Raw genomic sequence first — 144,179 nt, 5'->3', positions numbered from 1 at the left:
CATTTGGCCTTTGCCAGAAAACAATGTTGTAGCTGCGTCTTCAGTTTCGTCTTCTGCTTTGTATACGTCTTTGTTTTTGTGGCTTCTGGACGTTTGCCAGGAAGGGCCTTTGGCAGTTTGCCTAATTGGACTAAGCTTTGTGGGATAACTGAGGAATTTGTGTTGGGAGGCATTTGTTTTAGGAGGCATTTGAATGATGCTGGGAATGAAGTAATTCCCAGCTGTTCGAATAATTTTTTTTCCCCATGGACTAAGTTTATTACCACCTACTTGGGCCTGGGTCACAACAGCTATAGAGATTTAGAGATGAAGCATATTTTCTGATACCCCTGGTGACTTCATAACTTAAAAACTATTTTCATGAAATAAAATATTCAGACTTAGTTATATTAGTCATCCAAGTGTCACATCCTAACTAAACATGACTGTTCAACATTTGCCTGGAACATCTATAATTGTTGGCCACCAGCTGAAGAAAGGTTGTGGTGAGAAGAGCAATAAACAAATTTAATAAATAGGTGAATATTTATTTATTTATTTATTTTTCATATTTCTATACCGTCCTTCTCTGAAGACTCAGGGCGGTTTACAGCCAAAGTAAAATAAACACATCACATACATTAAAAACAATTTTAAAAATCTAATTCAAATAAGCCAATAAATTTTAAAACTCCAAAATGAGATTGTTAAATAAACCCTTATAAAAACCACCGATGTTAAAATTGCAATTAGGCCAACCCTGCCCAATGAAATAAGAAAGTCTTGAGCTCGCGCTTAAAGGTCCGGAGGGCAGGGAGTTGGCGTAGCCCCAAAGGTAGCTCATTCCACAGTGTAGGAGCCCCCACCGAGAAGGCCCTCCCCCTGGGGGCCGCCAGCCGACATTGTTTGGCTGACGGCACCCTGAGGAGGCCCTCCCTATGAGAGCGCACAGGTCGATGGGAGGCTGTTTGTGGCAGTCGGAGGTCCCATAAATATCCCGGTCCCAAGCCATGGAGCGCTTTAAAGGTGATAACCAACACCTTGAATTGCACCCGGAAGACCACTGGTAACCAGTGCAGCTTGCGCAGGAGAGGTGTTATATGGGAGCTATGGGACGCTCCCTCTATCCCCCGTGTAGCCGCATTCTGGACCAGTTGAAGCCTCCTGGTGGTCTTCAAGGGGAGCCCCATGTAGAGAGCATTGCAGTAGTCCAGGCGGGAGGTAACGAGGGCATGAGTGACTGTGCATAAAGAGTCCCAGTCCAGGAAGGGACGCAACTGGCGAATCAGGCGAACCTGATAAAAAGCTCCCCTGGTGACGGTCGTCAAATGCTATTTTAACGACAGCCGTACGTCCAGGAGAACGCCCAAGTTGCGCACCGTCTCCCTGGGGGCCAACGACTCGCCACCCACAGTCAGCGATGGAACTAGCTGACTGTATCGGGACGCTGGTATCCAAAGCCACTCAGTCTTGGATGGGTTGAGTCGGATTCTGTTCCTCCCCATCCAGACCCGTACGGCCTCAAGGCAACGGGACATCACTTCGACGGCTTCATTGGGGTGGTTCGGGGTGGAAATATATAGCTGAGTGTCATCAGCATAAAGATGACAACTCACCCCAAAACCACGGATGATCTCCCCAGCAGCTTCATATAGATGTTGAACAGAAGAGGTGAGAGAACCGACCCTTGTGGCACCCCACACATGAGGTGCCTTTATTTATATAAAAATAAATAAAATGTTTGACTTTAATTTAAAGGTTTCAACTTGAAAAAAGTAATGGGGGGCGGGGGAAGAAAAATTGATTAAGATTAGAGATTAGGGCGAACGGTAATATTATTTATATACCAGAAGAAAGAGAAGGAAAATAAAATAAAAAAAATAGAAGGACTATTAAGGCAAAAAGTGAAATATATTAATTGTGTCGGAGAAAACTAAAAGCGATACAAATTTTGACTTGGCCAATACTCTGTTCAGAAAAAATGTATTGTTTGTTTGTCTGTATGTGTGTTTTGAAAAAAATAAAAAAAATGTTCTAAAAAAAAAGAACCAGCTGCATCACACCCATCTGCACTACTCAGGTGACCCTGAAGACACAGATAAACCTCCAAGTGGCCTCAACAACTCTAAAAGAATGCAAATGACCAAGCTGTCTGCAAGGAATATAAATCTTTCCATTCCCCACTATCCAGTCAGAACTGAAGAAGCTTCTTGGAGGAGAAGCAAAACGTCTTCAAAGAAAAACCAGAAAGTCCAGTTGCCTCTTGAAAAAAACACCTTTGGGACAACCACGACCTGGATGACTGAGAATCTCCATAGACTTTCCTAACAGTGTTTGCCAGATCAAGTGGCATCTTCTCAATGTATTATTAGATTAATTATTTGTTGGTTGTGTTTACTGTGGAAAGGTCACTTCGGTGCATTATGAAGACCAACAACCTGATTCTGTGCATCCAGTTTGATGGTCAGAAAGAGCTGGGACTTAAATTGATCAATTTTATTGACAAACTTTCAGTTCTTAGGTGATGGAGAATGCATGACACGAAAATGTTTTATTATTCCTTCTATTATTTTATTTAACTACTACTATATTTTAGTTCCATTTTATTTCTATTTTTATGTTTCCCAGTTATAGTTATGTCACTCTTTTACCTCCTCTACTTCTTTTTTGATGTCTCATCATATTTGGAGAGAGGGATTCCCATGGGAAGGAGGAGTGGAGAAGCTGGGAGTGTATGCTGAGGGTATATGGCTCTGCGCATGCGCGAGAATGGCAGCTGTTTAGAGGAGCCTGAATCGGCGGTGGCGGCTTTTCCCTAAATGGTGACTTCGGGCTGACTTACCAGGTTCCTCCGGTCCCTCGGCGTGCTGTACGATCTTCTTGGCTGCCGCTGGAGAGGTTTGTATCCTCTCGGATATGCGACAGCCGAGAACGGGCCGAGGGACGGAGCGGCGGTCCGGAAGAGGGCGGCCATTTTAGGGGATGCGAGGACGCGAGGGCGGCGAGGGAGGCCTGCTGTTTGCTGCGGGCTCCGGCCTCGACTCCGGCCCAGCCCCAGCGGCGATCCCGGCGATCCCGGCCAGGCTCCAGCGGCGTGAGATCGTCGGCGGTCCTGGCCTGGCTCCAGCGGCTTCGCGGTGTGGATTCGGCCTGGTTCCAGCTGGCGTGAATCCCGGCCCGCTTTTTCGCCTATCGGTAGGCCCGCCAGTTCCATCGGCGCTGGTTGCGCCCGGCGAGGCCTTGTGGGCTGCGAGGCGCCTGTCCAGCGGCGCCCTGTATTCGGCAGCCCCACCGGTGATGGGCGTGGTGAGGCCTCGGTGGGAGAGGAGACCGGAGCCGAGGCTGAGGTTTATCCCCTCTTCTGGCCTGTTATATCGCATTTTACATCACGTGTCATCTAATGGCCCTTTGTGGCTTGGCTCGCTCCATCGTATTTTCCATCTCCCCCCCCCCATACCGGACTTTTGGTCACCTAAACTGGGTGGTCATGCACGATCACCCGCGGGTTTTGGAGTGGACTGGACTGGATTGGACTAGTTTGGACTGGTCTATGGACTTTGACAGACCGATAGCCATTTCTACTTGATCAAGAACTATTGTAGAATTGTTTTCCATAAGCTCACTATGGAGACTGCCGGCCTGTCTGTTCCTGCTTTTCATCGTTATCTGGTCCCTGCTCCATCTGTCCTCCTACCAACTGGACATCCGCTGGAAGATCCACCATTTTCACTATTCTGGGATTTTACCATCTTAGCATCCCTCGTCGATTCGCACTTTTCTATGCGCTACACTGTACATGAACTCTTGCGCCTCACGGTGCCCCGCCTCAGGAATGGCCCACGCTACCAAGGGCGGCCTCAATGATGGTCTTGGGACCCACAGAGGTGGCATGCGAAAGAAAGAGCCTTTGGGGTTTTAGACAGGGTATTTTTAAGGGGTGGGAGGGTTAGGGCGGGTGATGGGGTAGCCCGTCGGGAGGAAACCAGTTCAGCGCATGCTCGTGGCGACTATCAAATGGGTTCGGAGGTTATGAAGTGTGTTCCTTTGTGTGAGGTGAGTCCATCTGCACGGTAAGTGGGAGGGGCAGATATGGCGGAAGGGGGGGATCGTATCGGTTTAGGGGGTCATGCGTTCGATGTTTGCAGGCGATCGCGTGCCCCGATCCCCCTGACTTCTCCCGTTCCCCGGATGGTCAAGACCCTCAGAGCCTGGGCCTTCGTCTGATGTTATGCAACGCATGGTCCGTGGCCAATAAGGCCCCCCTAATACATGATCTGATTCAGGGGGGTGCCGCGGATATTATAGGCGTTACGGAGACCTGGTTGGGCACTGAAGGGGGCGTGCCCCTGGTTGAGATGTGCCCACCGGGTTTCCGTGCATTCCATCAGCCGAGGGCCCAGGGTAGGGGTGGGGGGGTGGCGGTTGTTGTTAAAGAGAGTCTAGAGCCGAGGGAGACCACTGTATCTCAGATTGCCGGGTGTGAATCCCTCTTTGTGAGGTGGGGTCATAGATGTCAGAAGGGCTTGCTGGTCGCGTACCTGGCTCCTTGCTGCGTGACAGCCGCCCTGCCCGAGCTCCTGGAGGTGCTTGCCGGGGTGGCAGTGGAGACCCCAGACTTTTAGTCATGGGGACTTTAACTGCCATCTGCCGGCTCGTCATCGACAGTAGCTCGGGAGTTCATGGCTTCCATTCCGGCCTGGACCTGACTCAAGTAGTGGATGGCCCCACTCACATCGGGGGAGGCACACTGGACCTGATTTCCATCTCTGGTCAGTGGTTGAAGGATCTGGACTTGAGAGATATAGTCACAGAACCTTTGTCATGGTCAGATCACTCTCTCCTTCGCCTGGACTTTCTGACCGCTACCCAACACCGCGGGAGGCGGAACCATTACGTTGGTACCGTCCCAGGCGCCTGATGGACCCAGAGAGGTTCGGACGGAGCTTGGGCCATTTCCTGAGGTCTGGCTCACGGCACGGCAGAGGAACTAGCCGCAGCCTGGGAGCGGGCTGCGGCTGGGGCTGAACCGTGTCGTGCCTCTGCGACCTCTGACCCGGCGCAGATCCCAACCGGCTCCTTGGTTCTCCGAGGAGCTGAGGGGATGAAGCGCGAGAAGGCGCCTAGAGAGTTCTTGGAGGTCCAGCCGTTCAGAGGCTGATCGGACACTAGTTAGATCCTATACTAGGACCTACCTAGTGGCACTGAGGAAGCGGCGTTGCTCGCCTCCTCCCTCATTGTCGGCAGATAACCGCCCAGCTGCCCTGTTTGGGTGACCGCTCCTCCTTCACCAGGGGCGGGATGACCCGTGCAGGGGCGTGCTGAGAGTTTAACGGTTATCTATCGATAAAATCGTTCAAGCAGGGGTCTGGACCAAAATTGTGGCGATTCAGGCAGGCGTCTGAGGGCGGTCTTGGTGATATTGTCTGGGATGAGTTTGACCCTGTGGCTCCTGAGGACATGGACAGGTTGCTGGGTAGATTGAATGCCACCACGTGTTTACTGGACCCGTGCCCCTCCTGGCTGGTGCTGGCCACTCAGGAGGTGACACGAGGCTGGCTCAGGCGTTACAAAGCGCTTCATTGTTGGAGGAGTCTTTCCGGCCGCCTTGAAAGAGGTGGTGGTGAGCCCCTCCTCAAAGCCTTCCTGAACCCGGCTGTTTTAGGTAATTATGTCTGTCTCAACCCCTTAAGAAGGTTGTAGAAATATGGTGGCATATCAGTTTCCCCTGCACCTGGAGGAAACTGTCTATCTGGACCTGTTCCAGTCCGGCTTCGACCAGTTACAGCACTGAGGCGGCTTTGGTGGCGTTGGTGGATGATCTCTGGAGGGCCAGGGATGAGGTTGTTCCTCTGCCCTGGTCCTATTAGACCTCTCAGCGGCTTTCGATACCATCGACCATGGTATCCTGCTGCGCGGTTGGAGGGATTGGGAGTGAGGCACCGTTTATCGGTGGTTCTCCTCCTATCTCTCCGACCAGTGCAGTGTTGACGGGGCAGAATTAGCGCGCGCCTCACTTGTGGGGTGCCGGGTAGTCTCGCTCCTTCTGTTCAACATCTATATGAAACCGCTGGGTGAGATCATCAGTGGCTTGGTGTGAGGTACCAGCTGTATGCTGATGACACCCAGCTGTACTTTTCACACGGGCCACCCCAATGAAGCTATCAGTGCTGTCCCAGTGTCTGGAAGCCGGGTCTGGATGGGAGAAACAGGCTCAAGCTCAATCCCTCCAAGACAGAGTGGCTGTGGATGCGGCATCCCGGTACAGTCAGCTGAGTCCACGGCTGACTGTTGGGAGCGAGTCATTGGCCCGATGGAGAGGGTGCGCAACTTGGGCGTTCTCCTGGATGAGCGGCTGTCTTTGAAGACCATTTGACGGCCGTCTCCAGGAGAGCTTTCCACCAGGTTAGCCTGGTGCGCCAGTTGCGCCCTTTCTGGGTGCCTTGTGCACAGTCACTCACGCCTTGTGACGTCGTCTGGATTACTGCAATGCTCTCTACATGGGGCTCCCTTGAAGGGCATCCGGAGGCTTCAGTTAGTCAGAATGCAGCTGCGGGTGATAGAGGCCCTGGGGGCTCCGTGTTCTATCCAGGCTGCTGCACTGGCTACCTGTGGCCTTCGGGTGCGCTTCAAGGTGTTGGTGAATGTCTTTAAAGCGCTCCATGGCATAGGGCCGGGTTACCACGGACCACCTGCTGCTGAATACCTCTCACCGACCGTGCGCTCTCACAGAGGGACTCCTCAGGGTGCCGTCGGCGCGACAGTGTCGGCTGGCGACGCCGAGGGCATGGCCCTTCTCTGTGGGGGCTTCCGCCCTCTGGAGCGAACTCCCCAGGACTCCGTCAACTTCCGGACCTCGAACCTTTACGAGCTTAACTTAAAACTCACTTATTTATCTGCGCTGGACTGGGTTAGTTTTTAAATTTATGGGTTTTTAATGGGTTTTTTATCTTAATTTTTTAATCTTGGCCAATTTAATAAGTTTTTTAATTGTATTTTAATTGTATTTATATTGTATTATTGTGTATTTTTTATCTGGCTGTGAACCGCCCTGAGTCCTTCGGGAGAAGGATCACTTAAATAATAAATAAATAATAAATAAATAAATAAATATAACAAGGGAGTGCAAGTTATAACTGTTATAACAACAGACCTGGTGGCAGGAATCATATGGAAAGATACAGGATGCAGATGATAACCTCTGTGTTCATAATCCATATAATGGATAATAACCCATTAAAAAAGGTTATTTCAAATTGCACTGGAGGATGTAATGGCAAACCCTTTCTGGTATTGCTTCCTTAATCAGGAAGGTTATAATAAGGACAATATTTGATGAAAATGTAATAAATGATAAAATACATAAATGGGGGATGGGAAGAAAAAATGGAACATGCTGTGCCTGTGTCATTTAAACCCCACTACTTGTATCACTTCTATGTTAAGTGTTTTCAAGCAAAGACACACACAGTGAAGTGGTCTTATCAAGGAGATTGATTCTTATCAATATGATGGACCAAGTCTCCATTCCAGATTTACTGTGACACTTTGAGATAGTCTGGATTACTTCCTGCAATTCTTTTGGCAAAATCTGTGGAATTGTCTTCAGCCTATGCTGAGAGACAGTCTTTTACAAAAAGTCACTGAATCTAAAAAACATTCAAGTTGCACATAAACTTTTCTCTAATCAACTTTCACTATGCTGACAAGACTCAACTGTACTCATGCCCAGACCTGCTATTGAAATCACTGCTAACATGGTACTTCTGATATCCTCTCATCTTCTCCTTTGACCTAAATCTACCTCTTATTAACTGGATAACTAATGAATGTACAACTGATCCAATCCATACTACACTATACAATGCTGTTACAAACCTAGGTCTTGAACAACCTGTAACTAACAATACAAGACTTAACAATTGCCTTGACCTCATTTTCTGCAATAACACAAACTCAATTTATGGAATACAAATTAAAGAACCCTTTTCCAACAGTGACCACTGCATGATTGACTTTTGTCTCAATATACGCCCTTACATAAATCATCATAACAATAGCATTCCTAACTACAACTTCAAAAAAGCCAACACTATAGAGTTTTCCTACTTGAAATCAATAGAGTCATTAAACTTTACATACCACAAATGACCACCAAGATCAGGAAAAGCAAACTACCCATATCAATAAAAAAAATTCAATCAAAAAAAAAAAATCCCTCTGGAGAAGAAACCAAAAAGGCTATGTAGCAAATTTCAAAAACCGCTACAGAAATATATGCAACCAAATAAAAACTGAATGCACAAATTACCACACCAAGCAAGAAGAGGACCTTCTGCGCACAAATTCCAATCGTGCCTTTTATAATTTTGTGAACAATAATCTTAAAGACTCAAGATCCATCCCACCACTAAAAGATTCTAACGGCAAAGAATGCAATAACGAAACAGTTAAAGCAAACCTCTTCAACATATTCTTTGGCTCAGTTTTTGTTAACAGCGATGACACATATCCGACATTCCCAAATTGTACCAGCAATGAGTATGACGACTTAACACATATAGATTTCACAGAAGATAATGTCGGAAAAGCTCTTCATAACTTGAAACCATCGCTATCTATTGGACCCGATGGACTATGTGCATACTTCTTTAAAAACTTTCCACTAATATAGCAGAACCCCTAAGCATAATCTTTGAGAAAGCTTTCATGACCAGTTTCTCTTCCCAAACTTTGGTCACTAGCCACAGTCATCCCAATCTTCAAAAAAGGAGACCCCAGTTTAGTTGAAAATTACAGACCAATCTCTCTGTGCTGCATCACCTGCAAAGTTATGGAATCAATCATCAACCAATCCATTACCTTCCACATAGAAACAAACAACCTACTCTCCAATAAACAATTTGGTTTCAGGAAAAAATTATCATGTAACTTACAACTTCTCCACTGTAAAAACATATAGACTACAAATCTTGATCAAGGCAAAACAATAGATGCAATCTACATTGACTTCTGCAAAGCTTTTGACTCAGTAGTACATGATAAACTTCTCCTAAAATTGAAATCCTATGGCATCTCAGGACCCCTTCACAAATGGATATCTGCTTTTCTGTCTAACAGGCAACAAGTGGTCAAAATTGGCAATGCTCTATTAAATTCCTGTCTGTGGCGTCCTCAAGAACATTCTTGGATAACACTCTTCATCTTATACATTAACATCTTTTGATTACATCTCAAAATAAGTGTTCTCGCTGATGATGTCAAACTATTTAACACCACAGACAATACATTTACCATTCAAAAAGGCTCCAGTGACGTCACCGCTCCTGCCGGGTGCTCTAACAGAGCACTCTGCGTTAGAAGATCGTAAAAGTCAGTGAACAGTATAAATCACTGTTCACTGACCTTAGCATACCCTTTGGGCATAAGAGGGTTTATGCAGAGTTGTGGAGTGGGCAGATCTAGACAGGGGTTTGCTCTTAAGGCGAATTTTCCTGGATTTATGACCCACCGAACTTCACTATCTCCGACTTCAACGCTCCTGTTTTTTTCAGGAAAAAGGGTAGGGTCATTTCTGCTCAAAGGACTTATTAAATTGATTGATTTTCTAAGCAGACGAATTTCACAAGCGTTCGATCTTTGATGTAGAATCAACACGGCAAGTATACCGACTCCTTTTGAAACTTGAAACCTTTCTTTGTCTTTGATTAATTGACTTTTAAAATGGCGTCTGAAAGTGAAAGTAAAATTTTTAGTACAACAAAGTACTTGTGGATTGTTACAAACGGAGTTCTCTTATACTGAAAGGAGTAAAGGAAAGTTGTTAAGTTTAAATTCCTGATTCTTTTGAAGACAGAATGGCAGCTAAACCTTTAAAGCCTTCTGGAAGAAGGGGATCTGAACCTAGTCTTGAGGAAATATTGAAAGAACAATTAAAACTTTCTGAAGATAGGCAAAAAGAGATGATGGAGAATTTTAATGCAAAAATAAGAGAAGATATTCTCATGGCAGTTCAAGGACTGAGTAAAAATTGAGGATTGGAAGAAGAAATGCAACAGATCTCTCAGTCAAATAAGCATTTAGAAGACAAAATGAAAGGTGTTCAGAAAAAAGTGGATCAAAATGAAGATCAGGTTGTGATATTACAATATAAACTTATGGAAGGAGCTCTTAGAATCCGTGGTATGCAAGAAGAGCGAGGAAGACTTAAGAAAAATTATATCAGAAGCATTGGCTGAATTTATTGAAGTGGAACCCCAAGAGGTAGCTTACCAAATTGATAAAATATATAGAGTTAACTCCTGGATTGCAAGACAGAGAAAGCTTCCTCGGGACATTGTGGTTTATTTTGTGAAAAGGACTATGAGAAATCAGATTCTGCAAGTTTCATATCAGACAACTTTAAAAATTGGAGAACAGGAGCTGAAGGTGCTGAAAGAGATTCCTTCCAAGATGTTAAGAGATAGGAAGGAATTTGTTTTTACACAAGAACTTAAAAAACATCAGATTCAATTCAGATGGGAGGTGCCAGTTGGACTGACAGTATTCTATCAAGGAAGGAGATATAGAATTGACACTGTTTTAAAGGCAAAGGATTTTCTTTCTACAGTTTTGAAAGTCGAAATAGAAGTGATAGAAAAACTTCAAGAGATTCAAGAAGGCGTGGTGATCCAAGAGCCTTCATTGCTGCCAGTATTAGAGGAACCACAAGAGCAAAGGGTGACAAGAGGAGCTCTTAAGCGTAAGAAGAGCAACAGTCTCAAAGTAAAAGTCAGGATCCCATTATGGAAGCTGTGGGAGGAGCTAGACGGAAGATACGGTAGGGGGAGCTACCGTTGTCTGCTACAAAGCTTCAGGAGGCCAGTAATGGCAAATAGAATTTTGTCATGGAATGTTAATGGCTTGAATTCAGCTCAGAAAAGAAGGAAAATATTTCACTACTTGAAACAATTTAAAAATGATGTGATTTGTTTGCAAGAGACACATATAAAATTATCAGACCAAAAATATTTAATTAATTCAATATTAGGTAACCATTTTGTTGCATCAGCTTTGGAAAAGAAGCATGGAATTGTTGTATATATCAGGAAGGATATACCAGCTAAGTTAATTGAAGCAGATATTCAAGGAAGATTTATTGCTATTGAACTGGTGATAGATGCAAAAGACTTTGCTGATAGGTATTTATGCACCTAATCAGCAACAAGAAAAGTTTTACAAAATGTTACATGAGAGGTTGACCTCTGGGATTATAGTTCGTTTATTTTATTAGGAGACTGGAATGGAGTAATTGATACAAGAAGGATAAGAGAACCTCCTCCAAGAAGATTCCTATACATGCAAAACTACCAAAATCCTTTTTTGAAATGATGGAAGACTTTGAGTTTAGAGATATATGGAGGTTACGGAATCCAGATGAGAGAGATTTTACTTTTTTTCCCGATAGGCATCAATCTTTTCACGTATTGATTTTATTTTAATTTCTAATGACTTGCTTTCTAGGGTGAAGAAAATGAAGATATTTCGAGGTGTTTAACTGACCATAGCCCAGTATGGATGGAATTATTACAAGGGAAAAAAGGTGGTAGAACATGGAGGTTGAATGAAAATCTGTTTAGATATGAGGATAATGTAAATCATTGTAAGAAACAGTTGAAAGAATTTTTTGATTTTAATATGTACAAAGGGACACCTATAGGAACTGTGTGGGAGGCGAGCAAAGCATTTATTAGAGGGATATTGATTTACTTGGACAATAGGCAAAGGAATAATAAACAAAGGCAGCGTAGGTATTTGGAAGAAGAAATTCAAAGGAAGCAACAGTTATTAATTCAAAACCCACAAGATCACAAACTTAAAGAGGCTATAAAAATATTACAGAGTCAATTTAATATGTTAATGGCAGACCAGGTGGCAATATACAATATACTAAACATAATACCTTTTGTAATGCAAATAAACCTGGGAGATGGTTGGCATATAATTTAAGGAAAAACAGAAAGCACGTGTCATACAAAAATAGAATATAAAGGTAAAGAGATATATCAACAGGATAAAATTAAAAGGCATTCTCAGAATTTTATACTGCTCTATATGCAAAAGACAAAATATTGAATAGGGACATTTATGATTATTTGAAAGATTATAAGGTTAATATTCTAACATTAGAACAGAGGAGGAGCTGAATCGGCCGATAGCTACTGGAGAAATAGTGGAGGCAATTAAACAATTAAAATGGGAAAACCCTGGTACAGATGGTCTTACAGCAACTTATTATAAAAAATACAGGATGAAATATTAGGCCCACTTAAAAATTATTTAATCAGATACAACTAGGGTAGAATACCCCGTCATGGAAAACATCTTTTATTTCACTGATACCAAGAGGAGCAAGATTGCTCTAAACCTGGTAACTACAGGCCGATTTCACTTTTAAATAATGATTATAAGATTTTGTAAAATAATAGCAAATAGATTAATGTTAGTTTTACAACAAAGAATTCATACTGATCAATCTGGTTTTATAAAAGGGAGGCAGATGAGGAATAATGTTAGACAGATTATTAATATATTGGAATATTTGGAAAAGAAGAATACTTCAGCAGCACTTATTTTTTTGGATGCAGAGAAAGCCTTTGATCGATTGCATTGGGATTTTTTATTTAAATTAATAGAGAAAATGCAATTTGGAGATTGTTTTGTTAGAATAATTAAAGCGATTTATGGAGAGCAAACAGCACAGATTATAATAAATGGTAGCTTGACAGAAGTTATTAAGATTGCGAAAGGAATGAGACAGGGATGTCCCTTATCACCATTATTGTTTGTTTTGACTCTGGAACCATTATTAGATAAAATACGAGAATTAACGAAAATAGAGGGAATTAAGATTAGACAATATGAGTACAAAGTTAGAGCTTTTGCAGATGATGTAGTGGTTACTTTAACAAATCCTATAAATTCAAGTAGATTTTTGTTGGAAGCAATTGATAAATATGGAAAGGTATCAGGATTTAAAATAAATCAGAATAAAACAAAAGTGATAATCAAAAATATGTCTATACAACAGAAACAAAAACTAGAGGAAATGACATAACAGCAGCAAGACTGTTGATTGGACAATACTGGAAGAAAGAAGAGGTACTACAATAGAAGAATGGATACTGAAAGTCATTAATTTGGCTGAGATGGCTAAAATCTCAGTTTTTTTAAAGGACAATACGCAGGAAAGATATTTAATTGAATGGAAAAAATGGATTGATTATCTACAAAACAGATATCAGATTAAGAAATATCAGATTGCCTTTGAATAATTAGGAAGTTATTTTATGTAATGGGGAGGGGGTTGGGAGATGAAAAGCTTTGGATGAGGTTAATTGGATTGGAAGGGAAAATTTTATTCTATGTTTGGTTTATGTATAACAATACCTTGTGATTGACCCGGGAAGCCGGGGGAGGGGAAGGGGTTTTTGGGAGGAGGGGAAAAGGGGGAAAATGTTTTTGTTTTTTAAAAACTTTTTCAATTAAAAAAAAAAAAGACCTTGATCATTTAACCGCTTGGTCTAAAACTTGGCAACTCCAAATCTCAACCAGCAAATGCTCAGTCTTACATATTGGAAAAAAGAACCCAAACACTAAGTACATACTTGATGGACATTACCTTACAGATGACCCCCACCCTGTTAAAGACCTTGGAGTTTTCATATCAAATGATCTAAGTGCCAAAGCCCACTGCAACTACATAGCAAAAAAGGCTCTAAGAGTTATAAACCTAATCTTGCGTAACTTCTTTTCCAAAACACTACACTACTAACCAGAGCATATAAAACATTTGCTAGACCAATTCTAGAATACAGCTCGCCTGTCTGGAACCCTCACCACATCTCTGACATCAATACAATTGAACGTGTCCAGAAATATTTTACAAGAAGAGTTCTTCACTCCTCTGAAAACAACAAAATACCTTATCCCACCAGACTTGAAATCCTTAGAAAACTTAGAACTCCGTCGCCTTCGACAAGACCTAAGTTTAATTCATAGAATCATCTATTGTAATGTCCTTCCTGTTAAAGATTACTTCAGCTTTAATTGCAATAATACAAGAGCAACCAATAGATTTAAACTTAATGTTAACCGCTTTAATCTAGATTGCAGAAAATACGACTTCTGTAACAGAATCATCAGTGCTTGGAACATTTTACCTGACTCTGTGGTCTCTTCCCATAATCCCAAAAGCTTTAACCAAAAACTTTCTACTATTGACCTCACCCCATTCCTAAGAGGACCATAAGGGGCGTGCATAGGAGCACAAATGTGCCTACTGTTCCTGACCTATTGTTTTTCTTTTTTTCTTCTTATATATATATATATGCTTATAACCTCCTAATATTTACTCATATATATGTTTATATACTATATAATCTTTTTGTGTGATGCTTATGTATATTGTTGTGACAAATAAATAAATAAATAAATAAACAAACAAACAAACAAACAAACAAACAAACAAACAAACAAACTGACCCAAAGTCACTCTGCTGGCCTGCTGGCTGAGGAAGGACAAGAATTCACAGTCCCCAAATTTCTTGCCTGCTACCTTAACCCTTACACCAAAGTGTCTCTCTCTCACTACCTAAAATTATATATTATTATTCATTCTTGTCTTCTCATACTATTTGCATTATGTGTTATCCCTATATTACAGACAGCAATAGAATTTGTTAATGTGCTAGTGGTTGAAAGAGTGACCATGCTTTTAAATAGAGAGCAGGAGGTCACTAAGACTGAGGAGTTGTGACTATTCCTTGGTTGGAAAACAGTTTGTCTTCATGCCAATACTAGCATTGTTCAGTACAAGAAACAGGCAGAACAAGTGTTTCCATTTCCATCTTCATTTTGGGCTGGTGGATAGGTGGTTGCCTCATTTGCTGTAGCAACAATGAATACAGAGCAATTCTGTAAATCTCTATACCACCTAAAGTTTCAGGATACCAAGGATGTAGATTGCAATAACCATTTCTAGACTTAATCTTGCGTTAAGAAAAAAATGCTGATAATCCTTGAGTAATTGGGAGTAACTGTTTGTGGGGGAAAAACAGTTGAAATATGCATTTGAAATCAGCATATGACTATGCTGATTTCATAACTACGCTTCTTTCTCCTTTCAGAGTGAAGGAGCTGTGCACTCTCTCTCTTGGCTCATTTGAACCCCATTTCTTGGCTACAACGTCCACCCAATTGTACCAATTTCTTGACCCTGATCAACCTGATTGATTGAGTGATTATGTGCTTTCAAATTGGTGTCAACTCTTAGCATCCACTTAGATTTTCTTCATGGCAATTTGTATGTAACCTACTCCTTCAGGTATTCTAATGGTGCATCAGTAATCATTGTAACTGAATCTAGCCAGCTTGCAACTGGTTTTCTCTTCTCATCTTTCCTTCTAACTTTCCTAACATTAGAGCCTTTTCCAGAAAGTTAGGTCTTCATTTAATGCCCCAAATAGAATAATTTAAGTCCAGGCATTTGATCTTCAATGGAGAACTCTCAGTTGTTTGTTCCATTTATATATTTTCTTGGCTGTCCGTGGAATGTTCCAGATCTCCAACATCAAATTCAAAATGTGCAATATTTTTCATGTCTTGCTTTGTTTCCATTTCATGCAGACAAATGATTGTGTTGCGGATTCAACAATTCACCAATCCAGTTATCACACTGGACAAAATCTTATCAGTTGCCTAACAAGACATCTATTGATTTGGAAAGAAAAAAAGAAAAACTTAGGCCAGCCCCACGCGAGTAAATAAATATGTTTTCAACTCGTGGCGAAAGGTCCGAAGATCAGGTATTTGGCGCAAGCCAGGGGGAAGTTCGTTCCAGAGGGTAGGAGCCCCCCAGAGAAGGATCTTCCCCTGGGGGTCACCAGCCAGCATTGTTTGGCGGACGGCACCGTGAGAAGTCCCTCTCTGTGTGAGCGTATGGGTTGGTGGGAGGCATGTGGTAACAATAGGCGGTCCTGTAAGTACCCAGACCCCAAGCCATGGAGCGCTTTAAAGATAGTAACCAAAACCTTAAAGTGCACCCGAAAGACCACAGGTAGCCAGTGCAGTCTGCACAGGAGTGGTGTTACATGGGAGCCACGTGGGGCTCCCTCAATCACCCGCGCAGCTGCATTCTGGACTAACTGAAGCCTCCGAGTACACTTCAAGGGGAGCCCCATGTAGAGAGCATTGCAAGTGACCTTATGCACGGTACCTCATGCTCTTGTCACTTCCCGTTTGGATTATTGCAATGCTCTCTACATGGGGCTGCCCTTGAAGTGCACCCGGAGGCTGCAGCTAGTCCAGAATGCAGCTGCGCGGGTAATAGTGTAACACCAATCCCCCACAGCCTGCACTGGCTTCCTGTGGTCTTTCGGGTGTGCTTTAAGATTTTGGTTACCACCTTTAAAGCGCTCCATGGCTTAGGGCCCGGGTACTTACGGGACCGCCTGCTGTTACCTTATGTCTCCCACCGACCCGTACGCTCACATAGAGAGGGCCTTCTCAGGGTGCCGTCCGCCAAACAATGTCGGCTGGCGGCCCCCAGGGGTAGGACCTTCTCTGTTGGAGCTTTGGAATGAACTTCCCCCTGGTTTACGTCAAGTGCCTGATCTTCGGACTTTTCGCCGTGAACTGAAAACGCACCTATTTATTCAAGGGGGACTGGCTTAAAAGTTTTATTAAATTTTTTAATTGGGGCTATTTATGAATTTTAGGGTCTTAAATTGTTTTAAATTTCGGCCATTCTTGTAATATGCCTGGTTTTAGTTTTGTTTTAATGTGTATATTGTGGGTTTTTTACTATTTGGCTGTACACTGCCCTGAGTCCTTCGGGAGAAGGGCAGTATAAAAATCTAATAAAATAAATAAAATAAAATAAAATAATCCAAGCGAGAGGTCACAAGAGCATGAGTGACTATGCATAAGGCATCCCGATCAAGGAAGGGGCGCAACTGGCGAACCAGGCGAACCTGGTGAAAAGCTCTCCTGGAGATGGCCGTCAAATGATCTTCGAACGACAGCCGTCCATCCAGGAGAACACCCAAGTTGCGCACCCTTTCCCTTGGGGCCAATGACTCGCCCCCAACAGTCAGCTGCAGCTGCAGCTGCAGCTGACTGTATCTGGGTGCCGGCATCCACAGCCACTCCGTCTTGGAGGGATTGAGCTTGAGCCTGTTTCTCTCCATCCAGACCCATACGGCTTCCAAACACCGGGACAGCACTTCAACTGCTTCGTGGAAAAGTACAGCTGAGTGTCATCAGCGTACAGTTGGTATCTCACCCCAAAGCCACTGATGATCTCACCCAGCAGCTTCATATAGATGTTGAACAGGAGGGGTATCGACCCCTGCGGCACCCCACAAGTAAGGCGCCTCACGGTCGACCTCTGTCCTCCTGTCAACACTGTCTGCAACCGGTCAGAGAGATAGGAGGAGAACCACCGATAAACGGTGCCTCCCACTCCCAACCCCCCTAACCGGCGCAGCAGGATACCATGGTCGATGGTATCAAAAGCCGCTGAGAGATCTAATAGGACCAGGGCAGAGGAATAACCCCTGTCTCTGGCCCTCCAGAGATCATCCACCAACGCGACCAAAGCTGTCTCCGTGCTATATCCGGGTCGGAAGCTGGACTGGAATGGGTCTAGATAGACCGCTTCATCCAGGTATTGGGGAAGCTGCCATGCCACAGCACTCTCTACAACCTTCGCAACAAAGCGAAGGTTGGAGACCGGACGATAATTACCCAAAATAGCTGGGTCCAGGGAAGGCTTCTTGAGGAGGGGTCTCACCACTGCCTCTTTCAAGGCGGCAGGGAAAACACCCTCCAACAAAGAAGCGTTAATAATCCCCTGGAGCCAGCCTCGTGTCACCTCCTGTGTGGCCAGCACCAACCAGGAAGGGCACGGGTCCAGTAAACATGTAGTGCCGTGAAGCCTCCCCAACAACCTGTTCACATTCTCGAGAGTCACAGGGTCAAACTCATCCCAAACAATCTTGACAAGACGCGACTCCGCCCTCTCACTTGGATCATCCCAATTTCGATCCAGACCATCCCGGAGCTGAACGATTTTGTCGTATAGATAACCACTAAACTCCTTGACATGTCCCTGCAAAGGGTCATCCCGCACCTCCTGATGAAGGAGAGAGTGGGTCACCCGAAACAGGGCGGCCGGGCGGTTATCTGCCGATGCAATGAGGGTGGAAGCATAAGAACGCTTCGCCTCCCTCATTGCCACTAGGTAGGTCTTAGAATAAGACCTAACTAGTGTCCGGTCAGCTTCGGAATGACTGGACCTCCAGGTACTCTCTAGGTGTCTTCTCCGGCGTTTCATCTCCCTCAGCCCCTCGGAAAACCAGGGGGCCGGCTGAGATCTGCGCCGGGTCAGAGGCCACAAAGGCACGACACGGTCCAAAGCTCCAGCCGCGGCCTGTTCCCAGGCCATAACTAGTTCTTCAGCCGTGCCATGGGCCAGATCCTCAGCGAACGGCCCAAGCTCTGTCAGGAACCTCTCAGGGTCCATCAGGCGCCTGGGACGGAACCAACACATTGGTTCCGTCTCCCTGCAGTGGTGGGTGGTGGTCCGAAAGTCCAGGCGAAGGAGAAAATGATCTGACCATGACACCGGTTCTATTACTAAATCATCTAATTCCAGATCATTTAGCCACTGTCCAGAGATATAAATTAGGTCTAGTGTGCCTCCTCCAGTGTGCGTAGGGCCATCACTTACTTGAATCAGGTCCAAGGCCGTCATGGAAACCTGGAACTCCCGGGCCGCCGTCGATGACGAGCCGGTCGATGGCAAGTTGAAATCCCCCATGGCTATAAGTCTGGGGTTCTCAACCCCAGCAAGCACCTCCAACAACTCGGGTAGGGCTGTAGTCACGTAGCAAGGAGCCAGGTACGCGATCAACAAGCCCAACTGATTCCTATGGCCCCACCTCAGGGATTCACAACCGGCTATCTGAGGAACAGTGGCCTCCCTCAGCTCTAGACTTTCCCTAATAACAACCGCCATCCCCCCACCCCTACCTTGGGCTCTCGGTTGATGAAATGCTCGGAAACCCGGAGGGCACAACTCCACAAGGGGAACACCCCCCCTCTGAGCCCAGCCAGGTCTCCGTAATGCCCATAAGGTCTGCGGACTCCCCCTGAATAAGGTCGCAAATCAGGGGGGCTTTATTAACCACAGACCGAGCATTACATAACATCAGCCAAAGACCCAAGCCCTGAGGATCATGACCACCCGGGGAATGGGTAAAGACCAAGGGGCCGGAGCGTGTGATCGCTTTTACACAGCGCGCACGTGCTCCCAAAACTTGATACGGCTCCCCGCTTCCGCCATATCTGCCTCTCCCACTTACCATACCGATAGAACGACCCTCTGAACCTGGAACAAACTCCTCCCCCTCTGCCTTCGGACCAGATGATGTAGTGCCACGAGCAAGCGCAGGGACTGGACCCCTCCCCGATGGGTTTTTCCCCCACCCGTCATATCCCTCCCCCCTTAAAAAACCCTTCCTTAAAAACCTATTTAAAAACCCCCACAAATTCTTCTTGGCCGCATGCCACCTCTCTGGGTCCCATGACCCTTCGTTAAGGTAGGCCCTCGATAACCTGGAGAGCCATTCCTGCGAGGCGGGGGAACCTCGCAGCCGTAATAGCTCAGTAGACGAGTATCTCATGGAAGAATAACAAATAAAACGGCAGAAAAGAGTCTGTCCCTAACCGGCATAGATGTTGCTCTCATTCTGATAGTCCATCAAGACCCGATATACGATGGTAAACGGTTTGGGCAAGTTCAGTCTCCCCTAGGACAATAGATCTCATAATAGTCCCCGGGTCAATGCCCCATAACATCGGGTCCTTGAATCATAGACCGACCATATTGTCTGCTTCACCCCTGTCCTTCTCGTAGATGGAAAAGAAAGGTAGGCCAAAAAGCCGACCCACAATCCGTCGGAATCCGTGGGACCAAAGAGACCGGCCCAAATCCCGAGGGTCCAGTAAACAACCAAAGGGTCCGGAGGTCCGGCCAAGTCCATTGACCTCCCCCTCGGAAGCTGGCATGATGATATCCCCCTCGGTTGTTCACAGAACCCCAAAGAGTAAAGATTTTCTTTAAGCAACATATGCAGTTTTGCTTTCTCTATTAAGAAAATAATTATAGGTATGTTGTTATTGAAGGTAATTTCTCTACTCTTAATAATTTTTTATTATTTTTTGTCTTATTTCCTTTCTTCCTCCCCCCATAAATAATTGCTACCTGCAATTACTGCAGGTTCTAGTCCCACCAGGCCCAAGGTTGACTCAGCCTTCCATCCTTTATAAGGTAGGTAAAATGAGGACCCAGATTGTTGGGGGCAATAAGTTGACTTTGTATATAAATATACAAATAGAATGAAGACTATTGCTAACATAGTGTAAGCCGCCCTGAGTCTTCGGAGAAGGGCGGGATATAAATGCAAATAAAATAAATAAATAAATAAATAAAGTACAAATAGGTTTAATAGATGATTAGGATCTTTCTTCTTCCTTAAATAGATAATAATTTGGTAAACCAAAATCAATCCTTAATCCTAACAGCTAAAAACAAGCAAAGGAAGGAAGGAAGGAAGGAAGGAAGGAAGGAAGGAAGGAAGAAAAGAAAGAAAGAAAGAAAGAAAGAAAGAAAGAAAGAAAGAAAGAAAGAAAGAAAGCTACAGCAATAAAAACCTGAATACAATTCAGTGCAGAAAAATGAATCAATATATTGGCTTTCCTGTCCTTCCTTGATGCCATTTATTATCCTAGATTTTTAGTTTTAATGCAGAAAAAATATCAATGGCATATTTTTCAGGGATTTTGAATTTAAATTGTTAATAGACAATACTTCTCAAAATTATTTAATCAAAGTAAAACTAAAAGGTGTCAATGATTGAGATGTTGAATTCTAGAAAACTATTTCTTCTGCTTCTGGTAAATTTTGGCCCTGGATTAAATGGTAGATCCAACAAGTATTATATAACCCCATTTTCAGATATGATCTACTTGTTTAGAATGGAATCAGTTCTTTCTAAATTACATGTAATTTAGTTTCTTACCTGGTTCAGGCAGAATTGCAAGGCAAAGGAATGCGAGGACCAGATAAAAGATCTTCATATTGAATTTGATTCTGGCCAAATCTTACTCTTGAAACAGGACACACTTCTCTATTTATAGAGTAGTAATGATTGCATCACACTGCCTCAATGAAATATTGCAACTATATTCAGGAGTAACGTTTATATTTCTTTCATAAGGCATTGCTGCACCTTTCTTGTATTGAAACATTTCTGGGGGTTGCAAAACTCCTAGAAAAAGCATGGGACTTGGTCGGCTAACCTGGTGTGGTTTCAAAAGATCCCAGGATCAGTGCTTGCCAAGTCAAAGGTGGCAGAGAAAAGTCCTTCCTTAATTTCTACTGAACCTCTGTGAATCGAGAAAAATAATGCTTGGCTATATTCACTGGTGGTGAGAGTTTAGGGAAAGCTGTGATACAGTTAGAACAAAATGATGGAATTCCTGGATTTTCACCCCTGCCCTTGGAGACAGAATTTGATGAGTGGGCTTTGCAGAAAAACAAGCTTTGCTCTTTGGTAGATTTCTGTGGCACTTAGTTGAAGTGCAGGCCTTTTTGCTTTCATTGCATAGCTTAGTGATTCCTGTTTGCCTAAAATCCGAAAAACATATTAATGATAATGTGAACCTTAAACCCAAAGAGGATAAGAATAGAGGAAGCTCCTATTATACAGTGCATAAAAAATATCACCGGCTATGGCAAACCTCCTTCCCAGGCTGAAGGTAATCAACAACTGGCAGATGACCTGAATGAGTTTTACTGCAGGTTTGAAAGGAAACTACAGCCACCTATCTCCACAACCCCCATCTCAGACACAGCAACAACAGCCAAGCCTCCTACAACTGACCCCATTTCATTGGGTTCACAACCCCTAGTGATCACAGAAAAGGAAGTGCAGGACCTATTTCACAGACAAAAGCCAGGAAAAGCGCCAGGCCCAGACAAGATAACTCCTTCTTGCTTAAAAGTCTGTGCTGACCAATTGGCCCCCATCTTCACCCATATTTTCAATAAATCACTAGAGATGTGCTATGTTCCTTCTTGCTTCAAACGCTCTACCATCATCCCAGTGCCGAAGAAGCCCACCATCAAGGAACTGAATGACTACAGACCAGTTGCTCTAACATCTGTAGTCATGAAAACCTTTGAAAGGCTAGTGCTTTCCTACCTGAAAACCATCACGAATCCGCTTTTAGACCCCTTGCAATTTGCATACCGAGCAAATAGATCAACAGATGATGCTGTTAATATGGCTCTGCACTACATCCTACAACATCTTGAGTCTCCAAAGACCTATGCAAGGGTCCTTTTGTAGACTTTAGTTCAGCATTCAATACCATCATTCCAGACATTCTTCTAACTAAGCTAAACCAGCTACAGGTACCGGAACAGACTTGTAAGTGGATCACAAGCTTCCTAACAAACAGGAAGCAGCAGGTGAAGCTAAGCAAGATCACATCAAATACCTGTACAATTAGCACAGGGGCCCCAAGGCTGTGTGCTCTCCCACTTCTCTTCTCTGTATACCAATGACTGCATCTCCAATGATCCATTTGTTAAGCTACTGAAGTTCGCAGATGACACAACAGTGATTGGTCTCATTCGAGACAATGACGAATCCGCATATAGGCGAGAGGTCGAGCGACTAGCCTTGTGGTGCAACCAAAACAATCTGGAACTGAACACACTCAAAACCGTAGAAATGGTGGTAGACTTTAGGAAAAACCCTTCCATACTTCCACCTCTCACAATACTTGACAACACAGTATCAACAGTAGAAACCTTCAAATTTCTGGGTTCTATCATATCGCAAGATCTCAAATGGACAGCTAACATCAAAACATCATTAAAAAAGGACAACAAAGAATGTTCTTTCTGCGCCAACTCAGTAAGCTCAAACTGCCCAAGGAGCTGCTGATCCAATTCTACAGAGGAATTATTGAGTCTGTCATTTGCACCTCTATAACTGTCTGGTTCGGTTCTGCAACCCAACAAGAAAAACACAGACTTCAGAGGATAATTAGAACTGCAGAAAAATAATTGCAACCAACTTGCCTTCCATTGAGGACCTGTATACTGCACGAATCAAGAAGAGGCCGTGAAAATATTTGCAGATCCCTCGCATCCTGGACATAAACTGTTTCAACTCCTACCCTCAAAACGACGCTATAGAGCACTGCACACCAGAACAACTAGACACAAGAACTGTTTTTTCCCGAAGGCCATCACTCTGCTAAACAAATAATTCCCTCAACACTGTCAGACTATTTACTGAATCTGCACTACTATTAATCGTTTCATAGTTCCCATCACCAATCTCTTTCCACTTATGACTGTATGACTATAACTTGTTGCTGGCAATCCTTATGATTTATATTGATATATTGATCATCAATTGTGTTGTAAATGTTGTACCTTGATGAACGTATCTTTTCTTTTATGTACACTGAGAGCATATGCACCAAGACAAATTCCTTGTGTGTCCAATCACACTTGGCCAATAAAATTCTATTCTATTCTATTCTATGTCAGAGTCAACTCCAAGAAGCTATATTTATTACACACAGGAAGTGATTTCCATAGTGGGTTCCTACTGGTTCAGTCTGGTTTTTAGAACTGGTAGTAACGGCAGTGGGAGGCTCCACCCACCCGACTGGACATCATCATGGATGCTCTGCGCATACGTAGAAGAGCTGCACATAAGTGAAGTGAGCACATGAGCACTCCTGTTGCGAATCGGTAGCGAAGGTAAGTAAAACCCATCCCTGATTGATTTCTCACTTTTCAATAATCCATTGAAGTTTCAGTAAACATAAAGAAGAATCTCTTGTTGAATTAGGCTCATATAAAAAAATAAGAAAAAAATCACGAAGTTTTAGGGTTATTGCTTTTTTAAAAGAAGCTATTCCAACTCAACGCTTTAAAGGTGTTTTTTTTTAAATAATCAGACTTAGTAAATCTTTTAAAATGTCTATAAAAGTATAAAGTTAAAGTCTTGCAGCACAATTTGTAATGTTTTAAATTTTCTGCATTTTCAGATTCTGCTAACATTAAAAAAAAGTAAATTAATCCTTACTTCAGAAAAATATAAAAATATGAGCAAAATGTATTATCTTATTTTAGGCATATAATCAGTCACTGGTTTACTTAAAAATATCATGTAATATCATAGTATAACCAGATCCAAAATATAATTCTAAAATAACATAAAGTCTCCACCAAAGTGGAACACACTGAATTGCTTTAATGCTTTTTTATATCTCAGTATTTTTTTGAAAGTATTTTCAAAAGCCATTTTCTCTTTCTTTTCTTTCTTTCTTTTTTTCCAAATGGCAACTGGGGGACCTGCTCGGATTCCAAAGGAAGCTGAGGAAGTTCCCAGGGACACTGCTACATATTCCTGTGGAGGCTCTGCCTGCAACCTGGAATGAGAAAGAGGCAGGTGCTCTGGAAAGGATTGCACCTATGCGGCCTGTCCTGGTGCATAGGCCCTGACAGTCCCCAGGGTTCACAGGGGACCCAAGAGTGTTGAAAAGTGCCAAGAGACAGCAAGGGCACAGGTGGAGGAAAATAAAGAGCAGATCTAATGAAACATAAGCCAGAACTGTGATTAAGGCCTACCATATGGCATTAAGAATGATGAAACACCAGTATTTCTCTGGATTTGGTACATTCCCAGAGGGTCACCCATTGGTCCTATTCAAGGTCACTTGGATGTTCCTCAGGAAGGAGGACTTGGATGATCATCTTCAGGGCTACATGGAGGAGTTTGTACGACACCTGATAGCTAGAATTTCTCAGATTCGCTCTAAGTTGGAGCTCAAGCATAGTGCAAATCCATTAGAGATGCCCTGGGAACAGACTGGCCATATTATTTTGGAACTGTATGATTCTGTTAGACCTGGGGAAGTGGACAGAATCCTCAGGGCTGCCAGCACAATCACTTATTTATTAGATTCTTGTCACTACTGGTTATTGAAACTTTCAGGACAGTAATTTATGGGTAGGTATATTCAGTAATTACTGCAGGAGGACGGTTTCCCAAAACCCTTTAAGGAAGTGATGGTCCAATAGAATTTTAAATTTTAAATAGAATTTTAAATTCTATTAAAATTCTATTAAATAGAATTTTAAATTTTAAATAGAATTTTAAATTCTATTCTATTCTATTCTATTCTATTCTATTCTATTCTATTCTATTCTATTCTATTCTATTCTATTCTATTCTAAGAAGCTATCATTAAATCCAAACTTACTGAACAATTTTCATCCAGCTGTGTTGCATGGTGGTTGCACTGCAGCTCCAGAAGACTCTGGATAAAATGTAGACTAGACTCCTTTCAGTAGAATTTCAGGTCCAGTTATAGGACAGAAATAGTATTAGTTACAATAGTTGATGATCTCTGGTAAGAGGCAGATGAGGGTAGTGCATTTATCCACACTGTTCTTAAACTTATGGTGGCTTTTGATCAGTGGTGGGATTCATCCGGTTCGCATTGGTTCAGTAGAACTGGTAACTAACTTTTTGTTCATTTTAGAAAACTGGCTGATCCCACCACTCTGGCCTCCCTTTCCCAGCTCCCCTCCCCCTCCCCTCCCCCTCCAGCCACTCTTTTTTTCACTTGCTAGAGCCTTGCTCACCCACTCACCTCGCCTGCCTTGGCCGCTTGCCTTGATACGTTATGTATGGCCTCACCTCAACACCGGGAGACCAAGTGAGTGGAGTTCTCATTGGGCTCATCCTCCAACTCCACAGAAGAGGAACAAACATATTTATGCCCCTATCGAATGGGAAAGATCATGCCTCTGAACATATGCAGAGAGCCTTCCCAGGGAGCTGGGCCATTTGGTTAGGTGGTTGCAGTAAGTCCTCTGAACCTGAATGGCGCTAGAGCAGCATGCTTCCAGTTTATCTTTTACTTCCCCCCCAGAAGCTGCACCTAGTCTGCACCATATGTGCTGGATGTTTGGATGCTGGGCAGCAACTGCTGGCTGTGTTCACCCAGGAAGTTCTCCGCCTTCCTTGCCCACCGTCCTGGTACTGTGGGGACTCCTTCACCACTTTTCCTCTCTCTTTCCATATCCCCCACCATGGCCTTCCTTCTGCCTGCTGTGCTAAATAGCGCCCCCTGGTGCAGCTCATTAAGAAGGATGGGGTCTTTTCCCCATCAATCTGTTAGATCTCCAGGTATCTCTGCCCTGCATACTCTAGCATCCACCAAGGCTGGCTGTTGTGTCTTGTCCGCTCTCACCTCAGCCGGGGTCTGCTTATCTGCTCCCGAACACGGAGGAATGTATGCCTCCCGGCCCCAGTTCTGGCTCCATGCCCAGACAAGCTGCAGAGGAGGGGGCACCTCCCGGTCCCAGCCCTGGCTCCATGCCCAAGCAGGCTGCAGAGGAGGGAGCATCCCCCGGCCCCAGCCCTGGTTCCAGGCAAACGGAGCAGCTAGACCCCTCCCCCTCCTCCACAGCATGTGAGCCTGAGGAAAGTTTACTTCCAACAACAGCTGATTGGAGTGACCCTCGCATCAGAAGATTGGATAGGCGGAGGCAACAGAAGGAAGGGAAGGGCAGGCCTTAATGAGTGCTGAGTCATGGAGCCACACCCCATGGCCTATATAAAGGATCTGCTTTCTGGCAGTCTCTGAGTCAGGCAAAGTCGAACTTATCTTGCTGAAGTCACTTACTGGTCTCCTGCCTGCTCTGAGGACTTTGCTAGGACTTTGGGCAGAGCTGCAGAGGCAAGCCTGATTCGGATTTCCCTGACCCGGCCGTCAGCGGAGGAGTGGGAAACGACACTGGCAGCTCTTCCCCCTCTTCCTCATTGTCCATTCCCCAGCCAAGGCATGTTCTGCCGGCATCTCAGGGTCAGCAATACTAGACATGCCAAGAATGCTCTCATTCTCCCTTGAGGCCTCTGAGGAAGACGTGAGTGAGCCAACATCCAGAGGAGATATCATACTACTGAACTGCATGTTTTTGAATAGGGCCCATTGTTCAAGTCTGCTGGTCCATAATTTAGTCATTTTGTCAAAGAGTGCAATAAGTTTTGTCTGGCATGATGTGTTTTTGACAAACACATATTGGATTCCAGTGATGGCTTTGCTTGTTTCTAAGTGTCTGCAGATCCTTGATTATCCAAAGATTACTTGATAATCTTTTCCAGGATCTTTTTAAGAAAAGTGAGACTGATTGGTCTGTAGTTTTCTGGGTCCTTTTTTCTCCCCTTTTTTGAAGATGGGAACTACATCAGCTCTTTTCCAATCATCTGGTATTTCCAGTATCTTTGAAAGATATGGTGAGTGGTTGTGAGATCACATCTGCCAGCTCCTTCAGAACTCTGGGATGTAATCTGTCTGAGTCTGGGGATCTAAAGTGGATAGGTGTTTTCTTACCTATTTTGACTTGTATTCCTAAAATAGTCCAAGCTATCAAAAGTAGTACCATAAAAGACAAATTAGGAATATATTTTTTTACATACTGCTTTTGATAGAGTGAAAAGTTTTTTCCTTTTGTCGTTTTATGCTCATGTTCATCTATGCCGCCCCCTCCCCATTCATGCAGTCACACACATGTACTGTCCCAAGCTGCTTTTAAAGAAATCACACAACAACTACAATGCTCACTTAGCTATATTTTCAGGGAAATTTGCTAATTTTTTTCTTCTATGCATAGATAGCAATTTGGATTGAGATAAAGAAAAATAAAGTGATGGGAAATGCTGATGTCAAGTCATTACTCAGCTCTTGAAGATATCCAAGGAGATTTCATTATTTTCAAATTCTAAAAATGAGATAAAATAATGGATTAAACAAAGTTTAATGTATTTTCTACCAGCTTAATTCCCAAAATTCAATCTCTCCTGCCCTCTTTTCTGCCTTTGAAACATCTCTTGTTCTTCAGGCCAATGCCTTGCAATGCTTTTTAAATGAAATCCATAAGCAGGCAGAATATCCAATTCTACACCTTGGCCTCTTTATTAAAAGAGAGTTTTCTCACCTTCTACAGCATGTAAATCCCCCATTACATCCCCATGTCCCAAGGTTTCGTTCAGGAGGACAGTAATAGGGAACACAGACCCCCTCCTCGATGCCTACAAACATAGTTGGCATTTCCTGTGAAAAGAAAAAAAGGAAGCAGATGAATGATGAGTAAAGATACCTTGATATTCATACAAATTTCTCCTTTCATGACACCATCTGCTCCTGAGAATAGGAGGATTCTTAGTCCTTCAGGTATTTCCATCTGATTAGTCAGATCCATTTCTTTTGTCTTCCTGCAGCAGAAGTGCAGGAATCACATATCAAGCAAAGTCTGAACCTTGACCTAGAGTAGAATTGGCTGGCATGAATATACCTATTAATGCATTTGGAAGGAAACAATCTGATTCTCCCTAATTAAGACCTTGTTGAGATATAATAATAATAATAATAATAATAATAATAATAATAATAATAATAATAATAATAATAATAATAATAATAATAATAATAATAATAATAATAATAATAATAATAATAATAATAATAATAATAATAATAATAATAATAATAATAATAATATCAGAGTTGGAAGGGACCTTGGAGGTCTTCTAGTCCAACCCCCTGCCAAGATAGGAAACCCTACACCATTTCAGACAAATGGCTATCCAACATTCTCTTAAAAATTTTCAGTGTTGGAGCATTTACAACTTCTGCAGGCAAGTTGTTCCACTGATTAATTGTTCTAACTGTCAGGAAATTTCTCCTTAGTTCTAGGTTGCTTCTCTCCTTGATTAGTTTACACCCATTGCTTCTTGTTCTACCCTCAGGTGCTTTGGAGAATAGTTTGACTCCCTCTTCTTTGTGGCAACCCCTGAGATATTGGAACACTGCTATCATGTCTCCCCTAGTCCTTCTTTTCATTAAACTAGGCATACCCAATTCCTGCAACCGTTCTTCATATGGTTTAGCCTCCAGTCCCCTAATCATCTTTGTTGCTCTTCTCTGCACTCTTTCTAGCGTCTCAGCATCTTTTTTACATTGTGGCGACCAAAACTGAATGCAATATTCCAAGTGTGGCCTTACCAAGGCATTATAAAGTGGTATTAACATTTCACGTGATCTTGATTCTATCCCTCTGTTTAGCAGCCCAGAACTGCATCGTTCTCTCCACTATTAGTATCAATCCTTATGTGCTATAAAAAATCCTGAGGTACAATGTCTGCTTCCTCTGCTTGTTTTGGATGGGAAATCCTTCAGTCAGAATAGTTAGGCTTACTGTACTTTGAATTTAAGGACATTTTCTCCAGCTTTCACCCTCTTTGTTTAACGTAGGAAAAACTCCTATGACTGCTCTTTGCTCTTGGAAATCTGTGCTTATGAAACCAGTTATGACTTCTTTGAGGGACTCTCAGGATATCTGAGCCCTCAAAAACGGTTTGAAGGACGCAGCACTTCTGTCCTTCTCTGAAAGAGAACTGCATTAGATTGTTCACAGAACCCCAAAGAGTAAAGATTTTCTTTAAATGCAGTTTTGCTTTCTCTATTAAGAAAATAATTATAGGTATGTTGTTATTGAAGGTAATTTCTCTACTCTTAATAATTTTTTATTATTTTTTGTCTTATTTCCTTTCTTCCTCCCTCCATAAAGTACAAATAGGTTTAATAAATGATTAGGATCTTTCTTCTTCCCTAAATAGATAATAATTTGGTAAACCAAAATCAATCCTTAACTCTAACACCTAAAACCAAACAAAGGAAGGAAGGAAGGAAAGAAGAAAGGAAGGAAGGAAGGAAGGAAGGAAGGAAGGAAGGAAGGAAGGAAGGAAGGAAGGAAGGAAGAAAGAAAGAAAGAAAGAAAGAAAGAAAGAGAAAGCTACAACAACAAAAACCTGAATACAGTTCAGTGCAGATCTATTTGTTTAGAATGGAGTGAGTTATCAGCCCTTTCTAAATTACCTGAAATTTAGTTTCTTTCCTGGTTCAGGCAGAATTGCAAGGCAAAGGAATGCGAGGACCAAATAAAAGATCTTCATATTGAATTTGATTCTGACCAAATCTTACTCTTGAAACAGGACACACTTCTCTATTTATAGAGTAGTAATGATTGCATCACACTGCCTCAATGAAATATATATTCTGAGGGTTGCAAAACTCCTAGAAAGAGCGTGGGACTTGGTAGGAAGGCTAACCTGGTGTGGTTTCAAAAGATCCCAGGATCAAAGATGGCAGAGAAAAGTCCTTCCTTAATTTCTACTGAACCTCTGTGAATCAAGAAAAATAATGCTTGGCTATATTCACTAGTGGTGAGAGTTTAGGGAAAGCTGTGATACAGTTAGAACAAAATGATGGAATTCCTGGATTTTCACTCTTGTTCTTGGAGACAGAATTTGATAGGTGGACTTTGCAAAAAAACAAGCTTTCCTCCTTGGTAGATTTCTGTGGCACTCAATTAAAGTGCAGACCTTTTTTGCTTTCATTGCACAGCTTAATGATTCCTGTTTGCCTAAAGTCCCAAAAACATATTAATGATAATGTGAACCTTAAACCCAAAGAGGATAAGAATAGAGGACGCTCCAATTATACAGTGCATGTCAGAGTCACCTCCAAGAAGCTTCCATCCTAGTGAAATAACCGAAGTCTCCAGAGATGGACCCGAATTCAAAAATAGTGATGGCTCAGTGGTGCCTAAATTCTGTAGAGTCATCTGCAAAAGTGAGACCAGCAAATGAAATTTCATTCATACTATAAACACAATTGCCAAAACCAACCTCAGCCTCAACAAACTTAGAGCTAGACCTGACTATCATTCTTGCAATGTATTAGATCCCGTGAACTATGTACAGAACTCAAACGACGGCAAGAAGGTGAAACCAACCTTTACATTGACTACCGTCCTTATTTTTTATTTATTTGATTTTTATACCGCCCTTCTCCCGAAGGACTCAGTCCTGACTGCATAAAAAGAAAAACCTATAATCAAATAACCATCACCCAACCTCACTTCAATCAAAACACCCAACCATCCATCAGTCAAGGCATTCATCCATTTGACAATCAAAGCATCCATCCATCCATCTCACTAAACTTCAAAACATCCGTCGTACAGAACCCTCAAAGAGTAAAGATTTTCTTTAAATGCAGTTTTGCTTTCTCTATTAAGAAAATAATTATAGGTATGTTGTTATTGAAGGTAATTTCTCTACTCTTAATAATTTTTTATTATTTTTTGTCTTATTTCCTTTCTTCCTCCCTCCATAAAGTACAAATAGGTTTAATAAATGATTAGGATCTTTCTTCTTCCCTAAATAGATAATAATTTGGTAAACCAAAATCAATCCTTAACTCTAACACCTAAAACCAAACAAAGGAAGGAAGGAAGGAAGGAAGAAAGAAAGAAAGAAAGAAAGAAAGAAAGAAAGAAAGAAAGAAAGAAAGAAAGAAAGAAAGAAAGAAAGAAAGAAAGAAAGAAAGAAAGAGAAAGCTACAACAACAAAAACCTGAATACAGTTCAGTGCAGATCTATTTGTTTAGAATGGAGTGAGTTATCAGCCCTTTCTAAATTACCTGAAATTTAGTTTCTTTCCTGGTTCAGGCAGAATTGCAAGGCAAAGGAATGCGAGGACCAAATAAAAGATCTTCATATTGAATTTGATTCTGACCAAATCTTACTCTTGAAACAGGACACACTTCTCTATTTATAGAGTAGTAATGATTGCATCACACTGCCTCAATGAAATATATATTCTGAGGGTTGCAAAACTCCTAGAAAGAGCGTGGGACTTGGTAGGAAGGCTAACCTGGTGTGGTTTCAAAAGATCCCAGGATCAAAGATGGCAGAGAAAAGTCCTTCCTTAATTTCTACTGAACCTCTGTGAATCAAGAAAAATAATGCTTGGCTATATTCACTGGTGGTGAGAGTTTAGGGAAAGCTGTGATACAGTTAGAACAAAATGATGGAATTCCTGGATTTTCACTCTTGTTCTTGGAGACAGAATTTGATAGGTGGACTTTGCAAAAAAACAAGCTTTCCTCCTTGGTAGATTTCTGTGGCACTCAATTAAAGTGCAGACCTTTTTTGCTTTCATTGCACAGCTTAATGATTCCTGTTTGCCTAAAGTCCCAAAAACATATTAATGATAATGTGAACCTTAAACCCAAAGAGGATAAGAATAGAGGACGCTCCAATTATACAGTGCATGTCAGAGTCACCTCAAGAAGCTTCCATCCTAGTGAAATAACCAAGTCTCCAGAGATGGACCATTCAAAAATAGTGATGGCTCAGTGGTGCCTAAATTCTGTAGAGTCATCTGCAAAAGTGAGACCAGCAAATGAAATTTCATTCATACTATAAACACAATTGCCAAAACCAACCTCAGCCTCAACAAACTTAGAGCTAGACCTGACCTATCATTCTTGCAATGTATTAGATCCCGTGAACTATGTACAGAACTCTGGCAAGAAGAAGGTGAAACCAACCTTTACATTGACTACCGTCCGATTTTATAGCTAAGGACTCAGTCTGACTGCATAAAAGAAAACCTATAATCAAATAACCAAAACCTCACTTCAATCAAAACACCCAACCATCCATCAGTCAAGGCATTCATCCATTTGACAATCAAAGCATCCATCCATCCATCTCACTAAACTTCAAAACATCCGTCGTACAGAACCCTCAACCAACCAACGTTCAACCAACCAACCTCCAACTTCTAAACCTCCAACCATCCAATGATCAACCATCCATTACTCAATCAACCATCCTCCAACCACCCATTGTACATAACCCTCAACCAAATATCATCCAAAATTAGGCACACACACCCCTTACCTCTTCAAAACCAAACACTGCAGATCTTAAATGCAAATTAATAAATGCAAGAAGCATTGTAAACAAATTGCCTGAATTTATTGTCTTGTTAAACAATGGTACGTTTGATATTATATTTGTTTGTGAAACATGGCTGAACTCATCCCTCCCTGATTCCATTATTTCAAACATAAGCCGCCAGCTGAAGACGCTGTTGTTTCGACGTGCAGGACTAGTTTGAACATAGTTTTAATCTAGGGTTTTTAAATTAGGGGTTTTAAACGGGGTTTTAAATTGTATTTAAAATTTTTAGGCCATTATCGAATCAGTTTTTTAAATAGTTTTTAATTTGTATTGTATGTATTTTGTCTTTTTACTGGCTGTAAACCGCCCTGAGTCCTTCGGGAGAAGGGTGGTATACAAATATAATAAATAATAATAATAATAACAAAGAGTATCAAGTTTTTCGATCAGATCCTGAAACCCGCAGAGGTGGTGGTGTGGCTATCTTTTACAAAAAGTCACTAAATCTAAAAAATATTCAAGTTGCACATAAACTTTCTCTTCCTGAAACTATTGTATGTGACCTATCCCTTAACACCACATTTCAATTATTACTATGCTACAGAGCCCCCGACTACAACATCACTCATGCAAACATGTTAACCACATTGATAACATGGGCTACCTCTTGCCCATATCCTCTCATCTTCCTGGGTGACCTAAATCTACCATCCATCCATCCATCCATCCATCCATCCATCCATCCATCCATCCATCCATCCATCCATCCATCCATCCATCCATCTATTTATTTATTTATTTATTTATTTATTTATTTATTTATTTATTTATTTATTTATTTATTTATTTATTATATTTGTATACCACCCTTCTCCCGAAGGACTCAAGGCAATTCGCAGCCAATAAAACCAAAATACATATAATACAGATTTAAAACAGTATAAAAAACTAATTCGATAAATGGCCTAAAATTTTTTAAATACAATTAAAACCCCATTTAAAAAACCCCAATTTAAAACCCCGATTTAAAACTATGTTCAATCTAGTCCTGCACATCGAAACAACAGCGTCTTTAGCTCGCAGCGGAAGGTCCGGAGGTAGGGGAGTTGACGAAGCCCCGGAGGCAGCTCGTTCCAGAGGGCAGGAGCCCCCACAGAGAAGGCCCTCCCCCTGGAGGTTGCCAGCCGACATTGTTTGGCTGACAGTATCCGGAGGAGGCCGTCTCTGTGAGAGCGCACTGGTCGATGAGAGGCTACTGGTGGCAGTAGGTGGTCCCATAAGTATCCCGGTCCTAAGCCATGGAGCGCTTTAAAGGTGATAACAAACACCTTGAATTGGACCCAGAAGACCACTGGGAGTCAGTGCAGACTGCGCAGGAGAGGTGTCACATGGGAGCCATGAGGTGCTCCCTTTATCACCCGCGCAGCCGCATTCTGGACCAGTTGAAGCCTCCGGGTTCAAGGGGAACCCCATGTAGAGAGCATTGCAGTAGTCCAGGCAGAATGTAACAAGAGCGTGAGTGACTGTACATAAGGAAGCCCGGTCCAGAAAGGGGCGCAACTGGCGTATCAGGCGAACCTGATAAAAAGCTCCCCTGGCGACGGCCATCATATGTTCTTCTAAAGACAGCCGTACATCCAGGAGGACGCCCAGATTGCGAGCCCTCTCCGTGGGGGACAACGACTTGCCCCCGATGGTCAGCGATGGAGTTAGCTGACTGTACCGGGCTGCCGGAATCCACAGCCACTCGGTCTTGGTGGGATTGAGCCTGAGTCTGTTTCTCCCCATCCAGACCTGTACGGCCTCCAGACACTGGAACATCACTTCAACAGCCTCATTGGGGTGGTTAGGGGTGAAAATATACAGCTGTGTATTATCAGCGTATAGATGACAACTCACCCCACAACCACGGATTATCTCACCCAGCGGCTTCATATAGATGTTGAACAGAAGAGGTGAGAGAACCGATCCTTGCGGCACCCCACATAAGAGGTGCCTCGGGGCCGATCTCTGCCCTCCTGTCAACACCATCTGCGACCAGTCGGAGAGATAGGAGGAGAACCACCGATGAACGGTGCCCCCCACTCCAAGTCCCCCGAGCCGGCGCAGCAGGATACCATGGTCGATGTATCAAAAGCCGCTGAGAGATCTAGTAGGACCAAGACAGAAGAGCAACCTCTGTCCCGAGCCCTCCAGAGATCATCAACCAATGCAACCAAGGCCATTTCCGTGCTGTAACCAGGCCGGAAACCGGACTGGAACAGATCTAGATAGACAGTTTCATCCAGGCACTGGGGTGCAACCACACTCTCAACAACCTTCGCCACAAAACGAAGGTTGGAGACAGGACGGTAATTTGATAAAATAGCTGGATCCAGGGAAGGCTTCTTGAGGAGGGGCCTCACCACCGCCTCTTTCAAGGCGGTAGGGAGACACCCTCCATTAAAGAAGCATTAACAATTCCCTAGAGCCAGCCTCGTGTCACCACCCGGGTGGCCAGTACCAGTCAGGAGGGACACGGGTCCAGTAAACATGTGGTCGCATTCAGTCCCCCCAGTATCCTGTCCATGTCCTCAGGAGCCACAGAATCAAACTCATCCCAGATAGTAACCCAAAGACCTGCCTCTCCCACCCCGCCCGGATCTACCCAATCTGTGTCCAAACCTTCCCGAATCTGAGTGATTTTATCAAACAGATATTGTCCAAACTCCTCAGCACGGCCCTGTAGCCATTAACTGGATAACAAATGAATGTACAACTGATCGATCCATACTACAATATACAACGCTGTTACAAACCTAGGTCTTGAACAGCTAGTAACTAACAATACAAGACTCAACAACTGCCTTGACCTCATCTTCTGCAACAACACAAACTCAATTTATGGACTACAAATAAAAGAACCCTTTTCCAACAGCGACCACTGCATGATAGACTTTTGTCTCAATATATGCCCTTACATAAATCGTCATAATAATAGTATTCCAAACTACAATTTCAAAAAAGCTAACTATGACCTTATAAGCAACGACCTCTCATCTCTTGATTGGCTAAATCTGTTCTCTACCTGTACCACTGCTGAAGACCACTATAAAGTTTTCTACTTGAAATCAATAGAATCATTAAATTATACGTACCACAAACCATGTTCAAAATCAAAAAAAGTAAATTACCCATATCAATAAAAAAGCTTCAATCCAAAAAAAATCCCTCTGGAAAAGAAACAAAAAGGGCTATGTAGCAAATTCCAATCGTGCTTTTTATAATTTTGTGAACAATAAACTTAAAGACTCAAGATCCATCCCACCACTAAAAGAACCTAACGGCAAAGAATGTAATGATGAAACAGTTAAAGCAAATCTCTTTAACACATTCTTTGGCTCAGTTTTTCTTAAAAGTAATAGCTTATACCTGACATTCCCCAATCGTACCAACAATGAGTACAACGACCTAACACATATAGACTTCACAGAAGATAATGTTGAAAAAGCTCTTAGCAAACTGAAACCTTCTCTATCTATTGGGCCTGGAAAAGCTCTTCATAACTTAAAACTATCGCTATCTATTGGACCCGATGGACTATGTGCATACTTCTTAAAAAAACTTTCCACTAATATAGAAGAACCCCTAAGCATAATCTTTGAAAAAGCTTTACAAAAAGGAAAAAAAAACCCAAACCAATCCAATCTACCAAAAACAGTACCATAAAAAACAGATTAGGAACACAAGTTAAAATAGGAAAGAAAATGGTAAGTGAACACCTGTCCACCTTAGATGAGTTCAAATCACCAGAACCAGATGGATTCACCCCAAGGTTCTGAAGGATTTGGCAGATATGACCTCAGAACCACTGAACTATATCCTTTCAAAGACCACTGGGAAACTACCAGCTGATATACTTCCCACAAAGAAGATGGAGTCAATTTAATCTCCAAAGCACCTGAAGGTAGAACAAGAAGCAATGGGTGGAAACTAATCAAGGAGAGAAGAAGCTTAGAACTAAGGAGAAATTTCCTGACAATTAAAAAATTTAATCAGTTGAACAACTTGACTCCAGAAGTTGTGAATGCTCCAATGCTGGAAGTTTTTAAGAAGATGTTGTATAACTATTTGTCTGAAGTGGCATAGGATTTCCTGCCTAAGCAGGGGGTTGGACTAGAAGACCTCCAAAGTCCCTTCCAACTCTGTTATTCTATTCTATTCTATTCTATTCTATTCTATTCTATTCTATTCTATTCTATTCTATTCTATTCTATTCTATTCTATTTTATTCTATTCAATTCTTTATGACAAATTTACCCAGAAGCTGAACAGGGTAGAGAAAATGTCTTGGAACAGTTTCATTGCAATAGTTCATGGCTTTCTGTGTAATCACAAGGCTGAAAACTATGAGCAGTTTGTTCAGACTCTCATAAAGAATTATACCAAAATGGGATGCAGAATGTCTCTCAAAGTCCATATACTTGATGCTCGTCTTGTCAAATTCAAGGAGAACGTGGGTACTTATTCAGAGAAACAAGGTGAGCACATTCACCAGGATATCCTGGACTTTGAACATTGTTACCGAAGGCAGTATATGAAAAACATGATGGGGGGGGGGACTATGTTTGGGGGCTTCTTTGGGGAAGCAATTTGCAATATAGCCACAAATCTACAAAATCTACTCATTTCTGAACCCTTTTGACTAGTTTTGACTGTCTTTGTGTATTTGCTATTTGTATTTGTATGTATTTATTTAATCAGAATTCATATCAAGATTGGGATGGACATGGCATGGATAGAAACTTTGGCTAGTTTGTGGTAGGAGCAGGATAGATTGAATGCATTACCACTTTTTTATTTTCAATGCTCAGCACTTTTTTGTACCATTGAACATGATAACTTTCTCGTCCAGCTCTGAGTATGAGCTTCATGGTCCTTTTTTGTTTCTTTTCCTTTTTTCCCAAGTCCTCCAAGGTTTCTTTCAGCTCTATTCTGATTCTCTTCCTCCAGATTGTCAACCTCTTCCTTCTCTCTGTAATTTAATCTTTGTTATTCAGTGAAGCCGATTAACAGAACAGGGGAAAATAAAGAGAAGAGAGACAATAATAAAGTTTCTGACTGTTTTGACCTAAGTTAGTCAAATACAAATTCCCACAATAAAATATAATCCAATATAAGTGCTATGTTTCCATACAGAAATTAGATAACTTGATTCGTGAAAGCAACCCAATAAAGAAAACAAACTACAGATATAGTCCAGAAGGGGTTTGAAATAAAGCAGCATTCAGCCAATCAATTAACATATAAAAATAAAAAACAAAAGCTTACAAACTGAAAGTTAAAAGTCCTGCCTTGCTTATGAAAACATTTGATGGTCCTAAGAGGACTATAAGACATAAGTGTACAATAGTGCCTACCGTTCCTGTCCTATTGTTTTCTTTCTTTATATGTGCTTGTATATAATATTGTGACAAAAATAAATAAATAAAATAAAAATAAAATAAAAAAGAGGTGTAAAGAGCCCTGGATTTTTAAGCTGCCCCCTCACAAGGAGTTGCAATCGTCAAGATTCTTGATTTATAATAACTCTGTTGCAGGATTTGAAATATTAAATCTCAAGCCACTCAGCTGACTTTCATGAAGAGCACTATCTACTCAACACCTGCTTTAAATACTTAATCGGAACCAAATGAAATATTATTTTTGGGTATTCTAGCATACCATGTTCTTAGTCACATCCCACATATCAATTAAGAAAAGTAAATGGTCTGATTCTTCACCATTTTTGATGAACTCCAATTAGGAAAGGTGAATTATTTGTTTAGCAGAGTGATGGCCTTCGAAAAAACTGTTCTTGTGTCTAGTTGTTCTGGTGTGCAGTGCTCTATAGCGTCGTTTTGAGGGTAGGAGTTGAAACAGTTTATGTCCTGGATGTGAGGATTTGTAAAATATTTTCACGGCCCTCTTCTTGATTCGTGCAGTATACAGGTCCCCAATGGAAGGCAGGTTGGTAGCAATTATTTTTCTGCAGTTCTAATTATCCTCTGAAGTCTGTGTCTTTCTTGTTGGGTTGCAGAACCGAACCAGACAGTTATAGAGGTGCAAATGACAGACTCAATAATTCCTCTTTAGAACTGAATCAACAGATCTCTGTAGAACTGAATCAGCAGATGCCTCCAAAAGTCTAGAGTTCAGGAACTCTTAAAATGCTTTTTATCATTTCCATGGAAAGTACTTCATATCAGGAGATTTCCCAAGAGCTGCAAAGAATCTTGAATGGAGAGAGGAACTTTCAGAAATTCACTCGGGTGGGCAATAGCTGTTAATCATTTCCATGTAGGTCTCCTTATCAGCCAAATAATATATTGACCATAGGGAAACCCTATTTATTAATGAGTTAATATTCAAACCATATTCCTATGGCCATTCAAACCTGACCTTATGGTGAAGGTTCAAGTTTATTTTATCCTTTATCTGCTGTTACATTGTCCCTTATGTACCTTGATGAACGTATCTTAGGTACCCACGTACCTTGATGAACGTATCTTTTCTTTTATGTACACTGAGAGCATATGCACCAAGACAAATTCCTTGTGTGTCCAATCACACTTGGCCAATAAAATTCTATTCTATTCTTATTACAACATTGTTTGGAGAAAGATCATCTTTCATTTCTTCTCCAGTGCTTCAGGTCAACCTGAGGAAATTTAGGTTGTTTTTCTTCAATCAGATAAAGAAGATTCTATTCTATTCCATAAAATTGGGCAGGATTTGTACAACAGTGGTGGGTGGATATAAACCATTAATCTGAGATTTATACCAGTAATTACTTTTGTATTTGTATGTATTATATTAATTTTTTTAGTGATTTGTGATTAAAAGCTGAGGTACTCAGTAAATAAATAAGGGGAAGGAATGACACTATGCGATTTTTATGGCATAACATGTTCTTGAAGAATGGAAAATGTCTTCCACATTGAAATGTAAACAAAGAGATATGCACATACAGGCATGGCACACCCCCATACATACATGCATTCCTACATGCATTCCTGCCCAAGCCTCTCTTAAAGAAGTCACACAACTGTAGTGCTCATTTAGCTGTATTTCAAAGAATAGAATAGAATAGAATTTTATTGGCCAAGTGTGATTGGACACACAAGGAATTTGTCTTGGTGCATATGCTCTCAGTGTACATAAAAGAAAAGATACGTTCATCAAGGTACAACATTTACAACACATATTGATAAGATAAAGTGATAGCAGGTGATGATGTCAACTCATTGGCCAGTTGTTGAAAATATCCTGAATGGTTGATGGATATGGCATTCTTTTCCTATACATTGTTTCCCTGTAAACCCTTTTCTTATTCCTGTCAAGGTCTTGCAATGATTTGTGAATTCAAACAATATCAGGCAGATTATTCCACTCTATATCTCTGGAATCTCTGCTAGGAAACAGTTTTCTTACTGTCTACAGCATACTCCAGGGCAATTCAGTTCCAGTGAGGGAGGAGCCAGGAAGACAGACAGGGGAAAAACAAAATCCTCTTAATAGATGGCATCCCCCATGAAAAGGAAAAGAGGAATTAGATGAATGATAAGTAGAGATATTTCAATATTTACTTCCATTTCTCATTCCAAGATTCTCCTAAAAGCCACCCATCAAATTGTGTCTCCAAAGACAGTATTAGCAATCCAGGACTTCATAGCTTACTTCTAAATTAGAATAGAATAACAGAGTTGGAAGGGACCTTGGACGTCTTCTAATCCAACCCTCAGCTTAGGCAGGAAATCCTACACCACTTTAGACAAATGGTTTCTAATCTCTGTATTTTATTTTTTATTTATTTATTTTATTTGTCACAACAGTATATATAAGCATAAGCATGAAATAACTATACGATATATAAGCGTATATATAAGCTTAAGCATGAAATAACTATACAAATTGGATACAATCAAAGGGAACATTAGGACAGGAACGGTAGGCATGTTGGTGCTCTTATGCATGTCCCTTACACTCCTCTTAGGAATGGGGTGAGGTCAATAGTAGATAGTCTTTGGTTAAAGCTTTGGGGATTTTGGGAAGAGACCACAGAGTCTGGTAGTGCATTCCAGGCATTAACAAAACTGTTACTGAAGTCATATTTTCTGCAATCAAGATTGGAATGGTTCACATTAAGCTTAAATCTATTGTGTGCTCATGTATCGTTGTGATTGCAGCTGAAGTAGTCTTTGACAGGAAGGACATTGTAACAGATTATTCTATGAGTTAAACTCAGGTCATGTCGAAGGCGGCGGAGTTCTAAATTTTCTAGACCCAGGATTTCAAGTCTGGTGGCATAAGGTATTTTGCTGTAATCAGAGGAGTGGAGAACTCTTCTTGTAAAATATTTCTGGACACGCTCAATTGTATTTATGCCAGAAATGAGGTGTGGGTTCCTGATAGTCGAGCTGTATTCGAGAATTGGTCTAGCAAATGTTTTGTATGCTCTGGTTAGTAGTGTAATCTTTCTGGAGAAGAAGCTACGCAAGATTAAGTTTACAACTCTTAAAGCTTTTTTTGCCATGTAGTTGCAGTGGGCTTTGGCACTTAGAATGGAATAGAATAGAATAGAATAGAATAGAATAGAATAGAATAGAATAGAATAGAATAGAATTTATTGGCCATGTGTGATTGGACACACAAGGAATTTATCTTGGTGCATATCCTCTCAGTGTACATAAAAGAAAAGATACGTTCATCAAGGTACAACATTTACAACACATATTGATAAGATAAAGTGATAGCAGGTGATGATGTCAACTCATTGGCCAGTTGTTGAAAATATCCTGAATGGTTGATGGATATGGCATTCTTTTCCTATACATTGTTTCCCTGTAAACCCTTTTCTTATTCCTGTCAAGGTCTTGCAATGATTTGTGAATTCAAACAATATCAGGCAGATTATTCCACTCTATATCTCTGGAATCTCTGCTAGGAAACAGTTTTCTTACTGTCTACAGCATACTCCAGGGCAATTCAGTTCCAGTGAGGGAGGAGCCAGGAAGACAGACAGGGGAAAAACAAAATCCTCTTAATAGATGGCATCCCCCATGAAAAGGAAAAGAGGAATTAGATGAATGATAAGTAGAGATATTTCAATATTTACTTCCATTTCTCATTCCAAGATTCTCCTAAAAGCCACCCATCAAATTGTGTCTCCAAAGACAGTATTAGCAATCCAGGACTTCCATAGCTTACTTCTAAATTAGAATAGAATAACAGAGTTGGAAGGGACCTTGGACGTCTTCTAATCCAACCCTCAGCTTAGGCAGGAAATCCTACACCACTTTAGACAAATGGTTTTCTAATCTCTGTATTTTATTTTTATTTATTTATTTATTTGTCACAACAGTATATATAAGCATAAGCATGAAATAACTATATGATATATAAGCATATATATAAGTATAAGCATGAAATAACTATACGAATTGGATACAATCAAAGGGAACATTAGGACAGGAACGGTAGGCACGCTGGTGCTCTTATGCACGCCCCTTACAGACCTCTTAGGAATGGGGTGAGGTCAATAGTAGATAGTCTTTGGTTAAAGCTTTGGGGATTTTGGGAAGAGACCACAGAGTCAGGTAGTGCATTCCATGCATTAACAACTCTGTTACTGAAGTCATATTTTCTGCAATCAAGATTGGAATGGTTCACATTAAGCTTAAATCTATTGTGTGCTTGTGTATTGTTGCGATTGAAGCTGAAGTAGTCTTCAACAGGAAGGACATTGTAACAGATGATTCTATGAGTTAAACGCAGGTCATATCGAAGGCGGCGGAATTCTAAATTTTCTAGACCCAGGATTTCAAGTCTGGTGGCATAAGGTATTTTGCTGTAATCAGAGGAGTGGAGAACTCTTCTTGTAAAATATTTCTGGACACGCTCAATTGTATTTATGCCAGAAATGAGGTGTGGGTTCCTGATAGTCGAGCTGTATTCGAGAATTGGTCTAGCAAATGTTTTGTATGCTCTGGTTAGTAGTGTAATCTTTCTGGAGAAGAAGCTACGCAAGATTAAGTTTACAACTCTTAAAGCTTTTTTTGCCATGTAGTTGCAGTGGGCTTTGGCACTTAGAATGGAATAGAATAGAATAGAATAGAATAGAATAGAATAGAATAGAATAGAATAGAATAGAATAGAATTTATTGGCCATGTGTGATTGGACACACAAGGAATTTATCTTGGTGCATATCCTCTCAGTGTACATAAAAGAAAAGATACGTTCATCAAGGTACAACATTTACAACACAATTGATGGTCAATATATCAATATAAATCATAAGGATTGCCAGCAACAAAGTTACAGTTATACAGTCATAAGTGGAAAGAGATTGGTGATGGGAACTATGAGAAGATTAATAGTAGTGCAGATTTAGTAAATAGTTTGTCAGTGTCGAGGGAATTATTTGTTTAGCAGAGTGATGGCCTTCGGGAAAAAACTGTTCTTGTGTCTAGTTGTTCTGGTGTGCAGTGCTCTATAGCGTCGTTTTGAGGGTAGGAGTTGAAACAGTTTATGTCCTGGATGTGAGGGATTTGTAAATATTTTCACGGCCCTCTTCTTGATTCGTGCAGTATACAGGTCCTCAATGGAAGGCAGGTTGGTAGCAATTATTTTTTCTGCAGTTCTAATTATCCTCTGAAGTCTGTGTCTTTCTTGTTGGGTTGCAGAACCGAACCAGACAGTTATAGAGGTGCAAATGACAGACTCAATAATTCCTCTTTAGAACTGAATCAACAGATCTCTGTAGAACTGAATCAGCAGATGCCTTCAAAAGTCTAGAGTTCAGGAACCCTTAAAACGCCTTTTTATCATTTCCATGGAAAGTCCTTCATATCAGGAGATTTCCCAAGAGCTCAAAGGATCCAGTAGTTCTTGAATGGAGAGAGGAACTTTCAGAAATTCACTCAGGTGGGCAATAGCTGTTAATCATTTCCATGTAGGTCTCTTTGTCAGCCAAATAATATATTTACCATAGGGAAACCCTATTTATTAATGAGTTAATATTCAAACCATATTCCTATGGCCATTCAAACCTGACCTTATGGTGAAGGTTCAGGTTTAGTTTATCCTGTATCTGCTGTTACATTGTCCCTTATTACAACATTGTTTGGAGAATGATCATCTTTCCTCTCTTCTCCAGTGCTTCAGGCAACCTGAGAAAATTTAGGTTGTTTTTCTTCAATCAGATAAGAAAGATTCTATTCTATTCCTTATAATTGGGCAGGATTTGTACAACAGTGGTAAACCATTAATCCAAGATTTATACCAGTAATTACTTTAGTATTTGTATATTTTATATTAATTTTTTTAGTGATTAAAAGCTGAGGTACTCAGTAAATAAATAAGGGGAAGGAATGACACTATGCGATTTTATGGCATAATATGTTCTTGAAGAATGGAAAATGTCTTCCACATTGAAATGTAAACAAAGAGGCATATAAAAGGCATGGCACACCCCCATACATACATGCATTCCTATGCCTCCCCAAGCCTCTCTTAAAGAAGTCACACAACAACTGTAGTGCTCATTTAGCTGTATTTCAAAGATAATTTTCCAAATCTTAGTTCAATTCATAAATATTTTAAAGTCTTATAGACAGCAATTTGGATTTATGTAAAATAAGATAAAATGATAGCAGGTAATGATGTCAACTCATTGGCCAGGTGTTGAAAGTATCCTGAATGGTAGATGGATATGGCATTCTTTTCCTATACACTAGAAATAAAATTTAAAAAGGGTTTTCAATATTTCTTCAACCCTTGAACCCTAGAACTTATTCTCTCGTGCCCTCCTTTCTACCCATTTCCTTGTAAACCCTTTTCTTATTCCTGTCAATGTCTTGCAATGCTTTGTGAATACAAACAATATCAGGCAGATTATTCCAATCTACATCTCTGGCATCTCTACTAGGGAACAGTTTTCTTACTGTCTACAGCACACTCCAAGGCAATTCAATTCTAATGAGCCAGGAATTGATGGCATTCCATTTGAAAGGGAAAGGGAAGAGAGGAAAGAGGTGAATGAGAATAGAATAGAATAGAATAGAATAGAATAGAATAGAATAGAATAGAATAGAATAGAATAGAATAGAATAGGAGTTGGAACGAACCTTAGATGTCTTCTAGTCCAAACCCCTGCTTAGGCAAGAAACTCTACACCACTTCAGACAAATGGTTATCCAACATGTTCTTAAAAATGTCCAGTGTTGGAACATTCACAGCTTCAGGAGGCATGTGTTTCCACTGATTAATTGTTCTAACTGTCAGGAAATGTCTCCTTAGTTCTAAGTTGCTTCTCTCCTTGATTAGTTTCCACCCGTTGCTTCTTGTTCTACCCTCAGGTGCTTTGGAGAATAGTTTGATTGTCTCTTCTTTGTGGCAACCTCTGAGATATTGGAACATTGATGAGTAGAGATACTTCGATATTTACTTACATTTCTCATTCCAACATTCTTCTAAAGGCCACCCATCAAATTGTGTCTCCAAAGACAGTACTAGCAATTCAGGACTTTCATAACTTACTTTTAAATTGTATCATGGAACCTCCAAAACTCCCCTTTGCTATTCTTAGGAACACATAAATTTCTGCTTTGTTCATCTCTTCATGATTAATGCTACATGACTAAAAACATCAGCTTTATCATTTTATTTTATTTTATTATTATTATTATTTAGTTACTATATTATGTATTCATGTATATGTACCGTGTATATACATGTCTTTGTAAATAAATATAGTTTGAACTTTGGAATATATTGCATAACCTACTCAATTAAGGAAGCTCAAAGTGGGTGATAAGTTTAATAAGATGGCCAGCAAATGAAAAGGCTTGTCTCTATAGCTGCTAAAGAGAAGATTATTGAAGAGATTGAAGATGGAGAGAGATCATCTTTCCTCATCTCTTGATAGGGCAAAACTACTTGTGGAATTGAAGATACCTAGTGTAGGAGTGTGAAATTCTTGGCATCATGTTTTTGTCACATACCGTATCATGATTTTTTCTCCTTCGCTAAACCAGCGGTGGGCATGGCCATCGCATGACGCATCTGGCCCATGGGCCGTGAGTTTCACACCCTTGCCCTAGTATATCTTTAAACTACGTATATGTGCAGATTTGTTCATTGGAGAAACAAAATAACCACTTCACATATATATTGCACTACATAGGAATATAAAATATTCCTACTTGAAATCAATAAAATAATCAAACTACACATACCACAAATCACCACCAAAATAAAAAAAACAAATTACCCATATCAATAAAAAAGCTTCAATCAAAAAAAAAATCTCTGGAAAAAACAAAACAAAAAGGGTTATGTAGCAAACTTCAAAAACCGCTACAGAAATATTTGCAACCAAATAAAAACAGAACGTAACATTTACCACACCAAGCAAGAAGAAGTCCTTCTATGCACTAATTCCAATCATGCTTTCTATAATTTTGTTAACAATAAACTTAAAGAAACAAGATCCATTCCACCACTAAAAGAACCTAACGGCAAAGAATGTACTGACGAAACAGTTAAAGCAAACCTCTTTAACACATTCTTCGGCTCAGTCTTTGTAAACAGCGATGGCTCATATCCGACATTCCTTAATCGTACCAAAAATGTTAACAACGACTTAACACATATAGACTTCACAGAAGGTAATGTTGAAAAAGCCCTTCGCAATCTAAAACCATCATTATCTATTGGACCAGATGGACTATGTGCATACTTTTTTTAAAAAAACTTTCAATCAATATAGCTGAACCCCTAAGCATAAGATTTAATAAAGCCTTCACGACTATTTCCCTTCCAAAACTCTGGTCTCTAGCCACAGTCATCCCTATCGTCAAAAAAGGAGATCCCAGCCTAGTTGCAAATTACAGACCTATCTCTCTATGTTGTGTCTCATGCAAAGTAATGGAATCTATCATAAACCAATCCATTACACTCCACCTTGAAACAAGCAACCTTCTCTCTAATAAACAATTTGGTTTCAGAAAAAAATTGTCTTGTAACTTATAACTTCTCCACTGCAAAAACATATGGACTACCAACCTTGATAAAGGAAAAGCAATAGATGCAATCTACATAGACTTCTGCAAAGCTTTTGACTCAGTAGTACACGATAAATTTCTCTTCAAACTAAAATCCTATGGCATTTCGGGACCTCTTCACAATTGGATAAATGCCTTCCTGTCGAACAGACAACAAGTGGTCAAAATTGGCAACGCTCTATCAAATCCTGTTCCTGTCAAAAGTGGTGTTCCCCAAGGTAGTGTTCTTGGACCAACGCTCTTCATATTATACATAAATGATCTCTGTGACCTTATCTCAAGTTATTGTGTTCTCTTTGCTGATGATGTCAAACTATTTAATACCACTAACAATACTTCTACCCTTCAAGAAGACCTTGACTTTGTTTCCGATTGGTCTAAAACTTGGCAATTCCAAATCTCAACCAGCAAATGTTCAGTCTTACATATTGGAAAAAAGAACCCTAACAACAAGTACAAGCTTGATGGTCATTACCTTACTGACGACACCCACCCCGTCAAAGATCTTGGAGTTTTCATATCAAATGACCTAAATGCCAAAGCCCACTGCAACTACATAGCAAAAAAGGCTCTAAGAGTTGTAAATTTAATTTTACGCAGCTTCTTTTCCAAAAACTCTACACTACTAACTAGAGCATACAAAACATTTGCCAGACCTATTCTTGAATACAGCTCATCCGTCTGGAACCCATACCGCATCTCTGACATTAATACAATTGAACGCATCCAGAAATATTTTACAAGAAGAGTTCTTCGCTCCTCCGAAAACAACAAAATACCTTATACCACCAGACTTGAAATCCTGGGATTAGAAAATTTAGAACTCTGCCGACTTCGACATGACCTGTGTTTAACACACAAAATCATCTATTGCAATATCCTTCCTGTAAAAGACTACTTCAGCTTCAATCACAATACTACAAGAGCAAACAATAAATTCAAACTTAATGTCAACCGCTTCAAACTTGATTGCAGAAAATATGACTTTTGTAACAGAGTTGTTAACGCTTGGAACTCATTACCTGACTCATAATCCCAAAATCTTCAACCAAAAACTGTCTACTATTGATCTCATCCCATTTCTAAGAGGACTATAAGGGCACAAAAGTGCCTACCATTCCTGTCCTATTGTTCCCTTCATTATATCAAATTAACATAGCTGTTGCATACTTTTACATACATATATATATACATATATATATATATATATATATACATATATATATATATATATATATATATATATATATATATATATATATACATATATATATATATATATATATATATATATATATATATATATATATATATATATATATATATATATATATATATATATATATGTTTTCTGAGGTTTTCACGGGTGTTTGTATGTAGGTCTTTGGTTATTCGGGTTTTCTCCCGCGTAAAATTGGAAGTTTCTTGGCGACATTTCGACGAAGTCTCATTCGTCATCTTCAGGCTTCAGCTTCGTGCTTCTGGGAGCAATGTGTGATTGCAGCTGTTTCTTCCTTTTTAACTGCTAGTGCCTTTTTAACTGCTTTTTAACACCAGACCCACACTCATGAGGTCCACACAGGATGTCACCACCACACATCCATTATTCTGTTAACAACAGAACAACAGAATAATCAAAGAAGCCATTGAGATAGAAAAACGCCCACACAGCATGAACAAACGAGATGATACCTCCCGCCTACCAGCCATTTGGAAACCTGCCCTTATTGACAAACGAGTCCTTAACACGAGGAATGACACCAGACCCACACTCACGAGGTCCACACAGGATGTCACCACCGCACATCCACCCAGAAAGCAGACCCAAACCCACACTGATCATGAAGCACGACCAAGGACCAGAAGCCAGACTGCAGCTGCAACATTAGCCATTTCAAACCCCTCCAATCCATACATGCAGCAGACTGACACCCACTATGAAGATGTAGCACGACCACAAAGCCAAACAACAGCTATGCAGCTCACCAGCTCAAATTCCCCTGCAACACAGACTAAATTGAGCACAACCAAGCCCCCACCCAAACAGGACACACCCCCAGCCAATCAGAGCACAAAAAAACCCCCAGCCAATCAGAGCACAGCCAAGCTCCCACCCAATCAGTTCAAACCCCCACTAGCAGTTAAAAGGAGGAAACAGCTGCGATCACACATTGCTCCCAGAAGCACGAAGCTGAAGCCTGAAGATGACGAATGAGACTTCATCGAAACGTCGCCAAGACACTTCCAATTTTACGCGGGAGAAAACCCGAATAACCAAAGATCTACATACAAACACCCGCGAAAACCTCAGAAAACACACACACACACACACACACACACACGCACACACACACACACACACACATATATATATATCTTTTATGATGTGTTGTTTTTTTATGTCGATGTTTGTGTATACTGTTGTGACAAAATGAAATTTTAAAAAAACCCATCAGGACAGGATTCAGAGGGCTATCTGCATTTGAAAGAAAAGAACTCTTTTGAAGATAACAAACTCCACATTCTAGATGTAGAGGACCACTGGTCTCTATGTCTTGAAAAACAGTCAAAGAGTCTATCTACATTAAAAATGAACAGCTCACTGTTGACAGAGGGGGAGGGATATGACAACACCTATCTCCTGTTTACAACACAGTCCTTTTAGCAGTTCCAAGAAGATTTCACACCCATTGGTGGTCTAATTCAGATGACCCTGAGGGCAACTCATAGTGGCCCAACAACTCACAGAGAGATTGATAACAACCAAATGACTGCAAGGAATAGAAGTCTTTATATTTCCCATCCCCCAATCATTCAGTCAGAATTGAAGAAGCTTTTTGGATAAGAAGTGAAATGTCTTCAAGGAAAAAACAAAGAAAAATCCAGTTGCTTTTTGGAAAAGAACCTTTGGAACAATCTGACTGCAAGAAGTCCAGGTAATTTATTTATTTATTTATTTTATTTATTTTTCAAATTTATATACCGCCCTATCTCCCTAACGACTCAGGGCGGTTCACAGGCAGTTAAAATACATATAAATACAAATTAAAAAACAACAATTAAAAAACTTATTCTATTGCCGAATTTAAAAAACAATATAAATAATAAAAAAAACCCTTAAAACCAATAACTTTAAAATCTAATCCAGTCCCGCGCAGATGAATAAGTGCGTTTTAAGCTCGCGACGAAAGGTCCGGAGGTCCGGAAGTTGACGAAGTCCTGGGGGGAGTTCGTTCCAGAGGGTGGGAGCCCCCACAGAGAAGGCCCTTCCCCTGGGTGTCGCCAGACGGCACTGCCTAGCTGACGGCACCCTGAGGAGTCCCTCTCTGTGGGAGCGCACGGGTCGGTGAGAGGTATTTGGTAGCAGTAGGCAGTCCCGTAAATAGCCCGGCCCTATGCCATGGAGCGCTTTAAAGATTGTCACCAACAATTTGAAGCGCAGCCGGAAGGCCACAGGTAGCCAGTGCAGTCTGCGCAGGATAGGTGTAACACGGGAGCCCCGAGGGGCTCCCTCTATCACCCACGCAGCCGCGTTCTGGACCAACTGAAGCCTCCGGATGCCCCTCAAGGGGAGCCCCATGTAGAGAGCATTGCAGTAATCCAGGCGAGACGTCACGAGGGCGTGAGTGACCGTGCATAAGGCATCCCGGTCTAGAAAGGGGCGCAACTGGCGCACCAGGCGAACCTGGTGGAAAGCTCTCCTGGAGACGGCCGTCAAATGGTCTTCAAAAGACAGCCGTTCATCCAGGAGAACGCCCAGATTGCGCACCCTCTCCATCGGGGCCAATGACTCGCCCCCAACAGTCAGCCGAGGACTCAGCTGACTGTACCGGGATGCCGGCATCCACAGCCACTCAGTCTTGGAGGGATTGAGCTTGAGCCTGTTTCTCCCCATCCAGACCCGTACGGCCTCCAAACACCGGGACAGCACTTCGATAGCTTCATTGGGGTGGCCCGGTGTGGAAAAGTACAGCTGGGTGTCATCAGCGTACAGCTGGTACCTCACACCGAAGCCACTGATGATCTCACCCAGCGGCTTCATATAGATGTTGAACAGAAGGGGCGAGAGAATCGAACCCTGCGGCACCCCACAAGTGAGGCGCCTCGGGGCCGACCTCTGCCCCCCTGTCAACACCGTCTGCGGCCGGTCGGAGAGATAGGAGGAGAACCACCGATAAACGGTGCCTCCCACTCCCAATCCCCCCAACCGGCGCAGCAAGATACCATGGTCGATGGTATCGAAAGCCGCTGAGAGGTCTAATAGGACCAGGGCAGAGGAACAACCCCTATCCCTGGCCCTCCAGAGATCATCCACCAACGCGACCAAAGCCGTCTCCGTGCTGTAACCGGGCCGGAAACCGGACTGGAATGGGTCTAGATAGACAGTTTCATCCAGGTGCAGAGGAAACTGATATGCCACCATACTCTCTACAACCTTCGCCACGAAGTGAAGCGAAGGTAATCATTTTCCTCCAGAACTCTTTGCAATCGCTGCCATTTCTCAACAAACTTACTAAAATGGGAGGCTTTCACCAACCATGAAAACAGGAATACAAATCACAGATGATCAAGCTAATCTTAGAAAGTAGTCTGAATCTTTGAATTAATCATTAAAATTGAGAATCTTCCGTTCTACCAGATTCAGCCCATAATATTATTGAAAAAGATTCCTTTGAGTCAACACAGTAGTAAGAATGAGCCCATAGTCTAAATTGTTGGAGGTGTGAACCAGGGGTGAAATGCTCCTGGATCATGGCCGCTGGGTTTGGCGATCTGGTAGTGATGGTAGAGCAAAGCTCTGCCCATCTGCCTGTGTGTCATTACTTCCTAGTTTTAACCAAGAAATAATGTGTTTTTTATCTTCTGTGCATGCGCAGAAGGTTTGCATGTGCATGTGATGCACTTCTGACGTGACGTGTGCACTTCTGAACCGGTAAGGAAGGTGAGTAGATTTCACTCCTGGTGTGAATCTATTCTCCCAGAACTTCCCTAGAAGTTTCCACTTTAGCTTTACTCTGGACATAAAGTAATTTTCACTAGCAGTGGCTTGCCTTTATTTATTTATTTATTTATTTTATTTTATTTTTATACCGCCCTTCTCCCAAAGGACTCAGGGCGGTGTACAGGCGAAAGTAAAAAATGAACAATACAATATACAGTTTAAAATGCAAGTTAAAAAACTAATTATAATCAGCCTAAGAACTTTAAAATATATAAAAACTAAAACCCCAATTTAAAATTAATAATAAGAAATATATTTTTAAATATATATAATTACCTATATATATATATATATATATACCTGTGTCCACCTTAACTATCTTCCAAACTATGTTTCTGAACTGAAGAAACCTCTTGGATGAGAAGTCAAATGTCTTAAATGTCAAATGTCTTAAAGAAAAATCAGAAACGTAAGTTGCCTTTAAAACAAAAACAACTTTGGGACAACCATGACCTAGATGACTGACAGCCACCATAGATCTCCTTAACCACAGTGAATCAAATATAGGAAGATGCTACAGACTGTGATATTTATTTATTGGAAAAAAATTCCAAAAAGCCAGTAAAAATGAAATACTTGCCATATCACATGTTACTAATAAAGCCAAACCAAATAAAGCTTTAATTCCATTTCCTATAGAAAGATTCTGTTGGAAGTTGTTTCATTCATCCATAAATTGGTGGATAGTTTGCTCAATTAGGGGGTTGAAACACATGAACACAACAGAGAGGTGGCAGCAACAGTCATATTTCAGTTCAGAATATAGTGGAAGAGTGCTGTACTCTGGTCTTTTTTCAGGAAATAAAACAGCCATGTCGAAACAAGGATTTCATGTTCAGAAATAATACCAATAGTATCTAGCAAACCATATCTAGCAAGTCCTCTGATGCAACAGTGATCCTCTGTGTGTGAGAATGTGAAAATATGGATAAACCAGAAGGTCTCAGCTGACTTGAAATTTAGCAGTCACAATTCTGAAGCTAAATAATAAGCATACATTAGAACAGATTTTTAAATGAAATCCAAGCTCAAGGTGAATTCAAGGCCTAGAAAATTTGAAAATGAGCGGTACGGGGGTATTAGGCTAGATAAATCCATAGTTTTCCTCATAATCTTTCATCTTGTGCTGAAATATAATATAAATAGAATTATTGGTCAGAATCAATGGAAGTGAACAATCAAGAATTAATGGATAAACAATAAGGAATAATGGAGAAATACTTCTAAATTCAGTTACCTCACTTAACATGTATTAGGATTAATAATGAAAATGTTTAATCCAGTCCTTACACCTTTACTATTGAAATAATCCTTTCCAAGATAGGAAGGCATCTTTTCAGTGTATTGTTCTAAATGGATTAGGTGGTCAGAAAGAGCTGGGACATAAATTTATCAAATTTTTACTTTAACCTCACCAAGTTCTGTTAGGGAGCCTCACCATGAAAGGAAATGGGAGCTCCTAGGAAGCTGGAGTGAAGAAGTATTAAGGAATGTTGTTTATGTTTAAGGAGGAAAGGTCATTTCAGTGCTTTGTGAAGGCCAAAAGCCTGATTCCATGTGTCCAGTCTGGTGGTCAGAAAGAGCTGGGATTACTTATCAACATTTTACTGTTGGCCCTTCAGTTCTAAGGTGATAGAGAATGAAAATCCTCAGTTGACCTAAGGGAGATTGTGGGAGTGGGTGTGGCTGAGGTGTGTATGGCCAGCTTGAAGTTGCTCATGGTCAGGGGCATCTGTGATGGCTGGGTGGGGCTGGGGAGATCCATTGTCTCCAGCAGAGGAAGTCAAGACCAGGGAAAGCGCCAAACCTTTGTCCACCAGAGGATCCTTGTAATCCCTCTCAGGCCACATGGAGGACCCCCAGATGGCAGTGCAGGCTGCCTGGAGCCCTGGGCAGTAGAGAGCAAGTGCACAGCCCTTCCCAGCCTTCCCCAAGGGGCCACCTGGCTGCACTTACCTCCTCCTCGAAGCTGCTGCTGCTGTGTTCGCTCTCCTTGGCAAGGTTGCTCAAGGTGTGCATGGGAGGGCAAAGTGTGTGGGTCAGAAGGAGGCCTATGTGAGGAGACCAGGCTTTGTAACCAAAGCATCATCAGTGATAGGATGGGAGATCACCAGGAGAGGTCAGGAAGATGGGACAAGGGGATGATGAAAGGGCAGTAGAGGTGTTGATGGCCAAGTGCTAAGGCAGGACTTTCCTCGAACCCTCCCTCCCCCCTATTCTTCTTTCCTCTCCTTCCTTCCTTCCTTTTCTTTATTTTCCTTCCCTCTTCCTTCTCCTTTCTTTCTTCTTCCTTCTCCTCTTTCCTTCTTCCTTCCTTGCTCTCTTCTCCTCTTTCCTTCTTTTTTCTTTGTCTTTCCTCTTTCCCTTTCTCCTTTCCTGTCCCTTCTTGATCTTCACATGCAAAAGGGGAAACATTTCTCGATGCCACCTTGCTGTGACCAAATGCCATTTTTGCTAGTAGTTTGTAGCCACTTAAAAGAGTGAGAACAAACCAGGCTCAGATTATCCCATGCCTGCATTTAGTGGGGGCATCCACAGCTGTGACTGTACTGTGATAGTTGATCAGAGCTCCTCTGTTTTTTATGGGGCAGGGCTGAGGCAGCACCGTGGATCTAAGGCTGGCCATGGTCCAGCTCAGATGACCCCCACAAGGTTGCAGTTCAGCACCTGGTAGGCCTGAATTGGGCTGAGGCACTGATAGCCAATCCTTCACTGTTTCCAGGATATTCCAGCAGGATCATTCAAGGTCTTGCCATCAGCCCAGCTAAAGTCAGCAGGAACATTTAGTGGGCAGTAGCCATATAGGAAAATGTTAGAGGAACATGATCACTTTAGTGACAATTATAAAAGACTCATTTCATATTCCCCAGAAGAATGCAATGATAAACTCCTCCTTTATCTGAGAAAGAAAATCAGATGAATAGACAGCTTAACAATATCCAATATAACAATATAAAGTAATGCATGGTATAGAGCCAAATACTGCCTCTCAGATCAGGAGGACTAGTTTTACGATCAAGTTCAAATTAAAACTGAAAGAATATGCCAGCAAGAATTCTTGTTTGTGATTTGACATTTGAATGCCATGGCTGGAAAGACTGAAAAGGAAAATATAGTTGGATTGTATGGTTTAGAAAGAAAAATAAAGCAGGAGACTGATCAATCACTTTCTGCCACTCCAATATTTTTTTCATAACTAACACTGCCTTCAAATCACCAAAAATGATATTTCTTTCCATTGACACCACCAGATGGCATATAAAGAAATCAAATGCATTAAAGCATCAAACACTTAGTCAGGTGTTGCATGTGGAACACAACTAAAATTGCTGATGTACGCACCAAGTTCAACTAAAAAAGAAGAAGAAAGCGTGTCAGATTCCATGACATCATCTCACCATTTTTTTTAAAAAAAATCATGTTTTATTTACAGTTTTCCTTTTACCCCATGCATATTTTCTGGACAGTGTATTGACTGCGTCAAAAACAGCTGCTTATCCGATAAGTCCAGAGGATTTAAAAATACAAATAAAAAAGACAGTTTCTCCCAAAAAATCATCTTCCAAATTGTTTAAGCTTTTTCCCAGGTTTTCTGTATTTTAAAGCTTCCTTTGGGCATTTCTTTTGCCTCTTAATTTTCAACCTTTAATCTTCTCCATGTGTCTAACTGCCGCTTCCTTAATACTTTTTTGATTATTTTTTGAAGTTTAGATCTTTAGAGTAAGAGTTGGAAGTTATCTCACCCAGTTTCAATGCTCTGTCCACGAACTGCTCCAGCACAATTCTTAAGGTCCCAGTTGCCCCAACTTGTGACTTGCCAAAAATGGCCATTATCCCTGCTGCCATTCAGGAGAGCTTGCTTTGGACCTAATGAGGAAATTGTGGGTTCCTCATGATCCTCGAAGCACCTCTCCTTTCTTCACCACCCCTACAAAGCAGCTTTGACCCTGTAGGGTCTTCCAACAGCAGTTGCTGGCTGGATTTCATGGGGCTCGATGGAGCCTGCTATTTTCCAAGCCATTCTCACCATGACATCAACTGGAAGTCCCCATCCCACCAACTTTAAGGGGAACACCAGAGGTGGTATTCAGCTGGTTTGTACCGGTTCACACAAACCATTGGTGAAAATTTGGCCAAGGTTGCTGAACCGGTAGCGATGACTGGCTGGCCATGCCTCTGAACCGGTCCCCTGGTTGCTGCTCACTTACCCCATTTGCCATGTTCATCACCGCCATGTTCTTTGTGCATGCGCATCACATTGCCTTGCAAGTCCAATGGGATGCGCATGCACAAAGAACATGGTGGTGATGGCAGCAGCTTTTCCGGTACTTTTCAGTGGCCTGCAGTCAGCCGCCGCAGTCACAAAGTGGCTCTCTGCGAGGCTTCTTTGCCAGCTGCTTTCCAGCAGTGGCAGCTAGCTGAGGGCCACCAAAAAGTCTGGTCAGCTTGCCTTCTGGACTCTGGACCAGATGCTGTGGAAGGTAAGCAGCCCAAACAAAGAGGCAGTGGTGGGGGAGAAAGTGGGGCTAGGGCCAGAGCTGCTAAAGGAGGGGAAACGGGGGTGACTGGCAAAGGGACGGTGAGAGTAGATAGGTGGAGATTCCAAAAATTTCCTACCTTTTCCTGTGGGTATGGCTAGGTGTGGGGGGGTGCCATTTGACTGACTGGGTGTGGGCCCACCTAGCCACACCCACCAAACAGGTAGCAAAATTTTTTGAAATCCATCACTGGGGAATACCACATATCACTTTGGAGCCCTGAACCTGATTGATATAGAAAACCAGAGATATTCTGGAAACAACTTAAAGAAGACATTAAATATGAATCTCTAAAGGGATAGCCAAAAAAAGAAGAAAAGAGAAAAATGCAAACTGGATGTCATAACAAACCATGGAAATTGCTACGAAAAGATATGAAAGCCAAGAAAGATAAGAACGATAAGAAAACGGAAGTATTTCAGGGATACTAGAAATAGGATGATAACATCATATGTAGAGATATCAAAAATAGAAATCAAGCAGGGAAAACAAGGAAAGTATTTTGAAAGCTCTCTGTTCCAACCATAAAATCTTAACTGGTTGAAAGGAGTTCCAAAGAAGATGGAACGTCAATATCCAAGGTATCTTAGAAGATATTTTATATTTACAGGAAACTCCAGTACTAGAAGCAAAGTTAGATCACTCCTCAGGTCATTAACAAGTGGGAAGGTGAGAGGATTTCCTGTGATACCCATCAAAATATGATGAGCAGCAAAAGAAGAATCAGTCAACATTCTAAGCTATGCCAGCAAATCTGGAGAATGGCACAATGCACAACAGATTGAAATAGGTCAACCTACATAGCAAAATCAAGGAAAGACAATGTCCTTGATTTCATGTAATATCAGGGGTGCAAGTCCATACTTGAAGATTCAGTTAAACTGATTTATTCCTAAAAGACTACACAGGTATCTCCCCAACAGTCAGTATCTGGTTAGGGTCAACAGCATTAAGAGGAGTTGGACCTAATGCATTTGTGGCTACATCAAAATTTTAGTCTGATCCCTCTTTTCACCCTGCTCCCAGGTTCTGTCATTCCTTCTCTACACATGTAGAGAAAATAATCCTTAGGATCATCCAATAAAGATTGCATCTCTACATGGGAAAAGAAGTGCAAGATATTCAAGCTAGCTTTAGAAAAATCCAAGGGCATGAGTCATTACTGTTGTTGTATGGTGGATAATTGAGAAGCCAAATAATATTCTAAAGTAGTCCCTTTTTGTCTCATTGATTATCAAAAGGCCTTTGGGTGGATTGATGATAAAGCAGTCTGTGGAAAGTAACCTGGAACTAAGGAGAAACTTCCTAACAGTGAGGACAATTAATCACTGGAACAGCTTGCCATCCCCACCCCACAGGAGGCCCTCCAGCTGCTGGAAATGGCCTGTTTGCCGACTTCCAGTGGGCCTGTCTGTCACCCTTCCCAGGCTCCAGAACCTTTCTATGAGTCTGGGGAGGGTGAAAATGGCCACCCCCCTCCAGAAGCCTTCCCGAGGCCAGAAACAGTCTGTTTCCTGACTTCTGGAAGTCAGCAAATGGGAGAGGGCCTCCAGGGGGGAGGCCATTATTGCCCTCCCCAAGTTCCTAGAAAGCTTCTGGAGCCTGGGGAGAACAAAAAACAGGCCTTTGGTCCCCCTGGAAGACAGGCTGTTTCTGGCTTCCGGGGGGGTGGGGAAGCCATTTTTCCCTCCCCAGATTCCTAGAAAGGCTCTAGAGCCTGGGGAGAGCAAAAAATAGGCCTACTGGGTCCACCATGCCATCAAGTGCCAAAAGCGGGGAAGCGCGGGGGTGTGTGTCGTGCACAGGGGCGGGCGCATAGAATGGGTGTGGGCACGCATGTGCACAACCCCCCCATGCTCCCCCTGCTTTTGGCACACGAAGGCAAAAAGGTTAGCCATCAGTGGTATAGGATATCCAGCTTGAGCAGGGGCTTGGACTACAAGACCTCCAAGCTCCCTTCCAGCTCTATTGTGATTCATTGAAAGTGGATTGATTCAGTTACAGTAGTGCAGGCTAACTTCTAGGATGGGAAACCAAACATTTTTAAAGGAAAAAAAAAAGAAAGTCCAGTTGTCTATTGGGAAAAGCACCTTTGGGACAGTCCAAGCTGGTGTAGAATTTTCAGGGTATTTGATCCAGGCCTTCATCTGTACCTGTAAGCATATCCAGAGAGAGGATGATAGGTTAGAAATCCTCAATTGCTGATTGTTGTCAGTTGGTTATGTAAAAGCATGAGTGACTGGGAGAAGGAACCTCTGATTCATGAATGGCTATAATTGGCATATTAGCTGCCAGCTGCTATTTAAACAGGAGTTTCATATCCAAGCATTTGCTAGTTATAAGACAAAGTTTTCATTCCTATTCCACAAAGAAACTAAAATGCCATGATTAATAGTATCAAAGCCAGAGGGAGGTCCAGAAAGGTGGGAAAGGCAGTGATAATTCTTGCACTCAGTCTCACTACAGGTTATCCTCAAAATATGGCATCAGTACCATATATGGTGTTACAATCAGACTGGAAGAGATCCAGGTAATCGATTTACTCCAGAACCTAATAAATTCTATGGTAGAATGGTCATATCACAATTATTAATAAAACTAAAAATAATAAGCTTGTAATTCTGTTGCCTTGGGAAAGACTCTCAATCAGTAGAACTGGAAGGGACCTTTGAGGTCTTCTAGTCCAGCCCCCTCCTCAAGCAGAAGACCTATACCCATGATGTCACCAGCTATGGCATGCAAGCTCAGCTCCGGTGTGCATGTGTGTGCTGGCCAGCTGATTTTCAGGTTTCCTGGCAGTAGGGAAACAGGTTGTTTCCTACCTCTAGAGGGCCTGGGGGGTGGAAAAGGCCCATTTTTTGCTCTCCCCAGACTCCAGACTCTTTCTAGGAACTTGCGGGGGAAGGGCAAAACGGCCTTCTCCACACCCCTGGAGGCCCTCTGGAGGCCGGAAATGGTGGGACTGGAAGTTGGCAAATGGGCTATTTCTGGCCTCGACAGGGCCTCCAGGGGGGTGGGAAAGGCCATTTTGGTTCTCCCAAGGCTCCTAGAAAGGCTCTAGAGCCTGGGGAGAGCAAAAAACGGGCCTACTGGGCCCACAGTGCAAAAAATGGGGGCAGCACAGGAGTGTTGCATGCACATGTGCGGGACGCATAGAATTATGGGTGTTGGCATGCGGAGAACCCACCCACCCCCCACGCTCCCCCGTTTTTGGCATGCGATGGCAAAACAGTTCACCATTACTGCCCTATACCATTTTACACTATTGACTGTCCAGTCTCTTCTTAAAGACCTCCAATGATGAAGCACTCAGAACATCTGAAGGCAAGCTGTTCCACTGGTTAATTGTCCTCACTGTTAGGAAGTTTCTCATCAATTCCAGATTGCTTCTCTCCTTTATTAGTTTCCATCCATTGTTTCTTGTCCTGCTTTCTTGTGCTTTGGAAAATAAGTTGACCCCCTCCTCTTTATGGCAGCCCCTTAAATATTGGAATACTGCTATCATATCATTCTTAGTCCTTCTTCTCTCTAGACTAGCCAAACCCAAATCCTTGCAAACTTTCTTCATATATTTTAGTCTCCAGGGTTTAATCATTTTAGCTCCACTTTTCTGCACTTTTTCCAAAATCTCAACATTTTTTTTTTTGTAATGCAGTTACAAAACTGAATGCAATATTCCAGATATATGCTTACCAAGACTTTATAAAGCGGTAGTAATGTGATTTTGATTCTATGCCTCTGTTTATACAACCAAAGATTGTATTAGCATTTTTGAGTGCTGCTGCACATTGCTACTGTTTTTGAGCCAGGTTTTGCCCAGTCTGTACTTGGACCTTTGGTTTTTCATGCCCAAGTGTAAAACCTTGCTTTTCTCCACATTAAATTTCATTTTGTTTGATAGAGCCCATTGCTTAAGTCTGTCAAGATCTTTTTGGATCCTGAGCTTGTCTTCTGGGGTGTTGTTTATTCCTGCCATTTTAGTGTCACCTGCAAATTTGATGAGTTCTCCTTCTATTCCCTCATCTAAGTCATTTATGAAGATATTGAAGAGTACTGGGCCTAAGATGGAACCTTGTGATACCCCACTGCTTATCTCCCTCCATGTTAAGGACTACTCATTGAATATGGTTTGTCAGCCAATACGAAATGTATCTGGTGCTGCTGCTATCTATCTCACATTTTTCTAGCTTTACCAAGAAGTCTACTTTGACACTGCTGGAAGTTGTTTCATACATCCATATATTGGATACTTTGGTCATTTACGAAGTTGAAATACATTAACACAACTGAGATGTGACAATATGTAATCAAAGAGTACATTCTGGGCCCTTTGGCCATATTAATGGGAATCCAATGGTCATTGCACGGGTAAGCCATTCTAAATGTGTGAGGTGCCAAAAGTTATACAACTCTGGAATAAAAATATTAGAGCTTAATATTGTGCAGCACTGAAGAAACCAATGAAGAAGTTTGTAAGGAAATTAAGCATGTGAATATGAGAATTTCATGCTCAGGAATAACGGTGAGATACCAATGGTATCCAGGAAACCTCAAGTTGTCTGTTGTAACGTGTACAGTATGTGAAAGTGTGGAAATATGGAGAAACCAGAAGGCCTCAACTGACTTGGAATTTAGCAATCACAATTCCAAGCTAAATAATAAGCATATATTACAACAGGCAGTTATTTTGCAAAAGAAATCCAAGCTTCGAGATCAGTTCAAGGGCTAGAAAATTTCTTGATGTCTTCAACATCTTCATAAATGATGTAGGTGAGGGGATAGGATGGGAACTTATAAATTTGTTGATGACACCAAGCTGGGGAAAATTGCCAACACTTTGATAGATAGACTGAAGATCCAGAAGGATTGTGACAGACTTGAGAATAGGGCACTATTCAATAAGATGCAGCTCACAATTCATAACTCACAAATGTTCTCAGTTGAGAGAAAAGTTAAGGTCTTGCACTTAGGCAAGAAAATCAAATGCATAAGTATGGAATAGGGGATACTTGTCTCAACAACAGTAACTATAAGAGGGATCTAGTGTCTTGGTGGATCACTACTGAAATATAAGTCAACTGTATGCTGCCCAAAAGAGCCAACCCGGTTCTAGGCTAAACCAACAGAATTCACAGGAAGTGATTATACTGCTCTCTCCTGCACTAGTGAGGCCACATTGGATTGCATCCAGTTCTGGTCTCCATGATGCAAAAACAAGGAAGCCCTAGAATGAATGCAGAAAAAAGCAACAGTGATAAGATATCTGATAACTAAATCATATAGTACACAACTAAGGGAACTAGGTATGTTTAGCCTAATGAAGAGATGTCTCAGGGGAGACTGATGGTAGTCTTCCAATACTTAGAATAGAATAGCATAGAATAACAGAGTTGGAAGGGACCTTGGAGGTCTTCGTCCAATTCCCTGCTCAGGCAGGAAACTATGATATTTCAGACAAATAGTTGTCCAATCTCTTCTTAAAAAGTTGCAGTGTTGGAGCATTCACAACTTCTGGAGGCAAGTTGTTCCACTGATTAATTGCTCTAATTGTCAGGAAATTTCTTCTTAGTTCCAGGGTACTTATTTCCTTGATTAGTTTCCACCCATTGCTTCTTGTCCTGCCCTCAGGGGCTTTGGAGAATAGCTTGACTTCCTCTTCTTTGTGGCAACCATGCAATATTGGAACATTGCTATCATGTCACCCTTAGTGCTTCTTTTCATTAAAATAGACATACCCAATTCAATGACTACTTCAGCTTCAACCACAACAATACACGAGTACACAATAGAAACTTAAAGTGAACCGCTCCAAACTCGATTGCAGAAAATATGACTTCAGTAACAGAGTTGTTAATGCCTGGAATGCACTACCAGACTCTATGGTCTCATCCCAAAACCCCAAAATCTTTAACCTAAGACTGTCTATTGTTGATCTCACCCCATTCCTAAGAGGTTTCTAAGGGGGGTGCATAAGGGCACCAGTGCCTACCATCCCTGTCCTATTGTTCCATTTAATTGTATTCACTTTATGTATTCAATTCATACTTATATTTATATATATTATCTAATATGTACTTGAAAAAAATAAATAAATAATAAATAAATAAATAAAAAATTCCAGCAACCATTCTTAATATGTTTCAACCTCATTCCCCTAATCATCTTGTTGCTCTTCTCTTGAAGGGCTATCACAGAGAAAAGACCATCAATTTATTTACCATAGCACTTGAGGGCAGGACAAGAAGCAATGCATGGATGGTAGTGGTGATCTTTCCCTTCCCCACCATCCAGTCAGAGCTGAAGAAGCTTGAATTGAATTGAATTATGCATGGAAGCTTGTCAGAGGGAGATTAAACCTAGAAATAAGGAGGAATTTCCTGACAGTGAGAACGATTCATCATTGGAACAGCTTGCCTCCCAGAGTTGTAGGTATTCCAGGTATTCAAGAAAAGATTGAACAACCATTTGTCCAGAATGGAATCAGGACTTCTATATTGGACAGGGGAGTGGACTAGAACTGGGGTCCCAAACTCCTGGGCTGTGGTTTATTGGGAACCAGGTCACGCTAACAGTGGGCGAGCACGTGAACTCTCTTTTTATTTTTTTATTTTATTTTGTCACAACAGTATACACAAGCATCAACATAAAACAACAACACATCATATAAGCATATATATAAGCAAAAATATGCAATAACTATATTAATTTGATATAATGAAAGGAAACAATAGGACAGGAACGGTAGGCACTTTTGTGCTCTTATGCACGCCCCTTATAGTCCTTTTAGGAATGGGGTGAGGTCAATAGTAGACAGTTTTTGGTTAAAGCTTTTGGGATTTTGAGAAGAGACCACAGAGTCAGGTAGTGTGTCCCAGAGTTAACAACTCTGTTACAAAAGTCATATTTTCAAGATTGAAACGGTTAACATTAAGTTTAAATCTATTGTTTGCTCTTGTATTATTGCGATGGAAGCTGAAGTAGTCTTTAACAGGAAGGACATTGCAATAGATGATTTTGTGTGTTAAACACAGGTCTATATTTATAGAGTTAGAATGATTGCATCACATTGCCTCAGAGAAATATTGCAACTATTCTTAGGAACAGGATTTGATAGAGCGTTGCCAATATTTGTGCAATCCCTGGTTGGGAATCAGACCACGGAAGTGATAGTTGAGTGGGTGAGCATGCAAAACTCCATTTGGCCAAATAGAGCTTCATACATAAGCCTGCCCATCGCTTGCATTGAACCCTTCTTTTCCTGCCATTGTCGCTGCCACCACTGGCGGTCTGCAAAACTGAAAAGGTTGGAGACCGCTGAACTAGAAGACCATCAAGGTCTCTGTCAGCCCTGATTCTATGAACACCATGATGATAGAAGTTATGAATTCTACCTAACCCAATAACTGCACACAAGTCATTTTCAAATTTTTTAGCCCTTGAACTCATCTTGAGCTTGGATTTCATTTGCAAACTAACTACTTGTTGTAAAATGTGCTTATAGCTTAGGAATTGGGATTGCTAAATTCCAAGTCAGTTGAAGCCTTCTGGTTTCTCCATATGTTCACAGTTTCACATATACATTACATCAGACAACTTGAGGTTTGCTGGATACTATTGGTATCTCACCGTTATTTCTGAAAACATGAAATATTTGTATTCGCAGGCTTGATTTCCTCACAAACTCATCATTTGCTTCCTTCAGTGTTGCACAATATTAAGCTCTAATATTTTTAATCGAGAGATTTTATAACTTTAGGGACCTGATACATTTAGAAGATCTTACCAGTGCAATGATCATTGAATTCACATTAATATGCCCAAAGGGCCCAAAATGCAGCCCTACATTCTGAACTTAAAGTTGGCTGCTATTGTCACATCTCAGTCATGTTAATGTATTTAAACTTCATAAATGGGCAAAGTATCCAATCTATGGATGCATGAAACAACTTCCAGTAAAGTCTTTCTCAAGGCAATGTAACTAGATTATTAAGTTTAGTTTTATTAATAATTGTGATATGACAGTTCTACCATATAATTTCATTTTTACTGGCTTTTTGTAACAATCTTTCAATAAAGAACACAGACTGTAGCAGCTTCATATATTTCACTCAGCAATGTTAAAGAGGGAACAAGTAATAACAGTAATTGTCTACAAGTAATTGTAATTGTAGACTCAATCATGTAGAATGAAAGGTTCCCATTTTTAATTTCTAATCCAAAGATTCAGAGTTCTGATCATCTGTGGTTTGGATTGGATCCTTTTCCAATTGATGAAAACCTCTCCTTTTTAGGAAGATTGTTGAGACATGGTGGGTCAGTGATTGCAAAGAGTTCTGGAGTAAACCTATTACCTGGATCTCTTCCAGTCTGATTGTAACACCATGTATGAGGACCCCGTTCGAATGCTGACGGCAACCAGGCGCCTTAAGGAACTCCGTCAAGGGAAACGCCCCCTGCAGGAGTACATCGCCGAATTTCGTCTTTTGTGCCAGGACTCTGACTGGAATGATGCATGCGCTGGTGGACTCAGGGGCCACAACAAACTTTATGGACCAGGCCTTTGTGACCCAGTTTGCGGTCCCCGTGGTTCCGGTGGACCCTCCGATGCGGGTAGAGACAATTGATGGTCAATATATCAATATAAATCATAAGGATTGCCAGCAACAAGTTACAGTCAAACAGTCATAAGTGGAAAGAGATTGGTGATGGAACTATGAGAAAATTAATAGTAGTGCAGATTCAGTAAATAATTTGACAGTGTTGATGGAATTATTTGTTTAGCAGAGTGATGGCCTTCGGGGAAAAACTGTTCTTGTGTCTAGTTGTTCTGGTGTGCAGTGCTCTATAGCGTCGTTTTGAGGGTAGGAGTTGAAACAGTTTATGTCCAGGATGCGAGGGGTCTGCAAATATTTTCATGGCCCCCTTCTTGATTCTCCATATGTTCACAGTTTCACATATACATTACATCAGACAACTTGAGGTTTGCTGGATACTATTGGTATCTCACCGTTATTTCTGAAAACATGAAATATTTGTATTCGCAGGCTTGATTTCCTCACAAACTCATCATTTGCTTCCTTCAGTGTTGCACAATATTAAGCTCTAATATTTTTAATCGAGAGATTTTATAACTTTAGGGACCTGATACATTTAGAAGATCTTACCAGTGCAATGATCATTGAATTCACATTAATATGCCCAAAGGGCCCAAAATGCAGCCCTACATTCTGAACTTAAAGTTGGCTGCTATTGTCACATCTCAGTCATGTTAATGTATTTAAACTTCATAAATGGGCAAAGTATCCAATCTATGGATGCATGAAACAACTTCCAGTAAAGTCTTTCTCAAGCCAATGTAACTAGATTATTAAATTTAGTTTTATTAATAATTGTGATATGACAGTTCTACCATATAATTTCATTTTTACTGGCTTTTTGTAACAATCTTTCAATAAAGAACACAGACTGTAGCAGCTTCATATATTTCACTCAGCAATGTTAAAGAGGGAACAAGTAATAACAGTAATTGTCTACAAGTAATTGTAATTGTAGACTCAATCATGTAGAATGAAAGGTTCCCATTTTTAATTTCTAATCCAAAGATTCAGAGTTCTGATCATCTGTGGTTTGGATTGGATCCTTTTCCAATTGATGAAAACCTCTCCTTTTTAGGAAGATTGTTGAGACATGGTGGGTCAGTGATTGCAAAGAGTTCTGGAGTAAACCTATTACCTGGATCTCTTCCAGTCTGATTGTAACACCATGTAACAACATGTATGGTACTGATGCCATATTTTGAGGATAACCTGTAGTGAGACTGAGTACAAGAATTATCACTGCCTTTCCCACCTTTCTAGACATCCCTCTGGCTTTGATACTGTTAATCATGGCATTTTAGTTTCTTTGTGGAATAGGAATGACAACTTTCTCTTATAAGTAGGAAATGCTTGGACTTGAAACTCCTGTTTAAATAGCAGCTGGCAGCTAATATGCCAATTATAGCCATTCATGAATCGGAGGTTCCTTCTCCCAGTCACTCATGCTTTTACATAACCAACTGACAATGACAACAATCAGAAATTATTGTTTGAGAAAGTATAGATTGGTGCCCCCTATTTCCAGCCCTTGCAGATGTTGAAAAGGAACACCATGGTCAGCATTATCAAAAGCTGCTGTGACATCAAGGAGCACAAAGACTGATGCTCCCCTTCCATGCAAGCTCTTCTGCAGGTTCAAAACTACAAGCATATTCAAAACCTACTGCATCTTAAATCTCAGCCTGAAACACATGTGAAGTGAGTCTAGTGACTCTTTCTCCAAGAAGTTTCCTCCAAAGGAAGGTCCAGTCTGACCACATTTTCAACTTGAGGTCAAACCCAATTTACTCTCCTTTGGTCGCTTCATTTGAGACTTTCTCACTCTTAGGATTTGCATATCTCTAAGTCTGCCGTTACCTTCCCACCAAAGGTGGTCCCTATTTTTTCTACTTGCATTTTTACGTGCATGTACCTAATGTAACATAACGTAATGTTATTATAATATAATAATACTGGTATAAAGTAGTGTAGTGTAGTGTAGTGTAGTGTAGTGCAGTGTAGCCATAGGAACACAATGATTAGATTTAAAGGTGCTGAACTTATCAGCTAGAAAAGTGACCATATGGGTTCTAGACCTGAGCGCTATGTGACAGGGCAAACACCTATAATTTTCCCCAGTTCCTGCCCACCTAGCAGTTTGAAAGCATGCAAAATGTGAGCAGATCAATAGGTACCACTTTGGTAGGAGAATTTACCCATTAATTGGTTAATTACAAATTAATTATTGTTGTAATATTTTTTATTGTTTTGTATCATACATTTCTTTTATATCTTGAGGAGTGTGCTCTCTAGGTGTCCAAGGTTTTAACATAAGAACAAACATCATTATCATCGTTATTATAATCATATGTATATAGACAAATATACAGTAACATATAAACAAATATACGATAACATTCATCATATAATAACATATTATCTTCTGTTGTAATATCATTATATAACCATCAAATAAGAAAAAAAAATTACCCGTCTGTTTTCCTTTCTCATATACATCATATTCGACCCAATTTTACGACGACGGTCTATCTCTTTCCGTCTCTTCCCTTCTCCTTCCCTCTCTTCCCTTCTCCCAAATTAATTATTATGTTGTTCATTTCTGTTGCTCCTTAACTTTTATTACTAGAATTTTCAGATTTTTTTGCATTTTCAGAGAGGAAGGTAATGACAGCAGCAACGCACATCTTTTTCCAATTTTAAAATCACTTCCAATCTTCTTCCTTTCCAGCTTCTCTTAATTTATATTCAGCATGTAGATTGAATAAATAAGGGGATATTATACAGCTTTGTCACACTCCTTTGCTAACTTTGAGCCAGTCTGTTTCACCATATTCTGTCTGTACTGTGCCTTCCTGACTTTTACAAAAGGTTCTCTTACCAATAACAAGATACAGAAATTCACATTTTTCTGAGCCCTTTTCTAAGTCATTGTATGATTAGCACAAAGGACTTTTTATAATCAATGAGTCAAAGAGTGAGGTTTTTTAAAAAAATATTCTTTGGCTTTTTTAATTATCTAGCATGCAGCAGCACTATCGTATTCCTTGACCTACAACAGTTTATTTAGTCACTGTTCAAAGTTACAATACCATTGAAAAAGATGACTTATGACCGTTTTTCAGACTTATGACCATTGCAGCATCTCCATGGTCACATGATCAAAATTCAGATGCTTGGAAACTGACTCGTACTTATGACAGGGTCATGTGATCACCTTTTGTGACCTTCTGACAAGAAGAGTCAATGGTGATGCCAGATTCATTTGAAAACCCTGTTACTGACTTAAGAACTGCAGTTATTCCCTTAACCACTGTGGCAAGAAAGGTTGTAAAATAGGGCAAAATTCACTTGAAACTGTCTTGCTTAGCAAATATACATATATATATATATTGTAGGATATAATCTTCATGCAATGATCCTAAGGATTATTTTGCCTACATGTTAAATGAAGGACACAATAAGAAAAATAGAATAGAATAGAATAGAATAGAATAGAATAGAATAGAATAGAATAGAATAGAATAGAATAGAATAGAATAGAATAGAATAGAATAGAATTGTTTATTGGCCAAGTGTGATTGGACACACAAGGAATTTGTCTTGGTGCATATGGTCTCAGTGTACATAAAAGAAAAGATAAAAAATAGAACTCAAATATGGTATAATATAGCATTAATTTAATAAAAAAATGAAAATAAATAAATCATGTGATCAGTTTTAAGTCCCAGTTCTTTGTAATTACCAGACAACATAAGGAATCAGTCTATTGGAATCAGTCTATTAACAAAGCACTGAAGTGATCTCTCCCCCTTAAATATTACCAACAAATAACAAACCTAATCCATTTGGAACAAGGGTGTCAAACTCAAGGCCCAGGGTCCAGATCCGTCCTTTGGGGTACTTAGATCTGGCCTGTGGGTCCACCCTGGAAACAGTTAAGGCCCCCAGTGCTTCTGCCTGCAAAATGGGCTCCCGAGCTCCATTTTCACGAGCAGAGGATTGCAGGAGGCAGTGGCAGCAGAAAATGAGCTCGGGAGCCTATTTTCTCCAGCAGAGCACTCCAGCCACCACAAGTGCCCTCAACAGGAGTAACATCGAGCTGGCCATACCCCCATGGCCACACACACACCGCCCCCCTGAAGTCAGACACAACTCTGATGCAACCCTCATTGAAATTGAATTTGACATCCCTGAATTAGGTCAATACACTGAAAAGATGCAATTGTATCTGGAAGGGACTTGTTTGGGAAGGATGATTTCAATAGTAAAGGAGTAAGGACCGGATTAATCATTTTCATTATTAGTCTGGATACAAGTTAAGTGAGGTTTCTGAATTTAAGATAATTCACCCATTAATGAATTCCTTGTTAATTACACGTTAATTAATTCTTGTGTTGTTTCTTTCTATGATTTTCTGACCAATAATTGAATTCACATCACACATGAATACCAGCATGAAATATTATGAGAGAAACTATGAATTCTATCTAACTTAATAACCTCATACCACTCATTATCAAATTTTCTAGACCTTGAACTTATCTTGAGCTTGTATTTCATTTGAAAATTAACTGCATGTGCTAATGTTTGCTTTTTATCTTAGGAATTGTGATTGTTAAATTCCAAGTCCGTTGAAGTTGTTGGTTCATCCACATTTCTACATTTTCACATAAGTGTTACATCAGGTGGCTTGAATTTGATGGATTCTGTTGATATCTCACCGTTATTTCTCAACATGAATTCCTTGTAGTCACATGTTTAATTTCCTCTCAAACTCTTTCTTTGGCTTTTGCCAGCCTTGCACACTGTTAAACTGTAATAGCAATAGCATTAGAATAGAATAGAATAGAATAGAATAGAATAGAATAGAATAGAATAGAATTGAATTTTTATTGGCCAAGTGTGATTGGACACACAAGGAATTTGTCTTGGTGCATATGCTCTCAGTGTACATAAAAGAAAAGATACATTCATCAAGGTACAACATTTACAACACAATTGATGGTCAATATATCAGTATAAATCATAAGGATTGCCAGCAACAAGTTACAGTCATACAGTCATAAGTGGAAAGAGATTGGTGATGGAACTATGAGAAAATTAATAGTAGTGCAGATTCAGTAAATAATTTGACAGTGTTGATGGAATTATTTGTTTAGCAGAGTGATGGCCTTCGGGAAAAAACTGTTCTTGTGTCTAGTTGTTCTGGTGTGCAGTGCTCTATAGCGTCGTTTTGAGGGTAGGAGTTGAAACAGTTTATGTCCAGGATGCGAGGGGTCTGCAAATATTTTCATGGCCCTCTTCTTGATTCGTGCAGTATACAGGTCCTCAATGGAAGGCAGGTTGGTAGCAATTATTTTTTCTGCAGTTCTAATTATCCTCTGAAGTCTGTGTTTTTCTTGTTGGGTTGCAGAACCAAACCAGACAGTTATAGAGGTGCAAATGACAGACTCAATAATTCCTCTTTAGAACTGAATCAGCAGCTCCTTGGGCAGTTTGAGCTTACTGAGTTGGCACAGAAAGAACATTTTTTGTTGTCCTTTTTTAATGCTGTTTTTGATGTTAGCTGTCCATTTTAGATCTTGCGATATGATAGAACCTAGAAATTTGAAGGTTTGTACTGTTGATACTGTGTTGTCTAGTATTGTGAGATGTGGAAGTATGGAAGGGTTTCTCCTAAAGTCTACCACCATTTCTACGGTTTTGAGTGTGTTCAGTTCCAGGTTGTTTTGGTTGCACTACAAGGCTAGTCATTCGACCTCTCGTCTATATGCGGATTCATCATTGTCTCGAATGAGACCAATCACTGTTTTGTCATCTGCGAACTTCAGTAACTTAACAGATGGATCATTGGAGATGCAGTCATTGGTATACAGAGAGAAGAGAAGTGGGGAGAGCACACAGCCTCGGGGGGGGCCCTGTGCTAATTGTACAGGTATTCGATGTGATCTTGCTTAGCTTCACCTGCTGCTTCCTGTTTGTTAGGAAGCTTGTGATCCACTTACAAGTCTGTTCTGGTACCTGTAGCTGATTTAGCTTAGTTAGAAGAATGTCTGGAATGATGGTATTGAATGCTGAACTAAAGTCTACAAAAAGGACCCTTGCATAGGTCTTTGGAGACTCAAGATGCTGTAGGATGTAGTGCAGAGCCATATTAACAGCATCATCTGTTGATCTATTTGCTTGGTATGCAAATTGCAAGGGGTCTAACAGAGGATCCGTGATGGTTTTCAAGTAGGAAAGCATTAGCCTTTCAAAGATTTTCATGACTACAGACTACAGACTACAGATAGCAATAGCACTTAGACTTGTATACCACCTCAAAGAGTTATATAGCACTCTTTAAGTAAGCAGTTTATAGAGTCAGCATATTGCCCCCAGCTATCTGAGTTTTCATTTTACCAACCTCGGAATGATGGAAGACTGAGTCAACCTTGGGCCGGTCAGGATTGAACTCCTGGCAATGGGCAGAGTCAACCTTCAATACTGCATTCCAACATTTGCTTTAATCCAGAGTTTGCCTAACTTTAGGAATCTCACACATTTGGAATGGCTTACCAGTTCATTCTGTATGGAACAAAACTATGACTGAATCTAGATGTTCTGCTTCGGATACCATGAAGTCTCCTCCCAGAAGGTAACAAGAAATACAGGACGTGAAGAGGATTTGTAGTGCCCCAGTAGTCATTAACCATTCAACTAAGTCTCTTGCTCTTCCAAGAACTTTTGAAAAAGCAAACCCACAGGAGTATTTCAATAGAAGGAAGATGAACAACAATCACTTATGAGTAGGGGTGAAATTCAAAACGTTCTGACAGGTTCTGGAGAACCGGTAGCAGAAATTTTGAGTAGTTCCGATAACTGGCAAACACCACCTCTGGCTGGCCCCAGAGTGGAGTGGGAATGGAGATTTTGCAATATCCTTCCCGCAGGAGTGGGGAGGGAATGAGATTTTGCAGTAATCTTCCCCTGCCATGCCCACCAAGCCACACCCACCAAGCCATGCCCAGAATTGAATTTCACCACTGCTTATGAGGAATAGTAAAAGTAGATCCTAAGAATAGTTGCAATATTTCTCTGAGGCAATGTGATGCAATCATTCTAACTCTATAAATATAGACCTGTGTTCTGTCCCTGGAATAAGGTTTGGTCCAGAACCAATCCAAAGATGAAGATCCTTTATCTGCTCTTCGCAGTCCTTTTTCTTACTTTCCTGCCTGAGCCAGGTAAGAAACTAATTTACTGATAATTTAGAAAGGATTGGTAACTTATTTATTTCTAAATAAATAAAATCACCTTTGAAAACAGGGTAATCTACAACTACTTTGTAGAGTCTACAATTCAATTCGAGCACCAAATTTGCACAATCATAAGCAATGACCTTCTGGATTTAAATTTTCATTTTTGAGCTAGAAATATCATAGTCATTGATGCCTTTTAGTTTATTTTTTGTTTTTTGATATTTTGGCTATTGACAATGTAAAATTCCAAATGTCTGAAAAATACATGATTGATTTTTCTTCAGAAATAAAAATAGAGATTCAATATAATATAGGGCATCAAGGAGGGACTGGAAAACCAATTTATTGGTTCATTATTCTATTTATATTCTATTTGTGTAAAGAGGAAAGATAGCTATGTTGTACTATACTATAATAATCATAGTGTGGATCTATTCGTACTTAGCATGAAAAGCAGAAGTAAAATGAGGAATTCCCTAGATGTCTGCAGCAAAATATCTAGCAGCAGAGAAATTATCCTTTCCCCCCACATATCTATTTTTATTTCCTTAATACAAAAAAGAAAACTCTACATACTCCCTGAAGAGAAGCTTGACTCTTGGGAATTAGGTGAACAACCCAATGTACTTCTCTTTCAGAGCAGTACAGAAGTAGTATGTCCTCCCTTTGTTCTCCAAAACTTTTTTGATGACTGAGATATTCAGAGTATCCCTTGTGCAAGTCATTAACTCTCATATGCTCAGTTTTCAATAGCAGAAAACAGCAGCTATGGAAATGTTTTCTTCATAAAACAAATAGGGAAGAATTCCAGTGGAAAATCAGACTCTATAGTATATTTAAAAAAGTATCTTCATTCATTATTCACTTATCTGCTCTTTTCCTTTTCATAGGAAGTGCCAGGCAAGTACAAAAACAACGTAGGTGCTATTGGCTTCGCTGTCGTTCTGGCTACAGTCAAATTGGAAGAAGATGCTGTCCCAAGTAAGGAAACCCTTCCCTAATAGAGATGCCAAAGATGTAGATTGGCCTAATCTTCCTGATATTCCTTGCATTCACAAAGCGTTGTAAGGCAATGACACAAAAATGGAAAACGTTTCCAGGGAAAATCTCTGTAAAAAAATGGGCAGGAAAGGATAGATTTTGGGGTTAGAAACACTAAACCCATTTTAATCAACCTATTATTTTATCTCATTTCTATAGTGTTAAAGGAAAATGATGCAATCTCTATCCTGGATATCTCTGAGTTGTGGCCAACGACCTGTCACCACCGTCTGTTATCGCTTTAGCTTCTCTTATATAAATCAAAATTGCTATCTATCGGACTCTAAAACATGTATACGTTGAAGCAAAATTTGGCATTTTTTTCTTAAAATAAAGCTAAATCAGCATTGCAGATGTTGTATGCCTTCTTTTAGGGGAGCTCTGGGCAGTATAATTAATCACTGTCATGACTGTATTTTGTGTGTGCATGTTTGTGTGTGTCTGTGTTTACATTTCATTCTGGAAGACATTCTTCACTATTCAACCACAGATTATGACTTAAAATCAATGTCATTCTTTCCCCTTCTTTGTTTGATGAATATCTCATCCATTAATCACATATTGCTGAAAAAGACATTTAAATAAAATAATGAAGTAATTATCAATGTAAGCCTTAGATCAATTGTTTGCACACTTCTTCTGCTGTTACACAAAACCATGCCAACACACTTCTAGGATGCTTTAACAGAGGGATAGAATTAAAATCATGTGAAGTATTAATACCACTTTATAATGCCTTGGTAAGAACACATTTAGAATATTACATCCTGTTTTGGTCACCACGGTATTAAAAAAAAAAAGGTTGAAACTCTAGAAAGAGTGCAAAGAAAAGTAACAAAGATGATTAGGGGACTGGAGGCTAAACTATATGAAGAGTATTTGCAGGAATTGGGTATGTCTACTCTAATGGAAAGAAGAATTAGGGTGTGATATATCACTGTTCCAATATCCAAGGGGCTGCCACAAAGAAGACGGGGTCAACCTATTCTCCAAAGCACCTGAAGAAGCAGTGGATGGAAATTAACCAAGAAGCGAACCAACCTCCTAAGAAGAAATGTATTGGCAGTTAGAACAATTAATTAGTGGCACAATTAACACAAAGTCCAGTGGCCTTTTGCAAAAGCACCTTTGGGTAACCTGGATAATAGAGAATCTCCATAGACATTAATCAGTGGAATGACTTGCCACCAGAAGTTGCTGGTGCTCCAACACTGGACATTTTTAAGAAGAGATTGGACAACTATTTGTCTGAAATGGTATAGGGTTTCCTGCTTGAGCAGGGGGTTTGACTAGAAGATCTCCACAGTCCCTTTCAACTCTGTTACTCTGTTACTAATGCCTTAATTATTACACTGAATAGAGATGTTAGAGAACAAATAATTCATCCTCCCACTTGGAGTTCCTCAAAAATGGTGAGGATTCAAATACTTTATTTTTATTCATTGATATGTAGGATAGGGCAAAGAATTGAACAAATTTAACTATTTGAATCTTGAAACCTGGGATAAGTTGTTGATTTGGTTCAAGTAAAATTTTAAAGCAAAAGATGAGTGGATACTGCTATCCCTGGGAGTTAGTTCAGTGTTTTGGGATTTAATGTTTCAGCTGCTGCAATACAGACATTTTGAATAAAATAATTTCAGTTTTTATGAGTTATAACTGAGCATTCAGCAGGGCCTCCACTTCAACCTTGCTATTTATATTGATCCCTGAACAGTTGGCTACCATTATAAAGCAATAAATAGACATGAAAGGTCTTACTTTGGCATGGTGTAAGTATAAATTATTTGCATATGCTCTGATAGTTTTACAATTTTTGGCCAGTAATCTATCTCTCCATTTTATCCTCTTCGTCAGTTAAATGTCATAAAATAACCAATAACAAAACAAAAGGGGTGAATCATTTCTATATTTCCTAGGGAAAACCAAACAGTTCCAGGGAAGGAGAATTGACCCTTCCCCTGTCAGCTGCCACCTCCCGCTCACGTTTTGCAACCATTCCGTATCAGTCCCAAAGGTGCTTTTTCAGGAGGCAACTGGACTTTCTTATTTTTTCTTTGAAGACATTTTGCTTCCCATCCAAGAAGCTTCTTCAACTCTGACTGGATGGTAGTGGTGATCCTTCCCTTCCCCACCATCCAGTCAGAGCTGAAGAAGCTTGAATTGAATTGAATTATTTATTTTGTCACACCAGTATACACAAGCATCAACATAAAACAACAACACATCATATAAGTATATATATGAGCAAAAGTTAGCAATAACTATATGAATTTGCTATAAAGAAAGGAAACAATAGGACAGGAATGGTAGGCACTTTTGTGCTCTTATGCATGCCCCTTATAGTCCTCAAAGGTGATAAGGTATCTGATAACTAAATCATATAGTGCACAACTAAGGAAACTAGGTATGTTTAGCCTAATGAAGAGATGTCTCAGGGGAGACCTGATGATAGTCTTCCAATACTTAGAATAGAATAGCATTCTATTCTTCCCTGGAACTGTTTGGTTTTCCCTAGGAAATATAGAAATGATTCACCCCTTGAGTTGGAAGGGACCTTGGAGGTCTTCGTCCAATTCCCTGCTCAGACAGGAAACTATGATATTTCAGACAAATAGTTGTCCAATCTCTTCTTAAAAAGTTGCAGTGTTGGAGCATTCACAACTTCTGGAGGCAAGTTGTTCCACTGATTAATTGCTCTAATTGTCAGGAACTTTCTTCTTAGTTCCAGAGTACTTATTTCCTTGATTAGTTTCCACCCATTGCTTCTTGTCCTGCCCTCAGGGGCTTTGGAGAATAGCTTGACTTCCTCTTCTTTGTGGCAACCATGCAATATTGGAACATTGCTATCATGTCACCCTTAGTGCTTCTTTTCATTAAAATAGACATACCCAATTCAATGACTACTTCAGTTTCAACCACAACAATACACGAGTACACAATAGAAACTTAAAGTGAACCGCTCCAAACTCGATTGCAGAAAATATGACTTCAGTAACAGAGTTGTTAATGCCTGGAATGCACTATCAGACTCTATGGCCTCATTCCAAAACCCCAAAATCTTTAACCTAAGACTGTCTATTGTTGATCTCACCCCATTCCTAAGAGGTTTCTAAGGGGGGTGCATAAGGGCACCAGTGCCTACCATCCCTGTCCTATTGTTCCATTTAATTGTATTCACTTTATGTATTCAATTCATACTTATATTTATATATATTATCTAATATGCACTTGAAAAATAATAATAATAAATAAATAAATAAAAAATTCCAGCAACCATTCTTAATACGTTTCAACCTCATTCCCCTAATCATCTTGTTGCTCTTCTCTTGAAGGGCTATCACAGAGAAAAGACCATCAATTTATTTACCATAGCACTTGAGGGCAGGACAAGAAGCAATGCATGGAAGCTTGTCAGAGGGAGATTCAACCTAGAAATAAGGAGGAATTTCCTGACAGTGAGAACGATTCATCATTGGAAGAGCTTGCCTCCCAGAGTTGTAGGTATTCCAGGTATTCAAGAAAAGATTGAACAACCATTTGTCCAGAATGGAATCAGGACTTCTTCATTGGACAGGGGAGTGGACTAGAACTGGGGTCCCAAACTCCTGGGCTGTGGTTTATTGGGAACCAGGTCACGCTAACAGTGGGCGATTTTATTTTGTCACAACAGTATACACAAGCATCAACATAAAACAACAACACATCATATAAGTATATATATGAGCAAAAGTTAGCAATAACTATATTAATTTGATATAAAGAAAGGAAACAATAGGACAGGAACGGTAGGCACTTTTGTGCTCTTATGCACGCCCCTTATAGTCCTCTTAGGAATGGGGTGAGGTCAATAGTAGACAGTTTTTTGTTAAAGCTTTTGGGATTTTGAGAAGAAACCACAGAGTCAGGTAGTGTGTCCCAGAGTTAACAATTCTGTTACAAAAGTCATATTTTCAAGATTGAAGCACTTAACATTAAGTTTAAATCTATTGTTTGCTCTTGTATTATTGCGATGGAAGCTGAAGTAGTCTTTAACAGGAAGGACTGTCAGGCTACCTCCGACGGTAAATAGGAAAGAATTCACCTTGACTCCATTTGGAATGAAAACAAGTACTTTTACTTTTACAGTCTTGATAGCAGCCAAGCAAAGCTGGAACTGAGACAAAATATGGCTAACATATCATATCCCCCCAATTGTCCCTCCTCCTCCAGGAGGTCAGGCTGGTCTGGTCCAATGCCAACTCCTTCACGGCCCCTCGTGGTAATCTTCTTCCACAGGTCTCTGGATGTCAGTCAACTTAGGAATGAAGTGTCGGTTAGAAAAGCGCGCGCTGATAACACTCAGTAATTAATCATCCCTCCCACCTGTTATGTCAGCCGACACTCATAATAGGCTCCTTTCCCTCACCCTGGACGGAGGTATGATACATCTCATCTCCTTAACAGTTTATAATACAGAAATAAACATTTTACATTCTATCTACTGATATAATCATTCAAAACTATATGAAGATTGGAGTGGAGGCTGACAAGGACATTGCAATAGATGATTTTGTGTGTTAAACACAGGACTTGTTGGAGTCGGCAGAGTTCTAAGTTTTCTAATCCCAGGATTTCAAGTCTGGTGGTATAAGGTATTTTGTTATTTTCAGAGGAGCGGAGAACTCTTCTTGTAAAATATTTCTGGACACGTTCAATTGTATTAATGTCAGAGATGTGGTATGGGTTCCAGACAGGTGAGCTGTATTCAAGAATAGGTCTAGCAAATGTTTTGTACGCTCTGGTTAGTAGTGTAGAGTTTTTGGAAAAGAAGCTACGCAAAATTAGGTTTACAACTCTTAGAGCCTTTTTTGCGATATAGTTGCAGTGGGCTTTGGCACTTAGATCATTTGATATGAAAACTCCAAGGTCTTTAACAGGGTGGGGGGCTTCTGTAAGGTAATGTCCATCAAGTTTGTACTTAAGGTTTGGATACTTTTTTCCAATATATAAGACTGAGCATTTGGTGGTTGAGATTTGGATTTGCCAAGTTTTAGACCAATCAGATACAAAGTCAAAGTCTTTCTGAAGGGTAGTAGTATTGTTGGTGGTGTTAAATAGTTTGACATCGTCAGCAAAGAGAACACAATAACTTGAGATATGGTCACAGAGATCATTTATGTATAGTATGAAGAGCGTTGGTCCAAGAACGCTGCCTTGAGGAATGGCACTTTTGACAGGAACAGGATTTGATGGGAGCCCGGCCACTTCACTGCTTCTTGCCCCAGAAAGCGAAGTGGGGCACGCACGCCGGTCCCCGAATCACAGCGTGACCCATCGGGAAACGGAGCAGGCCCGACCTCGCGGCGACCCTCGGGCGCGCACGTACTAAGCCGCCACTGGGCGTTGCGGAAGTAGACTCTGGGCCCCCTCGGCATCTGATTCTGGACACACGGATATGGTTGGGGAACCAGTCGGACGGGCTCCAGGCGCATGCGCTGGTGGACTCAGGGGCCACAACAAACTTTATGGACCAGGCCTTTGTGACCCAGTTTGCGGTCCCCGTGGTTCCGGTGGACCCTCCGATGCGGGTAGAGACAATTGATGGACGAGAACTGGTGTCCGGCCCCATTAAATTCGCCACCCAGCCTTTGCGCCTGGCTATTGGGGACCATGAGGAGGCGATCCAGTTTTATGTCACGGCGGACCTTCATTTTCCCTTGGTCCTTGGGTTGGCCTGGCTTCGGACCCACGATCCTCAGGTGGCCTGGTCGCGGAACGCCATCTCTTTCCCGAGTCTGCAGTGCGTCGATCACATCCGCCACACCTGTGCCGGCCAGAACGTCCCCACCGCTGCCATCACCTTGCCTCCTGAGCTGACGGACAGAACACAGGTCTATATTTATAGAGTTAGAATGATTGCATCACATTGCCTCAGAGAAATATTGCAACTATTCTTAGGAACAGGATTTGATAGAGCGTTGCCAATATTTGTGCAATCCCTGGTTGGGAATCAGACCACGGAAGTGATAGTTGAGTGGGTGAGCATGCAAAACTCCATTTGGCCAAATAGAGCTTCATACATAAGCCTGCCCATCGCTTGCATTGAACCCTTCTTTTCCTGCCATTGTCGCTGCCACCACTGGCGGTCTGCAAAACTGAAAAGGTTGGAGACCGCTGAACTAGAAGACCATCAAGGTCTCTGTCAGCCCTGATTCTATGAACACCATGATGATAGAAGTTATGAATTCTACCTAACCCAATAACTGCACACAAGTCATTTTCAAATTTTTTAGCCCTTGAACTCATCTTGAGCTTGGATTTCATTTGCAAACTAACTACTTGTTGTAAAATGTGCTTATAGCTTAGGAATTGGGATTGCTAAATTCCAAGTCAGTTGAAGCCTTCTGGTTTCTCCATATGTTCACAGTTTCACATATACATTACATCAGACAACTTGAGGTTTGCTGGATACTATTGGTATCTCACCGTTATTTCTGAAAACATGAAATATTTGTATTCACAGGCTTGATTTCCTCACAAACTCATCATTTACTTCCTTCAGTGTTGCACAATATTAAGCTCTAATATTTTTAATTGAGAGATTTTATAACTTTAGGGACCTGATACATTTAGAAGTTCTTACCAGTGCAATGATCATTGAATTCACATTAATATGCCCAAAGGGCCCAAAATGCAGCCCTACATTCTGAACTTAAAGTTGGCTGCTATTGTCACATCTCAGTCATGTTAATGTATTTAAACTTCATAAATGGGCAAAGTATCCAATCTATGGATGCATGAAACAACTTCCAGTAAAGTCTTTCTGAAGGGTAGTAGTATTGTTGGTGGTGTTAAATAGTTTGACATCGTCAGCAAAGAGAACACAATAACTTGAGATATGGTCACAGAGATCATTTATGTATAGTATGAAGAGCGTTGGTCCAAGAACGCTGCCTTGAGGAATGGCACTTTTGACAGGAACAGGATTTGATAGAGCGTTGCCAATATTTGTGAAATCCCTGGTTGGGAATCAGACCACGGAAGTGATAGTTGAGTGGGTGAGCATGCAAAACTCCATTTGGCCAAATAGAGCTTCATACATAAGCCTGCCCATCGCTTGCGTTGAACCCTTCTTTTCCTGCCATTGTCGCTGCCACCAGTGGCGGTCTGCAAAACTGAAAAGGTTGGAGACCACTGAACTAGAAGACCATCAAGGTCTCTGTCAGGCCTGATTCTATGAACACCATGATGATAGAAGTTATGAATTCCACCTAACCCAATAACTGCACACAAGTCATGTTCAAATTTTTAGCCCTTGAACTCATCTTGAGCTTGGATTTCATTTGCAAACTAACTACTTGTTTTAAAATGTGCTTATAGCTTAGGAATTGGGATTGCTAAATTCCAAGTCAGTTGAAGCCCTCTGGTTTCTCCATATGTTCACAGTTTCACATATACATTACATCAGACAACTTGAGGTTTGCTGGATACTATTGGTATCTCACCGTTATTTCTGAAAACATGAAATATTTGTATTCACAGGCTTGATTTCCTCACAAACTCATCATTTACTTCCTTCAGTGTTGCACAATATTAAGCTCTAATATTTTTAATTTCTAATCCAAAGATTCAGAGTTCTGATCATCTGTGGTTTGGATTGGATCCTTTTCCAATTGATGAAAACCTCTCCTTTTTAGGAAGATTGTTGAGACATGGTGGGTCAGTGATTGCAAAGAGTTCTGGAGTAAACCTATTACCTGGATCTCTTCCAGTCTGATTGTAACACCATGTAACAACATGTATGGTACTGATGCCATATTTTGAGGATAACCTGTAGTGAGACTGAGTACAAGAATTATCACTGCCTTTCCCACCTTTCTAGACATCCCTCTGGCTTTGATACTGTTAATCATGGCATTTTAGTTTCTTTGTGGAATAGGAATGACAACTTTCTCTTATAAGTAGGAAATGCTTGGACTTGAAACTCCTGTTTAAATAGCAGCTGGCAGCTAATATGCCAATTATAGCCATTCATGAATCGGAGGTTCCTTCTCCCAGTCACTCATGCTTTTACATAACCAACTGACAATGACAACAATCAGAAATTATTGTTTGAGAAAGTATAGATTGGTGCCCCCTATTTCCAGCCCTTGCAGATGTTGAAAAGGAACACCATGGTCAGCATTATCAAAAGCTGCTGTGACATCAAGGAGCACAAAGACTGATGCTCCCCCTCCATGCAAGCTCTTCTGCAGGTTCAAAACTACAAGCATATTCAAAACCTACTGCATCTTAAATCTCAGCCTGAAACACATGTGAAGTGAGTCTAGTGACTCTTTCTCCAAGAAGTTTCCTCCAAAGGAAGGTCCAGTCTGACCACATTTTCAACTTGAGGTTTGCTGGATACTATTGGTATCTCACCGTTATTTCTGAAAACATGAAATATTTGTATTCACAGGCTTGATTTCCTCACAAACTCATCATTTACTTCCTTCAGTGTTGCACAATATTAAGCTCTAATATTTTTAATTGAGAGATTTTATAACTTTAGGGACCTGATACATTTAGAAGTTCTTACCAGTGCAATGATCATTGAATTCACATTAATATGCCCAAAGGGCCCAAAATGCAGCCCTACATTCTGAACTAAAGTTGGCTGCTATTGTCACATCTCAGTCATGTTAATGTATTTAAACTTCATAAATGGGCAAAGTATCCAATCTATGGATGCATGAAACAACTTCTAGTAAAGTTTTTCTCAAGCCAATGTAACTAGAAGATTATTAAGTTTAGTTTTATTAATAATTGTGATATGACAGTTCTACCATATAATTTCATTTTTACTGGCTTTTTGTAACAATCTTTCAATAAAGAACACAGACTGTAGCAGCTTCATATATTTCACTCAGCAATGTTAAAGAGGGAACAAGTAATAACAGTAATTGTCTACAAGTAATTGTAATTGTAGACTCAATCATGTAGAATGAAAGGTTCCCATTTTTAATTTCTAATCCAAAGATTCAGAGTTCTGATCATCTGTGGTTTGGATTGGATCCTTTTCCAATTGATGAAAACCTCTCTTTTTTAGGAAGATTGTTGAGACATGGTGGGTCAGTGATTGCAAAGAGTTCTGGAGTAAACCGATTACCTGGATCTCTTCCAGTCTGATTGTATTGTCACATCTCAGTCATGTTAATGTATTTAAACTTCATAAATGGGCAAAGTATCCAATCTATGGATGCATGAAACAACTTCCAGTAAAGTTTTTCTCAAGCCAATGTAACTAGAAGATTATTAAGTTTAGTTTTATTAATAATTGTGATATGACAGTTCTACCATATAATTTCATTTTTACTGGCTTTTTGTAACAATCTTTCAATAAAGAACACAGACTGTAGCAGCTTCATATATTTCACTCAGCAATGTTAAAGAGGGAACAAGTAATAACAGTAATTGTCTACAAGTAATTGTAATTGTAGACTCAATCATGTAGAATGAAAGGTTCCCATTTTTAATTTCTAATCCAAAGATTCAGAGTTCTGATCATCTGTGGTTTGGATTGGATCCTTTTCCAATTGATGAAAACCTCTCTTTTTTAGGAAGATTGTTGAGACATGGTGGGTCAGTGATTGCAAAGAGTTCTGGAGTAAACCGATTACCTGGATCTCTTCCAGTCTGATTGTAACACCATGTAACAACATGTATGGTACTGATGCCATATTTTGAGGATAACCTGTAGTGAGACTGAGTACAAGAATTATAACATAACATAACATAACATAACATAACATAACATAACATAACATAACATAACATAACATAACATCAGAGTTGGAAGGGACCTTGGAGGCCTTCTAGTCCAACCCCCTGCCCAGGCAGGAAACCCTATACCATCTCAGTCAGATGGTTATCCAACATTTTCTTAAAAATTTCCAGTGTTGGAGCATTCACAACTTCTGAAGGCAAGTCGTTCCACTTATTAATTGTTCTAACTGTCAGGAAATTTCTCCTTAGTTCTAAGTTGCTTCTTTCTTTGACCAGTTTCCACCCATTGCTTCTTGTTCTACCCTCAGGTGCTTTGGTGAACAGCCTGACTCCCTCTTCTTTGTGGCAGCCCCTAAGATATTGGAACACAGCTATCATGTCTCCCCTAGTCCTTCTTTTTGTTATCACTGCCTTTCCCACCTTTCTAGACATCCCTCTGGCTTTGATACTGTTAATCATGGCATTTTAGTTTCTTTGTGGAATAGGAATGACAACTTTGTCTTATAACTAGGAAATGCTTGGACTTGAAACTCCTGTTTAAATAGCAGCTGGCAGCTAATATGCCAATTATAGCCATTCATGAATCGGAGGTTCCTTCTCCCAGTCACTCATGCTTTTACATAACCAACTGACAATGACAACAATCAGAAATTATTGTTTGAGAAAGTATAGATTGGTGCCCCCTATTTCCAGCCCTTGCAGATGTTGAAAAGGAACACCATGGTCAGCATTATCAAAAGCTGCTGTGACATCAAGGAGCACAAAGACTGATGCTCCCCCTCCATGCAAGCTCTTCTGCAGGTTCAAAACTACAAGCATATTCAAAACCTACTGCATCTTAAATCTCAGCCTGAAACACATGTGAAGTGAGTCTAGTGACTCTTTCTCCAAGAAGTTTCCTCCAAAGGAAGGTCCAGTCTGACCACATTTTCAACTTGAGGTCGAACCCAATTTACTCTCCTTTGGCGCTTCATTTGAGACTTTCTCACTCTTAGGATTTGCATATCTCTAAGTCTGCCGTTACCTTCCCACCAAAGGTGGTCCCTATTTTTTCTACTTGCATTTTTACGTGCATGTACCTAATGTAACATAACGTAATGTTATTATAATATAATAATACTGGTATAAAGTAGTGTAGTGTAGTGTAGTGTAGTGCAGTGTAGCCATAGGAACACAATGATTAGAGTTTAAAGGTGCTGAACTTATCAGCTAGAAAAGTGACCATATGGGTTCTAGACCTGAGCGCTATGTGACAGGGCAAACACCTATAATTTTCCCCAGTTCCTGCCCACCTAGCAGTTTGAAAGCATGCAAAATGTGAGCAGATCAATAGGTACCACTTTGGTAGGAGAACTTACCCATTAATTGGTTAATTACAAATTAATTATTGTTGTAATATTTTTTATTGTTTTGTATCATACATTTCTTTTATATCTTGAGGAGTGTGCTCTCTAGGTGTCCAAGGTTTTAACATAAGAACAAACATCATTATCATCGTTATTATAATCATATGTATATAGACAAATATACAGTAACATATAAACAAATATACGATAACATTCATCATATAATAACATATTATCTTCTGTTGTAATATCATTATATAACCATCAAATAAGAAAAAAATTACCGTCTGTTTTCCTATCTCATATACATCATATTCGACCCAATTTTACGACGGTCTATCTCTTTCCGTCTCTTCCCTTCTCCTTCCCTCTCTTCCCTTCTCCCAAATTAATTATTATGTTGTTCATTTCTGTTGCTCCTTAACTTTTATTACTAGAATTTTCAGATTTTTTTGCATTTTCAGAGAGGAAGGTAATGACATCAGCAACGCACATCTTTTTCCAATTTTAAAATCACTTCCAATCTTCTTCCTTTCCAGCTTCTCTTAATTTATATTCAGCATGTAGATTGAATAAATAAGGGGATATTATACAGCTTTGTCACACTCCTTTGCTAACTTTGAGCCAGTCTGTTTCACCATATTCTATCTGTACTGTGCCTTCCTGACTTTTACAAAAGCTTCTCTTACCAATAACAAGATACAGAAATTCACATTTTTCTGAGCCCTTTTCTAAGTCATTGCATGATTAGCACAAAGGACTTTTTATAATCAATGAGTCAAAGAGTGAGGTTTTTAAAAAAAATATTCTTTGGCTTTTTTAATTATCTAGCATGCAGCAGCACTATTGTATTCCTTGACCTACAACAGTTTATTTAGTCACTGTTCAAAGTTACAATACCATTGAAAAAGGTGACTTATGACCGTTTTTCAGACTTATGACCATTGCAGCATCTCCATGGTCACATGATCAAAATTCAGATGCTTGGAAAGTGACTCGTACTTATGACAGGGTCATGTGATCACCTTTTGTGACCTTCTGACAAGAAGAGTCAATGGTGATGCCAGATTCATTTGAAAACCCTGTTACTGACTTAAGAACTGCAGTTATTCCCTTAACCACTGTGGCAAGAAAGGTTGTAAAATAGGGCAAAATTCACTTGAAACTGTCTTGCTTAGCAAATATACATATATATATATATATTGTAGGATATAATCTTCATGCAATGATCCTAAGGATTATTTTGCTTACATGTTAAATGAAGGACACAATAAGAAAAATAGAATAGAATAGAATAGAATAGAATAGAATAGAATAGAATAGAATAGAATAGAATAGAATAGAATAGAATAGAATTGTTTATTGGCCAAGTGTGATTGGACCCACAAGGAATTTGTCTTGGTGCATATGGTCTCAGTGTACATAAAAGAAAAGATAAAAAATAGAACTCAAATATGGTATAATATAGCATTAATTTTCCTCATTTCTTCTAATTGCTGTTTATGTCCCACCACAAGCCTGTGTAAACGAGGCATTACGAACTCTAGCTGACCAAATCATGGAGGCTGAAGCCAAACACCCTGATTCACTGGCCATTGTTTTGGGAGATCTAAACAAGGCAAACTTAAGGAAAGAACTACCAAAATACTTTCAGCATGTCAATTGTCCCACCAGAGGCAAGAATACTCTAGACCACTGCTACACAACACTAAAAGATGCCTATCGGTCTTTACCATGTGCAGCTGTAGGACACTCTGATCATTGCATGATTCACCTTGTACCTGCTTACAGGCAAAGACTTAAAGCCATAAAACCAATAATTAAATCAGTGAAAACCTGGACGGAGGAATCAGAATTAAAGCTACAGGCATGTTTTGACTGCACTGATTGGAATATTTTTAAAGATACCTCTGCAGACCTGGATGAACTCACAGATACTGTAACATCATATGTCAGCTTCTGTGAAGACCTATGTGTACCTACAAGGAACTTGCGAATACACAGTAATAACAAACCTTGGTTTACACCTAAACTTAAGCAGCTATGACATTCCAAAGAGGAAGCCTACAGAAAAGGTGATAAAATGCTGTACAATCAGGCCAGAAATGCACTAACAAGGGAGATCAGAGCAGCAAAAAGAAGCTACTCTGAAAAGCTAAAGAATCAATTTTCAGCAAATGAACCAGCAAACATGTGGAAAACTCTTAAAAATACCACCGCCTATGGCAAACCTCCTTCCCAGGCTGAAGGTAATCAACAACTGGCAGATGACCTGAATGAGTTTTACTGCAGGTTTGAAAGGAAACTACAGCCACCTATCTCCACAACCCCCATCTCAGACACACCAACAGCAGCCAAGCCTCCTACAACTGACCCCATTTCATTGGGTTCACAAACCCTAGTGATCACAGAAAAGGAAGTGCAGGACCTATTTCACAGACAAAAGCCAGGAAAAGCTCCAGGCCCAGACAAGATAACTCCTTCTTGCTTAAAAGTCTGTGCTGACCAATTGGCCCCCATCTTCACCCATATTTTCAATAAATCACTAGAGATGTGTTATGTTCCTTCTTGCTTCAAACGCCTACCATCATCCCAGTGCCAAGAAGCCCACCATCAAGGAACTGAATGACTACAGACCAGTTGGTCTACCATCTCTAGTCATGAAAACCTTTGAAAGGCTAGTGCTCTCCTACCTGAAAACCATCACGAATCCGCTCTTAGACCCCTTGCAATTTGCATACCGAGCAAATAGATCAACAGATGATGCTGTTAATATGGCTCTGCACTACATCCTACAACATCTTGAGTCTCCAAAGACCTATGCAAGGGTCCTTTTTGTAGACTTTAGTTCAGCATTCAATACCATCATTCCAGACATTCTTCTAACTAAGCTAAACCAGCTACAGGTACCGGAACAGACTTGTAAGTGGATCACAAGCTTCCTAACAAACAGGAAGCAGCAGGTGAAGCTAAGCAAGATCACATCAAATACCTGTACAATTAGCACAGGGGGCCCCCAAGGCTGTGTGCTCTCCCCACTTCTCTTCTCTCTGTATACCAATGACTGCATCTCCAATGATCCATTTGTTAAGCTACTGAAGTTCTCAGATGACACAACAGTGATTGGTCTCATTCGAGACAATGACGAATCCGCATATAGATGAGAGGTCGAACAACTAGCCTTGTGGTGCAACCAAAACAATCTGGAACTGAACACACTCAAAACCGTAGAAATGGTAGGAAAAACCCTTCCATACTTCCACCTCTCACAATACTTGACAACACAGTATCAACAGTAGAAACCTTCAAATTTCTGGGTTCTATCATATCGCAAGATCTCAAATGGACAGCTAACATCAAAAACATCATTAAAAAAGGACAACAAAGAATGTTCTTTCTGCGCCAACTCAGTAAGCTCAAACTGCCCAAGGAGCTGCTGATCCAATTCTACAGAGGAATTATTGAGTCTGTCATTTGCACCTCTATAACTGTCTGGTTCGGTTCTGCAACCCAACAAGAAAAACACAGACTTCAGAGGATAATTAGAACTGCAGAAAAAATAATTGCTACCAACTTGCCTTCCATTGAGGACCTGTATACTGCACGAATCAAGAAGAGGGCCGTGAAAATATTTGCAGATCCCTCGCATCCTGGACATAAACTGTTTCAACTCCTACCCTCAAAACGACGCTATAGAGCACTGCACACCAGAACAACTAGACACAAGAACAGTTTTTTCCCAAAGGCCATCACTCTGCTAAACAAATAATTCCCTCAACACTGTCAGACTATTTACTGAATCTGCACTACTATTAATCGTTTCATAGTTCCCATCACCAATCTCTTTCCACATGACTGTATGACTATAACTTGTTGCTGGCAATCCTTATGATTTATATTGATATATTGATCATCAATTGTGTTGTAAATGTTGTACCTTGATGGACGTATCTTTTCTTTTATGTACACTGAGAGCATATGCACCAAGACAAATTCCTTGTGTGTCCAATCACACTTGGCCAATAAAATTCTATTCTATTCTATTCTATTCTATTCTATTCTATTCTATTCTTAATTTAATAAAAAAATGAAAATAAATAAATCATGTGATCAGTTTTAAGTCCCAGTTCTTTGTAATTACCAGACAACATAAGGAATCAGTCTATTGGAATCAGTCTATTAACAAAGCACTGAAGTGATCTTTCCACCTTAAATATTACCAACAAATAACAAACCTAATCCATTTGGAACAGGGTGTCAAACTCAAGGCCCAGGGTCCAGATCCGTCCTTTAGGGTACTTAGATCTGGCCTGTGGGTCCACCCTGGAAACAGTTAAGGCCCCCAGTGCTTCTGCCTGCAAAATGGGCTCCTGAGCTGGCCATACCCCCATGGCCACACACACACCGCCCCCCTGAAGTCAGACACAACTCTGATGCAACCCTCAATGAAATTGAATTTGACATCCATGAATTAGGTCAATACACTGAAAAGATGCAATTGTATCTGGAAGGGACTTGTTTGGGAAGGATGATTTCAATAGTAAAGGAGTAAGGACCAGATTAATCATTTTCATTATTAGTCTGGATACAAGTTAAGTGAGGTTTCTGAATTTAAGATAATTCACCCATTAATGAATTCCTTGTTTATTACACGTTAATTAATTCTTGTGTTGTTTCTTTCTATGATTTTCTGACCAATAATTGAATTCACATCACGCATGAATACCAGCATGAAATATTATGAGAGAAACTATGAATTCTATCTAACTTAATAACCTCATACCACTCATTATAAAATTTTCTAGACCTTGAACTTATCTTGAGCTTGTATTTCATTTGAAAATTAACTGCATGTGCTAATGTTTGCTTTTTATCTTAGGAATTGTGATTGTTAAATTCCAAGTCCGTTGAAGTTGTTAGTTCATCCACATTTCTACATTTTCACATAAGTGTTACATCAGGTGGCTTGAATTTGATGGATTCTGTTGATATCTCACCGTTATTTCTCAACATGAATTCCTTGTAGTCACATGTTTAATTTCCTCTCAAACTCTTTCTTTGGCTTTTGCCAGCCTTGCCACTGTTAAACTGTAATATCAATAGAATAGAATAGAATAGAATAGAATAGAATAGAATAGAATAGAATAGAATAGAATAGAATTTTTATTGGCCATGTGTGATTGGACACACAAGGAATTTGTCTTGGTGCATATGCTCTCAGTGTACATAAAAGAAAAGATACATTCATCAAGGTACAATATTTACAACACAATTGATGGTCAATATATCAATATAAATCATAAGGATTGCCAGCAACAAGTTACAGTCATACAGTCATAAGTGGAAAGAGATTGGTGATGGAACTATGAGAAAATTAATAGTAGTGCAGATTCAGTAAATAATTTGACAGTGTTGATGGAATTATTTGTTTAGCAGAGTGATGGCCTTCGGGAAAAAACTGTTCTTGTGTCTAGTTGTTCTGGTGTGCAGTGCTCTATAGCGTCGTTTTGAGGGTAGGAGTTGAAACAGTTTATGTCCAGGATGCGAGGGGTCTGTAAATATTTTCATGGCCCTCTTCTTGATTCGTGCAGTATACAGGTCCTCAATGGAAGGCAGGTTGGTAGCAATTATTTTTTCTGCAGTTCTAATTATCCTCTGAAGTCTGTGTTTTTCTTGTTGGGTTGCAGAACCGAACCAGACAGTTATAGAGGTGCAAATGACAGACTCAATAATTCCTCTGTAGAACTGAATCAGCAGCTCCTTGGGCAGTTTGAGCTTACTGAGTTGGCACAGAAAGAACATTTTTTGTTGTCCTTTTTTAATGCTGTTTTTGATGTTAGCTGTCCATTTTAGATCTTGCGATATGATAGAACCTAGAAATTTGAAGGTTTCTACTGTTGATACTGTGTTGTCAAGTATTGTGAGAGGTGGAAGTATGGAAGGGTTTCTCCTAAAGTCTACCACCATTTCTACGGTTTTGAGTCTGTTCAGTTCCAGGTTGTTTTGGTTGCACTACAAGGCTAGTCATTCGACCTCTCGTCTATATGCGGATTCATCATTGTCTCGAATGAGACCAATCACTGTTTTGTCATCTGCGAACTTCAGTAACTTAACAGATGGATCATTGGAGATGCAGTCATTGGTATACAGAGAGAAGAGAAGTGGGGAGAGCACACAGCCTCGGGGGGGGGGGGGCTGTGCTAATTGTACAGGTATTCGATGTGATCTTGCTTAGCTTCACCTGCTGCTTCCTGTTTGTTAGGAAGCTTGTGATCCACTTACAAGTCTGTTCCGGTACCTGTAGCTGGTTTAGCTTAGTTAGAAGAATGTCTGGAATGATGGTATTGAATGCTGAACTAAAGTCTACAAAAAGGACCCTTGCATAGGTCTTTGGAGACTCAAGATGTTGTAGGATGTAGTGCAGAGCCATATTAACAGCATCATCTGTTGATCTATTTGCTTGGTATGCAAATTGCAAGGGGTCTAACAGAGGATCCGTGATGGTTTTCAAGTAGGAAAGCATTAGCCTTTCAAAGGTTTTCATGACTACAGACTACAGACTACAGATAGCAATAGCACTTAGACTTGTATACCACCTCAAAGAGTTATATAGCACTCTTTAAGTAAGCAGTTTATAGAGTCAGCATATTGCCCCCAGCTATCTGAGTTTTCATTTTACCAACCTCGGAATGATGGAAGACTGAGTCAACCTTGGGCCGGTCAGGATTGAACTCCTGGCAATGGGCAGAGTCAACCTTCAATACTGCATTCCAACATTTGCTTTAATCCAGAGTTTGCCTAACTTTAGGAATCTCACACATTTGGAATGGCTTACCAGTTCATTCTGTATGGAACAAAACTATGACTGAATCTAGATGTTCTGCTTCGGATACCATGAAGTCTCCTCCCAGAAGGTAACAAGAAATACAGGACGTGAAGAGGATTTGTAGTGCCCCAGTAGTCATTAACCATTCAACTAAGTCTCTTGCTCTTCCAAGAACTTTTGAAAAAGCAAACCCACAGGAGTATTTCAATAGACGGAAGATGAACAACGATCACTTATGAGTAGGGGTGAAATTCAAAACGTTCTGACAGGTTCAGGAGAACCGGTAGCAGAAATTTTGAGTAGTTCCGATAACTGGCAAATACCACCTCTGGCTGGCCCCAGAGTGGAGTGGGAATGGAGATTTTGCAATATCCTTCCCGCAGGAGTGGGGAGGGAATGAGATTTTGCAGTAATCTTCCCCTGCCATGCCCACCAAGCCACACCCACCAAGCCATACCACGTCCACCAAGCCATGCCCAGAATTGAATTTCACCACTGCTTATGAGGAATAGTAAAAGTAGATCCTAAGAATAGTTGCAATATTTCTCTGAGGCAATGTGATGCAATCATTCTAACTCTATAAATATAGAGCTGTGTTCTGTCCCTGGAATAAGGTTTGGTCCAGAACCAATCCAAAGATGAAGATCCTTTATCTGCTCTTTGCAGTCCTTTTTCTTACTTTCCTGCCTGAGCCAGGTAAGAAACTAATTTACTGATAATTTAGAAAGGATTGGTAACTTATTTATTTCTAAATAAATAAAATCACCTTTGAAAACAGGGTAATCTGCAACTACTTTGTAGAGTCTACAATTCAATTCGAGCACCAAATTTGCACAATCATAAGCAATGACCTTCTGGATTTAAATTTTCATTTTTGAGCTAGAAATATCATAGTCATTGATGCCTTTTAGTTTATTTTTTGTTTCTTGATATTTTGGCTATTGACAATGTAAAATTCCAAATGTCTGAAAAATACATGATTGATTTTTCTTCAGAAATAAAAATAGAGATTCAATATAATATAGGGCATCAAGGAGGGACTGGAAAACCAATTTATTGATTCATTATTCTATTTATATTCTATTTGTGTAAAGAGGAAAGATAGCTATGTTGTACTATACTATAATAATCATAGTGTGGATCTATTCGTACTTAGCATGAAAAGCAGAAGTAAAATGAGGAATTCCCTAGATGTTTGCAGCAAAATATCTAGCAGCAGAGAAATTATCCTTTCCCCCCACATATCTATTTTTATTTCCTTAATACAAAAAAGAAAAGTCTACATACTCCCTGAAGAGAAGCTTGACTCTTGGGAATTAGGTGAACAACCCAATGTACTTCTCTTTCAGAGCAGTACAGAAGTAGTATGTCCTCCCTTTGTTCTCCAAAACTTTTTTGATGACTGAGATATCCAGAGTATCCCTTGTGCAAGTCATTAACCCTCATATGCTCAGTTTTCAATAGCAGAAAACAGCAGCTATGGAAATGTTTTCTTCATAAAACAAATAGGGAAGAATTCCAGTGGAAAATCAGACTCTATAGTATATTTAAAAAAGTATCTTCATTCATTATTCACTTATCTGCTCTTTTCCTTTTCATAGGAAGTGCCAGCCAAGTACAAAAACAACGTAGGTGCTATTGGCTTCGCTGTCATCCTGGCTACAGTCAAATTGGAAGAAGATGCTGTCGCAAGTAAGGAAACCCTTCCCTAATAGAGATGCCAAAGATGTAGATTGGCCTAATCTTCCTGATATTCCTTGCATTCACAAAGCGTTGTAAGGCAATGACACAAAAATGGAAAACGTTTCCAGGGAAAATCTCTGTAAAAAATGGGCAGGAAAGGATAGATTTTGGGGTTAGAAACACTAAACCCATTTTAATCAACCTATTATTTTATCTCATTTCTATAGTGTTAAAGGAAAATGATGCAATCTCTATCCTGGATATCTCTGAGTTGTGGCCAACGACCTGTCACCACCGTCTGTTATCGCTTTAGCTTCTCTTATATAAATCAAAATTGCTATCTATCGGACTCTAAAACATGTATACGTTGAAGCAAAATTTGGCATTTTTTTCTTAAAATAAAGCTAAATCAGCATTGCAGATGTTGTATGCCTTCTTTTAGGGGAGCTCTGGGCAGTATAATTAATCACTGTCATGACTGTATTTTGTGTGTGCATGTTTGTGTGTGTCTGTGTTTACATTTCATTCTGGAAGACATTCTTCACTATTCAACCACAGATTATTACTTAAAATCAATGTCATTCTTTCCCCTTCTTTGTTTGATGAATATCTCATCCATTAATCACATATTGCTGAAAAAGACATTTAAATAAAATAATGAAGTAATTATCAATATAAGCCTTAGATCAGTTGTTTGCACACTTCTTCTGCTGTTACACAAAACCATGCCAACACACTTCTAGGATGCTTTAACAGAGGGATAGAATTAAAATCATGTGAAGTATTAATATCACTTTATAATGCCTTGGTAAGAACACACTTAGAATATGACATCCTGTTTTGGTCACCACGGTATTAAAAAAAAAAGGTTGAAAGTCTAGAAAGAGTGCAAAGAAAAGTAACAAAAATGATTAGGGAACTGGAGGCTAAACTATATGAAGAGTATTTGCAGGGATTGGGTATGTCTACTTTAATGGAAAGAAGAACTAGGGTGTGATATATCACAGTTCCAATATCCAAGGGGCTGCCACAAAGAAGACGGGGTCAATCTATTCTCCAAAGCACCTGAAGAAGCAGTGGATGGAAATTAACCAAGAAGAGAACCAACCTCCTAAGAAGAAATGTATTGGCAGTTAGAACAATTAATTAGTGGCACAATTAACACAAAGTCCAGTGGCCTTTTGCAAAAGCACCTTTGGGTAACCTGGATACTAGAGAATCTCCATAGACATTAATCAGTGGAATGACTTGCCACCAGAAGTTGCTGGTGCTCCAACACTGGACATTTTTAAGAAGAGATTGGACAACTATTTGTCTGAAATGGTATAGGGTTTCCTGCTTGAGCAGGGGGTTTGACTAGAAGATCTCCACAGTCCCTTTCAACTCTGTTATTCTGTTACTAATGCCTTAATTATTACACTGAATAGAGATGTTAGAGAACAAATAATTCATCCTCCCAGTTGGAGTTCCTCAAAAATGGTGAGGATTCAAATACTTTATTTTTATTCATTGATATGTAGGATAGGGCAAAGAATTGAACAAATTTAACTGTATTTGTATCTTGAAACCTGGGATAAGTTGTTGATTTGGTTCAAGTAAAATTTTTAAAGCAAATGATGAGTGGATACTGCTATCCCTGGGAGTTAGTTCAGTGTTTTGGGATTTAATGTTTCAGCTGCTGCAATACAGACATTTTGAATAAAATAATTTCAGTTTTTATGAGTTATAACTGAGCATTCAGCAGGGCCTCCACTTCAACCTTGCTATTTATATTGATCCCTGAACAGTTGGCTACCATTATAAAGCAATAAATAGACATGAAAGGTCTTACTTTGGCATGGTGTAAGTATAAATTATTTGCATATGCTCTGATAGTTTTACAATTTTTGGCCAGTAATCTATCTCTCCATTTTATCCTCTTCGTCAGTTAAATGTCATAAAATAACCAATAACAAAACAAAAGGGGTGAATCATTTCTATATTTCCTAGGGAAAACCAAACAGTTCCAGGGAAGGAGAATTGACTCTTCCCCTGTCAGCTGCCACCTCCCGCTCACGTTCTGCAACTATTCAGTATCAGTCCCAAAGGTGCTTTTTCAGGAGGCAACTGGACTTTCTTATTTTTTCTTTGAAGACATTTTGCTTCCCATCCAAGAAGCTTCTTCAACCCTGACTGGATGGTAGTGGTGATCCTTCCCTTCCCCACCATCCAGTCAGAGCTGAAGAAGCTTGAATTGAATTGAATTATGCATAGAAGCTTGTCAGAGGGAGATTCAACCTAGAAATAAGGAGGAATTTCCTGACAGTGAGAACGATTCATCATTGGAAGAGCTTGCCTCCCAGAGTTGTAGGTATTCCAGGTATTCAAGAAAAGATTGAACAACCATTTGTCCAGAATGGAATCAGGACTTCTTCATTGGACAGGGGAGTGGACTAGAACTGGGGTCCCAAACTCCTGGGCTGTGGTTTATTGGGAACCAGGTCACGCTAACAGTGGGCGAGCACGTGAACTCTCTTTTTATTTTTTTATTTTATTTTGTCACAACAGTATACACAAGCATCAACATAAAACAACAACACATCATATAAGCATATATATAAGCAAAAATATGCAATAACTATATTAATTTGCTATAAAGAAAGGAAACAATAGGACAGGAACAGTAGGCACTTTTGTGCTCTTATGCACGCCCCTTATAGTCCTCTTAGGAATGGGGTGAGGTCAATAGTAGACAGTTTTTGGTTAAAGCTTTTGGGATTTTGAGAAGAAACCACAGAGTCAGGTAGTGTATTCCAAGCGTTAACAACTCTGTTACAACAGTCTTATTTTCTGCAATCAAGATTGAAGCGGTTAACATTAAATTTAAATCTATTGCTTGCTCTTGTATTATTGCGATGGAAGCTGAAGTAGTCTTTAACAGGAAGGACATTGCAATAGATGATTTTGTGTGTTAAACACAGGTCTTGTCGGAGTCGGCAGAGTTCTAAGTTTTCTAATCCCAGGATTTCAAGTCTGGTGGTATAAGGTATTTTGTTATTTTCAGAGGAGCAGAGAACTCTTCTTGTAAAATATTTCTGATGCGTTCAATTGTATTAATGTCAGAGATGTGGTATGGGTTCCAGACAGGTGAGCTGTATTCAAGAATAGGTCTAGCAAATGTTTCGTATGCTCTGGTTAGTAGTGTAGAGTTTTTGGAAAAGAAGCTACGCAAAATTAGGTTTACAACTCTTAGAGCCTTTTTTGCGATATAGTTGCAGTGGGCTTTGGCACTTAGATCATTTGATATGAAAACTCCAAGGTCTTTAACAGGGTGGGGGGCTTCTGTAAGGTAATGTCCATCAAGTTTGTACTTAGGGTTTGGGTTCTTTTTTCCAATATATAAGACTGAGCATTTGGTGGTTGAGATTTGGATTTGCTAAGTTTTAGACCAATCAGATACAAAGTCAAGGTCTTTTTGAAGGGTAGTAGTATTGTTGGTGGTGTTAAATAGTTTGACATCGTCAGCAAAGAGAACACAATAACTTGAGATAAGGTCACAGAGATCATTTATGTATAGTATGAAGAGCGTTGGTCCAAGAACGCTGCCTTGAGGAATGCCACTTTTGACAGGAACAGGATTTGATAGAGCGTTGCCAATATTTGTGCAATCCCTGGTTGGGAATCAGACCACGGAAGTGATAGTTGAGTGGGTGAGCATGCAAAACTCCATTTGGCCAAATAGAGCTTCATACATAAGCCTGCCCACCACTTGTGTTGAACCCTTCTTTTCCTGCCATTGTCGCTGCCACCACTGGCGGTCTGCAAAACTGAAAAGGTTGGAGACCACTGAACTAGAAGACCATCAAGGTCTCTGTCAGCCCTGATTCTATGAACACCATGATGATAGAAGTTATGAATTCTACCTAACCCAATAACTGCACACAAGTCATTTTCAAATTTTTTAACCCTTGAACTCATCTTGAGCTTGGATTTCATTTGCAAACTAACTACTTGTTGTAAAATGTGCTTATAGCTTAGGAATTGGGATTGCTAAATTCCAAGTCAGTTGAAGCCTTCTGGTTTCTCCATATGTTCACAGTTTCACATATACATTACATCAGACAACTTGAGGTTTGCTGGATACTATTGGTATCTCACCGTTATTTCTGAAAACATGAAATATTTGTATTCACAGGCTTGATTTCCTCACAAACTCATCATTTGCTTCCTTCAGTGTTGCACAATATTAAGCTCTAATATTTTTAATCGAGAGATTTTATAACTTTAGGGATCTGATACATTTAGAAGTTCTTACCAGTGCAATGATCATTGAATTCACATTAATATGCCCAAAGGGCCCAAAATGCAGCCCTACATTCTGAATTTAAAGTTGGCTGCTATTGTCACATCTCAGTCATGTTAATATATTTAAACTTCATAAATGGGCAAAGTATCCAATCTATGGATGCATGAAACAACTTCCAGTAAAGTCTTTCTCAAGGCAATGTAACTAGATTATTAAGTTTAGTTTTATTAATAATTGTGATATGACAGTTCTACCATATAATTTCATTTTTACTGGCTTTTTGTAACAATCTTTCAATAAAGAACACAGACTGTAGCAGCTTCATATATTTCACTCAGCAATGTTAAAGAGGGAACAAGTAATAACAGTAATTGTCTACAAGTAATTGTAATTGTAGACTCAATCATGTAAAATGAAAGGTTCCCATTTTTAATTTCTAATCCAAAGATTCAGAGTTCTGATCATCTGTGGTTTGGATTGGATCCTTTTCCAATTGATGATAACCTCTCCTTTTTAGGAAGATTGTTGAGACATGGTGGGTCAGTGATTGCAAAGAGTTCTGGAGTAAACCGATTACCTGGATCTCTTCCAGTCTGATTGTAACACCATGTATGGTACTGATGCCATATTTTGAGGATAACCTGTAGTGAGACTGACTGCAAGAATTATCACTGCCTTTCCCACCTTTCTAGACGTCCCTCTGCCTTTGATACTGTTAATCATGGCATTTTAGTTTCTTTGTGGAATAGGAATGACAACTTTGTCTTATAACTAGGAAATGCTTGGACTTGAAACTCCTGTTTAAATAGCAGCTGGCAGCTAATATGCCAATTATAGCCATTCATGAATCGGAGGTTCCTTCTCCCAGTCACTCATGCTTTTACAAAACCAACTGACAATGACAACATTCAGAAATTATTGTTTGAGAAAGTATAGATTGGTGCCCCCTATTTCCAGCCCTTGCAGATGTTGAAAAGGAACACCATGGTCAGCATTATCAAAAGCTGCTGTGACATCAAGGAGCACAAAGACTGATGCTCCCCCTCCATGCAAGCTCTTCTGCAGGTTCAAAACTACAAGCATATTCAAAACCTACTGCATCTTAAATCTCAGCCTGAAACACATGTGAAGTGAGTCTAGTGACTCTTTCTCCAAGGAAGTTTCCTCCAAAGGAAGGTCCAGTCTGACCATATTTTCAACATGAGATCAAACCCAATTTATTCTCCTTTGCTCACTTCATTTGAGACTTTCTCACTCTTTGGATCTGCATATCTCTAAGTCTGCCATTACCTTCCCACCAAAGGTGGTCCCTATTTTTTCTACTTGCATTTTTACGTGCTTTCGAAACTGCTAGGTTGGCAGAAGCTCGGACAAGTAACGGGAGCTCACCCCGTTACACGGCAGCACTAGGGATTCGAACCGCTAAGCTGCTGACCTTTCAATCAACAAGCTCAACGTCCTAGCCCCTGAGCCACCACGTCGTCTGTGCGCCTCTTGCATTGAGTCATGCCGACCACATGACCATGGAGACGTCTTCGGACAGCGCTGGCTCTTCGGCTTTGAAAAGGAGATGAGCACCGCCCCCTTGAGTCAGCAACGACTAGCACGTATTTGTTCTGGGAACCTTTACCTTTACCTTAAGTCTGCCATCTTCCAGTGGCTTCTGCCCTATCAAGAGATGAGGAAGGATGACCTCTTTCCTTCTTCCATCTCGTAAAGGGTCTCATATTTTAGAATTGTAGGGACATGTCTTCTGATTTGCTGGCCACCAATTTGGACAACATTCCTCATGAGTTTAGGTTGCCTCTCACTCTATTGTTTAGTTCAGAAAACTGTTATTTTTACACTTTTACAAACTGTTTCGAATATGTTAGCTATGAAACGGAATGGATCTCAACACTGTTGCTAAAGCACTGTTGCTCTGTTCTGTTACAGCAGTTCTTTATTTTAATGTTGCTTATTCATATTATATGGTATTGCATAATATTGTATCATAATATAATTTCATATCGTATCAATCAATACTATACTATATAATATTACATTATACTATATTATTATATTATTACCATACAATATAAGGAATAAGCAACATTAAAATATAATTATATAATGTAACATAACGTAATGTTATTATAATATAATAATACCAGTATAAAGTAGTGTAGTGTAGTGTAGTGTAGTGTAGTGTAATGTAGTGTAGTATAGTGTAGCCATAGGAACACAATGATTAGTGTTTAAACTTATCAGCTAGAAAAGTGACCATATGGATTCTAGACCTGAGAGCTGTGTGACAGGGCAAACACCTATAATTTTCCCCAGTTCCTGCCCACCTAGCAGTTTGAAAGCATGCAAAATGCGAGCAGATCAATAGGTACCACTTTGGTAGGAGAACTTACCCATTAATTGGTTAATTACAAATTAATTATTGTTGTAATATTTTTTATTGTTTTATATCATACATTTCTTTTATATCTTGAGGAGTGTGCTCTCTAGGTGTCCAAGGTTTTAACATATGAACAAACATCATTATCATCGTTATTATAATCATATGTATATAGACAAATATACAGTAACATATAAACAAATATACGATAACATCCATCATATAATAACGTATTATCTTCCATTGTAATATCAATTATATAATATGAAGAGCGTTGGTCCAAGAACGCTGCCTTGAGGAACGCCACTTTTGACAGGAACAGGATTTGATAGAGCATTGCCTATTTTGACCACTTCTTGTCTGTTTGACAGGAAAGCAGTTATCCAATTGTGAAGAGGTCCTGAAATGCTGTAGGATTTTAGTTTTAGGAGAAGTTTATCATGTACTACTGAGTAAAAAGTCTATGTAGATTGCATCTATTGCTTTGCTTTGATCAAGATTAGTAGTCCATATATTTTTGCAGTGGAGAAGTTGTAAGTTGCATGATAATTTTTTTCTGAAACCAAATTGTTTATTAGAGAGTAGGTTGTTTGTTTCGAGGTTGAGGGTAATGGTTTGGTTGATGACAGATTCCATTACTTTGCAGGTGGTGCAGCATAGAGAGATTGGTCTGTAATTTTCAACTAGGTTGGGATCTCCTTTTTTGAAGATAGGGATGACTGTGGCTAGAGACCAAAGTTTTGGAAGGCAACTAGTTGTGAAAGCTTTATCAAAGATTATGCTTAGGGGTTCTGCTATAAGCTTTTTGGATGAGAAGTGAAATATCTTCAAACAAAAAAGAAGAAAGTTCCAGTTGCCTCCTGAAAAAGCACCTTTGGGACAAACAGGACCTGGATGACTGAGAATCACCATAGATATTCATTATCAGTTGCCATAAACTTTAGGGGGGGCTGGACGGGAGGGGGGAATGCATTAAGTGAAATGAGACTTGACTGTATCTGTTCTATATGGGCTTCAAGGACATTTGGCTGGGAAAGGTAAGCAGCTGCATACCAAACCTATGCCTGAAGTGACTGTTCTAAAAACATCTTGTTTGAATTTGATTGGACATAGGAACACAGTGATAGGAGGCAACTAAGAGAGGGAAAAGTTAGACTTGGGGTTTTTGGTGTACAATATTCAGTTTTGGCTACAGTAAAGGTAAAGATTCCCCTCACACATATGTGCTAGTCATTCCTGACTCTAGAGGGTGGTGCTCATCTCCGTTTCTAAGCCAAAGAGCCAGCGCTGCCCGAAGACGTCTCCATGGTCATGTGGTTGGCATGACTAAACACCAAAGGCTCATGGAATGCTGTTACCTTCCCACCAAAGGTGGTCCCTATTTTTTCTACTTGCATTTTTTATGTGCTTTCAAACTGTTAGGTTGGCAGAAGCTGGGACAAGTAATGGGAGCTCACCCCATTACGTGGCAGGAGGGATTCGAACCGCTGAACTGCCAACTTTTCAATCGACAAGCTCAGTGTCTTAGCCACTGAGCCACTGCATCCCTGAGTTTGGGCTATGCATTACTGCAACTCATTTGACTTCTAGTAAACTATGCCTTTCACAATAAACCGAGTTAGAGATCATTCTTACTTAGAGGTTCAAGCTGAAGGAGGTCTGACATCCCCTCTGGCAGAGCTGCTAACCAGAAAGGCAGTCTCAAGTCATTGTGGTTGGGGCAAGATGATGCCAATGAACAGTTCAAAGCAACCAGCCAAGAAAAGTTCAGTTACAAAATGCACTTGCCTCAAAGGCACTGGAAGAGGAGAATTCAAAGAGGGAAGTGGATAAAAGAGGTTGTGGAAATAAATTACAGGTTTGGGGAAGCAGAGACTGAACTATACACATGAGTAGAAAGAATAAAAGTGAGATAAAACATTAAGTTTATTAAAATGGCCACATCAGGGGTTAATTAGCTTCTAATTGGTTCTAAAATTAGGGATGTAGGAGGACAGGTTCAGGATCTCCTAAAGCATCAGTGTCACTTTCCAATATCAAATAGCTGTAACAAAAGCCACCTTGTAGCAAATGCCACAGAAAAAACAACAACCCAGAGCTCTTTCTTTAAATTGCTGCAATTTTTACCAATTGCTACAATCTCAACCTAAGAACTAAATTCAAAGCATTAACATATGGAAATAGGAAATGCATAAGTCTATTGTGATTTAAAGAGTGATTTTGCCAGAAAGGCTGTGTGGCTTCTATATATTCTGCATCCTCCTTAGCTTTTTAAGCATCAGGAAAGAACTGCACCATCTCTGTTTCTCCTGGTCAGGATTCATACACACAAAGCAAATTATCAGTTATCTGTACACTTGTACCCTATTGACTAATTATGCAAACTACTCATAGATACAATTCACTTAAATAAGGCCCATCACTACTGAAAATAATGAATTGTGGTATATTTTCCTGACTGTACAGAACTTAAGAATACTTGAAACATAATTTCTTTACTTTTTTTCCCTGTCATAAGACTGCAGACATTATATATTATAGAAGGATACTGACAACTTTGAAGTTGGTGTTGGATAGTGGCGCATTCTATGGCTAGACAAGAAAATATCTGGATCATTGAACAATAACTGAGAATTCTCGTTTGAGGGAGAAATAGGTAACCTCCAATTATCCTAATTGGACATATTACATAAGGAATTAGATCTCTGGAGAAGTCTCTAATGCTGGGAATGTTAGAAGATGAGAACACCAGCTGACAGTAGATGAACTTGGTTGTAATGGGTAATGATGTTAGAATGATTGAAGGAGCAGCACAAATCATGCTGGAGGAAGATCCATCTTTGTGCATGCTAAGAGTCAGCACCGATGGCACATAGTCCCTCAATTAAGGAGGATGATAAGCATCTAGAAATCAGCATGTTTGGAAACACTACCTGAAGCCAAAAAATTAGCATGCAAAAATGCCAAAAGAGACAGAATGAATAGCCCTTTCACTCTGGAATGAGAAAGAGAAAAAAGTTTGTAAATTTGAGAAGGTTTCAAATTCTTATTCCAGTTCAGATCTTTCCACAAAGAGTTACTCAAGATTATTCAAGGACTAATAGATAGATAAACAATGCTAATAAATGGAAAATAAATGAGCAAAACGGTTATGAAGAAATAGAAACCCAGATATCGCCAAGTAAATAGAAAAGGGGGATGGGGGAGGGGAATGAAGAAGAGAAGATTAGAGATACAAATGTACAATTATGAAATGATGGATTGGGTAAAATAAAAAAGAAACCGAAAAGACAGTATATATTATTAGAAGATTGGAGTTGCTCAGATACCAAACAAGGGAAATATCATACAACAAAGAAAGAAAGAAGAGAGGAATAGAAGGTAGAGGAGGTGAAGGAGAGAGAGGGATGGAGGGCAGGAGAAGGAGAGGAGGATAAGTCAGGGGATAAGAGTAGGAGAGAAGGTAGAAAGGAGGGAAAGAGAAGAGGAGTGGGGAGAGGAAGGAGAGGAGGAGGAAGAAGGTAGGAAAGGAGAAGAAGGAGGGAGGGAAAAGAGAAGAAGAAGGTTTGTTGTAAAACAGAGGGAAAGAAAGGGTAGAAGAGCAACTCCAAATGTAATTAAAATGTTTTATTTTTGTGCTTTCCTTAGAGAGAATATGTATGATTATCTATGAATAAGAAAATGTACATCTATAATATGTGTATAAGAAAATTTGTATATAATATACAAATGGATGAAGACTATTGCTTGACATAGTGTAAGCCGCCCTGAGTCTTCGGAGAAGGGCGGGATATAAATGCAAATAAAAAAAAAACTTTTTTTAAAAAAAAGATTATTCAAGGACTTTCAACAGTTTCATCTTAATGCACGATTAAATGTAAAGTGTTGCTCAAGGACTATTAACGGTTTGTTCTTAAAGCAAAATTAAGTGTAGAAATGACTATTGCAATCTGTGTTCTTGGGATATTGCAACTTTGGGTGCTATAGAGGTTTATAGAAATCTTCACAAGAAGCAGGTGATGAGGAAATTCTCAGAGCCAACTGTATCACTAAAGGTGCCTTGTAGATTAGAAATAACATTGAGCTGCTGCTATTATCTGCTATTTATATGTAATAAGTGGGTGCAGGAAGGGTAATAAGAAAAACTCAGGGTCCAATTGACTTGGTATTAAGTAATAAAGTCAAATAATATAAAGAATAAAATATGTGAAGGCTAGTGCTGACAGTTAGGTCTAGGAAAGATTGATGAGGACTATTTGAAAAGAGTACAATTAAATCTGCCTAAATTACTCTGTGAACACATTCAGCAGTTATTACAAAATAGAAATTGACAATAAAGAGATAGAATGCATGAAAAAATTTTCTTTCCTAGGATCGCAGATAGCTTGAAGCAGTGAATGCAGTACAGAAATAAAATGTTAGATTGCAGTGGGTCACACAGCAATGATGAACATGAGACAAATATGGAAAAGCAAGGCATCAGCCTGGCAACCAAATGTAGGTTAGTCTGCTCTATTGTGTTCCTCATAACTACCTATGGTGAACCTTAAAAAAAGCAAGACAGGAAGAAAATTGACTTTTTTGAGTTGTGATGTTGGGGAAAGCTCCTGAATATTCCTTGGACAGCAAAAGTAAGTAACAAACAAGTACTGGTGTGCCTAACACTGGCCATGTCACTAGAAGGCAAAATCATGAAACTGTGTTTCACTTACTTTGGCCATATCGTGCGGGGAAATTCATTGGAAAAAGCAATTAAGTTTGGAAGAGTGAACAGTAAAAGGAAACCAGGCCATCAAAAAACAATATGGCTTTATACCATCAAAGCTGACACCAGCCAGAGCATAGAAAAACTCAAAGAAGCAGTGCAAGATTGGAAGATGTGGAGAGACCTGGTCTGTAGAATTGCCAAGAGTTGGACACAACTGAATGGATAGCAGCAGGAAAAGCAGCAGCCACCAACAATGCAATCAACTCATCATTTCACATCAACTCTCTCTTCCACCAACGACACAAAAGCCACAACAATACATACAATTATGCATTGTTATGATTATGTGTATGATTATGTGCCTACTTCTTAAAAAAGCTCTCAACTAGCATAGCAGAACCTCTTCGCATAATCTACGAAATATCTTTCAGAACCAGCTCCTTGCCTAATTTATGGTCACTAGGCACGATCATCCCTATCTTCAAAAAGGGTGAGCCCAGCCTAGTTGAAAATTACCGACGAATGGAGACGACTTCCGGTATCCAGCGGCAACGGACGTCTGGAAGGCTTCTCCTGCCTCCAGCGCCCGAATCCGGCCGCCGCCGAGGCCCTTAGGGGCCAGGTGTTCCGAAAAGGACACCTGCCGCACGGACGGCTCGCCAGGGGTCTCCCAGCCGACATACAGGACTGTGGGGACCGATGCTGGCGCGTCCTAGGCTCGGCGGGGTTCGGAGGCCACAGGCCGCGGCCATCACTTTGGTCGTCGCCTGGGCGCTGTGCCCGTGACACCGGGCATTGGATTTATAACTGCAGCAGCCTGGTGGTGAACAGGGCACGGAGAAGAATTGAGGAGGAGAAGGGAAGGGAATATCGGTAAACGTGAGTGGAGTGCTCCGGAGTGCGGGGGGGTTTTCTCTCCCCTGCGGTTGGAAGGAGCACGAGTTATTCTGGAGAGAGGAGAACTTAAAATAAGAAGATTACCGGTTTTGTGGAGCTCTGGAGAGAAGAGGTGATGGAGAAATTTAGGAGGGAAGGTTTGAGGCCCCCCCTCCTTCTGGGGAACAGTGGTGGCGTCCAGCTTCCGCCTTCACTATGAGAATTTTGATGACATCACTTCCCTTCGGCTTCCTGGTTGACTAACTGTACTCTGGACTCGTTGCTCCTGTGAGTGCCCCCTGGTGGATCCGGAGGAAATTACAAGGATACCGTGCCTGCCTGAGGATTTTGTATTTTTTTTTCCTTAATGGCAAAAGGTCAGAGACCAACTGCTGGAGAGATGGAGAGAATTTTGGAAAAGTTATCTAATATGGACAAGAAATTGGATGAAATAAGAGCAGAAATTGTGACTATCCAAAAGGATTTAAAGGATACTCAACAAGTTTCAGCAGAAAACAAGCAGAAAGTGGAAGGTTTGGAGGGTGAGATGCGGCAGTGCAGAAAAGAGAGGAGACGACAGGCAATGCTGTGCTTGGACTACAGATGGATAAAATGTCTTATTTCCTTAGGTTTCAAAATTTGGAAGAAGTGGACCAAGAAGACTTGAGAGATGTTGTGACTAAATTGTTGGGAGAATTTCTTGGGAGAGGTGTTGATTTCATGAATTGGGATGTGGATCGAGTTTATAGAGTTAATTACAATATGCACGCACGCATGCAGTTCCCAGAGAGGTTCATGTCAAATTTGTGAGAAGAGAGACGAGAGATGAAATTCTTAGAAAACATAGGAGTGGGGCACTGATTTACAGGGGCAGGGAGATAGCCATTCTGAGGCAGATTCCCAGACAGGTACGTGAAAAAAGAAAGAAATATTATTTTTTGTCAAGCAAATTGTACCAGAAGGGAGTGGGCTTCAGATGGCTGATGCCAGAGGGATTGATGATTTTCCGGGAGGGCATTACGAAAAAATCAGTACAATTGCGGAGGCTACGGCCTAGGTGGAGGAACACAAACCCTTCCTGGAATCAGATGACCCAGGAATTGAAGAAGGGGAGGTTATAGATCATGGGGCTGAGGCGGCTGCCGCTGTTGCGGCCCTGGAGTTGGGTCAGGCTGAACCCAGAGTTCTGAGATCCAAAACTAGGAAGTGATAAAGATATTTGGGATTGTGTTGGTTTTCCTTATTCTCTTTTGTACGATATTCTGTTTATTCTTGACTCTTCTTTATTACGTATTTAAAATTTGCAAACTTAGCTACTTCGTGTCACCTGCTTGCCTTATGGCTGTTGTATGTGTTAAAAAATTTGAGTAAAATTCTTATTTTAGATAAGTAAAATGAAAATTTACCATACCTGTTATGTATTTGTATAAACCTTTTTTGACTAATAAAAACTTTTTGAATAAAAAAAAAAAAAAAAAAAAAAAGAAAATTACCGACGAATCTCATTATGTTGTGTCACCTGCAAAGTCATGGAATCAATCATAAACCAATCCATTTCCCTCTACTTAGAGACAAACAACCTACTCTCTAATAAGCAGTTTGGCTTCAGAAAAAAACCTGTCCTGCAATCTGCAACTTCTACACTGCAAAAACATATGGACTTCATAACTTGATCAAGGTAAAGCAATAGATAAAATTTATATAGACTTATGTAAAGCCTTTGATTCAGTAGTACACAATAAGATACTTCTAAAACTAAAATTTTATGGCATTTCTGGATCTCTGCATAAGTGGATAGCTGCATTCCTATCAAACAGGTAACAAGTAGTCAAAATAGGGAACACCCTATCAAACCCTGCACCTGTTAAAAGTGATGTCTCCCAAGGTAGCGTTTTAGGACCCACACTCTTTATATTTTACATAAATGACCTTTGCAATCATATTATAAGTAACTGTGTTCTCTTCACTGATGATGTAAGACTATTCAACACCACCACCAATGCTTCTACCTTACAAAGAGACCTTGACTATGTGTTAGAATGTTAAACAATTGGCAACTCCAAATCTCTACCAACAAATGCTCTGTCTTATACGATGCCAAAACCGGGCATTGGATTTATAACTGCAGCAGCCTGGTGGTGAACAGGGCACGGAGAAGAATTGAGGAGGAGAAGGAAGGGAATATCGGTGGCGTGAGTGGAGTGCTCCGGAGTGCGGGGGGGTTTTCTCTCCCCTGCGGTTGGAAGGAGCACGAGTTATTCTGGAGAGAGGAGAACTTAAAATAAGAAGATTACCGGTTTTGTGGAGCTCTGGAGAGAAGAGGTGATGGAGAAATTTAGGAGGGAAGGTTTGAGGCCCCTCCTTCTGGGGAACAGTGGTGGCGTCCAGCTTCCGCCTTCACTATGAGAATTTTGATGACATCACTTCCCTTCGGCTTCCTGGTTGACTAACTGTACTCTGGACTCGTTGCTCCTGTGAGTGCCCCCTGGTGGATCCGGAGGAAATTACAAGGATACCGTGCCTGCCTGAGGATTTTGTATTTTTTTCTCCTTAATGGCAAAAGGTCAGAGACCAACTGCTGGAGAGATGGAGAGAATTTTGGAAAAGTTATCTAATATGGACAAGAAATTGGATGAAATAAGAGCAGAAATTGTGACTATCCAAAAGGATTTAAAGGATACTCAACAAGTTTCAGCAGAAAACAAGCAGAAAGTGGAAGGTTTGGAGGGTGAGATGCGGCAGTGCAGAAAAGAGAGGAGACGACAGGCAATGCTGTGCTTGGACTACAGATGGATAAAATGTCTTATTTCCTTAGGTTTCAAAATTTGGAAGAAGTGGACCAAGAAGACTTGAGAGATGTTGTGACTAAATTGTTGGGAGAATTTCTTGGGAGAGGTGTTGATTTCATGAATTGGGATGTGGATCGAGTTTATAGAGTTAATTACAATATGCACGCACGCATGCAGTTCCCAGAGAGGTTCATGTCAAATTTGTGAGAAGAGAGACGAGAGATGAAATTCTTAGAAAACATAGGAGTGGGGCACTGATTTACAGGGGCAGGGAGATAGCCATTCTGAGGCAGATTCCCAGACAGGTACGTGAAAAAAGAAAGAAATATTATTTTTTGTCAAGCAAATTGTACCAGAAGGAGTGGGCTTCAGATGGCTGATGCCAGAGGGATTGATGATTTTCCGGGAGGGCATTACGAAAAAATCAGTACAATTGCGGAGGCTACGGCCTATGTGGAGGAACACAAAGCCTTCCTGGAATCAGATGACCCAGGAATTGAAGAAGGGAGGTTATAGATCATGGGGCTGAGCGGCTGCCGCTGTTGCGGCCCTGGAGTTGGGTCAGGCTGAACCCAGAGTTCTGAGATCCAAAACTAGGAAGTGATAAAGATATTTGGGATTGTGTTGGTTTTCCTTATTCTCCTTTGTACGATATTCTGTTTATTCTTGACTCTTCTTTATTACGTATTTAAAATTTGCAAACTTAGCTACTTCGTGTCACCTGCTTGCCTTATGGCTGTTGTATGTGTTAAAAAATTTGAGTAAAATTCTTATTTTAGATAAGAAAAATGAAAATTTACCATACCTGATATGTATTTGTATAAACCTTTTTTGACTAATAAAAACTTTTTGAATAAAAAAAAAAAAAAAAAAAAAAAAAGAAAATTACCGACGAATCTCATTATGTTGTGTCACCTGCAAAGTCATGGAATCAATCATAAACCAATCCATTTCCCTCTACTTAGAGACAAACAACCTACTCTCTAATAAGCAGTTTGGCTTCAGAAAAAAACCTGTCCTGCAATCTGCAACTTCTACACTGCAAAAACATATGGACTTCATAACTTGATCAAGGTAAAGCAATAGATAAAATTTATATAGACTTATGTAAAGCCTTTGATTCAGTAGTACACAATAAGATACTTCTAAAACTAAAATTTTATGGCATTTCTGGATCTCTGCATAAGTGGATAGCTGCATTCCTATCAAACAGGTAACAAGTAGTCAAAATAGGGAACACCCTATCAAACCCTGCACCTGTTAAAAGTGATGTCTCCCAAGGTAGCGTTTTAGGACCCACACTCTTTATATTTTACATAAATGACCTTTGCAATCATATTATAAGTAACTGTGTTCTCTTCACTGATGATGTAAGACTATTCAACACCACCACCAATGCTTCTACCTTACAAAGAGACCTTGACTATGTGTTAGAATGTTAAACAATTGGCAACTCCAAATCTCTACCAACAAATGCTCTGTCTTATACGATGCCAAAAAAAATCAGAACACAAAATACAACCTGGGTGGATTTGACCTTGAGATGACCCTCACTCTGTCAAGGACCTCTGAGTACTCATCTCTAATAATCTAAGCTCACTGTAACAGCATTGCCAAAAAGGCATTAAGAGTTGTTAACCTAATCTTGCGTAGCTTTTTCTCTGGTAATATTGAACTACAAACTAGAGCATACAAAACTTTTGCTAGACCAATTTTTGAATACAGCTATGTGTCTGGAATCTACACTGCATATCGGACATTAATACAATTGAACAAGTCCAGAGATATTTCACAAGAAGAGTCCTCCACTCCTCTGCTCGCAACAGAATACTTTATGCCACCAGATTCCAAATTTTGGACTTAGAATTTTGCTGTCTTCGGTTTGACCTAAGCGTAGTACATAAAATGATTTGCTACAATGTCCTACCTGTCAATGATTACTTCAGCTTCAACCACAACAATACACAAGCACATAACAGATACAAACCTGTTCTGTCCCCTCCTGACCTCAGCCACGCAAGCTGGCTAAACGAGTCAGTAATTGAGTTCACGGCTGCTATCAGTCCTGGCAGGAAATGTGCAGCTGCCTGCCAAAGTCTCCCTTTTATCTTGAGGTTGCCAGGCAACCAGGAAGTCAGCAGTCCAGGCCGAATGTTCAGCTCAATTCTCCAAGAGTCAAAGAATTCAGCTCACTTCTCCCCGAGTTAAATAGTTCAGCTCAATTTTTGCTCGTCACAGAGCAGCCGAGCAGCCAGGGCTGCTTTTATACTCTGTGGGGTGTGGCTCCGTGACTCAGCACTTCCTAGGCCTGCCCCACCCCTGCTTCTGTTGTTCCCGCCTCTCCTGCATACGAAACCTAGGGTCCAGCCAGGCCTGATTGCCATCAGCTGGGTCTGAAGGCTGAAGGGGGAAGAGTCAGGGGACGGAGGCCTCATTATCTCCTCCACCTGGCCTGCCTCTGGCTCCTGGAGCTGAGCCAGGGAAGCCGGTGCTCCAGAGGTAAGTCCTGATGGCCCTTCCCCCTCACCTTCTGAGTCACTTTCTGGCAGGGGGCCCTGCTCGGGGAGGCATAGACACAACAAAACCGCACCAAACTTGATTGCAGAAAATACGACTTCAGTAACAGAGTTGTCAATGTCTGGAATGCACTACCTGTCTCTGTGGTTTCTTCCCCTAACCCCCATAATTTTAACCTTAGATTGTCTAGTGTTGACCTCACCCCATTCTTAAGAAATCTTTAAGGGGTGTGCATAAGCGCACCAGCATGCCCACCATCCTTGTCCTAATGTTCCCTGTTCATGTAATCATAATCATGTTTATACTTATATCTGTTACCTAATACATGCTTGATGAAATAAATAAATAATACATACATACATACATACATACATACATACATACATACATACATATATACATACTGTATTTTTGGGAGTATAAAATGCACCTTTCCCCTCCAAAAAAGAGGGTGAAAATCTGGCTGCATCTTATATTTGGAATGTAGCCCATGCAGCTTCTCAAATGGAGGTTTCAGAGACTGAAAGAAGCTTCAGAAAAAAAGCCCCTCAAATAGAGCTTCAGAAAACAAGCTTCCAAACAGAGCTTCAGAGACTTTTTTTTCTGAAGTTCTGTTTTGGAGGCTTTCAGAGGCAGAAAAGGGTTTTTTCTGAAACAGAGTTTCAGAGGCAGGGGAAAAAACCAAAAAAAAGCAAGGCACAGAGCTCAGAACCCAGGAACCTGTTGCTAAAATTCACCTCTGGGAACAGCTGATTGGGGGTATTCTGGGAGGCCAAGCCACCTGCCAATCAGCTTTTTTCTTATTTTCCTCCCCAAAAACTAAAGTGCGACTTATACTCCGAAAAATATGGTAAATAAGTAAATAAATAAATACCATACACACATGCACAACAGTTGGACCACGGGTGCACGCAAAGGGGGGGAAAATGAGAAGTTCAAAGCTCTTAAGTTTTATACACCATCACCAGACCTTTTTGCTGTAGAACTTAAATCTTACAGTTTTCACCCTGCTCAAATTTTTAACTTAAAGAAACATTATCTTTCTGTCTAAGAGAAGCTTTAGCTTTTAGGTTAGTTAGAAGTACTCATTTTACTAAATCACCAAATCCAATTTGATTTTATGCACTTTTGTTTGTCATGGTTATGAGGCTCAAAAGGTCAGTACAGCTGCAGCTCATTCAGCTATGTCAAGGATGCTGAACAACAAGACCTTCCCCAATCATGGCCAGAACAATGCACAGCCCATTACAAGACTGAAATCCTATAGGCCAGCATGGAAAACAGCTAGTCACTTAACATCCACCCAGTTTAACCCCAAGAATGCCTGGAGAGAGGCGTGGCCCAAGGTACCTTCCTGTGACCTGGTCATTAGTGATCCTTCTACCAAACCACCTGGTTCTGACTGCCTCTTCTGTCTGGACAAAATTGAACAGAATTTGGTGTGATACTGGAAGAAGTGCCTCTGCCCTGTATCAATGGGAATGGAAAGATTTCCCTTGTTATAATTATGGTGCTGATATGCAAAGTATTAAACATATTGTGCAAGATTGCCCATGACATGTGTTCTCTGGTTCCCTAGAAGATCTGCAGGAAGCAACACCTCAGGCAATTGCTTGGATAGATAAATTGGACATTCAGTTATAAGGCCACTGCCATGTCCCCATTAAAAAATTTGTATATAATTAAATGGATTGTGTGTATATGTTTATTTCTCTTCTGTCATGTTGACATCATACACTAAATAATGATAATGATAATAACAACAACCAAATCCAATGATGAAAAGAGGGGGAGGGCTAAGGGTATATTCTGCTTGCCCTTAGGTTAGGCTGGGAATGCATTTCTGTAAAAATGGTACCATGAATTTTCCAGGTGCCCTTCCATCCTATTCCTCTGTATTCAGTTGAGTGAGAATGGGGCTAGACTGGTCCCAGCCATAGTCTACGCAATCCAAGTGGGAACTTGGGGATAGGATGAGTTGTGATTGGGGATGGTGGTAACAGAATTGGAAAGTTCTGTGCCACCAAAACCTATGGGATAAGTATAATGTCTTTAATTGTGGCCTCATTAGAGGTTTTAATATTGCATATTTGAAAGTACCATCATTTGGCCAAATTAGATTCCTAACTGTATCTCTGATTTCCTATATAAGCACTCTGCATGTCTTTTCTTATTCCTCCCCGGACAATCATTTTCCTTCTGTCCCACTCAACAAGCAACCTTCCAAAGGGGAAACTGGGAAGACTTCTATTGCAGAATTCCCCATTGGCCCTAAATGACACATGTGTCCCGCTTACAGTTTGGAGTGTTGTACACACCTGGGAAGACTTCCTAGTGAAGTCGGAGCACTTCCTTATATTTATCCTTTTTTCTTTCCACTTTTTGAGTAACCTTGCATTTGGGAGGACTTCCTAATGGAGTTCAGGCACCTCTGTTACCCAGCTAGATGAGACAGCAAGATAACAACTACCCAGTTAAGTCCAAGTTCTCAATCCCTGTTGCAACCTGCTGGATTTTACAGTCAAACTCCTTTGCTTTCCAAAATCTGTAAATCTCTTCCTGACATAGGCTTGCAAGAGTTTGGGTGCGGCTGAGAATAATATAAAGTGCAAGCTCTGAATGCCTCCAGCCAGGTTAGTCTAAGGTCCCTTTGTGGTCACCAATTGTTAGAAGAAAAATCTGGGTTCAAATCCAGGCTGGGTCCACAGCTTGTGCCTCTTTTTGTACAGGCAGTCCTCAATGTATGACCACAATTGACCCCAAAATTTATGTCTCTAAGTGAAACAGTTGTTAAGTGAATTTTGTCCCATTTTATTACTTTTTTTGCCATAGCTGTTAAGTGAATCGCTGCAGTTGTTAAGTTAGTAACATGATTGATAAGTGAATCTGACTTCCCCTTGACTTCACTTGTCAGAAGGTCACAAAATGTAATCACGTGACCCCGGGACACTGCAACCGTCATAAATATGAGTAGTTGACAAGCATCCAAATTTTGATCCTGTGACCATGGGGATGCTGCGATGATCCTAAGTGTGAAAAATGGTCTTAAGTCACTTTTTCAGTGCCACTGTAACTTCAAACGGTCACTAAATGAATAGTTGTAAATTCAGAACTACTTGTATTGGCAAAAGGAAGAAAGATGGGCAATTCCTAATTACGATAAATACAGAAATAAGTAAATATTCAAGCCTTCCCTCCAAAGTAAGTGCCAAGAAGTACTATGTCTCATTTTCTACCTACAGAGGTAGAATTTTCTGCTATATGTGAATGTTTTTGGCTCACCAGGATAGGTGAAATACTGTTTCAGTGGCCACATCACTGCCTTGTTGCTATGTTTGTTGCTACTCAAAGAGTCTTTCTTGCCATTAAATTAAAGCACTGATTTGTTCTATCTAGACATTATTTCAGCATCTCCATCATAATTTACAGAGTCATAGAAATTTTATTATGGAACATGAATCTTAATCACTGTAAAATTAGGGAGTCATGTGTGATTTTAGATATTTAGAACTTCAGGGCATGAAGGCAGCATTGGAAGGGAAAATACTTATAAAAACTACGCCGCCGACAGACCTTGTACACTCAGATAAAATTTGCTGAGCTTTATTCAAATGATTTAGCAATAATAACAAGCATATTGTTTCAGCTGTTGGTAGTTCAAAATACATCATTGATGTGTTGGAAGAAATGAATCAGCCAGAAGGACAACAATAAACAACCTGATTTTGAATTATTGACATACTTTTCAAGGAGAAACACATACAAGTAATATCTTTAACTTCGTTTTTATAATGTAATCGTTGAAATATTTTGATACATTTTGATAAACAGACTAAAATAAAAGAAACAAACTTGCAAAAAAGTTATTTCTTAGAGAACTTGGACAGAAGATAAGAAACATAGGATCCACAGCAAGATGCCAGATATTCCTAGTATTATTCAGTAGGGCTCTTCTTAAGCTTCTTTTCTGAAAGGTCCAAGGCATTGTTTTCACATAGACACATATACAAAAGAGAAGAAAAAGTAGGAAGAATATCTGGCAAATAAGTAATATATTACATTCAGAAAAGTGAATAACTGCAGTTATTAAGTTAGTGACATGGTTGTTAAGTGAATCTGCCTTCCGGTTGACAAGAAAAGCTAAAATTAACATAGCCATCAAGATGATTGGTTGATGATTGGTAAACTCTTATTCTTATCTTGGCATCCTTTTAATGAAGTTTAATCCATGTATGTTGATATCAGGGCTCCAAGTAATACATCCACAAGGAGAACTCCGAGGCAAGCATTTTCCTCAAAGAACAATTTATTGGGATATATCATATTGGTACAAACCTGGTGAAAACTGGCTCTAAAGGTCCCATTGATTTTGACCTAAATAAAAGTAAAAGTTTTGTCACTTCCCCCCCAGTCACCAGTCACAAGGCCCAAGCAGCATACAGTCCAGTTGTTAGATGATCCCAGCCTCCTCCTTCTGAACACCTGCACAAATGTCCTTGGTTCCCCAGGGAAAGAATTTTATTTTGACTACAACACCAAAAACTATCTCTACTTCCCCCCTCCCTTCGCCTCAGCTCCAGGCTATATCAGCACTGAAGCAATAAGAAAGAAAATGGCTTCAGTCAGGTCAACTTCAGGGTTGACAGTTGACAAATAAACCCAGCTCCTATTAACCCCAATTCATGTATGCCAAATATATTAATTTTTTTTTTATTGAAAGAGTTTTAAAAAACAAAAACATTTTCCCCCTTTTCCCCTCCTCCCAAAAACCCCTTCCCCTCCTCCCCGGCTTCCCGGGTCAATCACAAGGTATTGTTATACATAAACCAAACATAGAATAAAATTTTCCCTTCCAATCCAAATAACCACGTCCAAAGCTTTTCATCTCCCAACCCCCTCCCCATTACATAAAATAACTTTCTAATTATTCAAAGGCAATCTGATATTTCTTAATCTGATATCTGTTTTGTAAATAATCAATCCATTTTTTCCATTCAATTAAATATCTTTGCTGCGTATTGTCTTTTAAAAACGCTGAGATTTTAGCCATCTCAGCCAAATTAATGACTTTCAGTATCCATTCTTCTATTGTAGGTACCTCTTCTTTCTTCCAGTATTGTGCCAAATATATTAATGAATTGAACTTGCTAAGTTTCCCCATACTGTTTTGTAATGTTTAAGATCCATTCAGATCACAACATCCTGGAGTGGAAGAAATCTTAGAAGCAATGCATCCTAATCCTGCTCAGTCAGGATCCAATCAAGCAATCAAGCTGACAGGTTATTATCTAGCTTCTATTTGAACAAGAACGTATTTTGCTTAACAACATTTTCATAGGCTTGTCGGCACACATGCTAATGTGCACACAAACACACATATTGTGAGATTACCAATATGTGGTACTTCAGTGAGCTTATCCTCGAGATACTAAGTGATCTCATGTAAAAATGCAGAATCTTCCTACATCATTCTACTGGATTGGAACTTTATAGGAAAATGTTAGACAATATGGTCACAGCCTGTAAGTCCTCCAGCTTGATTCCATTATATTAAAAGGTTTGCTTGCTTGCTTGCTTGTTTAACAAAATGCCTCTCATTCATTCTACTTCAAAAGAAACATCAAAATCCTCTGCAATCAAGCAGATAGCTTGACCAGTCCCTTAACTCAAGAACTGGGCTGAGTGACACAACACAAAGGGAAGGAATCTGGCCAAGGCAACCATCCTCATCTCCTTCCAGATATCAGTTGGCAGCAACTTTTTATCAAAAATTTTCTTGCCATGTGGTCTTGGGCAGGAGGAAATGTTCTAGTCCTTTTTTACTCTTAAAAAATATAAGGCAAGAAGATATTGGTGAACTAGACACCGATATGGAACTGTTGTAAAATGAAAACGTTTCTTTTGTTTTTGTTTTTAAAGAAAAAAATAATAAAAAAATTATTAATAAAAAAGAGGGAGCTTAGAGAAATAAAATCCTTTCATAGCAAAGCACTTTTTTTAAAAAAAGGTTCTGCATGGTTTTCCCTTTGAAGAAGTAAGATGTTTCAAGTTTTTTTAAAAAAATGTTTCTTAAAAACATTATTCTTAAATTGACAGACTACTTTGTGTAGCTTTCTTGCTCTAGCCTCCTTGGCTATTAGAAATAGCAAATCTTGCATTCAAAATAGTTAACGGCAGCAAGATAAATACAAGCAGTGGTTTTAATACTTTAAGCACAATTGATGTATTTATATATTATGTTTTGCTTCTTCCTAAAATAAACCAAATTAAACCACATTAATGCTTAGTATTATGATCTGATTGAAAGAATAGAATAAGACAGTGAATAGGTTCCCACACTGTGATCTCCAAAACATGCAGCACATTACACATTTGATTTTAGGTAAAATTAGTGTTTTGTGAAAACTGAGCAACTAGTCTTTAAAAGGCAGTTGAGTATTCCCCTAACTCTCAGTCAGTTAAGGCAACAATTGGCAACTTTATGGTTCCCCAGAACCAGAACTCCAGTATTTCTAACTAGTCTCCAATGTGGCTGTGAATGTTAAAGGTAAAGGTAAAGGTTCCCCTCGCACATACGTGTTAGTCGTTGCTGACTCTAGGGGGTGGTGCTCATCTCCGTTTCAAAGCAGAAGAGCCAGCGCTGTCCGAAGACGTCTCCGTGATCATGCGGCCGGCATGACAACGGCAAAAGCACAGGGAACACTGTTACCTTCCCACCAAAGGTGGTCCCTATTTTTTCTACTTGCATTTTTATGTGCTTTCGAAACTACTAGGTTGGCAGAAGGTGGGACAAGTAACGGGAGCTCACCCTGTTACACGGCAGCACTAGGGATTCAAACCGCTGAGCTGCTGACCTTTCAATTGACAAGCTCAACGTCCTAGCCCCTGAGCCACTTTTGTGAATGTTTGTGAATGTTAGTCCAATCATATTAACAGACTTGGTAAAGGATGAATTAAGATCTCCTATTCTTCATTTATCTACAACACTGGCGAAACTCCAGTGCCCTGAAAGAAAAAGCCGAAGGGGACATTTTGCAGCTTCCAAAATTCTGAAAATATAGAATGCAATTTCAGAACTGGATAGTGAGCAAAATATTCAATCTTGTGACTTTAACTTGTAAGTATCTCGCTTTCATGCTTAAATTGTTTCATGAAAGCTCCTATCAAATCTCAAAAGAGCCAATATCCAAGCATGAGGTATTTTTATATGCTCTTATTATTTTGGCATGCATCTATGACAAAAATGCAACAATAACATAATACTTTTTAACAAGTGAGGTGGAGACTTACTATTTTTATACAGGTTACTGGATAAAAGTGGCTGGTAGATAAATTATAATTTCATTTCTAAATGAATTTTCAAACATGAGAACAATGATACCATAAACTGAGATCTGAATACCATTATTCCTACATTAAATGGTCAGCATAATATTCAATGAATATATATTTGCTCTTTGACTGGATCTAACTTACCAGAAGCAACAATAGATCTTCTTACGGTTCCAAGGGCAGCGTCCCCAGTATGTCTCTTCCCTATAACATTCTTTGTAAGGTCGGCACACACCACCCTCTGAACATCTTTTCTTTTTGGCTTGGGTAAATCCTAGAAAATTAAACAAAAAAGTAATACTGAACATCATAAATAAAAAATTTTCTTCAGTGAAATCATTTTCTAGATAGAGAATGCAGCTATTTGCGTTCAGAGTAATTCAAACCTATCAGACTACGGATAAAGTTTCTTATGATTTCAACTCTCTCAACTATAGTAGTGTAATCATGCATACACACACACACACACACACACACACACATACACACACATACACACACAAGCAGAAAAGTATCTTACTTGACAATGAGAGGAAGAGAATAAGACACACAAGTAAGAACTTCATGACTGTCTATCAGAACTACTACAGTATCAGTGTTGCTGTAAGACGGGGAATGGTAGCACCACAAAAGAAGAGAAGGAAAACTGTGGGAGAATAACAGATAGTTCTTTGATGGAATGTAGTGATCTGCTGGGAAGCACAGCAGCAGGAACAACAGTACAATGTTTGTATTCATGTTTGTAGCATTTTCTTTGCTCTGAAAGAATGTTACAGATTCTCTCCCAGTTGTTTTCACACAGCCATACTATGATCTATGGCTTATTGTTTGAAGTTTTGTGTGTTGTATGAACTCAGCCATTGTACATTATATTCACTAAAATTGTTGGGTCCATTAATTCGAGTAAATTAAAGATAAAAATGAGCATTTGTTGCAGAAATTTCTCTAAACTATTCAGTTATTATTTATTTATAAGATTTGTGTGCCACCCATTTTATCTAGAGGCAACTCTAAGCAGCATGAAACATTAAAAACAGGTAAACATTAAACTTAGAAGGTAAACATTAAAAACATTAAAACACAAGGGGCTTGATGCCATTGATGGTTCCAGATGTTGATGCAACAGGCCATATAGGCACCTAATAAAAAATTTAATCACCTTCCTGAGATATTTCCTTGACAAGATATGTCAAATTGGTGTATACCAGGGGTCCCCAACCTTTCAGACCTCAGGGACCACTAAATTCATAATTTTAAATCCCGTGGACCAATAATATGATCTGCCTAATGACCAGTGGGAGTGGTTAGGTGGTCATGTGACTGGGTGGGTGTAGCCAACTCAGTGTCACTCATGTCAAGGGGAGCCTCACCAGCTTCTACTCATCCCTCCCCTCCCAGCCCCTTCTCGCTTGCCCGCCTGGGCTCCTTAGGGCCCCAACAGGAAGCAGTTGTTGGAGCTAAGCAGCCACCACGAGAAAGAGTTGGCAAAACAGCTCAGTTCAAATTGGATCTGGCTAAGAAGGAGGCTCAGCAGAAGCACCGTACTAAAGACTAGGAGCATAGGCTTTCCAAGCAGAGGGAAGACCTGCAGGAGTGCAAGGCAGTGTCGTGTCCCCCTCCCCCTCTGACAACTGGGTCTGGGAAGTCTGTATCAAGCGTGGCCACGAAGCCTCTGCAGCTTTGCCAAATTCCTTTCAGATTTCTCAGGGCAGGCAGGAATCCAAGGTGTGACTTCAGCAAACCAGATGAGACTTTGCTTGACTCAAAGTTGCTTGACTCTGGCTGGTCCTTTATATAGGCCATGGGGTGTGGCTCCATGACTCAGCACTTATCCAGGCCTGCCCCCCCCTTCCTTCTACTGACATCGCCTCTCAGATCTCTGGAAGCGAGGATCCTCCCACTTTAGATTGTCTTCTGCTGTTTGAGAAAGGGAGAGGTCAGAAGGAGTAGGCCCAGGTAATTCCAATCCTTGGCTGACTTCCTCTGATGGCTGCGTGTGAGTGAGGTTTGTTTGTTCATTCCTGATATCCCCTCCAGGCATGGGGCCAGGGCTGGGGGCTGGAGGCATGCCAGGCTGTTCCTCTTCATTATCAGACTCTGAATCTGATAGCAGGCCTGGCAGGAAACGGGAGGGGCCTGCTGAGGAGAGGAGGGAGGACGAGGCACAACAGGCAGGTACCGGCACCTGGAGGCTCAGTGGGTGAAATGGTTAGCCAGTTCCAACCCATGAGGCAGTCCCATTGGAACAAGGTCCTCTGGCTCTTCACCACCAGTGGCACTTCCCTCCAGCCTTCACCCAAAGCCCCACACCAGGAGGCTGAAGCAAATCCCAAGTCAGAATTTCTGTACCCCTCCAACCCCCACAAAAAGATTCTGAAGGGGGAGACTCTCTGCAGCAACACAACTGTTCATTGCACATATCCGGTCCAGGGGCCGAAGTTTGAGGACCCCTGATTTAGTGCAATATAAAAAATGCAAATAATTTTTCTGCGGACCACCAACATTTTCTCATGGACCACCAGTGGTCCATAGATTACCAGTTGGTGACCGCTGGTGTATATGAAACAGGAAAAACATTTTCTTTTGGCTTCAGGACAATATATCTTTATTTGGATCACTCAGATCTTTGGAGTTGCCTTTGTTTTGATGGCATAAAAATGGAATGTCTTAAGTATTCTTTCCAGAACAAAAGTAAACGTATTTCAAATTTTTTGTCAAAGGAAACCATAGAAACTTCCTCTCTTATTTTCAGTCTATAGGCACAAAAGTAGACAGTGGTAGTGTATGCCATTTGCCTACTACTAAGGGAATGATGTAAAAGAAGAAAAGATTCAAAAATGTGTTTAAAACCCACACTTCTGCAAAAGCTTAATAAAAAGCAGTACATGGCATGATTCATTTCCACATTATCTTAAGTAATTAAACAAAACATATTTTGTCCTTTGTTTGTCACTTGCAAACTCTCGTTTATCTTATTGCACAAGGACTATGTAAATATGTCTCGGACAATTTGCCAGTAACATGTGGCAAATAACTAAAACAGCATGACTCTTGGATTTAGCCTGGAAATTTGAAAACTCACTGGCAGCCAGACAATGAAAAAACTACCTAAAACCAAATGAGAATTGAAACAAGCAAGATTTAATATTATTTTTCCTAACTTAAAATTTTATCAGCATTGTTAATAGCACATATGCAACACCCTTAAGCACAGCACATTATTTTGTACCAACAGAAGGCAAAGCAGATAATAACAGGACCTGGAAATGACTAGGGACAGGTCAATTGAAGAAAGAGGCAGAGTCTACAAAGACCAAATCTTAAGAATAAATGCATATAAAGCCAGAATTGAGAAGACAACAACAGATAGCAAGTGCCACCTCTGCAAAGAAGCTGAAAAAACAGTGGACCATCTAGTTAGCTGCTGCATAAAGATCACACAGACTATAAACAATGGCAGGACAAAAGTAGCAACATTGGAAGATCTGCAAGAAATATCACTTGTCTGCAAGCAAGAAGTGGTGGGAAAAATAGAAAAAGTAATAGAAAATGATGAAGCTAAAGCACTCTGGGGACTTTAAAGAGCCAGGCAGCACATAGCACCCCATACTTAACCATTGTTGATAAGAAAGCCAGAAAAGTCTGAAGAGTAGATGCTGCAGTACCCAGAGGCAGTATAAAGAGAAAAAGTTGGAGACAAATCACAAAATTCTCTGACATTATGTTCCTCTTAGTTTCCTATATTCACTCACTATCTGGCAGATCTGCCACATATTAAATAATAGTGATTACTTAATTAAACATTATTGATTAATTAACATCGAATCCACATAAGTATTTCAGACTAGATAAACAGTTGTAGGAAATATTCATTCATTCGACAGTCTTCAAACCAGGGGCAGGTTCCAAATCCCGTCGCTAACAGTTCGCCCAAACCAGTACCAACCCACCGCTGCTTCAAACCTTAGAATAGGGCAAGTTAATTTTAAACTTAGACAGAGATAGAGGTAGCTAAGAAACAGACTATTTGAAGTTAGGAAAAAAATAAAAATCTTCTTTAATATATTGATAAATATTAATTCATTAATTAGGATAGATTAAGAGTTGGGTTTGACTTTAAATTGGCCAAGATTCCAAATAATGTATCTGGGGTTTTGGACTTCCATGAATATTTTTCTTGGTAGAGATTAAATAGTTCATTAGAAAATAAATATTTCAAAATAAAAAAAAATATTATTACAAATGTGCATCTTATTTACAGGAGAAATATTCCACTGTGTTTAGTAAGACTTATGGCCCAGTAAGCATTTTCTTATAAGTTGCTGTCCTAGGTACAGTGCCCTGAACTGACTCCCAAATAAGCATGGTTAGGATCGCTCTGTATTACCTTTGATTCAATGGTTGTCATTATTGAAACTCAAGAGTTAAGTTTTGAACATGTGGCTGGAATATCCTTTGCAGTTGTACAAAGTCTGCCACATCTTCATGAATCCATCTACCTCTAGGGTTAGGTCATTCTAAATTTGAAGACCACTATGTTCTAACACCACAAGCTAATCTATATCAGATCTTACCACTGGCCCCTCCAATGTAGACACTTTGTGGTATGCATGTTTATAAAAACAAATCCCACATATGCTGATATGTGCTCTTTCACATAGGCAGACCCATTGATAGTTGTTGAATCAGTTTTTTACTGAGGCCATTGACTTCCTCTATTGCTTGGCCATGGAGTTGTTACTGCACAACTCCCTCATGGCCAGGCATATATTTAAGAGCAGAACAAATTTTAGAGGGGTGTAGAACAACAGTTAGGAGACAGGTCAGTTTTGGAAAAAGACTTATGTACATATTAAAACTGGGAAGTAGTTAAAACTGGGAAGTGATGAAAGGTGCGCAAACCACCAAATGAAGGAAGTTAAATAGACACTCTGGAAATCAACTGTATCTCTCCAACATTTAGCAATAAGGAGTTCTATTCTCCAAGAAATAACCATTATCTTAAGTAATACACCTGTGCAGCAAGACTAATGAGGAAACTTTAAAGATGCAAAGAAGAAACAGCACAAATGTATGGAAGAATTGTACAAAAGACTCCAAAAGGAATGTTATATGTGGAAGTGGCTACATGTACTTGGTAATATCACTAATCACTGTCATTCTGGAAACTGACATTAAATTGATCTATAAAATATTGATTTACAATGAAGCTATGGAACTGATACCCTACTAGCAGACCTATGTAGGTTCCCCCAAAACCAGATAGCCCTCACTCTGCTGTTCAGAAGAGTGGAGAAGTCAAAGGAGATGGAGACCCTTCACATTATTCCATCTGATGAGTGACACTGGACACTTTTTATTGATTTTATTGTAATTTATTTGCATGATTGGTGTGATTCTCTGAGAAATGTTGGGAGTTGGATAACTTAGAAGTTTGATAAATCATCATCATTTTCATCATAATCATCACAATCTGCTTGAAGTGTCAGAGTTAAAGAATGATTTTTCTGGATTTAAGGAGTTACAGAATAAAGATATGTGGTCAAGGGACTGGAAAACATCCAATGATATTCTAACATAAAAAAGAAAATGCTAAAGAATACTCAAACAACTAGTCAATTGTCTTTCATTGACAATCTCCCTGGAACTTTGCTACAGGTTTCTCATTATTCATTACAGAATCCAATAATACCTGATAGATCAACCAGAATAGAGCTGGAAGGGGCCTTAGAGGTCTTCTAGTCCAACCCCCTGCTCAAGCAGGAGACCTTATAACATTTCAGACAGGTAGCTGTCCGGTCCATTATTAAAAACCTCCAGTGATGAAGCACCTATAACTTTTGAAGGCAGCCTGTTCCACTGGTTAATTGTTCTTAGGAAGTTTCTCCTTAATTCCAAGTTGTGTCTCTCCTTGATTAGTTTCCATTCATTGTTTGTTTGCCTTGCCTTCTGGTGCTTTGGAAAAAAGGGATTGACACTCCCCCCCATTCCTTGCTGCAGCCCCTCCAATAGTGGAATACTGCTATCATGTCACCCCTAGTCCTTCTTTTCTCAAGATTAGCGATACCCAATTCCTGCAACCATTCTTCATATGTTTCTGTCTCCTGGCCTTTAATCATCTTAGTTGCTCTTCTTTGTAGTTTTTCCAAAGTCTCAACATTTTTTTGTAAAGTGGTGACCAAAACTGGATGCAGTATTCCAGGCATGGTCTTACTAAGGATTTATAAAGTGGTACAATATTCCATATGATTTTTGACTCTATGCCTCTGTTTATACAACTAAGCATTGTATTCACTTTTTTGGCTGCTGCAGCATACTGGTAGCTCATGTTTAAGTGATCGTCCAATAGGACTGCAAGGTCCCTCTCACAGTTATTGTTTTTGAGTGAGGTTTCACCTAATCTGTACCTGTACCTTTGGTTTTTCCTGCCTAGGTTGGTACATACTTAGGCAGTGAAAACCAAAGGTACGAGTACAGAACACATACTCTTTAAATTTTCAATCTTTAAATTATTTTTTTCATGATAGATGGACAATAAATTGTATACTCAAGGAACTGAGGTATTTGTAATACATAATAGCATAGCCAACTACTATTTTCCACAGGCCGTGTATTTGAAATGAGAGTGTCAATGAATAATTTATTTTTGAACAATCTTCATCTCAGTCCTCCTAATGGGTGAAATGATCATTTTGAAATTCTAGTGAGAAAAAGAGGTACATAAGAGGCATAAAAAAAAATCAAATGCTTCTGTCAGGAAACAAGCTTGAGACCTATAAAGCCACCAAACTTTCAAATGATATGGATTTTAGCTTTTCTATGAACCTGAAATTTTTATTCTTAAAGTAGGGTGTGGTCTAAATTACAATGAAAATATCTTCTTTGCTTTAGAGTTATGCTAAATACTCTTAATTCTGATTGTCAGATTCTATTTTTATTGCTTTTTTCCTATGAACCTCTATCAGTTTAAAAATATAAATAAAAATGTAAATACTCCAATAAAATAAATAAATACCATATAAGTTCATGTATGTGATTTAAGTATTTTTCTTGTTGGATGAATTGTGGGGAATCTCACTCAGACATAGATATGTAAACTATAGCTTTACACACGTGAGGCAGGCAAATACCTTGTTGGGAGGTTCCAAAAAATAAATCACATGAAAATTTCAATGCATATTTAACTTTATTAAAAGCAGCAAAGGGAAAAGCTTCTTTTTGAAGGAAACCTTGCAAATTTTACTTTTGAAGAAAAATGCTCTGGAATCTAATGAATAATCATTTGGATTTGCATAAAGGAAGATGAAGCAATTGCGGGCAGTGACACCATATCATGGCTGGATCCTGAACATCTTCATGAGGGCAGCAGTAAGCCATTATTTTCCAAATGCTGTATAAATACAATGAAATAATAATTTGATGTAAATGATGGATCCTGCTCAATGAACATCCGTCTCTCTTAAATCTCTCTCACCCTCCCTTGATCCCAATGTTTTCACTGAAAACATTAGTTCTTCTTCATGAAAATGCCTTGCAGTACTTTGACAATACAAAGAGCAGATAGGCAAAGTGCCCAAACCTCCCACTGCAATATTTCTAATGGAGGAGATATTTCTTACATCGTAAACAGCAGTGCTGATAAAAACGACAATTTTGTTTCCCATAGCTTGTAGTGCCTTGAGGACAACGTAGTATGCAGAATCCATATCCATGGAGACACTTCTTCCCTATGGAAAGAAAAAAAGAGGCCAGTCATAAGTTGAGTAAAAACACACACACATACACACACACACATCCCAATATATATGTGATTGTGTGTTCATACCTGTGTATAGGTATGTATGTACAATATATATGTATGTATGTATGTATGTATGTATGTATGTATGTATGTATGTATGTATAGGGAAATATCTCCTTTAGGACCTCAGCTGCTTTGTAGATTTACTGAAAATAATTAGACTTCACATAATTTCATTTTAAGGCAAGGCCAAAGCCTGCCCTGATCTAAATTACTTAGCTGGCATATATCTGTTTGTAAGGAAATTAGGAAAAAGAAAATCACCTAACTTCTGTGATATATTTTAACCTATGACCATGAGAAGTTGCTTGTCTGAAGGAAAAAAAATCTTGGCTTAGAATGCCTCATTATAGTGTGAGGTTAGAGTAGAAAATCCTTGGGCAAAAAAGAATCAGCTTCTTCCTCCTCCTTTGCTACCAACACACCAACTTGCCTCTGGATGTTTCCCCCATTAACTCCTTTAGAAACATTTTCAATCTCTTCTCTTTCTCTGGTCTTCAGATTAACTCTCTCATGAAACACCACCAGGAAACTCAGGCCTGTAGGTTTGACTGTGAGCTTGGAAAGAAAAACCTCAGAAAAGGGCATTGATCATTTATTCCAGCATTGCTTTCAAAAAAAATTAATAACCTTCTTGATATAATCATCAAGACTGGAGGTAGTATTTAGAGTCCTGTGTGCTGCATTAGTATTATGTAGAAAAAAGACTTATTTCTGTTTCTAGATATTTCATTGCAAGACTAGAAAATTCTCTGTTTCATTTATTTTTTTCAGGCTAATTACATATAGATTCCTTGGATAGTTGTTAATTTGTGCCTGAAAATGCATAATCCAGTCTAAACATCTGGCTGACAATGCAATGAACCATAAATAAAAATAAAAAAATAAGGTATGCTTGGAATGAAAGAACAAAACCAATGAATTGGCTTTCCAAACCCACCTTGCCATTCTACATTTCCCTGGATGTTCAGTTTTCGTACAGGGGGGAAAGAAATCAGTGGTGCATTTTTCAGATGTTCTGAGACTCATAGTAGGGTGTCGTAACAACACCCTGCTATGAAATTAAAAGATCTTAAAAGCTGAAAGAAGGTTAGATAAGAACATATTATCAAAATGCAATAGTTCATTATTTATGCATTTCTGGTCCTGGACTGAAGAAAGGACTTGATTAGGAGACAGATTCTTCTATCCTTCTGGCAGAGGTGGTCCTACTTTATTAGAAAAAACAGAATTTTCCTTCTTGTTATCAGTGTCTTATCTGATCCAGGCAGGACTGCAAAGACAAGGATAGCAAACAGCAGGAAAAGGATTTTCATGTTTAGACTGGTTCTGAATTAAATCTCATTTCTGCGATGAGGCACATCTTTGCATTTATAGATATGTAATGGTTGCATCATATGTAGTAAGTGAAATATTGCAAATATTTGTTATGTTTACAAGTCTTAAGCAACAAACGGCCGCATGCTATTTCTTTAAAAACAGGTTCTATATTGAAATATGAGCAAGTATCTCAGTTTAGCCGAGAATAGAATAGAATAGAATAGAATAGAATAGAATAGAATAGAATAGAATAGAATTTTTTATTGGCCAAAAGTGATTGGACACACAAGGAATTTGTCTTGGTGCATATGCTCTCAGTGTACATAAAAGAAAAGATACCTTCATCAAGATACAACATTTACAACACAAATGATGGTCATAGGGTACAATTTAACACTTAATGATACAACACTTAATGATAATCATAGGGTACACAATCCTATGTGTAAGCAATCAGGAACAATCAATATCAGTATAAATCATAAGGATTACCAGCAACAAAGTTACAGTCATACAGTCATAAGTGGAAAGAGATTGGTGATTGGAACGATGAGAAGATTAATAGTAGTGCAGATTTAGTAAATAGTTTGACAGTGTTGAGGGAATTATTTGTTTAGCAGAGTGATGGCCTTCGGGAAAAAACTGTTCTTGTGTCAAGTTGTTCTGGTGTGCAGTGCTCTATAGCGTTGTTTTGAGGGTAGGAGTTGAAACAGTTTATGTCCAGGATGTGAGGGATCTGTAAATATTTTCATGGCCCTCTTCTTGATTCGTGCAGTATACAGGTCCTCAATGGAAGGCAGGTTGGTAGCAATTATTTTTTCTGCACTTCTAATTATCCTCTGAAGTCTGTGTCTGTCTTGTTGGGTTGCAGAACTGAACCAGACAGTTATAGAGGTGCAAATGACAGACTCAATAAAACAATTTGTTCATAGGCAATATCCAAACGTTTAGTTGTGTCACCAATGATACAACAATTTATTGTTGTTTCCATGACGGATAGACAAAGCTGCTATTTTAATTAATGCTGAGACTCTGCTTGTAAAGATAGAAAACCCTGAATAAAATATACCACTGGTTGTACTTAAGTGGCTCATCTTCACCTCTTGCTTGATTCTGTACAAAGAAGGCCTATTAACTATTAACCAACAATTTCCCTCTGTTTTCTTGTTCTGCATCGAGAGTTGTCTTTTCTGGGTTTGGCTGACATAGATGCTACTGTTCTATCAATATATTCTCCTTCTCCTCCTTCTCAGTGTAAGAGAATAACAGAATAACAACAGAATAACAGAGTAACATAGTTGGAAGGGACCTTGGAGATCTTCTAGTCCAACCCCCTGATCAAGCAGGAAACCGTATACCATTTCAGACAAAGAGTTGTCCAATCTCTTCTTTAAAATCTTCAGTTTTGGAGTACCAACAACTTCTGGAAGCACGTCATTGAATGCAAACATCTGCAAGTACCAAGAGAGTACCAAGAACCCTACGAAACACGCTGAAAGAACATCAAAGACCCAGCAGTTCATCCCTGACCTACACATATTCCCTTCTATTGTTAAAAAGCAATTGAACCTGGGGGACCACTGGATGTGGCATTCTAGGGAAATTCAAACAAGTAAGCATAAGGGTATCAACAGAAATGTGGGGGAATCATACAAAAAGTCGCAAATGGAGAGTATATGTGTGCAAAGACCAATCCACAGGAAAGAAATTGATGGTTGGTGATTACCAGTATAGCTATTAGAGGAAAACAGGCATGGGACTCAACTGGTCAGGAGCTATGGTAATCACAGTCCACGAAGATCCCATGGATAGCCCCACTTCCAAAACCGAAGAATGGATGTGTTTGAAGTTTCTTTTGTTGATTTCATTTCCAGCCATTTTCTGCAGGGGAGACAAATAGCTGAAGTCTTTTGTGTGGAAGAGCCATGCAAGGCAACATGATTAAAACTCTGGATCAGCCCAGATGCCCATCATTTTTCTTTTTTTACACACACCCTTTTTTTCCTGTTACCCACTTTGGCTACAGAAAGTTTTAAACCAACAACTTGGTGATCCAATGAAATACATTCATGTTTTAGATTGGACTATATAAGAACATGGGGATCTCACCAGACTCTAACTCCTAGAATAGGTTCCAACATGGAAACCTAAATACAGTATTAGAAGAGCAGCAGCAGCTGCTTACTGGTCCTTCTTTAATCTTGTTAGTTATTAAGGCATGGATTTATTTTCAGTTTGGGGCATAGACTTGGTTTACTGAGAGGTTGAATACTTTGCCTTGGATTCGAAACAAAACCATTCTGTCATTTTGAGATTGTAGCCCAATGCTGCTTTTCCCACTATATTAACTATCCATTTTTTTCCCTAAGGAATTCTTGCCCACAGTAATAGGTATAATGGTTATCTGAATTGAATTTCTCCATCCCTGCCCACTTTAGTTCACTGATTTCCAAGGTGTTGATGTTCAGTCTTGTCATCTCATGTTTGACCACATTCAGCTTACCTTGATTTATAGGTCTTACATTCCATGTTCCTATGAAATATTGTTCTTTAATATTGGACTTTCCTTTCACCATCAAACACATACACAGCTGATCATCCTTTCAGCTTTGGCCCAGTTGCTTCAGTCTTTCTGGATCTACATTTAATTGCCTTCTACTCTTCCCCAGTTGCATATTGGACAGCTTGTGACCTGACAGGCTGATCTTCCGGCATCATATCTTTTAGCCTTTTGATACTGTCCATGGGGTTTTCTTGGGAAGGATATTAGAGTGGGTTACCATTTCCTTCTCCAGTGGGCAATATTTTATCAGACCTCCTCACTATGACCTTTCATAACTTTATTGAGTTGCACAGGGCCTTTTTGCCATGACAGGGCAGTGAACCATGAAGGGGAGGCGGTTTACAATTCAATATTCCATTTCTGTTATCATTCTCCTGTTTCATGCTTTCAGCCTTCATGTTAAGAAGAAAATCAATTCAACTGGAAAGATCACTGGATGTGGCATTATGTGGAAATTAAAACACGGAAGTATAAGAGAATATCAATAGACGTGTAGAGCTTAAAACAACAACTTGGTGATCCAATAAAGTGAAGTCAGATTTTATATTGCACTATACAAAAACGTAGGGGTCTCAAGACTCTACCACCTAATCTAGGGATCAAAATGTAAACCTAAAGATTAGAAGAGTTTGCTAATAAGCTATGGTTTTAATTTACCTTGGGGAGGAAAATCCCAGTTTTATTTTAACAGGCTCCAAAAGGTATGATCTATCAAAAAACTAAACACACTTTGTTCCAGAATAATCTGTGATGTGCTAGGAAATGATGATCTTTATGAAGATCTTTAAGAAGACAGATCATTAAAAATAAAGGCCCCGAGAGTGAAAAGTTAATCAAAATATGAAATAAATATGGATTATGTTCTAGGAAGCAGTTGGTAAGGAAAGTCTGAAAACCAACTTTACTAAGGCAAGAATTTGCAGTTGAGCAATAACGGTAACGTACTAACACAATCCATAAAACCTCAAGTCCTCATGTTACATGTGTGTTTCTGCAGAAATACGAAAAAGCACCCTGTTCTAAACTGACTTGATGATAAATGATGATAAATAAGCTAAATAATTGTAGTAATAAGGTAAAAACAGCAATAATTAGAAACATCAACACTGACAAAATCAGCATCAGTCAATTGTAAAAGGCAGTTTTACTTGGAGCTTTCATTCTAGGACTATACCTTTAACACTATCAAACAACATTTGCCTATGCCAGATCCTTGGAAAGGCTTCGATAGGGGCCTAAAAATGACAAATCCAGTCTGAACTGGCTGACTATGCAATGAACCATAATAATAGTAATAGTAATCTATTGAAGAAAGCACAACACACGTAGCCCATGGATTCCAATTTTGCTATAGGACATGAGACACTTGAAATACTCAAATGAAAACATCTGAAATCACCCCCCTTTTGTTTTCTGTTTTGGACAAACTCAAAACAGGGGTATTAAGCTCAAAATAATCTAAACATTTTTTACTATTCCAACATATACTGTTTAGTAGGTAGAAGCACCTAGTCAGGCTTTCTAAGCTGGGGAAAAAACCTAAACAGGATTTGATCTGTTTATTATTCAGATAGGAGGGTCTCAGATAATTTAGGGTTATAGGTTGGACACCAATATCTAGAAGAAAACAATGGGAAATCATTTCTATATTCTCACAATCACCAGAAATTAATTTCAAGATAGATTTTATTTTTTAAGTTTATAATGCAGAAGGCTGTTAGTCCAAAACATGTACATTTTATAATTTCCAATGTTTTGTTACATGCAATTAAATATTGTTAATATGATTTTCTCCCTGTATCTGAAATTTCTGACATTGTGTTTATCTTAGTTTCTTATATTCACTTATTATTTGGCAGATCCTCCTCATATAAAATAATAATGATTAACATTAATATAAACATTATTGATTAAACAACAGGGAATCCAATTAAATATTTCAGATGAGAAATTGAGTAATAGGAAATATTAGCCTTTTCACCAGTCTTCAAATGGGCTGAGAGTTGGAATTGGCTTTAAATTGGCCAAGATTCCACATAATGTCCTTGAGGTTTTGGACTTCCATATCTAATTTGTCTTGATAGCGATTAAATAGTGCTTTAGATCAAATAAAATGTGTTTATTTTAAAGATGCATCTCATTTACAGGAGCAATGTTCCACTGTGTTGCACAATGGATTGTGGCCCAGTAAGCATTTTCTTCTATGTTGTTATCCTATATCAGGAGTGTCACAGTCAAGACCCAGGGGCTAGATTCGGCCTGTGGGGTGCTTAGATCTGGCCTGCAGGGCTGCCTTGGAAACAGTGAAGGACTAGCCTGTGGTGCCTCTGCTAGTGAAAACAGAGCTCGGGAGGACTGCACACAGCCCTCCTGAGCTCCATTTTTGCTGGCAGTGCGTTGCAGGAGGTCGTTGCAGCCTAAAACTGAGCTCGGGAACCAATTTTCGCTGGCAAAGTGCTTGAGCCACCACAGGTGTCCCCGGCACGAGTAATGTGGAGCTGGCCACACCCACTCTGGTCATGGTGCCCCATCCCCTCGAAGTCAAACACAACCCTGATGCAGCCCTCAATGAAACAGAGTTTGACACCCCTGTCCTATGTATAGTGCCTTGAACTGATTCGTGAATAAACATGGTATAGATGATTTTTATTTCTGAAACATAAAGAACCCTTTTCTGGAACCTGAGATATGCCTTGTAGATGGAGAAAATCTGCTTTGACGATTTATCTACCATTAGGGTTAGGGTAATCCTAACCCTTTAATATTTGATGTGTCACTCTGTGTTCTAGTACCAAAAACTGGTTTATATCAGATCATAACCACTGGCCTCTCTAATTCACTATTTTATGTGATGTGATCCCCTTCAGATACTTAAACCACAGCAGTAGTAAATCTCAAACAGCAAAGTTAGTTTCCACAGAGTTGTATCTGCAAGCACCTAAAGAACATTTGTCTATCTCGGCTCTGTTTCAAGTGACAGTGGCATGGATATTTCCTAATCCAGTTGATTGATCCTTGGAGTAACCAGATTCCAAACTCATTTATGTCACCAGGCTTGAGGCCCCAAAGAACCAGTAACAATTTATGGTGGCTCCCTTATTGTGGGTGATGTGTGGCTGCTATATTTTTTTCTCTGTGGTTTGGGTATTTTAATTTTTTAATGATATTTCAGTGTTTAATAGAGTGTGGTTTCATTTGATTGCACCATCCAGTCATTTTCTGTTGAGATTATAGACTCTTTTAAAAGAAATCGTGTACTCTTCAACCAATTTATAGTGATAGTGGCTGTCTGTTAGTTGCATAAAGCAGGGGTCTCCAACCTTGGCAACTGTAAGCCTGGAGGACTTCAACTCCCAGAATATTTTGCTGGCTGGGGAATTCTGGGAGTTCAAGTCCACCAGGCTTAAAGTTGCCAAGGTTGGAGACCCCTGGCATAAAGCATCAGAAACCTATAAAAGATATAAAGCATTATGCTCTGGCCAGACTTTGTTGTGGGATATTGGATTTTGCATTTTTGGCATTTTGGTATTCCTTCCCCCACTCCACCTCTCCCCAAAATGTCATGAGGCTTGTGAAATGTTGTCTGGACTTCAAATAAATATGGGGAACTATTTCAGTAGTTCCACTTTTCCCAGAATATCCTTAGACACTTTGTTGCTCAACATGGAACCACAAATGAAATTCTATCTCCTGGTCTATCATGAAGTATAACACTTAACAATTAAGCAAATTAGTTATCATCTTTATTTTAATTTTTAAATACCTTAATGTTTACGTATTTACCCTTACAGATAATTTGTTTTGAATGTTTCAGGCTTCATGTCTTAATAATAGGGAAAATGTTCATGATGCATACATAATAAGGCTAGCCTTCATCTGTACCCATTCCCAGATTGTAATAATGTAATAATAATGCTTTCAGTACTTGAAAATGTGATGCTCTTTATTGTATCAGTCTGTACCAAAACTGGAGACAGTAATCTCCAGTTTTGCCTATCAGTAATTCTCAATCTGCTTGCCTTCGCTGTCTGCTTGCTTGGTTCTTGGTTTTTGAAAAGTTTACATAGCCATTGTAATATTTATAGCACTGTGAAATAGGCATTGTCATTCTTTTATCCAAGGAAGATTTTCTATGTAATTTCTGTCTCATCCTTGCAGCTTCTAAGTAAACCCATCTTCACTATACCATTTTTTTTTTTTTTTTGCTAATGCTAAAGGTAAAGGTTCTCCTCGCGCATATGTGCTAGTCATTCCCGACTCTAGGGGCGGTGCTCATCTCTGTTTCAAAGCTGAAGAGTCAGCGCTGTCCAAAGACATCTGATGTGGCCGGCATGACTAAATGCCAAAGGCACACAGAACACTTCCCACCAAAGGTGGTCCCTATTTTTCTATTTGCATTTTTTTATGTGCTTTCGAACTGTTAGGTTGGCAGAAGCTGGGACAAGTAACAGGAGCTCACCCCATTATGCGGCACTAGGGATTCGAACCGCTGAACTGCCGATCTTTTGATCGACAAGCTCAGCATTTTAGCCACTGAGCCAATGCGTCCCTTAGTTGCTGATGCTAAATGAACTTTTTAAAAAAAAAAATGTTTACTAAATGGCATAATCCTAAAAATATAAGAAAAGCCACATCAAGCCCACCAGATGCTATGCTCTGGGAAGTTCACATGAAGAATAACAGGACTATAGAATGCTTTCTCTGTTGTTCCCTAGTGACTTATACTTAAGACTTAATAATCCTCAATGGAACTACATCCACATGGAGGGAAGTGTGCAGTGGAGTACCCCAAGGCTCTGTTTTAGGCCCATCTTCATCAATGACTTGGACAAGGGGATAGATGGGGAACTCATCAAATTTGCAGATGACACCAAGCTGGCAGGAATAGCCAACACTCCAGAAGATAGGCTCAAGATACAAAAGGATCTTGACAGACTTGAACATTGGGTGCTATCTAACAAAATGAAATTCAACAGTGAAAAAAGTAAGGTTCTACATTTAGGCAAAAAAGACCCAAAATGCACAGGTACCGTATATGTGGTACCTTGCTCAGTAGTAGTAACTGTGAGAGGGATCTTGGAGTCCTAGTGAACAACCATTTAGATATGAGACAGCAGTATGCAGCAGCTGCCAAAAAAGCCAACACAGTTCTGGGCTGCATAAACAGAGGGATAGAATCAAGATCACATGAAGTGTTAATACCACTTTATAATGCCTTGGTAAGGCCACACTTGGAATATTGCATTAAATTTTGGTTGCAATGATGTAAAAAATATGCTGAAACTCTAGAAAGAGTGCAGAGAAGAGCAACAAAGATGATTAGGGGACAGGAGGCTAGAACATATGAAGAACGCTTGCAGGAACTGTGTATGCACTAGGGATTTGAACCGCTGAGCTGCCAACCTTTCGATCAACAATCTCAACGTCCTAGCCCCTGAGCCACCGCGTCCTTCAATAGTAGATAGTTTTTGGTTAAAGCTTTGGGGATTTTGGGAAGAGACAACAGAGTCTGGTAGTGCATTCCAGACATTAACAATTCTGTTACTGAAGTCATATTTTCTGCAATCAAGATAGGAACGGTTCACATTAAGCTTAAATCTATTGTGTGCTCATGTATTGTTGTGATTAAAGCTGAAGTATCTTCAACAGGAAGGACATTGTAACAGATGATTCTATGAGTTAAACTTAGGTCATGTTGAAGGCGGCAGAGTTCTCAATTTTCTAAACCCAGGATTTCAAGTCTGGTGGCATAAGGTATTTTGTTGTATTCAGAGGAGTGGAGAACTCTTCTTGTAAAATATTTTTGGACACGCTCAATTGTATTAGTGTCTGAAATGAGGTATGGGTTCCAGACAGGCGAGCTGTATTCAAGAATTGGTCTAGCAAATGTTTTATATGCTCTGGTTAGTAGTGTAATGTTTCTGGAGAAGAAGCTATGCAAGATTAAGTTTACCACTCTTAAAGCCTTTTTTGCGATGTAGTTGCAATGGGCTTTGGCACTTAGATCATTTGATATGAAAACTCCAAGGTCTTTAACAGTGTGGGGGTCATCTATAAGGTAATGTCCATCAGATTGTATTTAGTGTTCTAATTCTTTTTTCCAATGTGAAAGACAGAGCATTTGCTGGTTGAGATTTGGAGTTGCCAAATTTTTGACCATTCCGACACAAAGTCAAGGTCTTTTTGAAGAGTAGCCATATTGTTGGTAGTGTTAAATAGTTTAACATCATCAGCGAAGAGAACACAATTACTTATAATATGGTCACAGAGGTCATTAATGTATAATATGAAGAGTGTTGGTCCTAGAATGCTGCCTTGGGGGATGCCGCTATTGACAGGAGTGGGATTTGATAGGGCACTGCCTATTTTGACCACTTGTTGTCTGTTTGACAGGAACGTTGTTATCCAATTGTGGAGGGGTCCAGAGATGCCGTAGGATTTTAGTTTTAGGAGAAGTTTGTTGTGTACCACTGAGTCAAAAGCTTTACAGAAGTCTATATAAATTGCATCTATTGCTTTTATTTATTTATTTATTTATTTATTATTTAAATTTATATACCGCCCTATCTCCCAAAGGACTCAGGGCGGTTCACAGGCATATAAAACATCAATATACAAAATTAAAATAATCTTTAAAAAACTTATTCCAATGCCCTATCATTAAAAATAGAAATATAAATATTAAAATCAATTTAAAACCCCTATAAAATTTAAAATCTAAGCCAGTCCTGCACAGATGAATAAATGTGTCTTGAGCTCGCGACGGAAGGTTCGAAGGTCCGGAAGTTGACGGAGTCCTGGGGGGAGCTCGTTCCAGAGGGCGGGAGCCCCCACAGAGAAGGCCCTTCCCCTGGGCGTCGCCAGACGACACTGCCTAGCTGACGGCACCCTGAGGAGTCCCTCCCTGTGAGAGCGCACGGGTCGGTGAGAGGTATCTGGTCGCAGCAGGCGGTCCCGTAGATAACCCGGCCCTATGCCATGGAGCGCTTTAAAGGTGGTCACCAAAACCTTGAAGCGCACCCGGAAGGCCACAGGTAGCCAGTGCAGCCTGCGCAGGATGGGTGTTATGCGGGAGCCACGAGGGGCTCCATCTATCACCCGCGCAGCCGCATTCTGGACTAACTGTAGCCTCCGGATGCCCTTCAAGGGGAGCCCCATGTAGAGAGCGTTGCAGTAATCCAGGCGAGACGTCACGAGGGCGTGAGTGACCGTGCATAGGGCCTCCCGGTCCAGAAAGGCTTTGCCTTGATCAAGATTTGTAGTCCATATGTTTTTGCAGTGAGAAGTTGTAAATTATAGGATAAGTTTTTTCTGAAACCAAATTGTTTATTAGAGAGTAGGTTGTTTGTTTCCAGGTGGAGGGTAACGGATTGGTTGATAATTGATTCCATTACTTTGCAGGTGAGGCAGCATAAAGAAATTGGTCTGTAATTTTCAATTGGGCTGGGGTCTCCGTTTTTGAAGACAGGGATGACATGGCTTGTGACCATAGTTTGGGAAGGGAGCTGATCCTGAAAGATTTTTCAAAGATTATGCTTAGGGGTTCTGCTATATTAGTGGAATTTTTTTTAAGAAGTAAGCACGTAGACCATTAAGTCCAATAGATAGAGATGGTTTCAGTTTGTGAAGGGCCTTTTCAACATTATCTTCTGTGAAATCTATTTCTGTTAGGTTGTTGTACTTATTGTTGGTACGAATGGGGAATGTTGGGTATAAGCCATTACTGTTAACAAAGACTGAGCCGAAGAATGTGTTAAAGAGGTTTGCTTTAACTGTTTCATCATTATATTCTTTACTGTTAGATCCTTTTAGTGGTGGGATGGATCTTGAGTCTTTAAGTTTCTTGTTCACAAAATTATAAAAAGCCCGATTTGGAAAGGCCAGGGACTGAGGACAATGCTGTCCCAGACCCCTCAGACATTGGGGGAAGTGGTCAACCAGATGGAGAGCAGCCTGCCCTCACAAACACAGGGAAGATTGGCTGTAGATAGGCAGTGATGCTGATAAGGAATAGCTGCCTCCTCCACTTGATTCATGGGCATGGATAAAAGAGCAGAGGCAAGCTCAAAGAAGGACTGCAAGGCTACTCAGGCGATGGTCACTCCACCTCACAAAGAACATCTGGTGTGGGTTGACTTAAGGAGAAGAGGGGGGAGCTTGTCTTTGTCAGAAACAATTATTTGTTTTGGCTTATACTCCCCTGGCTTTGACTTGTGCTCTTTCTTTTCCTAGTCTTTGGCTTCTAGACTGCCCTATGCCTTGTGGACTTGCTTTCACTTGTGAACTTGCCTTGCTCTTTGTACCTGGAGTCTGGACCTTGTCCCATGAGCTTGCACCTTCTCTTTGGACTTTCTTTATTGTTTATTGGCTTTTGGGGACTGAGAGTGGCTGCTTCAGGGTAGTGTGGGGTGGAGCCTTACCAGTCATTGTAGGCATTTGTTGTGGCAGCTAACAGGGCAATAAAGGATTCTATCATAGCCTGCCTCTGCCTAGGTCACCTCAGTCATAACAGGGAAGATCCTGGAAAAGATAACCAAGCAACAATTCTAGAACCAAGCAAAATTATAACCAGAAGCCAGCATGGGTTTGTCAAAAGCAGATCATGCTGAATAAATCTTATTTCATTCTTTGACAAAGTGACTAAATTAGTGGACCAGCGAAATGAAGTAGATATAGTATACTTGGATTTCAGTAAGGCATTTGACAAAGTAGACCATAACCTACTTTGTGGTGGCATAGTAGTTAGAATGGAATATTGCAGGCTAATTCTGCTAACTGCCAGCAGTTCAATTTTCACCAGCTCAAGGTTGACTCAGCCTTCCATTCTTCCGAGGTCAATAAAATGAGGACCGAGATTGTTGAGGGCAATATGCTGATTCTATAAACTGCTTAGAGAGGGCTATAAAGCACTATCAAGTGATATATAAGTCTAAGTGCTATTGCTATTGCTACTTCTTGGTAAGCTAAAATATGTGAATTAGACCACCAGATGGATTTGTAACTGACTGGCACTCAATGTGTAGTCTTTAATTATAATAATAATAACAGAGTTGGAGGGGACCTTGGAGGTCTTCTAGTCCAACCCTCTGCTCAGGCAGGAAACCCTACACCACTTCAGACAAATGGTTATCCAACATCTTCTTAAAAATTTCCAGTGTTGGAGAATTCAAAACTTCTGCAGGCAAGTTGTTTCACTCATTAATTGTTCTGACTGTCAGGAAATTTCTCCTTAGTTCTAAGTTGCTTCTTTCCTTGATCAGTTTCCACCCATTGTTTCTTGTTCTACCCTCAGGTGCTTTGGAGAACAGCCCGACTCCCTCTTCTTTGTGGCAACCCCTGAGATATTGGAACACTGCTATCATGTCTCCCCTAGTCCTTCTTTTCATTAAACTAGACATACCCAGTTCCTGCAACCATTCTTCATATGTTTTAGCCTCCAATCCCCTAATCACCTTTTTTGCTCTTCTCTGCACTCTTTCTAGAGTCTCAACATCTTTTTTACATTGTGGCAACCAAAACTGAATGCAATATTCCAAGTGTGGCCTTACCAAGGCATTATAAAGTGGTATCAACCTTCACGTGATCTTGATTCTATCCCTCTGTTTATGCAGCCCAGAATTGTGTTGGCTTTTTTGGCAGCTGCTGCATACTGCTGTCTCATATCTAAATGGTTGTCCACTAGGACTCCAAGATCCCTCTCACAGTTACTACTATTGAGCAAGGTACCACATATATGGTACCTGTGCATTTTGGTTTTTTTTTGCCTAAATGTAGAACCTTACTTTTTTTACTGTTGAATTTAATTTTGTTAGATAGCGCCCAATGTTCAAGTCTGTCAAGATCTTTCTGTAACTTGAGCCTATCTTCTGGAGTGTTGGCTATTCCTGCTAGCTTGGTGTCATCTGCAAATTTGATGAGTTCCCCATCTATCCCCTTGTCCAAGTCATTGATGAGATGTTGAATAGTACTGGGCTTAAAATAGAGCCTTGGGGTACTCCACTGCATACTTCCCCCATGTGGATGTAGTTCCGTTGAGGACTACACGTTGAGTGCGGTTGGTCAGCCAGTTACGAATCCATCTGGTATTGGTGCTCTCTAGCCCACATTTTTCTACTTTGTCTAGTAGTAGGTTATGGTCTACTTTATCAAATGCTTTACTGAGGTCCAAGTAAATTATATTGACAGCATTCCTCTGGTCCACTAATTTTGTCATTTTGTCAAAGAATGCAATAAGATTAGTCTGGCATGATCTGTTTTTGACAAACCCATGTTGGCTTTTGGTTATTACTTTGTTTGCTTCTAGGTGTTCGGTGATTCGTTGCTTGATTATCTTTTCCAGAATCTTCCCTGGTATTGAGGTCAGGCTGATAGGTCTGTAGTTTCCTGGATCTGTTTTTTCCCCCCCTATTTTGAAGATGGGAACTACATCTGCTCTTTTCCAGTCCTTTGGCAGTTCCCCTGTGTTTCAGGATCTTTGAAAGATATAGTTCAGTGGTTCTGAGATCTCGTCTGGCAGTTCCTTCAGAATCTTGGGGTGTAATCCATCCGGTCCTGGTGATTTGAACTCATCTAGGGTAGACAGATGTTCCCTTATCATTTTCTTCCCTATTTTAACTTGTGTTCCTAATCTGTTTTTTGTGGGGCTATTTTTTATAGGTTGGATTGTTTTTTCCTTTTGTGTAAAGACAGATGCAAAATATGAGTTAAGTAGTTCTACTTTCTTCCTGTTGCTTGTCACCTTCTTGCCACTTTCTCCTAACAATGGGCCAATTGTTTCCTTGACTTTTTTCTTGTTTTTAACATGTTGGAAGAAGCTTTTTTTGTTATTTTTTACTTTTGTTGCTAGCCTTTGTTCATTGTGAGCCTTAGCTTTCCTCACTTCATCGTTACAGGCTCAGGCTATTTGCTGATATTCTGCCTTAGTTATTTGTCCCTCTTTCCACTTTTTGTACTTGTCCTTTTTGTCTTTCAATTTAATAGAGAGTTCTTTATGCATCCATGCTGGTTTCTTTTGAGATCTATTATTTTTCTTCCTCCCTGGTATTGTGCTAGAGTGGGCTTTTATAATCTCACTTTTCAAAATTTCCCAAGCTTCTTGACTTGTTTTCCCCTTGAGGATTCTCATCCATGGAATCCTTCTCAAGCTCTTTCTAAGTTTATTGAAATTAGCTCTCTTAAGGTCCAAGACTCTAGTTTGACATTGTTCTCCTACTTGTGTTTGCATAATGTTGAATTCCAATATTGCGTGATCACTTGCCCCCAAAATTCCTATAGCTTCAGCACCTTCTATCACTTCATTTCTGTTAGTGAGAATTAAGTTCAATATGGCTGATCCCCTTGTTCCCTTATTTACTTTTTGGGAAACAAAATTGTCTGCTAGGTTTGTTAGGAACCTGTTGGATCTTCCACTTATGCAGTGTTTGTCTCCCAGTTGATGTCAGGGTAGTTAAAATCCCCCATTACTATTGTGATGTGCTTCCGACATACCTTAGTTAGCTGGCTAGCAAAAAGTTCATCTACTTTCTCTGTTTGGATGGTTGGCCTATAATATAGGCCTATGACAATGTTATTTCCCCCCACTTTAATATTGACCCAAATGCAATTGAACTGTATCTACATGGAGTAGGACACAGGGTACCCTAAGGTTCCATTTTAGGCCCAGTACTCTTCAACATCTTCCTAATGATTTAGATGGCAAGAATAGCTAAAACCCCAGAAGATAGGCTCAAGATCAATGATTAGGGTACTGGAAGCTAAATTGTATGAGGAATGGTTACAGAAATTGGTTATGTCTATTCTAGTGAAAAGAGGACTAGGGATTATATGACAGCAGTGTACCAATATTTTTGGGGCTTCTACAAAGAGAAGGGGGTCAATTTATTTTCCAAAGCACCAAAAGGCATGACAAGAAGCAATTGATGGAAACTAACCAAGGAGAGAAGCAATCTGGAATTGAGGAGAAACTTCTTAACAGTGAGGACAATTAACCAACATGACAGCTTGCCTTCAGACGTTGTGGGTGCTTCATCACTGGTTTTTAAAAAGAGACTGGACGATCATTTGTCTGAAATGGTATAGGATCTCCTGCTTGAGCAGGGGGCTGGATTAGAAGGCCTTCAAGGTCCCTTCCAGCTCAATTCTGATTCTGAAGATGTAAGTTTTTTCATTCAGCAATATCACAACTTTGAATGGTCACTAAACAAATAATTGTAAATCAAGGACTACCTGAAGCTGCAATTAATATTGTATCCTTCCTTTTCTAGTATGATTGCAATTTTGTTGATTCTCTTTTGCTCGTGGCTTTTCATTATGTATAATTTCAGTAGTTTCTTTACTGAATCTTTCTTTTTCTAAACTATTACAAAAGTTATTTCCAAATAAAAAAGGAGTATCAGTAAATGTTTTCACATTACAGATATCATTTGTGTTACCAAGTGATTTTATATTTACAAATATATTTATAAAAGCTTGTTTTATTTACTTTAATATTGAACAAATGGGTGATGTATGTCCTGACCATGAGAACAATAAACCAGTGGAACAGCTTGGCTTCAGAAGTTGTGGGTACTTTATCACTGGAGGCTTTTAAGCAGAGTCTGGATGGTTACTTGTCTGAAATAGTATAGGATCTCCTGCTTGAGCAGGGAGTTGACTAGAAGACCTCCAAAATCCCTTTCAATTCTGATGTTCTATGTTCTTTCCATTTTTATCCTTTCTGTCTTTCAGTTTATCAGAGAATTCTTTATTTATTTATTTATTATTTATTTATTTATTTAGATTTTTATACCGCCCTTCTCCCGAAGGACTCAGGGCGGTTCACAGCCAGATAAAATAAACAATAATATTACAATATAAATACTATTAAAATACAATTAAAAAACTTATTCAATTGGCCAGGATTAAAAAATTTAAAATGATAAAACCCATATAAAATTAAAAACCATATAAATCTAAAATCTTATGCCAGTCCTGCGCAAGTGAACAAATAGGTCTTCAGCTCGCGGCGAAAGGTCCGAAGGTCAGGAAGTTGGCGGAGTCCTGTGGGAAGGTCATTCCAGAGGGTAGGGGCCCCCACAGAGAAGGCCCGTCCCTTGGGGGTCGCCAGCCGATATTGCCTGGCCGACGGCACTCTGAGGAGTCCCTCTCTGTGAGAGCGCACGGGTCGGTGGGAGGCATTCGGTAGCAGTAGGCGGTCCTGTAGATAACCCGGCCCTTTATGCAATCATGCTGGTTTCTTCTTGGATTTCTCCCCCCCCCCGTGATATTGTGGTGGACTGGGCTTTTATAATCACAAATCATGTAAAATATTTTTTCAATTAAACTCTGTGATTATAACATGACTGTCATTTTTCTGTCAACTACTACTTTTCCAGTTATCAACCCATATTCATAATTTCATTTTTTTTCTGCTTCAGTTCAAAAGAGGCTTCCAATGAGCATTAAAAAGCTTTGGAGTATTATTGAATGATGTCTATGAAATTGTCTCTTTCACTGGTGAATGGCTCTCTTTATTTTCCTGCTGAATGGCAACACTCTATTAAGTGCTCTTATTATTAACAGAGCTTCATTCATCCAAAAATAAATCTCAGATTAGAGTTGGAGAACCTAAGAAATGTGTTATGACATCTTATCAGAAAACAGCTTTATTCATTTCACTGGATAAAATAATATTTTATATTATTTTAATAAAATAATACTTTTATCCGGTGTTGATAGGATTATATAGTTTTATTCTGGCAAATTTATTTTCTGAGTAAAGTCCACTCACCAATAGAAGCCTGTAATAAATATTTCCATCATGGAATAATTTTTCCTATCACTATCTCGTTACAGATACTGCTAGGATGTAGAACTACCTCTAGTACTGAAAATAGGTTATTCTCAACTAATGGAGCAATGCATAGTTCCCCTATTTACAAAACCTGTCTGGATAATTTCATCAGGTGTCTGGAAAATTTTCCATTTTATGCAGACTATTGTACATAGTACTGTAAAACCACATGATATACATATTTATGGCATGACAAAATCCAGATTTTCACTATAAATACAAGGAGGCTTGGTCATCTCTTCAGCCTCTCATTGCCTGTCCAAAATAATCTATCCAGCCTCCTAAACATGAAGATTTTTGGCACTTTTTCAGCTATTCTCTTCTTTGCCCTGATAATGGCTATAGGTAAGGTATATCTTAATGTCAAACTAACCAAGAATACTGCATAAATATGAAGATGCTCTTTCATGTTCTTATGATAGTGTGGGATATATTTTCTTTTTGTTCAAAGAATGTTAATGCAGTGGAGACATTCTAATCCACAGAACACTTTATAGTTAATTCCATTATTTTGCTTCCGACACCTTCTCTCTGATACAGGTGTTACAATATTTACTGTTTATTTTATTTTTTAATAAATAGATCAACACATTATTTGTTTAAATGAATATTGTAAAGCCAGCATAACATTTCTAGGTCTTTTCATAGAGACAATGAAATATTTGCAGCATATTTTTATTAAGTTATCTCAGCAAGTTGTGACATCTGAGCAATCTTTTCTGGGCTTTAA

General features: G+C 39.9%; 3 long non-coding RNA genes across 4 annotated transcripts; 2 read left to right on the top strand and 1 right to left on the bottom strand.

The window, feature by feature from the left end:
- Positions 1–27,744: 27,744 nt before the first annotated feature.
- On the bottom strand, positions 27,745–118,534 carry LOC131189048 (uncharacterized). Of its 2 annotated transcripts, XR_009152887.1 has the most exons (4): positions 118,455–118,534; positions 118,079–118,208; positions 28,118–28,233; positions 27,745–27,901 (listed from the first exon to the last, which is right to left on the bottom strand). It is a non-coding gene; the product is annotated as an uncharacterized LOC131189048 (long non-coding RNA). The 2 variants fall into 2 exon arrangements; XR_009152886.1 differs by lacking the exons at positions 118,079–118,208; positions 118,455–118,534 and adding an exon at positions 30,058–30,169.
- Positions 72,285–73,942, top strand: LOC131189047 (uncharacterized). The gene is made up of 3 exons (XR_009152885.1): positions 72,285–72,383; positions 73,289–73,379; positions 73,599–73,942. It is a non-coding gene; the product is annotated as an uncharacterized LOC131189047 (long non-coding RNA).
- LOC131189049 (uncharacterized) lies at positions 91,923–93,455 on the top strand. Its single transcript, XR_009152888.1, has 3 exons — positions 91,923–92,054; positions 92,960–93,050; positions 93,269–93,455. It is a non-coding gene; the product is annotated as an uncharacterized LOC131189049 (long non-coding RNA).
- Positions 118,535–144,179: the final 25,645 nt, after the last annotated feature.

Source organism: Ahaetulla prasina, chromosome 1, assembly GCF_028640845.1.
Source record: "Ahaetulla prasina isolate Xishuangbanna chromosome 1, ASM2864084v1, whole genome shotgun sequence".
Lineage (NCBI taxonomy): Eukaryota > Metazoa > Chordata > Lepidosauria > Squamata > Colubridae > Ahaetulla > Ahaetulla prasina.
The sequence above is the reverse complement of the archived record's forward strand: the minus strand, read 5'-3'. Positions and strand labels throughout refer to the sequence as shown.